General features: G+C 49.1%; 4 protein-coding genes and 3 long non-coding RNA genes across 10 annotated transcripts; 5 read left to right on the top strand and 2 right to left on the bottom strand.

The window, feature by feature from the left end:
• The first annotated feature begins 13,376 nt into the window (after positions 1-13,376).
• On the top strand, positions 13,377-15,211 carry LOC122378050. The gene is made up of 2 exons (XR_006255970.1): positions 13,377-14,025; positions 14,280-15,211. It is a non-coding gene; the product is annotated as an uncharacterized LOC122378050 (long non-coding RNA).
• A 12,956-nt stretch (positions 15,212-28,167) lies between these two features.
• LOC122378024 (uncharacterized protein K02A2.6-like) lies at positions 28,168-35,132 on the top strand. The gene is made up of 3 exons (XM_043358732.1): positions 28,168-28,198; positions 28,240-29,868; positions 35,002-35,132. The coding sequence occupies exons 1-3, from the start codon at positions 28,168-28,170 to the stop codon at positions 35,130-35,132; spliced, it is 1,791 nt and encodes a 596-aa protein (XP_043214667.1).
• Positions 35,133-35,643: 511 nt separating this feature from the next.
• Positions 35,644-41,053, top strand: LOC122378049 (E3 ubiquitin-protein ligase RNF8-like). Its single transcript, XM_043358755.1, has 4 exons — positions 35,644-35,812; positions 38,398-38,493; positions 38,998-39,093; positions 39,900-41,053. Exons 1-4 carry the CDS (start codon positions 35,810-35,812, stop codon positions 40,161-40,163), a joined length of 459 nt encoding a protein of 152 aa, XP_043214690.1. The 5' UTR covers positions 35,644-35,809; the 3' UTR covers positions 40,164-41,053.
• A 1,035-nt stretch (positions 41,054-42,088) lies between these two features.
• LOC122378048 (trichohyalin-like) lies at positions 42,089-61,872 on the top strand. Of its 2 annotated transcripts, none has more exons than XM_043358753.1 (6): positions 42,089-42,208; positions 46,210-46,524; positions 46,740-47,980; positions 50,943-51,103; positions 55,730-55,883; positions 60,048-61,872. In XM_043358753.1, exons 3-6 carry the CDS (start codon positions 46,748-46,750, stop codon positions 60,453-60,455), a joined length of 1,956 nt encoding a protein of 651 aa, XP_043214688.1. In that variant the 5' UTR covers positions 42,089-42,208; positions 46,210-46,524; positions 46,740-46,747; the 3' UTR covers positions 60,456-61,872. The 2 variants fall into 2 exon arrangements, with proteins under 2 accessions (XP_043214688.1, XP_043214687.1); XM_043358752.1 differs by having other exon boundaries at positions 46,735-47,980.
• Positions 61,873-65,162: 3,290 nt separating this feature from the next.
• On the bottom strand, positions 65,163-74,276 carry LOC122378047. 3 transcript variants are annotated; one of them, XR_006255969.1, is made up of 4 exons: positions 73,960-74,276; positions 68,973-69,140; positions 68,313-68,441; positions 65,163-65,437 (listed from the first exon to the last, which is right to left on the bottom strand). It is a non-coding gene; the product is annotated as an uncharacterized LOC122378047 (long non-coding RNA). The 3 variants fall into 3 exon arrangements; XR_006255968.1 differs by lacking the exon at positions 73,960-74,276 and having other exon boundaries at positions 65,166-65,437; positions 68,973-69,210; XR_006255967.1 differs by lacking the exon at positions 68,973-69,140 and having other exon boundaries at positions 65,167-65,437; positions 73,960-74,259.
• A 28,710-nt stretch (positions 74,277-102,986) lies between these two features.
• LOC122378046 lies at positions 102,987-107,716 on the bottom strand. Its single transcript, XR_006255966.1, has 3 exons — positions 107,651-107,716; positions 106,931-107,107; positions 102,987-103,296 (listed from the first exon to the last, which is right to left on the bottom strand). It is a non-coding gene; the product is annotated as an uncharacterized LOC122378046 (long non-coding RNA).
• A 21,304-nt stretch (positions 107,717-129,020) lies between these two features.
• LOC122378023 lies at positions 129,021-131,543 on the top strand. Its single transcript, XM_043358731.1, has one exon. The coding sequence runs from the start codon at positions 129,021-129,023 to the stop codon at positions 131,541-131,543; it is 2,523 nt and encodes an 840-aa protein (XP_043214666.1).
• The last annotated feature ends 12,338 nt before the right edge of the window (positions 131,544-143,881 follow it).

Raw genomic sequence — 143,881 nt, 5'->3', positions numbered from 1 at the left:
GCCCCATCGAAAAATGTTACCTGGGTTTTTTGTTTAGGAAATTACGCTCTTTCCAATGATGTGCATATTGCCGGGGTTGGTCGCGAAATTAGGGGCAATACTTAGAAAGGGCCTCTTTGGGGCCCTCTTTGGGCCCCTTTCTTTGGATTCCCCGGTAGGTTTCTTCAGCCAGATTGAAGAGGGGGCCCAGGAGAGTGTCCGTGCAAATTTTGAAGAAAATCGTAGGGGCCGCCCCATTGGGCCCCAAATTTCAATTGGGTCCCGTGGGCCCCAGGTGGGCCCCATCGAAAAATGTTACTTGGGTTTTTTGTTTGGGAAATTACGTTCTTTCCAATGATGTGCATATTGCCGGGGTTGGTCGCGAAATTAGGGGCTATACTTAGAAAGGGCCTCTTTGGGGCCCTCTTTGGGCCCCTTCCTTTGGATTCCCCGGTAAGTTTCTTCAGCCAGATTGAAGAGGGGGCCCAGGAGAGTGTCTGTGCAAATTTTGCAGAAAATCGTAGGGGCCGCCCCATTGGGCCCCAAATTTCAATTGGGTCCCGTGGGCCCCAGGTGGGCCCCATCGAAAAATGTTACTTGGGTTTTTTGTTTGGGAAATTACGCTTTTTCCAATGATGTGCATATTGCCGGGGTTGGTCGCGAAATTAGGGGCAATACTTAGAAAGGGCCTCTTTGGGGCCCTCTTTGGGCCCCTTCCTTTGGATTCCCCGGTAGGTTTCTTCAGCCAGATTGAAGAGGGGGCCCAGGAGAGTGTCTGTGCAAATTTTGAAGAAAATCGTAGGGGCCGCCCCATTGGGCCCCAAATTTCAATTGGGTCCCGTGGGCCCCAGGTGGGCCCCATCGAAAAATGTTACTTGGGTTTTTTGTTTGGGAAATTACGCTCTTTCCAATGATGTGCATATTGCCGGGGTTGGTCGCGAAATTAGGGGCAATACTTAGAAAGGGCCTCTTTGGGGCCCTCTTTGGGCCCCTTCCTTTGGATTCCCCGGTAGGTTTCTTCAGCCAGATTGAAGAGGGGGCCCAGGAGAGTGTCTGTGCAAATTTTGAAGAAAATCGTAGGGGCCGCCCTATTGGGCCCCAAATTTCAATTGGGTCCCGTGGGCCCCAGGTGGGCCCCATCGAAAAATGTTACTTGGGTTTTTTGTTTGGGAAATTACGCTCTTTCCAATGATGTGCATATTGCCGGGGTTGGTCGCGAAATTAGGGGCAATACTTAGAAAGGGCCTCTTTGGGGCCCTCTTTGGGCCCCTTCCTTTGGATTCCCCGGTAGGTTTCTTCAGCCAGATTGAAGAGGGGGCCCAGGAAAGTGTCTGTGCAAATTTTGAAGAAAATCGTAGGGGCCGCCCCATTGGGCCCCAAATTTCAATTGGGTCCCGTGGGCCCCAGGTGGGCCCCATAGAAAAATGTTACTTGGGTTTTTTGTTTGGGAAATTACGCTCTTTCCAATGATATGCATATTGCCGGGGTTGGTCGCGAAATTAGGGGCAATACTTAGAAAGGGCCTCTTTTGGGCCCTCTTTGGGCCCCTTCCTTTGGATTCCCCGGTAGGTTTCTTCAGCCAGATTGAAGAGGGGGCCCAGGAGAGTGTCTGTGCAAATTTTGAAGAAAATCGTAGGGGCCGCCTCATTGGGCCCCAAATTTCAATTGGGTCCCGTGGGCCCCAGGTGGGCCACATCGAAAAATGTTACTTGGGTTTTTTGTTTGGGAAATTACGCTCTTTCCAATGATGTGCATATTGCCGGGGTTGGTCGCGAAATTAGGGGCAATACTTAGAAAGGGCCTCTTTGGGGCCCTCTTTGGGCCCCTTCCTTTGGATTCCCCGGTAGGTTTCTTCAGTCAGATTGAAGAGGGGGCCCAGGAGAGTGTCTGTGCAAATTTTGAAGAAAATCGTAGGGGCCGCCCCATTGGGCCCCAAATTTCAATTGGGTCCCGTGGGCCCCAGGTGGGCCCCATCGAAAAATGTTACTTGGGTTTTTTGTTTGGGAAATTACGCTCTTTCCAGTGATGTGCATATTGCTGGATTTTGTCGATGTTATAGGCCTGAAATTGTTGAAAACATTTATTTATGCCCCGAGGGCATACTCCCGGGCCCATATATTTGAAGCTGTTTTGTTCGGTTCAGGGGGGCGCTAGCCCCCTAAATTTGGTACCGTTGCACGTAAAATTTTGTCCTCTTTCGAATGACGTGCATTTTTAGCTGTTTTGACGGCTAGAAGTAGGGTTTTCAAAGTTCGTCGATTGTGCCCTGAGGGCATACTGTTTTTTGGGATTTGTGGCCCCCCTGATGGATTCCCCGCATTTTGGCACTAGGATTTTCGATAGAGGACACCATTCTGCACCTCTCCACCAAAATTCAGCGAAATCGTAGGGGCCGTCGATCCCTGCTGAATCCCTGCTGAACCCCTGCTGAATCCCTGCTAACTTCCGTTACATTCGAGAAATGCCTTAAATCGGAAATATTGAATTTCAAAATTGCAGCATTTCGATTCAGAGGGGCTAATGCTTAGGAATACCCCTCTGAATGTGTGACGTCAGCGCAAATATCTAACGATTTTTAAATGTTTGACTAAAACGTTTTGTAGCACGCGGTGGTATATGCTATTTGCGCGCATCATCTGCCGCAAACGCCGCACTTCTAAAATAAAGTCGCTAGAAACAGCGGAGATCCCAAAAAAGTAAACAAAAGTAAAAGTCTAATATCTTGAAAACCGGTGAATATTTTTCGGTGAAATTTGGTAGATATTCGTTTTCGCTCTTTCTGAACCGAGCGACATCACTTTCATGCCAATTCATAAACTTTTTTGAAGGTGGGAGGGTCCCTTTAAAAAGTTAATACAGGTAAAATGTATGGGCTGGCATGTGAACACTACCGACGGGAGTCCACGCGAGACCGAAGTCTAGCCATAGGAGCGGCGGAGGCGACGACAGCCGGTTGGCCGCTCTAGACAGTTTGCGCAGCTGGTAGCTGCATCTGGCTGGGGAGGAGCTACTCCAGCATGGCAGCCTGCTGACTGCTGAACCATGAGCGCCATCAGACGCTCCAGCTGCTCGTTGTCTCCCATCACTGCACCGGTACGAGCGATCCGACACGACGGTGTTAACTTATGTGCGTCTCTGAATCGGTGTCGCGCACAGGGTCAATCTCACTCGCGTACTGGCCACGCATATTATCGATTACACCTCTATTTCACTATTTCACTGTGGCCGGACCGTCTCGGCGAACACGCCTCACCTCACCTCGCGGCACTCAGCTGTGTTGACACCAGCGCCGCTCGGACGATACTGACCCTCGGCCGCTCGGCCCGGCCCGGCCGGTCAAGGTCGTTCAAGGTCACGGCTGTCAAGGCGCGACACGCGTGACCCAGGAGCAGGACACAACAGGGACATTTTGGCGTTGTGCCCGATGAGCTGCCTCACTTCGGTGTCCAACATTGAGAGCATCGTCTCTACGGCTTCCTGCTCTGAAAGGGAGAGTAAGACAAATATTAGAGAAACGGCAGAAACGCTTAATTTCTGAGCCATATCCTCAAAGCACACGAATTGGTATTTAAGCAGATTTTGCTAACACTGGCAAACAGATGGCAATCGCAACCTATATCCCAAAAATGGGCAATGGCACACAGATTTTGCCACCTCCCAGAGTAGGTAATTACCTTTGCTGTGGTTACTTTCAAGCTGTTAAGTGCACACAAAGACATACAGAAAACAAACTCACCATGAGACGTTCGCGCTGTGCGCCAGACACCAACTCGCCAAAGGAACAACCACGCTGCCGGCAGCCGTCGCAGTGCTTTCGAGAAAGGAAGGACCGGAAGCACTGAGGCATTATAGAGATGCTCCTTAGGGATACCTATCCATTTAAAGTGGTTTGAACTGTTAAAATCGATAAACATCGTGTCATATAGTAAGGCTCTTTTTCATTAAAAATTATTTCTTCTACTGAAAAATACATGTTTCATTTTTATCAATAATTGCTATTTTCCTAAGCGAAAATGGTATCGCAGCAATTCAAACTGCTCTACTCTTAACACAGCGCCACCTATGCCTTTAGTTTCCTTCTGTGCTGACATCTGTCGTCAAAACACGTCAGCTGCGAGAACTATAAGGAAAAAAGTGAGAAGTTTACCATCCATTCTGACCGAATGACTGCTGGTTCGAATCTCACCGCAGACCGACTGTTTGCGTTACACGGGTAGCTAGACAACTTCCAGTGCTAAACTATCTCGGTCAAGACCAAATCTACTCCTGAAACCGAAGTGGAGACCATGCACAGTTCTCGGGAAAGACCAATTCCTCAAAGCGGCAAAATGGAAACCATCGAAGGTACTCAGGTGAGTACTATCAGTATAAGTTCTAAAATGTGTTTCTCAGTGTAATCCTACCGCCTTTATTTAGCGCCGGCGTTCCCGCGTTAATAATTTCTCCTGAATCGGAGGACCAATAATCAGCTGACGCACCGTTGTTTTGATGTCGGCGGACCGTGCCAGCCTGCCCGTGAAGTGGATGGCTCTGGAGGCGCTCACGGAGCGTTACCAGGGCATATTTTAACATACTGACTGCGTCCCATTTTGGGACGCAGCCCCCTGCCTTTGGGACGTAGCCCTCGCGAAATTTGGACCACTGCGTCCCACACTGAAATGCCACGGTTTCAGCCGAAAAGTGCGAGCAAAAATAAGTAACATGCCTCGGTCTTTTACTGTGTAAAAGATGTTGGCTTTCCGATTGCTTTGTGCCCTGATTTACTATGTACCTAAGCACATACATGCCCTCTCCAGTCCTTGTGCCCTGCCCTACCCTTGGTCATACACCTTATTATGTTCTTCCCTACTATACCCCTAGGATATGTGCCCTGCCCAGTGCCCTGTCCTTAGGTCTTTTACCTTGCCCTGGCCTTTCTTCAGGCCCTGTGCCCCGCTCTGCCCTGCCCTCAAACACGATACTTTATATATTCTGCCTGGAAATTTGATGCGCTGCCTTCCCGTCTTTTGGCCCCGTGCCCTGCCCTACCCTAGTTTGGGGCCCCTGCCCTTCTCTGCCCTCAAGCCTTGTGACACGTCCTGCCATCAGACCCCGTGCCGCTGCCTTGTCTTCAGGTACTGTGCCCTGCCCTGCCATCAGGCCTTGTGCCTTCCCATGTCCTCATGCCCCGGCCCCGCGCTCATCCTCGAGCCTAATGCCTTGCCCTGCCTCAGGCCCTGTCCTGTCATGTTCTGCTTCCAGGCCTCATGTGCATTGCCCTGCCCTTAGACCCTGTGCACTATTCTGCCATTAAGCCTTATGCGTTGTATCGCCCTCAGGCCCGTGCCCGGCCTCGCCCTAAGTTGCTGTGCTCTGCCCTGTCGTCAGGCCTTGTGCCGTCCCATGCCATCAGACCCTGTGTCCTACTCTGCCCTCAAGCCCTGTATTCTGCATTGCCCTAAGGTCTCGTGTCCCATGCCCGCTCTCAGGTGCTGTGCCCTGCCCTGTCATCAGGCCCTGTGGTGTCTCCCGCCCTCAGGTCCCGTGCCGTTTCCCGTCCTCATGCCCCGTGCCCTTACCTGTCCTCAGAACCCGTGCTTTGTTCTGCCTCCATGCCCTGAGCCTTGCCCTGCCCTCAGGCCCCATACCCTGGCCCTGTTTCACCGGTGATAGCAGCACGCTGCTATTACACGTGTCAAATTGGGTTTCCATGGAGACATCAACAGGCCCATTGCTCCAACACTACCACAAGTATGACGTCAGCTCGCGGAATTTGATAGCAGCGTCCGACGTCCGTGAAACACTGCCCACGTCTTGTCATACCTTCGGGGCCCGAATGTACAAGACGTGTATGACAAGACGTGGGCGGTGTTTCGGGCCTTGTGTCATACCTGTGTCTTATGTCTTGCTCTACCTTTAGGTACTATTTCTTGCCCTGCTCTAAGATCCTGCGTGTTGCCCTGCCATCAGGTGTGTTGATCATCAGGTGTTCTAATGCTCTGTGTCTTGCACTACTCTCCGGCCTTGTGTAATGATAGCCTCAGACCCGCGCCTTGCCTTGCCCTCGGACCCTGCATCCTACCCAGCCCTCAAGTATCCGTCTTAGCTTAGCTTCATGGCCTGTGCCTGCCCTGTCCTTAGGGCTCAGACTCTGTGTCCTGCCTTTCCCTAAAGTCCTGTTTAGAGATGTCAAGTTGGAGCCCGCAGGCCCGGAGCCTGGCCCAAAATCCGGCCCTACAGGGCTTTTGCATGCACAGTGGATTGTATCATTGTTTTGAGGTACCTCATCGAAACGCATCGACTGATATGCGACATGATCTATCTTGGTCACGAAATGACCGTAATGTGAGCTCAAGTTCTGACCTTGACATTTCGAGGTAAAAATGAGAGAAGAGCGATCGTGCAAACGAAAATTCTCTACCTTTTTTTAGTTCAAAAGCTTTTCATGAAACCAATATTGACAAAAATTGTAATTTTACCCGTTTTTGGCTATGGAGCCTTAACCGTTGATCTGAACTCAATCCTGACGAAATATTGACGAAAGAGCTGTTCAAGATATATCGATTGCTTTTCTCCTATCGATTGCGCCCTCCTAGCTATCATAGTTTTTGAGATACCGGCACGTTTTCCGAAAAAATATCGCATCATTGCGAAGTTTGACATTTGATGGCATACGGTCAGATCAGGGCCGTCATGGCCGTCTGGCCATAGGAGGATATAGAGGGGGCCACGGGGCCATGCTCCCCCCCCCCCAAAGCGCCCGGAAATGGCACAAAATCGACACATTTCTGGGCATAATAATTAAACAAAGGAACTTCCATTGGGAAAAGTTTGGGTTATATTACATGATAGGCAGTAAGGAAGCGAAATCCGAAGCATCCAAAGCATCCGTTCATCCAAAGCATTAATCTATGATGGATTTTTTTATGTAGCTTTAAAATCCGATGATTTTTTGTCACAACTTAGGTGGGTACTGTTTGACTTTACGTCATCTAATTATTTCAAACACATAGTATCTTCAATGCAAATTGGCCATGTTTCACACGTCAACCTCTATTTTGAATCAATTGATAAGGGTGAAAAACGCATGAAGAGACGTATGTATCACATTTTAATCATGTGCATATTCATATTTATTCTCTAAGCATAGGTACAATTTGGTGCGTCAAGGGAGGTCAAACACGCCCAACGCCGTTCAGGAAAACGAGTGACTAACAACAATGTAAATGTCATTTTAAATCGCCGGTCCGCCCTTTGAATGCGGATAAAGAACGCACTACGACTGGGCGAATTTCGAGACTGGCCAAAAGCAATCACAGCCCGCTCCCAATATCCCGCTTGCAGTGCCCCTCCACCAGCACAGTACACAATGTATCTGTACATTATCTCACTTGCATTATATACTATTTCGCTTGCAATGTGCCCTTTCCGATCAAAGCATGTGCCCTATGCCACCTTTGGGACGCAGTGAAAAATCCTTAAAATATGCCCTGGGCTACACTGTTGCTCCAGCTTCCTGTCGTCCCTCGCCTCCCTGTCAGTTCTACTCCTCTTCTGTTCTCTCAGATAGTCCCTCTTATTTTGTCTGTATGTTGCTCCTGCTGCTTCCCTCTCGCACGGTTCAGCTTTCTTCCACGCAGCTCGGGCCGCCAGGCAGGCTCTCCTCAGTTCAGTGAGCTGAAGAGTCCACCATTGTCTGGCTCTGTTCAGCTTGCCTTTTCTCGGTAGCCCATCTGCTGCCTGTAGGATCTTCTCCACTATGTCCTCCATGGTCACTTCATTTATCATGCTTCCCCTTATCTTACTTTGGTATTCTTCAGTTTTTCCCTGCCTTCTGGCCTTGTCCCAGTCAATCTTTGACATCCGTTTTGGTTCCTGACTTAGCTTTGCACTGGCTGCAATTCTCAGAAAGACTGGCTCATGATCCGATCGATTGAGTGCGCTCCTCTCCGGTACAATACACTCTCGAATCAGGTTCATGTGTTCCCTTCCGACAAGAAAGTAGTCCAGTAGGGATACTGCATTGGTTTCACCAGTATAGAAACTACATCTCCCTTCCATCATCCCGCAGGGAGTGACCAGATTGTACTCCTCCATCATAGCAATGACGTACTTCTTGTTCGCGTGTACTTGCTTCCTTAGGTCAACGTTCAGATCCCCACCAATCACTACTAGCCTCCCTGGACCATGCTCATGTACGATAGTACACATTCTGTCAATTGTTTCTTGGTACTCAATGCACTTCTCTCTTGACGTGCCAGTGGGTAGGTATCCAGCTATAAGATGTATATCTATACCCTTGGTCCCTCCTTTGATAATCACAGGTATCAGTCTGACATCTCCAGTTGCCACTACCGGTGCAATGTTAACACCCTTCCTGGCCAATACAGCAACTCCGCCATGACCTCGCCCTCCTCTACTATCTCGAAAGGCATAGTCGTCATTTCTATCAGCGCTCACAGCCACTGTCGAGTGAGTATCACATTGATTTCAAGTCTTTGGTTACTCTTTGTCGTCCACGTTTCATTAAGCAATAGAATATCAGTTTTCTTTAGGAGAAGCTTTGTGAACTCGTCATCCCTCTTGAAGCCCCTACAATTATAATGGGCCACGACCAGGTCTACACCTCTGTCTCGAGATGTCTGTTGGATCTCGGGAAATCCTCCGCCGTCCTGAGCTGGTGCTGCCAGTCCATTCCTGATTGACATACTTCCCTTTCTGGGTGCTCATCAACCCCTCTGATTCCCATCGCACCTTCATGTGCCCATCTTACTCTTCTCATTTCGTGTGTTCCTCTGTTACTGCTCGATTTTTGGTGCCATCTGGTGTCACTGTTCCACTGCTGAGACCTGAGGTCCTCGTCCTGCGCTTCGTTTCCTGGCCTGGTTGGTGTTTTGTTTCTTACTGCATCGCCTGGGGCCTGCTCCCTCGCCTCGCATTCTTCCCGCCATCCTGCAGTGTTGCCTGGATCTGGGGACATTACTCGTCTCTCCTGATGCCCAGCTCCATCTTGCTGATTCATAACTCTGGTGAGTTGGCTTGCTATCCATCCCTGTTTCCTTTTGCCAGTTGATTCGTAAGTCCCTTATTCCTCATGCTGTGGTAACTTGATCTTGTGTTCCTTCCTCCTCTGGTTTGTTCTCTGCTCACTTTTCCTCCCGTTTGTTCCCTGTTCGCCTCTCTTCTTTCGTGCTCTAGGTTCTCCCTTCTTGTTTCTGCTTGTCTCCTGTTCTCCTCTCTTCTTTCGTGCTCCCTGTTCTCTTCTCGCCCTGTTTGTTCATTCAGGTGCCTGTGTCTGATGGGGTACCTGCTCTCCTCTCTCCTTCCTCGTTCCCTGTTTTCTTCTCTTCTTGCCTGATCCCATCTTCTCGCGTCTTCATTCGCCCTCATGTTCTGCTGATATCTTGAGTTCACAATGATAGTGGTCTGGTATCTTCTGATTCCTCGTCGTTGCTGGCTTCTATACGCTGTATCTTGCCAGTCAGCCCGCGTTCCCCTCTGGTCCCGCTCAGTCCTCGGACCTCATATTCCACCCGTTTCGTCCTTCGACAACCTAATGGGCTTTTCTGTTTCTGAGTGTGGTGTACATTGGTCTCTTTGGAGACCATACGTTGGTGTACATGGGAAAAGTCGCGGCGCGCCCGGAATCGAACCGGCAATCTTTCGATTGATTAACCGCAACTCTATCCATTGAGCTACCGAGGCGCCTTGTCGTAGAGGCCACAAACGGCATTCTGTACCAGCGGCGGCGGCGGCTGACAGGCTGTCGTAACGACTTCGGTCGTGTTTTTTTTTTTTTAGAGAGATTGGCAGCGTTTGTGGTGACGTTGGCCAAATGTAGATGATGTGCAGTGATAGAGTGGATGTTTGTTCACCTTTGATGGCATTTTGCCGTTCAAATGCGCAGTTGTTGGGAAATCTCCTGGACGGGGGATCGCTAGCAAGAATTTCTTTTGATGTGCAGCGCGCGGATCGAATCCGCGGACCGTCAAGACATTCGTTCATGGAGACACCTGGGGGGTCTTCTGGACAACGGCACGGTCTTGAAAACTTCCAATGTTATCTCAGAGAAGGTCGCTGTATCGATGTTGAGATTGATTGAGATAGTTGGCATACTAAACCTTGGCTTTCTGGGAATTTCGGCATCTAATGTCTACGGGTCAAGAGCATTTACCGGAAATTGAGACTGGCCGGATACCTCGGAGTAAACCAATCATCGAATGTTCCAAAAACTGTTTCTGAGTGTACTTCTGGAGCGAACCTGCATGGAGCAGTTTTCCGCTTTCGTGACCAAAAGAGCATTTCCATACTCTCTCCGTCGTTTCTCGGACAGAGCATAGAATGCTGTTGGATATCTTCCTTCAACATAAAGTTTTAAACCGGTTTAAACTAGATCCTTGCTGAAATAGGCTAACCCTGAGGCTGAGTGTGACTTATAGTTAAAAAGGCAATAAAACATTTTTCTTGAGAGTTTACCGTACCAGTCATACGATTTCACAACTGAATATCACTCGAAAATAATAAAATGCTCCAAGAGCTGATATTTGCTCAGATTACACGAACTTTAAAAAGTCATGAATTAAAAAATGGGTAGAAGGACTAGGTTTATCGGCGATTTATTTAACACAAGGACGAGGAATATCTACAAAATATCCATGACTTTCCTCTGCTATGAATCATTAATACGAAGTTTGCCAAGAAATGTTATAAATATGACAAAAATAACCTTTGAAAAACCCAATATTCCCTTCAAACCTTCAAATAAATTATGTTTGAGCAACTTTAAGTTAAACAAAATCTGCTACTCGCTTTTTGTCAACGATATAAAAAAGAAGTGTGAACATGACAAGAGCGTAGAACATAAATTGGTCGCAGAAATAAACTTCCACACAAAAGACAGTTAAGATAATGTTATAAAAAAGCAACAAGTTCCCCATGCCTACTTTCCTTACCTAATGCCTTACAGAATCATCAGGAGGATAATAACCACAAACAGATTGTTGCATATTATCCATAAATCACCCGATAACTTATGCGCTTTCTGCAAACAAGAAACCAGTGGTGCAGCCAGGATTTCATTTGGGGGGGGGGGGGGGGGTGATGGCCTTCGAAGCGGGCCACCTTGGCCCAAGCTCATCAAGTGCAGTTAACTCATTTTGCGGTGAACTACCCCTAAACGAATCTCACCAGTGCCGTAATTTTCAAAGTTACCGCATCGAAATAACCCTATGGGGTAGTTTCGGTTTTACCGCAAATTCTTCATGTGCGCAGCTGCTCACGGCCTGAAAGCAAGTAAACAAACAAAACAATCAGCTGATTGTGGTCGGGTTCTACCCGAAATTTCTGGCTAAAATTACCGCAGACATGTGTGCCGTAGCCCGTAATCTATAAATTCTATACACATTGTGAGCAAAAATCAACATTTAAAAAAGTAATAAGAACTGTTTAAGAAAGAAATGAAATAATTTTCTTATTAATGCTTTTTTTTTGCAGCCTGCGCCAGGTCTATGCTTGTGATTTGCAGCACCCACCACAGCATGTAGATGTCGCCCGTGATTCTTGGAAACTGAGCCCTGAGGTGCCGCTTGGAAGGAAGAAACACGCTATCGTAATCATGGCGACAAAACAATTGCGATCTTCATATGACGCTGGCGTAATCAACACCTTTCAATTTTCATACCAATCCGAAACGTCGAAAAATGGGGTTCTTTTGCAGGATTTGCACAAAATGCGGTAAACTTTGGCATGGGGTAGTTTGGGTTGGTGAGACTCAGGGACGGCGGAAGGTAATTTGGGATGGGGGGGGGGGCACGATTCCTCCCAGTCCAGTTCAAATACGTGTTTGCACCATAAACTGTGGCTGTAACCGTGACAGCCACAGTTGTTATTCGCTAGCATGATAAAGCTGTTTATGGCTTAAAAATGGTACAAGACGGAAGACCCCATATTTCTACATAACGTTTTATTCAGAGGTGGCGGAAGGTAATTTGGTTGTTTATTGTTTGTTTACTGGGGTTAGGGGCGCGTCGAGAAGTTAATTTGGGGTTGGGGAGGAGGGCTGAGGAAGGGTCACGGTTCCTCCCAGTCCAGTGGATTAGGCATTACACCAGTTACCATCACTTAGCCTATTGTTTTTCAACGTCATAATGCCGCAGTCTAGGGCTTTAAAATGCCACCAGCCCACAGCGATCGGCATAATATTGTTCAATTAAACCCCGCACATATTGTTCTCTATATTTCAAAAGCACGTTGGTATCACAGGGCCACAGTGTAGATCAATCGCTTTTTTTTTTGCTTTCGGGCGCCACGGATCAGACACACGCACATCAGATACAACAATACACTCATAGACAAACATTACATACTTATAATCGCATATGATAAATGTTTCGGGCGCCAGAGAAATCAGACCCTACGTGTATCACACGCACGCATTCACTGCATTCACCGCGCTCCTGTCCGGTTTTCTCGCCTGAAATACACCGGGCGCCGACCCAGTGCTCTCCGGTGCGATGGCCGCATCGCTCACGAGTTTTTACAGGTCTTAAAGTTTCTTCAGATCTGACTGATCAAAACGACGTTCAAGCTCGTTGGCGACGATATCCACTGTCTCAAAATACTGTCGTCGCAGCGAAGACTTGGCATCTAAGGCGGCTCCACGCGCGGCATCAGAGCACTGCTCCAATCGTTTCAATGGACGGGTCACCCGGTGTTGTGATGGGGCACGTTTTCCCTTCCCTTCATTTGGTATCACCCCCCGGTCATATGGAAGCACAGAAACAATAAACAGTTCCATGGTCGCCGCCATTGTGTTTCGAGGGTAATCGGCCGCTCCCGATAAATCGCCGCGAGAGTGCTAAACTAACCACCGGAATCGACCATAACATGGCGCGGTCGGTCGGTTTCGTAATCTTTTATTAACTTTTCGCTCACGGCCGCGACTAACCGTGCTCGTTGTGCCCGTCTTGTGTAAATATATGTGCGGCGCGCGCGTCCAAGATGGCGGGCGGCGATGAGGCGCAGTCGGCCGCCGCCGCCGAAAAGCCGTCTGAGATGGAGCTGCTTCGGGGCATGCTGCAGCAGCAATTGGAGCTGGCTGCAGCGGCAGCGCGACGTGAGGAACGGATGGCCGCGCTGATGGAGCGGGTGCTTCCCGGCCCGACGGCCGTGCAGGACGCCACGGCACCCGCCCAGGCAGCTGCGGGGCCCGATTCCGGCGCCCGGCCGCGTGCACGAATGCCCGCCGCCGCCACGCCCACGCCCCGGCTGGCGGCTACCGCTACCCTCAAGGAGTTAGAGGCCTGGAAAGAGAAGTTCTCCGGCTACTGCCTCCTCACCGGCGTCCACGATCTCACCGAGGCTGAGCAGCGGGCCGCCCTGCTCGCTGTTCTCGACGACGACTGGGCCCGTGCACTGAGAAACACATTTTAGAACTTATACTGATAGTACTCACCTGAGCACCTTCGATGGTTTCCATTTTGCCGCTTTGAGGAATTGGTCTTTCCCGAGAACTGTGCATGGTCTCCACTTCGGTTTCAGGAGTGGATTTGGTCTTGACCGAGATAGTTTAGTACTGTAAGTTGTCTAGCTACCCGTGTAACGCAAACAGTCGGTCTGCGGTGAGATTCGAACCAGCAGTCATTCGGTCAGAAAGGATGGTAAACTTCTCACTTTTTTCCTTATAGTTCTCGCAGCTGACGTGTTTTGACGACAGATGTCAGCACAGAAGGAAACTAAAGGCGTAGGTGGCGCTGTGTTAAGAGTAGAGCAGTTTGAAGTGCTGCGATTCCATTTTCGCTTAGGAAAATAGCAATTATTGATAAAAATAAAACATATATTTTTCAGTAGAAGAAATAATTTTTAATGAAAAAGAGCCTTACTATATGACACGATGTTTATCGATTTTAACAGTTCAAACCACTTTAAATGGATATCCCTAAGGAACATCTCTATAATGCCTCAGTGCTTCCGGCCCTTCCTTTTTCTCGAAAGCACTGCGAAGGCTGCCGGCAGCGTGGTTGTTCCTTTCGCGAGTTGGTGTCTGGCGCACAGCGCGAACGTCTCATGGTGAGTTTGTTTTCTGTATGTCTTTGTGTGCACTTAACAGCTTGAAAGTAACCACAGCAAAGGTAATTACCTACTCTGGGAGGTGGCAAAATCTGTGTGCCATTGCCAATTTTTGGGATATTGGTTGCGATTGCCATCTGTTTGCCAGTGTTAGCAAAATCTGCTTAAATAGCAAACCGTGTGCTTTGAGGATATGGCTCAGAAATTAAGCGTTTCTGCCGTTTCTCTAATATTTGTCTTACTCTCCCTTTCAGAGCAAGAAGCCGTAGAGACGATGCTCTCAATGTGTGACACCGAAGTGAGGCAACTCATCGGGCACAACGCCAAAATGTCCCTGTTGTGTCCTGGCCTGGGTCACGCGTGTCGCGCCTTGACAGCCGTGACCTTGAACGACCTTGACCGGCCGGGCCGGGCCGAGCGGCCGAGGGTCAGTATCGTCCGAGCGGCGCTGGTGTCAACACAGCTGAGTGCCGCGAGGTGAGGTGAGGCGTGTTCGCCGAGACGGTCCGGCCACAGTGAAATAGTGAAATAGTGGTGTAATCGATAATATGCGTGGCCAGTACGCGAGTGAGATTGACCCTGTGCGCGACACCGATTCAGAGACGCACATAAGTTAACACCGTCGTGTCGGATCGCTCGTACCGGTGATGGGAGACAACGAGCAGCTGGAGCGTCTAATGGCGCTCATGGTTCAGCAGTCAGCAGGCTGCCATGCTGGAGTAGCTCCTCCCCAGCCAGATGTACCAGCTGCGCAAACTGTCTAGAGCGGCCAACCGGCTGTCGTCGCCTCCGCCGCTCCTATGGCTAGACTTCGGTCTCGCATGGACTCCCGTCGGTAGTGTTCACATGCCAGCCCATACATTTTACCTGTATTAACTTTTTAATGTCTGTGCCTGTGTAACTATTGTACGTGCCTGTACTTAACAGTGTTTGAATTGTACATCGTTCGCACAGTCTGTGGACCGTGGGGAGCGCCGCTTGACATGCATTTTTGCACTTACCTGCATTCCGTGTTAAAAGTAAAGTAAAGGGACTGAGCTGTCGTGCACCGGGAGATATTATGGTCTCTTGCTAAACGACTCAGTTGAAACTCAGCACGCCGGTCGGTACTGACTGGGGCGGCACGCGAAAGGGTTTGGGCAGCTTTTGAAACAAAATGTTCGCATCGAATGACTGCATCGCATGTTCTGTTCCAGAGTGAGTTTCTTGACATCTGACACAATAAATATACATGCCTGTTCTTTACCTTGTTTGTGCATGGAGGGAATGGGAAGGATCGAGAACGCGGATGCTGTGCCATGAAAAGCTGGCGCTCTACAGGGAGGGGAGGGGGGGGGGAATGGGTCGTGAGCGCGAATGCCCTGCCAGGAAAGCCGGCGCTCTTAAGTTGTAAAGTTCTCGGAGACCATACAGGATCATATTATGAGCGGGAATTGTGTTCGTTTATGATCTCATGACCTGGTAAAGGTTCTCATGGGAGATCATCCCGCAGTATAAGAGTACCTTATCCGGGCAAAGTTCTCGTTCAAGATAGCACACCATTCTCACTCGAGAACGTTACGGGAAAAGCCTGAGAACTTTACCAAACTGGAGACCAACAACTGTAAACAAAGTTCTCCCCAATTGAGGCTCTCATACAAGACCAGAACGACCCCTGCATGGTCTCCGAGAACCATGGATAGGCTTGAGTATTTCTCAGTGTGTGGTCCGGTTCGGCCTGCCCATCCCGGCCGAGGCGTCCATGGCCGATGTGATCACCGCCATGCACGCCCACCTTCGGCGGCAGCGGAACGTGGTGATCGACCGCTGCGAGTTTAACATGCGGATGCAGGAGCCAGGCGAGTCAGTGGACGATTTTATCTGCGCCCTGAAGGAGATAGCGTCCTGCTGTGATTTTTGCCCGAACTGCACCGATGATCGGTTCCGAGACCATCTGGTGGTGGGCACCAGTGATGACGAGGCCAGACGCCGCATGCTGGAGCTGCCCGATCTGACCTTCCAGATGGCCGCCGACCTGTGCCGGGCGTCTGAGAGCGCCCGTCTCAACAGCTCGGCGATCCGTGGCCCGGGCGAGCCGTCTCTGCGCCGTCTCTCCGAGTACCGGCGACAGCGCGGTCGGCCGAGCGGCGCGGACTCGCGCCCGGCCGACCAGACCCGGCGGTGTGACCGCTGCGGTGCCGCGCAGCACACGGACGGTCGTGCCTGCCCCGCCCTGGGTCGCACCTGCCACCGATGCCACGAACGGGACCACTTTTCCTCGGTCTGCCGGCGTGCCGCGGGCACTGATGAGCGGCACCGGCAGACGCCTAGTTCCGAGCGCAGCCACCAGGGCCAGGACTGGCGCCACCGTAGCGCGAGCAGCCGCCGCCAGGGGAGGGGCCGGCGCCACCGTAGCGCAAGCAGCAGCCGCCGTGGCACTGCGGCTGCCGACGCGTCGCACCGGCAGGTTTCGGTGCTGGCAGCAAATACGACCACGAGAGACACGGGGAACCGGCAGCAGTCAGCGCCGCCGGCGGCCCGGACGCCGGGCGCGCGCCTCAACAGTGTGACGGCCCACCGGTCGCCGCAGGTACGGCTACAGCTGCACCTACCAAACGGAGTCAGGCGGTCGACCGTATGGACGCCCGACACCGGCGCTGAGATATCAGCCCTCTCACTGCAACAAGCCTAGTCCATGGGAGTGAGCAGAGCGGACCTCACGCCCTCCACATCTGTGCTGTGGGCCGCCGACAGCCGCCGGCTGGACTGTGTGGGCACGTGCGCCCTCACCCTGCAGCTCGGTGACGTCATACAGACCGTGCAGGTGTCCGTTCTGCGAGCACTGCACTCACCACTGCTGTCGTGGCACGATTGTATCGGCCTGGGAATTCTGCCGGCGAGCTTCCCGCGGCAGATTTGTCAGCGCGGCTCGGCAGCCGAGACTGGGACGGACGGTGGGGCACCGGAGCCGCCGCCGCCCGGTGAGCCGCCCGAGGCCCCCGCCGCCGGCAGCCAGCCCTCACTACGGCGCTGCAGCGGCACGACGGCGGCACCTGAGGAGACCCGGGACCTAAGCCGCGTCTCTGCCGCCGACCGGCCGGCCGCCAGCTCGGCCGGCGCCGACCCGACCGGGCGGCCGCCGCCGCCCGGCCCTACGGGCGCGCCGCCGCCCGGCCGCGCGCACGGCCCGGCCGCCGGTGGCACCCCCTCCGCACGGCAGCGGCGGGCAGACTTCGACGAACTGAAAGCCGAGTTCCCGAGGGTCTTCGATACGAAGTCGACTCTGCGGAAGATGACGGGGGAGCCGATGAAGATCGAGCTGACGGACGACGCCGTCCCTCACGCTGTGACCACCGCCCGGAATATCCCGTTCTGTTGGCGAGAGGACGTGCGACTGCAGCTCGACGAGCTGATGGAAAAGGACATCATCGAGCCGGTGGAGCACCCCACAGACTGGTGTCATCCGATCGTTCCTGTTGCCAAGCGGTCGTCAGACGGCACAGTGTCCGGCTGCCGGCTGACCGTGGACTTCACGAAACTGAACCGGTTCGTGAAGCGACCGACTTACCCGGTCCGCTCGCCTCAAGATGCAGTGGCCTCCGTCTCACCCGGCGCTGCATACTTCACCAAGCTGGACAGCAAGGCGGGGTACCACCAGGTCCCGATCCGGCCAGAAGACAGAGACCTGACGTGTTTTATCACGCCGTGGGGCCGCTACCGGTACCTGAGGGCTCCAATGGGAATCGTCAGCTCTGGCGACGTGTACAACCAGCGCGGTGACGCCGCGCTCGGCGACATCCCGCGCACGTGTAAGGTCGTGGACGACGTCCTGGCCTATGATGCTGACTACGCCGCCCACCTGCAGCACGTGCGGCAGATCCTGAAGAGATGTGACCAGCACGGCATCACACTCAACCCGGACAAGTGTCAGTTCGCGGAAGATGAAGTGGAATTCTGCGGCTTCCGCATCAATTCAGCTGGCTATACCGCCGACGGCAAAAAAGTTCGTGCCATCCAGGCCTTCCCCAGGCCCGGCAACATCACCGACCTACGGTCGTTCCTCGGCCTGGTGACCCAGCTCGGCGCCTTCTCCCCAGAGGTCGCCGCCGCCGCCGAGCCGCTGAGACAGCTGCTGCGGCCGCGGAACGCGTGGCTGTGGACGCCAGCGCACGAGCAGGCGTTCAGCGCGGTGAAGATGGCACTCACGTCGCCGCCCGTGCTCGACTTCTTCGACCCTCGCCGCCGCACAGTCCTCGAGACTGACGCCGCTCGCTCCGGCGGCCTGGGCTACTGCCTGCTGCAGCAAGACGCCGCCGGCCGGTGGCGACTGATCCAGTGCGGCTCACGCTTCCTATCGGACGCCGAGTCGCGGTACGCCGTGATCGAGCTGGAGCTGCTGGCCCTGGCCTGGGCCTGCAAGAAATGCAGCATCTATCTCAGCGGGATGCAGCGGTTTGAAGTCCTGACCGATCACCGGCCGCTCATCCCGATCCTCAACAGTAAGAGCCTCGCGGAGATCGAAAATCCGCGGCTCCAGCAGCTACGTGAGCGGCTGGCGCCGTTCAACCTGCTCGCCACCTGGCGCCGTTCAACCTGCTCGCCACCTGGCGGCAAGGCAAGCTGCACGCCATCCCGGACGCGCTGTCGCGCGCGCCGGTGGATGACCCGGCGCCTGAGGACGAGGAAGCCGAGAGGGACGCCAGCCATCAACTCGCCAGCGTGCTCTCACGGCTGGCCACCGAAGGGGCGGACGACGGTCCCAGCCCGTTCAAAGACGCGGCGCTCACAGAGGTGCGCGCCGCCGCCGCCGCCGATCCGGAGCTCATCGCACTCACCGATCTGATCCTGAACGGGTTTCCAGAGCACCGGTCACAGCTGGACCCGCGCCTCCGACCGTACTGGGGAGTTCGGGACCGGCTGGCCGTGGACGACGGCCTAGTGGTGTGCGGCCAGCGGCTCGTGATACCGCCCAGTCTGCGGCGCGCCACGCTCGAGCGCCTGCACGCCAGTCACCAGGGCGTCGAGCGCACCAAACGCCGCGCGCGGCAGGTAGTCTACTGGCCGTTCCTGGACAGTGACATTGCGAACCATGTCGGTGCGTGCCCGGCCTGCCAGCGGTACCTGCCCAGTCAGCAGAAGGAGCCGCTGATGCCGGAAAAGACGCCGTCACGTGTGTTTGAGGCTGTCTCCGCCGACTACTTCGCCTGGGCCGGCCGCACGTTCCTGGTGTACGCGGACCGGCTGTCCGGGTGGCCGTTTGTGTCGCACGTGGCCGGCGAGGCGACTGCCAGAGACCTGGTCTGCAGCCTGCGCCAGATGTTCGCGGCCACCGGCGTGCCCACCACCCTCCAGACAGACGGTGGACCCCAGTTCACCGCCCGGCTCACCCGAGAGTTTCTGCGCCGCTGGGGAGTGGAGCACCAGATCTCCACACCGCACTACCCGCAATCAAACGGACACGCTGAGGCGGCGGTCAAGGCCGCCAAACGGCTCATCCAGAAGGCGACCAGCAGCGGTGAGCTCGACACGGACGCCTACGCGCAGGGGCTGCTGGAGCTGCGCAACACGCCGTGCGCCGACGGCCGCTCTCCGGCTCAGGTCCTGTTCGGCCACCCGCTGAGATCGGCAGTGCCGGCGCACCACCGGGCCTTCGCCGACTGCTGGCAGCGGGCGGCGGACGACTGTGACGCCAGAGCCGCGGCGCAGCAACAGAAAACAGCCGAGCGGTACGACGCGACAGCCCGACAGCACAGCGCGCTCACCATGGGTCAGCGCGTGCTCGTCCAAGACCCGCGGTCGGGGCTGTGGGACCGCGTCGGCGTCATCACGGCAGTCGGACAGCGGCGCGACTACCTGGTCCGGCTGCCCAGTGGCCGAGTCTACTGGCGGAACCGGCGCTATCTGCGACCCCAGAGATCTCTCATCTCGGAGGGCGCCGCCACACTTGCACCCGGGCGCCGGCAGCAGCCCGCTCCGAGCTCGGCACCCGACGGCACGGAGGAGACCGCCGCCGCTGCGCCGGCGGGCGGACAGCCGGCACCACCGATGCTGCGGAACAGCGCCGACGACCCCAGCTCAGTGCGCCGTGGGACGCGCCGCCGTCGCCGTCCGGCCCGACTGACCGTGCGCTGGGCGGACCAGACGTACGACTGAGTTCGTGCGTCCACACCGTGTGTGGTGTACATTTTTGTTTATGTGTTAGACGCAATGCGTATTTTGTACCGACGAATGCGTCTTGAGGGGGGGGGGGGTGTTGTGATGGGGCACGTTTTCCCTTCCCTTCATTTGGTATTACCCCCCGGTCATATGGAAGCACAGAAACAATAAACAGTTCCATGGTCGCCGCCATTGTGTTTCGAGGGTAATCGGCCGCTCCCGATAAATCGCCGCGAGAATGCTTAACTAACCACCGGAATCGACCATAACACCCGGGGAGCTCTCGGCCCAGGGGTAGCCAGTAACAGTTGGTAGCATTAGGCCAAATGGGCGCTCAAAAACTACTACCCAATAGGGTTTCCATGTTAAATCGACCTTTTTCAAGCGAGCCCCACACGTAAGCTAAAAGATATAAAGTTCCAATATTATTGTAGGGAAAGGTAGACTCAAGCCGGCCCCCGCCGAAGTTAGTTGGTAGCACTGCTGCTCCACGGCGTACATTTCCTACCAGCCCATAGGGTTTACATGTTAATGGCCTGTTTTCGGCGAGCGATATCTCGGCCAATACTTGAAGAAATTAATGGCTTTTAGTCTCAGATGATAGGTCGACGAATTTTCTTTCGACAATTCTTCTACCATTTCTCACGAAACCCAGCCGATCTTCTACGGCATACAGAGTAAAGATTTCTCTGCACGCCAGCACCCGCGACGCGCCCCTCCGGTCGTCGGCGCGCAGTTCTCGGCAGCGCAGTCGGTAGCGTATCGGACTACGGATCCAAGGGTCGTGAGTTCGAATCCTGGAGGTGGGGCATGATTTTGACTTAGAATTTAAGGATGCTGATTGTTGAATGATTGTATAATCGATAGATAATAGCTAATCTAATGTATCTGCCCACTAATCGGCCTCCTTAAACCTGTTATTCAAGAAAGTTAAAAAGTGAATGCCACGTGCGCGTCATGACTGCCTACCATAAACGCTACCATATTCTAGTAAGAACTAAGCTTTTGCTAGTCCCGACCACATATAGCAGGTTTTCTAGTAGTTATCCTAGAAATTCCTACCAAACTTCGTCCTACCCTTCACTCAATATACCGTGGTATATATACCGTGGTATATTGAGTATATATCTGGGTGGGTGGTATATATCCCCTGGGTGGGAGCAGCCGCAGCCAGTTGAAGTCAGTTGAGTGGGATAGGCCGTGTCCGGCTTTGTATGGCACGTTAAACTTTGACATCTAAAATTCTCCCGTTACCCAGAATCGCGCATTCGGACGGTAGGGGTCGGGGTCTACGCAACAAGCTCTGCTTAGCGTTGGCTCCGGCTCTGTCAATCCGTCCATTCAAACATTCGAGCTGTATTAAAAAAAAAACTCATCCATTCTGAACGGAACTGTCTGCAGGGACCGCGTCACAGGGGGGGGGGCAGCCCCCCAACTCTGAACACTGGGGCCCTCTTTCAGCCAGCAGGTCAGGTAAGGACGGAATACTCTCTGGCTATGCAGAAAGAAGACTTCTGGGCAGAGCTGTAGAAATGACTTCAGAGTGGGGAATCAAGCCAACGGGGGCCTTCTCAAGGTGCCGCCGCCAAGATAAAGCTTACGGGCTTTGGCAAGGGCCAAATTTAGCAAAAAAGAGGTGAAAGAAAATCATTTATTTTGTATCTTGGGTGATTTTGGCCATGTCCTATCTTCCCAGGCTGTGGAATGGGCCCGGGCCAAAGAGGGCCCATGCCACGTCTGTCAGAGAGGGCCCGTTCAATATATGAAAGGGCCAAGGCAAGGTCTGGGAGGTACCATATTATGCCTGAGAAGGAGAGGGCCCATACCAGTCACGACAGGGCCCGCAGCGGTGCTGAGATGGCCCTTGGAAGGAGTGCGAGAGCCTGTAAAATGCCTGAGAGGGCCCATACCAGCCGTGACAGGGCCCATATCAGTACTGAGAGGGCCCACAGCAGGGCCCATAACAGCACTGAGGGGGCCACCACAAGTTATGTGAGGTCCCGTACCCTGACATATTACTGAGGGCTATGTTAGTCAATGGCAATCATGGAAGGGCCCCAGCAGTACTGAGAGGACTGTTGCAATGACTAGGAGGGTCCGTAGTCCGTACCATACCTGAGGTGGCCCATACCACTCATGCGAGGGCCTGCAGCAGTACTGAGAGGGCCCTTGCAAGAACTGGGTATCATGCCTGAGAGGGTCCATACCAGGCCTAAGAGGCCCCCTAGTAGCTTAAAAAGGCCCATATCAAGCCTCTGAGGGTCCCTGCCAGTCAAGAAAGGGCCTTTACCGGGTTCCAATGGCCAGGCCAAACTGAGGATCTACCGAACTTCAGAAGGCCCATACCAGCCCTCAGGGGCCCAAGCCAGGTTTCAGAAGGACCATATCAGGTCTTAATGGGGACCTGACAGGTTTCCGAAGGCCAAGACCAGTCCGCAGAGGGCACCTACAGGGCGGCAGAAGGCCAATATCAGGCCGCATAGACCCCAACAGACCTCGGAAGTTCCGTATCAGGCCACACAGTGCCTATACCAGGCTTCAGAATGTCCATACTAGGCCTAATGGGGCGTAACAGGTTTCCGAATGCCCATTCGAGACCTCAGAGGGCCCATATCCAGTCTCGGGGGAACATAAGAACTAGGCCTCATAGGGTCCCTATGATATCGAAATCGCCCGCGAGTAGGGGAGAGTGGGGTAATTTGGCCGGTGGTGTAAATTGGCCGCCCCCACCTGTACGAAAGCTGATAAAGTGAATTAAATAACTTTGGTCTCTATTCATTTGTCATCGGCAGAACTAACTCGAGAACAAATATCAAAACTTTCCCCCTCTTAGTTTTATTCAAAATTAATAAAACGTGAATTTCGTTAGAAAATGGTAACTTTTACTTCCATTTAAAAATTTGTATAACATGTAGTATTTGGGCTGTGAACGAATTCCAACATTATAGCGCCATTCTTGAGGGTGTTCAGCGGTTTCAAGAGCAATTTCATATAGTTCTGTACAGCCATGACGACTTAATAGACAAAAAATTTCAGAATGGCAATGTGGGGTTATTTGGCCGGGACTAGCGGGGCAACTTGGCCGGTGCCCTCAGAGTCACTATGCTGGGACGGCCGAGTTGTCATGGTCAATTATACCATAAAGGACATAATTCATGACCAACTTTGACTACCTTGATGCCATATTTCCTATTGGACAGCTTTAAGGGCATGTGACGTCATCAACGGTTACCTAACGCTTTTTTGCTAATAAATACTTACAGAAAAAAGATACAACCGCGCAAATGGTCTCATTGTGTTCAGTTCGTCAAGGCGCATCGAATGATATACATGATGACCTTGAACTCACGTAACCTTGAGGTCAAGCGACCTGAGGTAACGTGACCTGAAGCCAACCTTTGACCTTGACCTCTCGAGGTCAACACATTCATGTTTCGATGCGGAATGACGAGAGAATTACGATGGTACTTTTAGTTTTGGCCTAGCTTGATTACTTCAAAAGCTATTCATAAAAAACTGTCATCGCATCTAGAGCCGCTATTTTGACTATTTTCGACCCCTGTGACGGCTGAGTCAACCTCCAAAATGCTTCAAATGCGTCGTAGGACACGCGTCATTGCTGAATGTGAAGCTGACTCGCCGATAACAAAAATCATGGCCTCAAACTAACACCGGCCAAATTGCCCCACACCCTCGGCCAAATAACCCTGCTAGTGGGGCAATTTGGCCGCTTTGCAGACCTTTGTAATACGTCACAATTTCAATATAAGTAGTTACCCTATCATTTCAAGTTTACTGTCCAGGAAAATAAAATGTATGCCACACCTGTCAGCGTTCAGAAAATGCAGAAATGTGCTGTCGATTTTTAGTTACATCGTTTTCTAAAAAAAAGCGGCCAAATTACCCCACTCTCCCCTACGCCGCACTAAACCCTGGCCGCCGGTCAACCTTCGGGGTCAACCGTACCATACTTGAGAGGGCCCATATACCACTCATGCGAGGGCCTTTAGGTCAGCCTAAAGGCATTACCCGAGGCGCCGCCCCTGTGTCATGTGTGTACCGGTGTTTTTGGGCCGGCCCTGTCGAGCCGAGCTCCTGTTTGAGCCACTGTCCGTCCGAGTCACTTTCCAGCCGGGAGGTGGGGTACGATGAACTCAAGCATTGAAAACACGCTTTTGTTCAGAATTTTGGCTGCTCAGGCTGATTCAGGTTGTTAACGTGGAATTCGTTCGTCAGGATAGTAAACAGCTTCCAACAAAAAAGGTTACCTATTCATGTTACCACAAGAACAAAACAAGTCTTGCCAAACAAGTTACCACAAGTCTTGCCTGTTGTCGAACGGACCCCCTCGGTTTTTCGCGAATAACTCGCGTAAAGAGCGGCTGATCGCGACGAAACTTTCAGTACCCTCGCGTCAATCAATTTACACCTATCCTAAAAATTTCATGACCCTGACCCTAATGACCTTTGACCGGTGACCTTTTCGAGACCATGTTTGGCCGGAATCGCGATTCAGCGTATGTCGGCTCGTATTAGCCACGCGTTTGCAGTCTTTTCGTGGTTTCAAGCGTTCAAACATGGGATATGACGACGATGTTGCTCCCATGCATTAGGGTGGGTGTCAAGGTCACCGGAAGGTCAGGAAAGGTCATTGACCTCTGAAGACCTCGGTTCACTTTTTCGAGTTTTACATGTCTCTGGCTAGTTTTTGGAGCTTAATTCGGATTTAGCAACCATATGAACATTTACGAAGTAATTTTGGTGCCTTTGTAACATGTTACGAAGCTGTCAGAGGCGGTTGCCACCTACTACGAATACCCGGCAAAATCCTTACTGGTTGACCTGACCTGACCCGACCTGAGCTGGCCTAAATGCATGAAGACATCATCGATGATCATAACTAACATGATATTCGTGATCATCACCCCGAAAAACCTCATAGCAGCCATCCTTTCCGACGTTCTAATATTTCCCGATTTTCCCGACTTTTAAGTGATTGATCTGACCTGGACGGTTAGACGATGACCTGTGTGCGGCTTTTTACAGCGTCTAATGTGTAGGAGGGGAATCAGTTGGACTCCCCCTGCCGTTCGGCCCCTGATTGAGCTACAGCTTCGCGGAAAAAACGAGCGTGTTGCCCGTGACAAGAGGAAGCCGTTTATACCCAATTTCAAGGTCCTAGGTCATTGGTTCAGTGGCGGATCCAGGGGGGGGGGGGCTGCGGGGGCTGGCAGCCCCCACCCAAGGAAAACTGGCGCCACTGCGCCGAAGGCGCAGTGGCGCCAATTTTCAATTCGCAACTCATCGGAGTGCCGCATACTACATAGGACTAGGATGCAAAAATCAGTCGAATAACGTCGTTTCAGTACGCTCCGCACCGATATTTCCAATCGTGTGGTGTCACTGTACATACTGATCCTGGGCGCCTCTTGTCAGGGCCACTGGGCGCCAATATTTCAGCGCCAATACGATGCGACTATGGCGCCCATCCGGGGCGTGGCGCCCAATTATGACCTGCAGCCCCTCCCCAGTGAAAATCCTGGATCCGCCACTGCATTGGTTGACCTTCCAGGTCAGACCCAAAAGTCGGGAAAATGGGGACCTGCTAGAACTTCGTAATGTGAAGCTGTCATGGGGTTTTTCGGGGTGCTGATCACGAATATCATGTTAGTTGTGATCACAGATGTTGTCTTCATGCATTTAGGCTAGGTCGGGTCAGGTCAGGTCAACCAGTAAGCGTCCCACCGGCTATCCATAGTAGGTGTCAACTACCACTGACGGCGTCGTAACATGTTACGAAAGCACTAAAACTACTTCGTAAATGTTCAGCATGTAAAACTCGAAAAAGTGAACCGAGGTCATCAAGAGTCGATGACTAGACCTAACCTTCAGGTGACCTTGACACCCACTGTGATGCATGAGACGAACATCATTTCACATGTTTGGACGTTAACAATCACAAAAAGACTGGAAACGCGCGGATAATGTGAGCTGACATACGCCAAATCGCGATTCAGGCCGAACATGGTCTCGAGAATCAGGTCACAGGTCAAAGGTAATTTGGGTCAGGGTCATGAAATTTTCAGAGTAGGTGTAAAAAAAATTGAGCAACTCGAGGGCACTGAAAGTTTCGTCGTGATCGGGCGCTATTTGTGCGAGTTATTGGCGAAAAACCATGGGGGGTTCATCCGACCCCCCCTACACATGCGAGGGTTAAAATTGGGTATCGTCGGCTTCCTCTCGTCACGGGCAGCATGTTCTTTTTTTTCTGCGAAGGTCTAGGTTGATCAGGGGCGAAACGGCAAGGGGGGGGGGGCAACGGACTCCCGCCCCCTATACGTTCGTGGCTGGAAAAACACCAAAACGGGCGAGGGTTAAGAGCGTGTCTTTTAACACATAAGTTATTGTGTAGAAGGCAACGGTTGTGGGAATGGTAGGTCAAGGTGCAAATAAAGGCTTGCATAGTGTAGTGTCTGGGCCGCCCGCCCGGCGGGGCGCTCGCGGCGGCACAGCATGCCACAGGGGCAGACTGGTCAGCTGGGCGGCTGGGCGGCTGGGCGGCTGGGCGGCGCCCGGACGGGAGTCGCCGGCCGGGGGCTGAGAGGCGCGGAGCGCGCTGTCAATGTATCTCTTTTGTTATGTCTCTTTGAGTTCAATACCATCGTCTATGTGAGAAGACGTGACTGTGAGTGGCGGACAGGACGGCAGGACGACACTACACAATTTTGGCGACGAGGATAAAGGATTTGCGACTCTCCCAGCTTTAAGGTACAGTGCAGTCGGCTAAGATGGAGGGGATACGTCCGCCAGCTCCCTTGTTAGCCACCCCGGGCAAGCCGCTAACGTCATGGTCTGCTTGGCTATCAGATTTTGAAGTGTATGCCATGGCCATTGGATGGACTGAATGGGGAGAGCAGAGGCGTCAGGCACTGCTTCTCCATTGTGTGGGACAGGAAGCCAGGAGGCTGTTCAGGGCGGAGTGCCCAACAGGGGTCCCAAGTCAGGGCGGTGTTGAGCCAAAGTTTGAGGGGCGTGCGGCTACAATGTCACTGGTCGATGCCACTGTTCACGTATTGAGTCGTTTGTTTGAGAAAAAGTCAGATGTGATCACCGAGAGAGTTTTGTTTCGCAAATGCACCCAGGGCCAAACCACTGTTCGTACCTTTTTGGCGAACTTGAGAGAACGTAGCCAGAGGTGTGCGTTTGGGGCCCTTGAAGACGAAATGATCAGGGACCAGTTCCTAGAGGGGTGCTCGTCTGTTCGTCTGCGTGAACGTCTCTGCAGGGAGGATGATCTGACTCTGCCTCGGTTGGAGGTTATTGCCCTTGCAGAGGACCAGGCGCTGGAGCGACAGCAGGCGGTGGGACGCCTGCAGACTGCAACTGCAGAGTGGGAGCAGGCACCGGTCAGCGTTGCAGCAACGGCCATCAAGCGGTACGCTCACGGCACGCGCAGTATGACTCCCCTTTCAAGACGGAAGGTAAGCCCCTCTGGAGGGCGGGCTGGTACCTGTTTTGCTTGTGGACGTGTGGGTCATTGGAGTACGGATGAGCAGTGTCCTGCACGTGTCGCCGTATGTCACGACTGTCACCAGGTTGGCCACTTCTGGCGATGCTGCCCGAAGAAGGGGGAGAAGACTGCTGGAGAGAAGCCCGTCGCCAGCGTCCAAGTGCTGTCGGTTGCAGTGACGTCTCCAAGTGAAGACACTCGTCCGTACATCCAACTGAAGGTAGCAGGCAAGTGGCTGAAATTCGTGGTGGACAGTGGGTCAGGTGTCTCCATTTTGCCGTTGGAGCAGTATCAGGCTCAGTTTGGTAACTTACCTCTACAGCCAGCGCCAGTCAGACTTGAGTCCTATGGGGGTGCCGAGTTGCCTGTTGCTGGCGTGCTGAAGTGTGATGTTGAGTCACGTGGTCTGTCTGTGCCCGCCTCGCTGTACGTTGTGGAGGGATCGGTAGCACTGCTGGGTCGTGACTTGCAGAAGCTGCTCCAGGTATCAATAGTACATGGCAGTACGGTTTGCGCTGTACCTGGTCAGTCAGATGAACATGAAGGATGTTCGTTTCCCCGCATCACAGAGGTTCACAGAATTCGGCTGGTGGAGGTAGCAGCACCAGTTCAGCAGAAGCAAGAAGCTGACGTACACCTGAGTGAGCCGGAAGGCCAGGACGCCACCGGCGGCTGCGAGAACACTGCTGACGCACTGTCGCGTCTGCCAGCACCTGTGACGGAGGCAGCTGATGACGAGAGCATCGCCGTAGCAGCAGTTGAAGCTCATCTGCAGGCGGTGACGAGGGAGGAGCTGGTATCGGCATCTCGGTCGGACCCTCAGCTGCAGCAGCTGGCAGAGCAGATCCCACGGCCGTGGCCGAGGCGGTACGGAGACTGTCCGGCAGCTCTCAGGCCGTTCTACCGCTTCAGGGGGGAGCTTGGAGCTGTAGAAGATGTCTTGGTCAGGGGAGAGCGTCTGCTGGTGCCGACCAGCCTCCGACAGCGTCTGTTAGCAGCAGCACACGAGGGACATCAAGGAATAGTCCTGACGAAGCAGCGGATCAAGCAGCACTTCTGGTGGCCTGGACTGGATGCCGCGGTGGAAGAGATGGTCAGAGCGTGCGAGGTTTGTGCATCTTCCGACAAGACGGCTACTCCGAGGAACGCTCCGCTGCACCCTGTACCGCTGCCTGAAGGACCGTGGGAGAAGGTCGGGATCGACTTCATCGGGCCGATGGAGGGCGGAGGACAGCGGCAGCGGTTCGCCATCGTTCTGGTGGACTACTTCTCCAAGTGGCCAGAGGTTGGCTTCTGCTCGAGCCCGTCGACGGAGGCGGCGATCGAGTTCCTGGAGGTGGTTGCTTCCAGGGAGGGGTACCCGTTACAGGTGGTCTCTGATAACGGTACGGCTTTTGTGTCCGTAGATTTCACGGCTTACCTGCGGAGGGTCGGCGTTCAGCATGTACGGGTAACGCCGTACCACCCCAGAGGCGCTGGAGCGGTGGAGCGCATGAACAGAGTGGTGAAGTCCGCGCTGCAGACGGCGTCCAAGGAGAAGCAGGACTGGTCACAGGCGGTGCGCCAGTTCCTGAGGACGTACCGTTCGACGCCTCATGCAACCACCGGCCTGAGTCCGTCGGAGATGCTGCATGGTCGTCAACTCCGGACGATGCTGCATGCACCCACGCACCCTCCGGGTAAGGTAGCGGCCGACAGTGCCCGTACCAGGGACCGTGTCGCTAAACGGCAGAGGCGGCAGAAAGCGTACTGGGACAGGAGGAACCGATCTGTCAAACCGTCATTCAGTGTCGGTGACTGGGTGAGGTACCGTGTCATGCCTGTGCCCAGAAAAGGTAGAGACCGTTTTTCTGCTCCTCACAGGATCGCTGAGCTGGTTGGACCATCGGCGTACCGGCTGGACAGTGGAGCACTGGTCCACGCCGAGAGGCTGACTCGCTGGACTGGGTTGCCTCCGACCGCACTGGGAGACGCCGAGCAGCCGCAGCTCTCGGATCTTCCCGTCGTCCGCTCCCCGCCGGAGCCGGTCGATGAGCCTCCGGCTGAGGCCACGGCGGCGGCACGGACTCCAGAGCAGCGGCCGGAGCGTCAGCCCGACGTGCCGGGATCACCAGCTGCGGCACCCGCGGTGGACACAGCGGCGGCGACGCGCTCGCCGGCCAGTGAGACGAGCGGCTCCGGGTTCGAGGGTGCTCAGGGTGATGGGCACCGCACGCGATCTGGGAGACGTGTTCGTGCACCTGTGCGTTGGTGTCCGTAGGTGTGCCTTTGTGTAGGGGGGAAAGATGTAGTGTCTGGGCCGCCCGCCCGGCGGGGCGCTCGCGGCGGCACAGCATGCCACAGGGGCAGACTGGTCAGCTGGGCGGCTGGGCGGCTGGGCGGCGCCCGGACGGGAGTCGCCGGCCGGGGGCTGAGAGGCGCGGAGCGCGCTGTCAATGTATCTCTTTTGTTATGTCTCTTTGAGTTCAATACCATCGTCTATGTGAGAAGACGTGACTGTGAGTGGCGGACAGGACGGCAGGACGACACTACACATAGTATTGACGGCATCGGGTATTGACGATATTTCGGAAAGTTTGGGCCCATATCCTGTTTGGGCCCTTTTTCTGAAAACCTGCCCCCGCAAGGCCAAATCCGTGGCGCCGTCCCTGACTGCCACTGGATGGGCTTCTTGAGGGCATGACTGATGGGGTGTCACAAGCAACACTGGGTTCAGTGGGAGAGTCACTGGTATGATGAAGAAGAGTTCCCTAAAGTTTCATCAAAATCATTCATAAAAAAGAAGTGGTAGTATTTTTTTTTTGTGATGAGGCGTAAAACGCAATTTGTTCGAAAAATTTTGCTTCCATGACCCCCAATTTTGAACTTTTTGTGACTTTTATAGTCAATCTGAAAGTTCACGATGAGAGCAATCGAATGGCATTTGTCTCATTAAGATCATACACTTAGTTTTCGAAATATCACGGGGGCCAAATCGGCCCCCTCCACCAGTTAACGTAGTCCAGAGAGCTCACCAGTAATAGCAGTAATATTCACGATCGATGGCAACACAAGTCAAATTCCTAAAACCAGACGTTTCGGCCACAGGGTGCCTTCGTCAGTGGACACTAGTGATTAAATAAATTAAAAACACATAGTATCAAAAACAATCGGTATAAATCGTTCGAAGTCGACACATCGGGCACAGGTTTCGAAATGCATTCTTTGGTTCAACATTAAAAACCTAAATTGAGAACGGCATTCATCACGCTATTGTTCTTGTCGCGTTCTTTTGATATGCTGAAAAAATAAATTATAATTGTTGAGCTGAACGCAGTGCAGTGCTTTCATCACTCTACCATATCTTTGATTGCCATCGATCGTGAATAAAACTCAATCATGTCTGATCATTTACAATAGCAGTAATAGCATAGGTTAGTTCAGCAGTAGGTATACCGTATGTACAAGTATTTTTCGATCGGGCCGACGCTACGGTCACTAATTAAGAGTATGGAAATCAATATTTGTAATTTTTTAGATTTTAACATTTTTCCTCACAACCGGGCGCAAGGTTCGTGAGCCGAAAGTGTTATAGCGCCACAGAGCAGTGCATTTCATAGATATTTGAAAGCTGTTTCGCTACGTCGCCCTCAGATACAAAATCAGGTCAACGGTTTGGCCCATAGAGAGCGAAAGCCGCCAAATACCGATGTTGCCGAAACATTTGTTTACTCAACTTTTAAATTAACAACTTTATACTCAATCAACGTTTGGTACAGCTTTTGCAACCATTAAGCTTCTCTTGTCGAGACGCGTTGAATGATCATTAAGTGACCTTAGCTCAATATTTCATACTCTGATCAAGAACGGTCATGCTGCACATAACTTGATCTATATTGTTGAGCTGAACGCAGTGCAGTGCTTTCATCACTCTACCATATCTTCATCAAAAGTATTGTCGAACCCTTTGGTGACCTTTAGTGATACTTCTGGTGACGTCTACTGCCTCCTGACAGACCCACACGGCCCTACTAGTCACTGAGAGGCCAAACTGCTCATACGTCGGTGTCTAAGAGCTCCATGTCGCCGACCTCTGAGAACGACCCCACACCGGCTTTCGAGGCCCTACGTCGGTCCCCGTGTATGTACAGTGTACATGTTGCAGGCACTTTAGAAAATCAGTCATTTTGTAAAATGCCTAGGCATTTTGCAAAATGCCTGATTTTCCAGGCTTTTTGCAAAAAGCCTAGGCATTTTACAAAATGACTGACTCTCCAGTCATTTTGCAAAATGCCTAGTCATTTTACAAAATACCTAGCCATTTTACAAAATGACTGAGCAGCGTGTTGTAGATACGAGTACCTAATTATATACGTTTTGGTAGCGTGTAGGTGGACCGAGGAGTCCAGCATTATGACCAGAGGAGTCCAGCAGTGGGAAGTCCATACCTACCTCTCTCTATTTTGAGAAGTGCAGGCCCGCGACATTTCCAACCCCCACGTCAGCGACGCTGCTGGATTTAAAATGATCGATCTGGAGCGTCAACAAACGACTGGCCCTATGCCGGCCTGTATCTGTAAAACCATTAGAGGTCGCGAGGATTCGATCCCACACACTTAGGCGTTAGTGTCTTCTGAAACCAACGCTCTCGTCCTACGCCAAGCGACCTGATGATTCTCCCGATGTGGAGCTTGATATTTTTAACTGAGACCATGCATTAATCCATTATTATCTCATCCATGATATTACTAAATCTCCCTTACTCTCATGACAAGTAGGTACTCAAAGCTGTCAAAGACACAATCAAAGACTACACTCATTCGTTTACATGTAATTGTACACCAACTGGGCCTGCCTATTGACTAGGGCCGGTCTCCGGCTGGTTTTGTTAGGTCTAGTTTCAGGCAGAACATGAACGGCGTTGATGTACTTGGGAGTTTTTACAGCGTTAACTAAACAATGCTTTATGGTACAGCCGAGTCTGCAACTCAACCTCGTCGTTACTCAGCATTGTCGTCATCACAGAGCATCAAATCGATCAGCTACAGGCTGAACACGTACCTATAGGGTATAGGAAGACGTCCAAAAACTGTTGGCCATAGGATCTGTAGTGGGATCTACGTTCCATGCTGGTCAGGCATTTTGCAAAATGCCTAGTCATTTTGTAAAATGGCTAGCCATTTTGAAAAAAGCCTGGTTGCGTTCAGTCATTTTTCAAACAGCCGTCTTTTTGTAAAATGCCTAGGCATTTTACAAAATGACTGATTTTCTAAAGTGCCTGCAACATACATACCTTATCTTCGGCCTTAGATCCTTGAGGGCTCAAGCTGGTCCCTAGAGAGGGGGCCGTTTCGCCCCGCCTTCTTCCCCTACGGGGCGTGGGTTAAGTCTCAACAAAAGTCTCTGAGAGCCCCATGCCGGCCTCAAAGGCCGATGCCGATCTCTTAGTGTCTTGCGCTGATAGAAGGCTGATACACTAAGCTTTAGAAGACCCATCTCGGGTAATGAGGGCTCCTGATCTAGCCTCTGATGGCTCCATGTCGCCCACGTAGGTCTCACTCCGACAAGGAACCCACGTCAGTCTCTAGAAGCCCATGGTGGCCCCTGAGAGTTCAATGTCGGCCTCTAAGGGCCACCCCTTAAGTATGGCTATTGAGTCTCTCGAGGTGGCCTCTGAAGGCCCCGCGCTAGCTTCTTGGGGCCAGCGTCAGCCTCTGAAGTCAGAGGGCAGAGGGCCCCACGCTGGCCCCAGAAGGCCCCACGCCGGCCTCAGAGTGCCCCACGCTGGCCTAAGAGGACTCCACATTGTTTTCAGAGGGCCCCAAGCTGGTTCTCGTAGGGCCTCAATCTGACCTCAGAAGGCCACACGCCACTGGGTTTAAAGGACTCACGTTGGCTTAAGAGGGTCCCACTCTGGCCTTAAACCCTCGGCGGACCTATTGGTTTTCTACATACGCGCCGGCCGAGGGGGGGGGGGGCGGGCGGGTACGACCCCCCTCGCCGTTTCGCCCCTGGTGGAGCTAGCGCGTCGCGGAAAAAACGAGCGTGTGCGCCGTTGCGAGACACAGAGATTGGTACCCGATTTTAAGGTCCTAGGTCAACCGGTGACCTCTGAGGTCAGGTCAAGTGCCCCAAGGTACGGTTCAGTTTTTGATGAATAACTTCGCAAAAAACGGCCGCAGAGCCGCGATTTTGGCAGCATCGTGTTCGCCTCGCTCAGGCGCGTCGAATGATATACTATTTATTCGAGTCAGGTCAACTTAGGGTGTTGACCTCAGGTCAAGGTCAGGTCAGCACCCCAATGTCACGAAGTTGGTCGAAAGAGGTTATGCCGCATATCATTCGATTCGGCAGGTCTTCCTGAGTCCATTGGTGGCTTTCCCGACTCGCTAGCTCAATTTGATCGGGAGTTATTGACGAAAAACTAATATGACCTTGATGACGTCATAAATGACGTCACGCAAAATCAACATTGCAAAAGTGACGCATCTAAACTTGCAAGGAGTGCATCAAATCACGATTATGTGTGCTTGAGGTAGTTGGAGATCGTTCCCGGCGCCAGAACAGCAGTTTTCATTTTTCCCCATTGAGCTATAATGGTGAAGTCACGAAAATGACCTGACCTCATAGACCTTTAGGGAAAATCTGAGATATACAAGTAGTGAGAATCATAATGGATACTAGATCCTGCAAGTTTCATTTCCCTGTGACATCTCCTCTGGCAGTGAGGGCGTTGCAAAGTTGCGACATCTGAAGACCGTGCAGAGGTTCACTTATGACGTCATAGGTCAGTGACCTGACCTGACCCAAAAATGCGGTTGATGTCAAAAGATCCGGCTTGAATCACGGGTCAGGTATGGCAAGTTTCAGCTTTCTATCGCCAACGTGTTTGGAGCTATCGCGAAAAAAAACCTATGGGGGGTGGCACCCACCCCCCCTCGGCCGGCGAGTTTTAAAGGGCCCACGCTGGCCTCAGAGGGCCGTGCGCTGGCTCCTTAGGGCTCCACGCCAGCGTCAAAGGGCTCCACGCTCAAGTCTAAGCTTCTTTAGGGCCGCCAAAGCTGCATCGGAGGACCCCATGCTAGCCTCTGAGGGCCGTCAAATGGAATTTGGAAAATTGAGATAGTTTAGAGTTTAGACGCAGTTTGACTTTACACATGCTAGAGTGACCCAAAGGGCCCACTTATGTGCTGAAGTCAGAGGGGGAGGTCATGGCCTCTTGGCCTCCCCTGGATACGCCAATGGCTGACACCATACTCTAGGGCTGACACCAAGTCGTCCGCTGACACCATGCCTGGACTGACACCATACCGTCTGCTGGACTGGCCTCATACCCGGGCTGGCGCCGGCAGAACACCGCTGGGATGACGCCAACTCAGCAGTCAGCAGGGACGTCACCGATGGCGTTGGTGGCGGGCGTGTGGGGACTTCCCCCGCGCTCGCCCGCCGTGTTCCCGGCGCCCTGCGCCTGGTGGGCCGGTGACGGGGCGCACTGTGCACCAGCCGCGGAGGCCGCAGAGGCCCTGCTCTGCACTGGGGAGGGTGCACGCTGGTGATGCCAATTTTAGAAAATGTCCGTATGTCCACTATCCAAGGTCGGTCCAATGTCCGGTATCTTCGTCGACTGTCCGTCGAAAATAGTCCAAGCCAGCCATTTGTCCAAAAATGTCCAAAAACTACGCAGGAGTTTAGACTCAACACTGTTATTTAAGTTGATTTTAATGTACTAACTATTACCACCCCAAAAGTGTTTGTCATATCGAGAACTGAGCCTTCTATTCGCCAATCAATGCTATAACTACACATACGCTTACTTTATAAAAATGCTGAGGCGTAGCAAGTGATTGTCCAGTGCTGTCCAAAGCCTGCTGATTTGGATCCGAATGCTTTGAATCGCTTTGAATGCTGCTGCTTTGAATTGGAAATCCGAAGGTCCCAGAACTCTGAGTGGCACCACTAGTGCACGCTGTCCAGCGGGGCCCCCGGTGCAGACTAGTCATGGACTTTGTCCGCCTAGAGCTGGACAGTGGATAGCGCCGCGCGGGGCAGACAGTGGACGGCCGGGGGCCGGGGTCTATGTACTTGTAGTATTTAGTGCGTACTGTAGTGCATAGTGCGTAGTATCCCGCAGTGAGCGGGTGGCGAACAAAATCCAGCTAAATGGTGAGTAGGTATCAGTTCCTCACATTTTGGGCATTAGCATGTCCACATTCTGCATGCCAAATTGAACACTCTGCCGAGGCTGGGCTAGCCTGAGTTGTTATATGTATGTACATACGGCTATGCTGTTAACCCGCTACGGGTGGGGGGGGGGGGTGTTCTGACACACCTGCGTTTTTTTTCGCACACCTGTTTGTGCATAGTTTCCCATATGTGCAAATTTCAGACCGGGGTCGTTCAAGGTCAGGTCACCATGTCACGCCAAGCGACCTCACGAGTACCTCAGAAAAATACCGATTAACCGATCGCTTTGAAACTTTCAGCGATTGATAACAGTAAAAGAGCGCGTACGAAATTTATATCTCGAAATATTGATATATGTGACCTAAGGTCAGACCAATTTCGCGACCTCTCGATTAGGTATATGTCGATGGGAGGAAATTGAGAGGCGCCTCTTTTGGACGAACGCCGTTCTAAATACTCAATCATCGGTTTGACTCAACGAATCGAAAAATTTCAACCGTGACAGGGACCAAACCTTTCGTCCCAAACCTTTTTGGGACTAAAGGTTAATATAGGACGAAAATGGCCGAATATGACGTCATTTTGACGTCATTGACGTCATTTTGTAACCAATTGTTCATAGCCTTTGAATTTTCTTTGCCGGAACATCTCAAATCAATGCCCGCAGGGTTCCTGAAAGTTTGGTGGCGATATCTACAGTAATTTAGGAGACATCTACGGAAAACGACAAGGGCGTTTCGGCCCCTCTACGGGAGACAGTTTAATGATGAATTATTAGCTAAGCTATTGAAGAAAATAAAACAGGATGCATCCACCTGTTGCGAGGGCTTCGAGGCGACAACTCTATACTTAAGCTTAGAAGGAATGTGACCAAAACAAATATTTCAAAATCAGTCATTTCGCAGTGAGAATTCTACCGCCAGGAAAGGACGGCTTTTCATGGCGAGCGTGTGAGACAGCTGGTGTTGAATGATCTAGGATAAGAGGTGGGAATGATAGTAGAGGGGCTTGACATGATTAGGGAATAATTTTGCACCGCCTTTCTGCAGCAATTAGGGCGCAGGAAATTGAGAGCTGCATGGGTAGGGAATGGCTGATCCATGATGACAGTGCGCTCTCGCACGAAACACTTCATTGGAAACAATCTCTGACCAAGAGTCGGACCACAGGGCTCAAACATCCATCATATTAAACAGCTCTTGAATTGGGATTTCTGGTTTTTCACTGACTAAAAAGTCAGCTTTAGGAAACTCATTCTGTTTCCCTATCTTGAAACCGTGACAAGAGTTATAAAAAAACCCAGAGTAAAGAACTTTGCCGATTACTTTCATGCTTGGCCTGAGCAAACGCAAAGTTATTTACATTTTTACATTACGTTAGTTTAAGTTGCAAAGTTACAAAGTTACTTGTGAGAGGACTAATTAAGATGAGATTATGAGTAATTTCTTTGTGAATCACTTAATTTAAAGTTTAAAAGGAAATTCCCAGTACTTTTTGTCACCTCTCCTAGGACCAATGATTTAGCATCCAGAGGGCAGAAACTAAGTTTGACGTTTAGCGGAAACCGGTTTTCTGTGATACTTTTAACACCAAGGTTATGTTGCGTTGATTTTGCCGGCACCGCGTTTCTCTCGTCGAGACACGTCGAATGAACTATACGTATACAGGCTGACTTGAAGGCCAACTTAAAAAAATGACCTCGGGTCAAGGTCGCAGAAAATGTCAAGCTGCATATCAGTCGACTTGTTTCATTCAGCTGAACGCATTCATGGTGTTTTCAGCGCTATAGGTGTTTCTATCTGAAGTTATTGTCAAAAAACTGCTGGAAACGCTTTACGACCTGAGATGACCTCAGGGGCATGAAAGGGGTCAAGGGTGCAATATTCCGATTCAGTGTGTCATGTTTATTACATATCCCGATGTTTGAAGATATTTTCGTTCAAAAGAAAAGCATTGCTGCTTTTTTCATTCGCGTTGACATAAAATGGTGACTGGTCGCAGAATTGGCCCGATATCACAATTCCGAGATATAAAAATTGTTACATAGTACTGATTCCCTCATGCAATAGCCCAAGTTTTAAACTTGTAGGATGCAAACTGTAGGAATGACAGAATCACAAGGCTTATAAAGACATGGTCACTTAACTTGACCTGGTGACCTGACCTTATGTGTTCTGGGGTAAAAATGACACATTTTATTTATGCATCGATTATGCATTTATGCATATGAAATTTATGCATCGTAAGCTATACCATGCTTTGCAGTGCTGCGCGCCGCATTTTTTGTTTTACACATACACAAAAAATTGGCAGGTGTGGCCAAAAACGCCCTCTTCCATCACCCGGACGAAGACTGTCACCGCAACTCACGCATCTTGATCAGGGCTTTTTATTGCTGCCTTTCGTCTCTCTGTCACCATCCAATCGGGAATCAGGCAGGGACTAAGCCCCCCCCCCCCACACACACACTCCTGGCAGTGTGGCCCCAGTGCCGGCGGGTGGATACCCCGCGGGGAGAGGGCTAATTAATGTACAATGACCTGCCAGCCACCTTCGACCCGCAGGCCCTTAAGCAGCCCAGCTCAGACGAGGAGGAACAGTTGAACCTGGCGCTGGCCCTATCACGCTCAGAGTCCGAGACCAGCTCCAGTGCCAGAGAGGTGGGTGCGTCGTTTAACCTTGACGGACCAGTCGCTTTCAGTTTCATATTGTGTGGATAATCTGTTGGTGCAATTTTCATAATCGCGGAAAAATATTTTGTTTCTCGGTTATCTATCAAAATGTACATTGTACACACTATTGAACATAGGCTGTTTTATTCGAAAGTAACCTGAACGTTAGGGACAAAAAGGCATCGACTGCCGGGGAAAAGTCAACTTTAAGCCGTTCCTATTCGTATTCATTGACATTGACATTCGTGATCATCCATTTAAATTGACATTGTCATTCATTCACTGATATTGTATTTGTGCTTGACAGCATGGAACCTCGAACGTAGCCTAATTTTGACGATACCGAGGTCCTTGATCACTTCGTAGGTTGAAAAAAGCACAAATTATAAGCATCTAGGCATGTTCGCACTTGGGGCCCGACGGCCGACATCTCTGCAGGAGCCCGATGCTGACAGAGTTACCTGGGTCACCAGCTGCACCTTCCACCCGCAGGCCCTTCAGCAGCCCAGCTCAGACGAGGAGGAACAGCTGAACCTGGCGCTGGCCCTGTCACGCTCAGAGTCGGAGACCAGCTCCAGTGCCAGAGAGGTATGCATGCATGCGGTATTTGTTCGCACTTACAGGTGGCGTGGGTTGGACTTAGTACCCTCGATATAATCACCTTCGCACCCTCCCGGAAAACTTTATGCTCTGACCCAAATGACCTGTAACCTCTGATCTTTTTCCCGTGACCATACCACGTCAGGATACATATTCTGCTTTTGTTTTGTATTGTTGGGTTAGGCCCTTTCGGTCCAATGAGACCATTTCAGAGCCGAACAGTTTCTGCGTACGTCGGCTTACTTTATCCGTGCGCTTCCGACTTCTTGGTGTAGTTGTTGGGCTATCTTCGAATTTAGCACCCATCTGAATATTTGAGAAGTAGTTTTGGTCCTATGCAACATGTTACAATGCTGCAAATAGTGGTTAACAGTTAACACTTACTATGTATAGTCGGTGAGACGCCTATTGGTTGTCCTGATCTGACTTGACTCTGCCTATCCTAAATGTACGAAAATACCATTACTGATCACAAATTTTCGAAGCTCGAAATCAGATTAGTTTTAGATCCCTATTTGGGAGATTGAATTGACGGGGAAGGTTCATCAATAACTAGGATCTTAAGTTTTGGAATCACTGGTTTCCTCCCGTTACGGGTAACGTGCTCGTTTTTCTGCGAAACTCTGATAGGGGCCGAACGGCGATCATCCCCCTTCCCTGAACGCAAGCTTCTGACGTAGCGTGGACATAGCGTACTGTTTGACGTGCTGTTAGACGCTGTGAAATTGCTGTTATGACGCTGTGAAGGGCGAGTTTTACTCTAGCTGTAGCCTGATGTGTGTGTGGTGTTTCAGCCACTCTCCAGGAGAAGGCAGTCAGGTGGTCGGCCACCGCCGGCGACCAGTGTGCTCGGGGAGCTCACCTGCCCCGTCTGCAGGGAGACCATCGACACGGCCACCACCCTCGGCTGCGGCCACACCTTCTGCGCCGGCTGTCTGAGCCGGGCGCAGGCCTGCGGCGGCCACCAGTGTCCGCTCTGCCGCAAACCCATCCAATTCACCGTGCACTGCATCGTGCTGGACAACGTCATCCGGGCTCTGAGCAGCGCGCCCAGCTGAGCGGCCGACACCTGTTTGTAGACGTGCAGCGCGCCCGGCTGAGCGGCCACCACCTACTCGGTATAAAGACGTGCAGCTTTGCCTGAACCAGCGCGCCGCCCCTCAGGCTCTAAATCGACCGCCGAGCACGCACGTCATGAGTGGCAAAAGCGGCGAATCCATGCGAAATGTGTTACAGAGAGTGTGTAGCTGCAGTATATTGCATCCAATGGCGGAGAACGCGGAACCGAAATAAACTACAGATTCCTGAATGTATTATGTATGTATTCTGATGGACTTGTTTCTAAATTATCACGTCTCAGATCTTTAGCAAAGTAAGAGCAGTTAATGCTATTTATGAAATATTGTTATTCGCTTAGTGCATATTTTTAGTGGCATATTTTGAACTATTAAGAGGTAGTAAGGTTTAGGCATATTAGGGCAAGAAAATGTTTGAGTTATATGCGATGTCCTGATCTTTTGCGTCATTATATTTCTACACTTTTAGGTCGGAATCACTGTGACGTCACCCACTAGATGGCGCTAGTTGGTCGGCCGATTCGTATGATACAAGTCAGGAATATGCGGCCGAGACGTATGTAGAAAACCAATAGCTCCGGCGGGTGCGAGGGTTAACCTTCCGACAGTTTAGAGTGGTCGATCGAACTTCTCGTTTCTTTTCTCAGAAATAAGTCGCGCGAAGTGTGATGTATGATTTTATCAGCAGTCCCACCTATCGCGGTGACGTCACGTTAAGCGCGGCACGAGGTCAGCCGAGCCGGACTGGTCCCAGTGTGGCGGGACAGCTCAGGCGGGGATCCCCCACCCGGATGTGTCCTATCTGCACGGACCGTGCCGCTCAGTGGTGAATCAGGCACTCGTGACGCACTGTACAACATGTGCGCAGTACTGCGGCAATAGACTGTCGAATATATCAAGTGATTACTCACCCCGCGCTCTTTGGCTTCAGCGCGGGGTTTTCCCCTTTGCAATAGGCGTCAGGTTTTTTGTTATTTAGGACTTTTTCCCTGACCAATACACCCCACACCAGTACACTGACACCTTACACAAGTGTATGAATATGCGATGTAAATAAATGTTACCGTTTCTTCATCTGTGTTTTGTTCCGGCTTTTTCGGCACTTCGGCAAAAGTAAGTTCCCCATTAGATTTGCTCACACACACTAAGGATAGGCTCCCACGTTGCTATTGCTTCCGGGTTCACATAAAACGGCTTAACGTAAAACTTTGTTCCTGGCCAAAATTGCCAGATGTAATGACCCCCGGCTCCAGACTGGCTTTAGGCTGGCGGAGCAAAAAAAAAAAAAAGATTACTCACCACATCACTACATCTATGCACCCTCCATATGGCATGAGGTAGGTGCATTCACGCCATCCATTCGCTGACTGCATCAGATCAGTGGCGGTATGGATATATACTGTGGATGAGCTAATAGTCGCGGAAAAAATCACGGCACCATGTGCTTGCTCACTAGCCTTTCCCTTCTTATATCAGAAGACATACGATTTCTAAAACACACCACCTTAGCGCATTCGAAATGCAGTGGACTTTATATGGGCAAAACGCATTTGATGACCATCAAACTGCTCAAATTGATGCGATGTCATTCCTGAGCTACTGAGCATAAACATGTACGTAACATTTAAATCACTTATCACACTAACCTTTTTTAACTGCTACCGTGCCATTCCCTTGGCAAAATGATGACAATCACCAGTGCTTGAAGATGGATTACTCACCGGGCGCTATCTCTGCGATGATAAGGTCCTGTGAATTTTTAGAGCGGCCGACGCCACCCGGCCTTGCGGACAGGGCGCGCTTGTGTTGGCTGTTTCGATAGCGGCGCGATACTGCAGGTGGGGGGGGGGGGAGGGGTCTGAGTGACCGCCGCGGCAGAGGGTACGATCACAGTGTCTCAGCGGACCGGCACCTGACGGCGGTCCGGGCGGCCTCAGGGTGGCCGAACACCCGCCGACCCGGGACTGCAGCGGCTCCGACCACCCGCCGACGCCGCTCAGCCCGAGCTGCCGCCGAGCTGTCAACAGGTCAGTGTCCCTGTCCACCCATCCTTAGGATCGACCCGAGCCCGTCCGCAGGCACCATGGCTAGCGGCGAAAACTGGCAGAGCACAGCAGCGCAGTAGGGATTAACCCGCGCCCGTATTGGTGTTTTTCCAGCAGCGAACGTATAAGGGGAGGGGGTCCGTTGCACCCCCTCTTGCCGTTTCGTCCCTAATCGAGCTAGAGCTTCGCGGAAAAAACGAAACCGAAAAAGCCCGTATTGGTGTTTTTCCAGCCGCCAACGGATAGAGGGGGGGGGGTCCGTTCGACCCCGCCCCCCCCTATACGGGCAAGGGTTAACCCGGGGTGGAGGGGGATGGGTTGTGCACCACCCCGGCCAGGACATTGACCTTTGATGAACTTGGTTCACTTTATCGAGTTTTACATGTTTCTTCTAGGCCAGTTTTTTTAGCTGAATTCGAATTTAGCAACCATATGAACATTAACTAAGAAGCTTAGGTGCCTTCGTAGCATGTTACGAAGCTGTCAGAGGCGGTTGACACCTACTCCGAATACCCGGCAGAATCACTACTCGTTGACCTGGCCTGACCTGACCCAACCTGGCCTAAATGCATGAAGACATCATCTGTGATCAAAACTAACATGATATTTGTGATCAGCACCCCGAAAAACCCCATGGCAGCGACACTACGACGCCTTAATAGGTCCCGATTTTCCCGACTTTTGGGTCATTGACCTGACTAGGAAGGTCAACCAATGACCTAAGACCTTAAAATTAGGTATCATCGGCTTTATCTCGCCACGGGCAACACGCGCCCATAGCTACACCATAGTGTAATAAATAACTATGGCTATACTATGGCTACTAATAACTATGGCTACACTATGGCTACACCGAGTGACGGATCCATAAGAGCAACACTATGCATAAAATTCATATCACAAAATTATTATATTGGTGACATAAGGTCATGTCAATTTTGCGACCTCTTCATTTTCAGTCGATTGAATAAAATTGAAAGGCGGCTTTTTAGACGGAGGTCATTCTTAGCACCCTCAAAAACCGATCTACAGTAAAGGTGACAGACTGAACCGGAGAAGTGCATCAGTGCCCCCCGCCTTATACCCCTGAGGTTATTTCAGGTCACGAAATTTATGCACATTTTTTTCGCTCGTAATTTCTGTTAGAGGCGTGCTATAACAATGAAAACACCTTAGATGTGTTCACCTCGACCATACGGATCAACTGATATGCAAGATGACCTTTCAGCTCAGATCATGACCTTGACCTGAGGTCAAATTTGCAAGTTGACCTTTCATGGTCAAATTACAGTTCATTTGATGCGTTTCGACGAACACGATACTGGTAAAACGAAGCTCGTGCAAGTTTTAACCCTCGCCGGCACAGGCCATTTTGAGTCCTTCAACGGCACAAGGGGGTTGGTACGACCCCCCTCGCGTTTGGCCCCTTATCGAGCTAGAGCTTCGCGGAAAAAACGAGCGTGTTGCCCGTCACGAGAGGAAGCCGATGATACCCAATTTTAAGGTCCTAGGTCATCGGGTGACCTTCCAGGTCAGGTCAATGACCCGAAAACCGGGAAAATCGGGACCTGCTAGAAAGTCGTAAAGTGTGGCTGCTATGTGGTTTTCCGGGGTGCTGATCACGAATATCGTGTTAGTTTTGATCAAAGATGATGTCTTTAAGCATTTAGACCAGGTCGGGTCAGGTCAGGTCAGGTCAACCGGTAGGGGTTGTGACGGGTATTCGTAATACGTGTCAACCGCCTCTGACAGCTTCGTAACATGTTACGAAGGCACCAAAACTACTTTGTAAATGTTCAAGTGGTTGCTAAATTCTAATTCAGCTGCAAAAACTACCCTAGAAACATGTAAAACTCGAAAAAGTGAACTGAGGTCACCCGAGGTCACCAAAGGTCAATGACCTGACCTGACCTTCAGGTGACCTTGACACCCACCCTAATGCATGGGAGCAACATCAAATAACATGTTTGAACGTTTGAAACCACGAAAAGCTTGCAAACGCGCGGCTAATGCGAGCCGACATGCGCCGAACCGCGATTTCGGCCCAACATGGTCACAGAAAAGAGGTCACAGGTCAAAGGTCATTGGGGTCAGGGTCATGAAATTTTCAGGGTAGGTGTAAAATTGATCAATGCGAGGGTAATGAAAGTTTCGTCGCGATCAGCCGCTTTTTACGCGAGTTATTCGCGAAAAACCTTAGGGGGGGTTGCATCAACGTTTGAACCACGAAAAGCTTGCAAACGCGCGGCTAATGCGAGCCGACATGCGCCGAACCGCGATTTCGGCCAAACATGGTACGAACGTGAACGACTCTTTGTCAAGTTTTTGACCCCCTGTGCCGGCGAGGGTTAAGGCAAAAGTTATTGCAAAAGAATTGTTTTTGCAACAAAACGTCTATTTTCGCAGTAATTTCCCATATGGAGACTCTGGAGGCTAAACAGTAGAACTTAGGCCAAATCTGAGAAAATTAGGTATATCCATTTTCTATACGTTTAAATGCGATAGCATGCGAAATGTTTTATTGGAAGAATTGCTACATTTCAAATGAGATAGGGCAAGATGGGGCCCAGCCTCAGTATCTCTACATCTTACAAATTTGAAGGCCGACCAGGAAGCGGACCTGGTAGCTCATTACCTAAGACTTCCCCGCACTGGACCTCGCATGTAGGTTGCGAGTTTGTGGGTTTTCGGGGTTCTTCAAAGTTAAAGAATGTACCTACTCTACGTTAAGTGACCCACGCTACCATCTAAAAAGCGAGTCCCGGCAAGTTTTTGACTTGTGAGCTACCTCGGCTCGCATTTCAAAAGTAGACTTTGAGTCTACTTTCGTTCGGTTTTCCTCGTTGCGAGGGCTGCGACTTTTCAGGGTGTTTTGTTGGTGTCGGTTTTAGGTTCGCTGTGCCGTTATTGAGGCAATACGTAGTTTTCTTAAAGTGTATCGGCTTCACAGCATTCATGGAGTCAGCATAAGAAAATGATGTTCTCGCTCCATGAATGAACGTAATACCCGCAAACCCGAAACCCGCAGACTCGCAACCCGCATGCGAGGTCCAGTGTGGGGCGAGGGGCGACCTTAATCTGCGCGGCGCTGGGGGGGGGGGTAAATATTACCACCCTCCCGGATTTTCGTGATAGCTCATGAACCGCGCAAGCTATCAACACGAAACTTTCAGTAACTTCTTTTGCATCAATTTGGCACATGCCGTTAAAATTTTGGGAAAAAATGACAGTTTTATAACGTCACTATACACGATTTTCGGGTAAAAATTACGTCAATGTTCAAACAGCCACTCCTCCTTCATTTAAAAAGCAATATCAAATTTTAAACATCACCAGACACAGAATGTTAAGTTGAACAAAATAGCTGTCTCAAATTTCCAAAATTTTGCAATTTGGACCTTGAAATCTTTAATTGTTTTTATTAACTCAAGGATATTAATTAAATCAATTAATTATGTCGAGGATTTTTTGAAAGTCGAGCATTACACAAATAGGAGTGAAATGTGTGGGCAACTTTTGAAGATAAGAGGGGTGGGCGTTTGACCCGCCCTGGACGTTTTGCCCCACTATCCTAAATTCGATATGCAGAAATAACCATAGAGACACGGAGCACTAGGGAATTTCAGTATCCTTGGTTGCGTCAGTAATGGGCAGGGTGGGGAAGTGCCCTGTCAAGCGTCGAAGAATGGGAATGACCCCGGATGACAACTGCCGACCACTAAGCTCAAAGCATACTCGTATTTGATATAAGCGTGAACTAAAACAAACCTCCTTTATTACATATACTTGATAGGTGCACTTAAACTTTTTCGTAACTAAATCTAAAACATGCTTACCTGGGGAGGGTTACAGACAACTACATTTTTCTGCGATTTACATGTTAACTCTCTGAAATATGCATCAATTCTAAAGGGGAAGTGGAGACAAAAACTGTAAGCATCGCATCAAATAGTCTCCCCTTACGGTATGTACCTCTGCTGCAGCTGGGGACAAGAAGCCGAACGCCGCAGCTGTCGCCGCGGCTGAAGCTGTCGCAGCGGCTGTCCAGTGGGCTGCAGCTGTCGCAGCGGCTGTCCAGTGGGCTGCAGCTGTCGGCGCGGCTGTCCAGTGGGCTGTAGCTGTTGGTGCTAGCGGTAGCTGTCCCGCGGGCTGACTCCGCAGAGCGTCAGCCTCCGCCATACGTGAGCACCATTTCTGGTGTCTGCGGCGCGACCGACGATGGGAAACAAGAAGTCACGCGCGACAGGGAGCTCCAACCAGGCCCGTGGCCAGGAACTTCGGACATCTGATCCCTATCGGTAAGCGATCACGGAAGACGGCTCTGTTTGAACGACACTTCTTGGAGGGCTGGACGGAAGTTGACAATGACAGTGAGCCCTCATGGTTATTATATGATATGCCTATGCATCAAGCTAACTTTGAACGACTCTTTGTGAATTTTTGGTAAACCCAGTGCATGATGTTCAAAAACTTTCAACATTTTCATTTTACATGTTTCTTTCTTGCAGGACAGAAATTGCCATGGTGGCGACGGAAGCTCTGGTAAAGACATTTAAAGACAGCAAGAATGAAAGGGTTGATGACCAATCGCCTGCACCCGAAAATGCTGACATACTTAAGCAGAAACGTGAAAGAGATGAACAGCTTGAGGATTACCGCTACAAGCTGAAACTTCAAGAAGAGCAAATAGCTGCACTTCAGAGACAAATGTTACTAGAACAGCAACAAAAGAAAGGAATGTTTGAAATGCAGCCAGAACAAAATGAAGAGACGAGATCAAAAGGAGCCGAAATGCGAGGGCGGCAATGTGAGGAGGAACAAAGCAAACATGATCAGGAAGCTGCTGAACCACGGCCAGAAAAAGCGATGCAGATGCAGGGAGCAGCAGGTGAACATTTGAAGCCCAGCGTCGGCGAGAAACGGCGGCGAATGGTGTATGAAGCCCCGAGGAACCGGCCAGAAGATGAACAGCAGCGAGACCGAGGCCTTAAAGAGAGGGAAGTGCTAGAGCTGGAAGACGAATCAAAGAGAAGTGAAATTGCAGGAAGAAGTTCTAACGTGCAAGAAAACGCGGCTCAAACATTTCAATCCAATCAATGTCGAGTTGGAACTAAAAATGGCAAAAGCCAGTCTACAGACGGAAAAGAAAATGACAAAATAAAACCAAAACAGGGTGTAAATGATGTTGAAGCTCGGGTCGGACAAGAACAGCGTAAGCGAGACGAAGAAGTTCGCAAACGCAGAGAACAGCAGCTCAGTACTATAAGAGAGCAGGAGAGACAGTTTCAAGCGCAAAAGCGAAAAGCTGCTTTAGTTGAAGAAAAACAATTATTAGTTGAAAAGCAGCGCAATGCAAAACTGAACGCTCGACTCATGCGACAGAGCTTAAATCAGCGATTGAAGGAGAACCAACAGAAAACTGCGCGCCTCAAGGAGCATCGGAAGGACTTCTTTGACGTCGCAACTCGCGTGCTCAAGTCGAATTCAGCGGTGGAGGCCGAGTTCACGCGACGGTACCTGTTGGAGAGGCTGGAGGATTTGAGCGAGCTGGCGAGACGGCGAGATCAGAGCGCTGATGAGGAGCTGTTAGCGGGAAGCACCCTCCCAAACGTCTGCAACAACTACAGCTCTGCCGCAGGCTGCATGGACACAGGGTGCCAAAGCTTGCATATCTGTCGACGCTTCTGGGAGGGTACTTGCAGCAACGGACTGGACTGTCGCTACAGTCACTCCTTAACAACAGTGCACAACCAGGTGAGTGTGACCTAGAACTTCTGCTACCTCGATCAGGTCATGGTGAGAGAGTAAGTCAGTGTCTGCCTCGCCACTGGCCGGGAGTCTGAGTAGATACTGAGGTCCACACTCATGGTGAGAGGGAAAGTCAGTGTCTGCCTCGCCACTGGCCGGGAGTCTGAGTAGATAATGAGGTCCACACGCATGGTGAGAGAGTTAGTCAGTGTCTGCCTACACCGCTGGCAGTAGATAATGAGGTTCACACTCATGTTGATTGAGTAAGTCAGTGTCTGCCTACACCGCTGGCAGTAGATAATGAGGTCCACACTCATGGTGAGAGAGTAAGTCAGTGTCTGCCTGCGCCGCTGGCCGGGAGTCTGAGTAGATAATGAGGTCCACACGCATGGTGAGAGAGTTAGTCAGTGCAGGCGCGGATACAAGGGGGGGGGGGGGGCATGGGGGCCATGGCCCCCCCCCCCTTGGCCGATTTTTTCAAAAATAAAATAAAAAGTTAAAAAGTTAAAAAAGCTGAAAAGGGGGCCTCCTGAAAATAAAGTGGCCAAAATCCGATGAGTTTTTTTTTTTTACCTACCCACTTAGTTATTTCTTAGAAGACTAGCTGAGAAGACTTCTTTGTTAGAAGATTGGTAAAGCTTTTCATAACTTGGAGGTCTCTTATACTCACAGAGATGACCACTTTTACAGGGCCTCCTAACCTGCACAGAGGGCCTCGAAGCCTGCACAGATGTTGAGATGTTGCCTGAACAGCTAGATAAGCTCAATAGACGCAGTTTTTTTGGGGGGGGGGGCCAACAAGTGGGAAGATGGGGCCTCCAACAGGTGGGATTATGGGGGGGGGCCTCCTGGTTTCTAATGGCCCCTCCCTTGGAGATTTTCTGGATCCGCCCCTGAGTCAGTGTCTGCCTACACCGCTGGCAGTAGATAATGAGGTTCACGCTCATGTTGATTGAGTAAGTCAGTGTCTGCCTACACCGCTGGCAGTAGATAATGAGGTCCACACTCATGGTGAGAGAGTAAGTCAGTGTCTGCCTCGCCACTGGCCGGGAGTCTGAGTAGATACTGAGGTCCACACTCATGGTGAGAGAGTAAGTCAGTGTCTGCCTGCGCCGCTGGCCGGGAGTCTGAGTAGATAATGAGGTCCACACTCATGTTGAGAGAGTAAGTCAGTGTCTGCCTACACCGCTGGCCGGGAGTCTGTGAGAAGGTCACGAGATTCACGCTCTGTGTCGACTGTCGATTGTCGTTAAAGTCGCTCTCTTCTATCGACTGTACTGCAGTCGGCAGGGAGCGTAAGACTGAGTCTTATCTACGCAGGGCCGGGGGTTTGGACACCCTTGAGTTTTTTTTTTGCAGAAATTTCAAAAATTGGCGGCACGGGGCGCCGCCGTTTTTTTTTTTGCACACCTATTCATGCATTCTTTCCGCTTTTGTGAAAACTTCAGACCCATGTCGCTCAAGATCAGGTTGTCAGGTCATGTTAAGTGACCAAGTAACCTCAGAACAAGTTATAATACTCGCCATAGCTACAGCGACGGAACGATCAACTCGAATCTTTTAGCGATTGATAAAAGTAAGGGTATGTATAAAATGCTTATGTCGTAATCTGAATGTCGGAGACATAAGGTCAGGTCAATTTTGCGCCCTCTATTAAAAGTCAATGGAAGAAAATTCAAAAGCGCCTCTTCTCGACGAACGTAAGTATGAAGTATTAACACTCAAACATCGGAATAGATATAAACTTGACACACTAAATAGGAAAATGGCAACTGTGACCACTCTTTATGCATGTCTACAATGCCACCAGGTCATGAAAGGTCCCCAGTAGTTTTTTTTTTTTGGCAATAACTTTTGAAAGAGACGTGCTAAGAGCTATGAAAACACCCGAAATGCAATCAGGGCGACCATACGGATCGACTGATTGCGACATGACCTTTTCCGGTCAGGTCATGACCTTGACCTTAGGTCAAATTTTCCAAATGACCTTTCAAGGACAAAGTTCAGCTTATTTGACGCGTCTCGCCGATGCTGGCAAATTACATGTCATGTCTTTTGAACCAAAAGATTTTCCCGATAAATGTTTTCCGTAACAACGGCCAGTTTTAGAATCTGCCTTTTGGAGACTTAACCATTGAGCTTGAGCCAAATCTGAGAACATGTCAGCGAAAGAGCGCTTAGAGTGCTATCGAAAGCTCAAATGGTTCCCGAGTTATGAGCCGGTTTGTCTAAAATGATGAAATAGGCAAAATTATACCCTTGTCGACCTCTGGTCACTTGGCCTTTGGTGACCTAACTTGGTTGTATATGTTACATCAGCATGTAGCCGAGCATGCGGTGTGATTCAGAAACCGGAGCGGCTGGTTGCGATGAGGTTCGTGTCCCGACCGCTGTGAGGCAGGTCGAGTTTATTTGGCGGGACTCGGACTGTTGCCCGGGTGGTTTGCCCATCCCGGTTTGAGATCAGCATCGCCGGCTGCAATCTTTGTCGCCTGGGCGAAACAGCGACGCGAGCCGTTCCATTTGTCGCCTATGTGGTGAATGATGAGCGCGTGTCTGGTGATGTTGGCACTTGTCCTGAGCCACTCCCAGAGAGTTGGCACCTGTCCTGAGCCACTCCCAGAGAGTTGGCACCTGTCCTGAGCCACTCCCAGAGAGTCGGCACCTGTCCTGAGCCACTCCCAGAGAGTTGGCACCTGTCCTGAGCCACTCCCAGAGAGTTGGCACCTGTCCTGAGCCACTCCCAGAGAGTTGGCACCTGTCCTGAGCCACTCCCAGAGAGTTGGCACCTGTCCTGAGCCACTCCCAGAGAGTTGGCACCTGTCCTGAGCCACTCCCAGAGAGTTGGCACCTGTCCTGAGCCACTCCCAGAGAGTTGGCACCTGTCCTGAGCCACTCCCAGAGAGTTGGTCGTGAACCGGTGATGATAAGAAGCTGACACTGCATGTCTGACTGACGCCCCTCGCAGGGCGTCTGCGCTTTGTTTGAACAGGCTTCTGCTCGGGAGCTGGTGGTAGCACAACAGCCGAACGGGACCTCGGGGGAGAGCGGAAGTCCTGCAGCTGATGGCTCCGCTGAAAACAGGGGGATATGTCGCATGGATATCTCCAACATGATGCATATGTCAAGGTATTATCATGGCAGCAACAAGATAAATGTTTCAGTGTTTCGCTTGACACTTAAAGGGAGAATATGACCTTTCTTATTTCTTGAAGAAAATTTACTCGACCGTCACATTATTTTTTTTTTTTGTAGCTAAAAAAAATATAAAAATTAGCACATTTTTGAATGCGGAAACTTTTTTTTGCAAGAGGGAAGCAGTACCTACTTGTAGCACTTCAACACTCACCGAAAAAAGCATTGTCCTTCTCTATAAAAAGTCGCGGTGTATGGTGCTTGTGTCACAAATAAGGACACTGAAGTTTTTGAATGCTATCGCCTTGGTCATCTTGTATCTTGTATCTTGTATTTTCATAAATCACCAACAGGCTTACGCCCAATGACAGGTGAAGTCACACGCACACGCATCCATCAACATGCATAAATACCCCCCCCCCCCCCACACACACAAACCACTTCTTTGCATCCGACAGAGGCCGACTGTCACATAACGCACGCCAGTGTTGACGCATACGCCGATGCCTCTCGCTTGAGCCGCCCGATCGAGTCAAAGAAAATATCTGACCTAGGCGAGAACTCAAGAAAGTGATTGACGCAGCGAGGGATGCGCACAAAAAGCCCTCCTGATATGGTGTTCACCCTGGCGAACGGCACATCAATTAATGGTGTGTTTCTGGTCGGCCGCGCGGATATATGGAGCTTAAAAGACCCAAGTAAATATGATGATGAGATGAAGCCTTTAAAAACCTTGCATAAAAACAGAACATCACACTTTGCGCGTCGTGCTCCTAAGTGTGGCACACGAAATGATGACAATAGGTCCGAGTACTTGAGCGACGAATTACAATTCGTGGTGCGACAAGCCAGCCACATCAAAAACTTGTGTTGCACCCTCTCCACACGAACGAGATGAGATTTGGCCACTCCGCCCCATATCACTGAACAGTACTCGACCACAGATCGAACATTGGCGTAATAAGCCGCCAACACGGCCTGCCTGTCCAGCTTACACTTGGGGGAAGCCGACTGGAACGTTCGAATGAGGAGCCCGAGCGCTCTATTAGCCCTTGTGACCACTGAATGCACGTGATCGGCGAAATCTAGCTTTTGATCAAGAATGATGCCTAAATCTCGGATCGATGTGACATTTTCCAAAATAGTGCCATTGATCGAATATGTCGAGTCAATGGGGCTACGTTTCAGTGTGATTTTAAATGACTTGCATTTGGAGGCATTTAGCTTCAATTTCCAGTCGGCCGCCCAGCGAGTCACTGCGTTCAAGTCACGCTGGAGCGTCTTAACATCATCATCGGACCTAACCTCGTGAAACAACTTCAGATCGTCAGCAAACAGCAAACAGTTGGTGGAAATAACAGTTGGCAGGTCATTCACATAGAGAGAGAACAGCAACGGAGAGATGTGACCCCCTTCCGGTGTTCCAGACACAACCGGAACCCACTCGGACACTTTCCCGTTCAACACAACGCGTTGTTTGCGCCTCTCCAAGTAGGACCTCAACCACTGCAGAGCGTTGCTGTCAACGCCGTACATCCTTTCGAGCTTATGCAGTAGCAAACAATGATTGACACTCTGAAACGCGCTGCTAAAATCTGTGTACACGGTATCCAGCTGGGATTTGTTTGAGATGGCCGCCCATCCGTGCGACAGGAAGGACGCGAGGTTCGTGGCGCATGACCGGTTTGGGACGAATCCGTGTTGGAACGGAGAAAGGTGAGGCTGGACATGTTGGAAGAGTTGCTCGCTTACAATCTTTTCAAAGACTTTTGCACATAGGGGAAGAAGCGATACAGAGCGGTAGTTAGCTGGATCGTTCCGCGATCCTTTTTTGAAAATGGAAACTATGTTGGCTTCAGACCATTTTTCAGGAAAGATACCGGATGAAAGGGATATGCGGAAAAGTTTACACAGAGGGGCGGCCAATTCATTTGCACACTCACGGAGAATGCGGGCGCTCAATCCGTCAGGACCACACGCCTTGCTGACGGAGAGCTCCCGGAGTAAACCACGCACAGCCTCCTCCGACACATTGAATTCCGACAGACGGTGGTCAGCACAAGAAGGTACGTTGGGGAATACGGCGACGGTGGGGTCGGAAAATTTCGACGCAAATGTGCGGTTTAGCAGATTTGCCTTTCCAATGTCATCCAAGACTCGCTTGCCGTTGCTCATTAAAACAGGAAGACCTTTAGAGTGCTTAAAACACTTCACAAACGTCCAGAAACGCTTCGGATTTGTGCGAAACTCGCCTACTAAGCCCTTGAGATACTCGGTATACCTACCGTCTGAAAGTCTCTTGAAGTCTGCTCGTTTTTGTCTGAACGATTCTTTAATGTTGTGATCTGTTGGGTGTCGTTTGAGACGTTCGAACGCAGCCTGTTTGAGTTTGAGCGCGCGCACAGCAGCAGCATCAAACCAGGGAGGAAATCATTTTTTACACATAACTACTGGTATATGGTCACGGATAGCTGAATCTACCAAAGTATAGAACAGAGAAACAGCCTCGTCCGCGTCTAACCCGTCGAGCAGATTCCACGGGGCAGCACTAAGTGCCTGGCGCAGCCCGTCAAAGTCTGCACGTCGATAATTGAGGGCCGTAGATCGCGTAACACGTACAGGCTGAAACACCGTGCTGACAACAAGCGAAACCGACACCTCGTCGTGATCAGATACAATGCAACTTGCACGAGGAATCGAGCACACTTTGGTGACACCCCGGGCCAGCACCAGATCGAGAGTATTTGTCTTTCTTGTCGGTAGTGTCACATACTGTTTTAAACCAAGCACGTCGCAATGGTCGATAAACCGAGATCCACGCTGCGTATTACGTAGAAGACGCGGACGGGCTCCTTCCTCATGCTGCGGCTCCCAGTGTATCTCAGGCAGGTTGAAGTCGCCCATCACCAGCAGCGGACCACCAGGCAGCTCAGCTAGACAGCGACACATCCTCTCCAGAGCCGGGTCATCGCTGGGCGGGCGGTAGCATACGGCGACGGTCACGTTGACCTGCCCGAGCTGAATCAGCAGGGTTTCAGTCGCGTCATTGCTTGGTTATAAGTGTTATGAGCATTCGGACTTGTTTTCAAGAAGATAAAAGGATTATTTAGTTGTTTTCAAGAAGATTAGGCATTTTGGACCTGATTGCGCTCAATGCATTCATGCGGATTGCAGCTACAAAATACTATGTAGTCCGTTACGGTAAATTTTAGCCCACTAGTTTCCTAAGAAGGGTACGATAATTGTTTCAATTTATCATAGAAATGTTTTCACATACTAATTATTTAAACAATAACTAAATGTTAAATGCCCAGCTGCTCCAAAAATAAAGACGGAAACTGTGTCTTCGTCCGCTCCCTATTTAAAAATGGAATTGCTGCAACTAAATTATGTATAACCTGTGCCCATCTGTTTTACGCACAGGAGTAAACTTCACAAGAAAACCTTTATAGACAAATGGATCATGAGGGCAGCGACTAAGTAATGTAAAAATGGAAAAGATCATAATCTACCTCTAACACTAAAGGCCGCCGTCCACTGTGCGGAACGCGTGCGGTCCGTACGGAATTTAACACAGAACCCTATGGGCGCATCCGGTCCGTACGAAAATCGTGTGCGCTCCGTCCGGACCGCATCCGAACGGCAATCAGCTGTTGATTTTCCGTCAGCTCTCCGCATGCGTTTCGGATGCGGTTGCTACGGAGACGGAAGAGTGATGTCCGACGCGTTGAACTTTTCTGCGGAAAACGCATCCGGAACGTCCGGAACAGACGTGGTTTGGGGCCGTATCGGAGGCAAACATTGTGAATTGTACGAAGAATTGGAACTCGATCATCATGAAGTAAGTAAAAATTATTTCCTTAGAATGGCAATATGGTTAGAATGGCTGCTGGTTACTTGCAATATTTTATTTGGTAATAAGCGATAGGAAACATTTATTAGCTCTCCGCATCCGGACCGCATCCGGACCGGATGCGGCCAGCGTGCGGCGACATTCCGGACGGACTCCGGACGGAATTCCGTCGCAGTGGACGGCGGCCTTAAAAGTTTACATCGTGTCTGGAAGATACCGTTTTTAATTAATGCAACAGAACCGCGAGTCCCCCTGTTGTGAGCTGCGAGCAGTCCCCTACAGAGAGCTATAACAGTCCCCTACAGAGAGCTATAACAGTCCCCTACAGAGAGCTCTAACAGTCCCCTACAGAGAGCTCTAGCAGTCCCCTACAGAGGGCTCTAGCTATCCCCCTACAGACAGTTCTGACCGTGCCCCACAGACAGTTCTGACCGTGCCCCACAGACAGTTCTGACCGTGCCCCACAGACAGCTCTGACCGTGCCCCACAGACAGTTCTGACCGTGCCCTACAAACAGTTCTGACCGTGCCCCACAGACAGCTCTGACCGTGCCCCACATACAGCTCTGACCGTTTCCCACAGACAATTCTGACCGTGCCCCTACATACAGTTCTGACCGTGCCCAACAGACAGTTCTGACCGTGCCCCACAGACAGTTCTAACCATGCCATACAGACAGTTCTAACCATGCTATACAGACAGTTCTGACCGTGCCCCACAGACAGTTCTGACCGTGCCCCACAGACAGTTCTGACCGTGCCCCACAGACAGCCGGAGGCGGACTGCAGTGTGACCGGGGACTGCGGGGCGAGTGCGGCGCTCCGCGAGGGACACAGACCGTCTGACCGCCGCCAGCCGACCTCCGCCAGTGACGTCAGCCCGGAGCCGGCGCGGGACAGACAGAGGAGCCAGTGGGGCGCGGTGGGTACAGCTGATAACTGAGCAGAGCCGCGGCGGTCAGACTGCCGGCCGGTGAACCGAACTGATTACAGTCAGCGGTCGCCTGGTGGGAAGTAGCGTTGTAATGCTTCGTAGGTTATCAGGTAATGATATCTATGAAACAATGATGATTATTTGGGAGCGGACAAGAACATTTAAAAGACTAAACACAAACTTTTGCACAGTTAAGGAATCATGCGGTGTTACGGCTCACGAGAAGTCAATGCAACCAATTTTGTCGAAAAGCACAGTAGACTTATAATACCAGTGTAGTGTTAACCCGCGCCCCGTTGGGGGGGGGGGAGGAGGGGAAGCATCCCCGTCTCCTTTTCAGTCGATATCTCTAAGTATAGCAGATACCGCCACCAACAGGGCCTCGGCTAACATGTTACACCAGTGACCCGAAATGGCCCACCAGCCTCAAAGATTTGGCCCACCAGTAATTTTCCGAAAAATCTAAGTTTTCACATTTTTCACATTTCAAATTGAATTAGCAGATCTTATCGTACATTTTCAGGCTGTAAAGTACCCATCGGTGAAACATATTCTTGTGAAAAAAAACTTCAACTTATTGTTTGCAATATCCTCTTGGCCCTTGGGGTAAAAAGTGAACTATAGTGGACTAAGTGGACTAAGCCTCGGTCACACTTCACCGGATTGGACCAATGGACGAGAAACGGACGGCGTCCGGTGATGTCCGGGGGATGTCCGTTCGTTTCCGTTGGACGTCCGTTTCTCATCCGTTCATATCCGTTCCATGTCCGGTGGTGTCCGGTGTGCTCAACCGGACACCACCGGACATGGAACGGATATTAACGGATGACAAACGGACGTCCAACGGAAACAAACGGACATCACCGGACGCTGACAGTTCTCGTCCGTTTCTCATCCGTTGGTCCAATCCGGTGAAGTGTGACCGAGGCTTTAAATTTTATGCAATAATCGCGAAAGACGTCTGCCTCTGTCAATTACAGATAGTGTCGGCGGCTTCCAGCCGATCGAGGTCTGCGAGAGTTCTTGCAAGCTTTCCGATCGATCGAGTGGTTGCAGTCACATAAGCACTTCTGCCGCAGACCAGTCGGTTACAAGAAAAACTACGAATAAAGAACAGACCAGTTCAGATGGTCGGGGATAAGCCTGCGAGCGATCTCAGACGGCTCGCCGATAGACACGATATAAGCCAGAGTCAAACTAGAGGTAGTGTCGGCGACTTCCAGCCGATTGAAGTCTGCAAGCGATATTATGCGTCTTCACGACCAGTATGATGCTTGCAGTCACACATCTGACCAGTTGGACGAATTTCGAAACGTTCAGTCAGCGTTCCAAACATTTCTCATTTGGGCTGAAGATGACACTCAAGAATAAGAATGGATAATTTTCCACTCTCACATTTTGGGTGGCTCGAATTTTCCACGACACCCAAGAGAAATCTGAAGTTTGGGGCACTGTTCACCAGAAGTGAACGTGTACATAACTTAGTTTTTTTTTTTAAAGAAAATATCAGGGTTGCGCAGTGCGCTTGGGCTTTTGAGTTAATTATTTTCCATGCGACACCAATAGGCTTAATGATCATTTTCAGCGATGTTGGGGTTCCTGCTACAACCCACTTTATATATAAAGTTGCACTCGTGCTGTTCACAATTCCTCCCGATCCACCCAACAACGCCCGATCCCGTCCGACCGCTTCCGAATCTCCGACTAGTCGGCGAGCGATCCACTCACGGCCGTAAGTTATCGTCCAAAGTTTTATAATCTGCGTCAATATTGTGTGCATAATTGTGCCACGGAATATATAGTCTACGACATGTCGATATGTCGATATGTACTACGATATGTCGTAGACTATATTCCGTGCTTGTGCGATTTTATGTGCACCGCGGGAGTATCACCACTGAGAGGGTTGTGGGTCCCTACTCTCTCCTCTCTCTGAAGAGTCTGGGGGGTCGAGCCCCGTTTTTTTACATTTTTTGAATGCCATCCTGACGTTTATTGCAGAATAAAGTGGCCGAAATCTGGGGAGAAATCGAAAATTAGGGGGGGGGGGGACTATGGCTACGAAGGTCAGTCCATGTCGCTGCCCAAGTGGCCCACCAGTCAAAATTCCTTAGCCGAGGCCCTGGCCACCAAACTTTAAGGACCCCTCCGGGCATCAATTTTACACCTTGTTACTGAAAACTTTCCAAAGCCTATGATAGGTTTGCCACAAATGATTTCAGAGTGACGTCATGTTCTGTCATTTTTGACAAAAAAGATTTTGCGGAATACCTGTGATGCCTACAGCTTAAATGATAGAGAAAAAAATGTTAAAAGAAAAAGGCGTAGAATTAACAGGGTTACAAAACTGCGATCTAGAATTCTTAACCCGCTATTTTTCTAATATAATTCCCAAAATGCCTAAAGTTTTCAAAATTCTGAAAAAAGGAAATCATGTTATAGAACAAGGCTGCTATTGTTAGCAGCCTTTTAACAGCCTTTTAACCCCTCGCCCGTATAGGGGGGGGGGGTCGAACGGACCCCCCCATGGTTTTTCGCGAATAACTCGCGTAAAAAGCGGCCGATCGCAACGAAACTTTCAGTACCCTCGCGTTAATCAATTTTACACCTACCCTGAAAATTTCATGACCCTGACCCAATGACCTTTGACCTGTGACCTACTTTTCGAGACCATGTTTGGCCGGAATCGCGATTCGGCGTATGTCGGCTCGCATTAGCCGCGCGTTTGCAGTCTTTTCGTGGTTTCAAGCGTTCAAACATGTGATATGATGTTGCCCCCATGCATTAGGGTGGGTGTCAAGGTCACCTGAAGGTCAGGTCAGGTCACTGACCTTTGGTGACCTCGGTTCACTTTTTCGAGTTTTACATGTTTCTAGGCCAGTTTTTGGAGCTGAATTCGAATTTAGCAACCATATGAACATTTAAGAAGTAGTTTTGGTGCCTTCGTAACATGTTACGAAGCTGTCAGAGGCGGTTGACACCTACTAGGAATACCCGGCAGGACCCCTACTGGTTGACCTGACCTGACCTGACCCGACCTGGACTAAATGCATAAAGACATCATCTGTGATCAAAACTAACATGATATTCGTGATCAGCGCCCAGAAAAACCCCATAGCAGCCACACTTTACGACGTTCTAACAGGTCCCGATTTTCCCGACTTTTGGGTCATTGACCTGACCTGCAAGGTCAACCAATGACCTAGGACCTTAAAATTAGGTATCATCGGCTTCCTCTCGTCACGGGCAACACACTCGTTTTTTTCCGCGAAGCTCTAGCTCGATTAGGGGCGAAACGGCAAGGGGGGGGGTCCAACGGACCCCCCCCCCTTATACGTTCGCGGCTGGAAAAACACCAATACGGGCGAGGGTTAAAAGGCTGCTATTGGCGTGCCAAATTTGAGCTCGATAGCTCCATTTTTGACAAAGTTATGGCGGCGAAAAAAACTACTCAAAATTGATGTGAAATTTTTAAACTATTTTCAGCCGTTATATGTAGACCACGCACAGCAAAACGAAGACCACCAATGGATTCCCTTTAGTGAGCTGCATCGAATACATACCCTTTTATGCAAAATATCAACTTTCAATTTTGACCTTTTTTGACCTTTTTTGACCTGACCTCCGTCAGAGCGTAACCTCAACAGGCCCCCAATGGTCGTCTAGCCCATACCATTTAATTTGAACTGTAAAATTGGCCATAAAATATGTATCACATGACCAGTATAGTTGGGACCATATTGTGACCCTTAATGACCTGACCTGACCTGGCAACAGTGACCTCCTAAGCAACATAAGCGTTAGGCGATCAACATTGCATCGATGATTTTCGATAACATGCCTTTTATTCGATGTTATAACGCATTCCTTAGAAGGCCCGTAATCAGTGAAAAATGAGACCTTTGACCTGCCCTGTGACGTCATCGGTTGCACCTAGGTCAGCGAAACTTGGTCACTTGGTAGTTCTCTGGCAGGGCTGTCGAACGCCGTTCGAATTTTCAAAATATGTAGGTAACCTTCCGAGATCCGGGGGGGGGGGGAACGCCTCCCCCATTAGGTGGCAGCGACCGCCAATAGCTGAACGGGGCGCAAGTTAATTATATATCAAAGAAGCTGACTGGCCATCTCACGTGACAGCTATTTTGCCCTCAGACTAATGAGAGTCGGAGAGTCACTCTCAGCTCCCGTGAGAACGGCGCCGTTCCTCGCGCACCAGTGTCGGGAGCAGCAGCTGCTGCTGTGTCGGGAGCTGCTGCTGCTGTGTCGGGAGCTGCTGCTGCTGTGTCGGGAGCTGCTGCTGCGCTCAGGCCGCCCTCCTCCGGCGGCGGCGGTCTGTCGGAGGAGCTGCGCTGCCCCGTCTGTCTGGACCTGTTCCGCAGGGCCACCACCCTCGGCTGTGGCCACACCTTCTGCGCCGTCTGCCTGGCCGAGACCCGGGACCGGGGCGACGACCGGTGCCCGCTCTGCCGGGTCACTATCACCTCCGCCATCCGGTCCGTCACCCTGAACAGCATCGTCAGGAGCGTTATCACCGCGGCAGCCGCAGAGGGGCGCTGGTGACCGACTTCAGATGGCGCCACCGCCCAGTGTACATATCTCGGCTGTGCCGTGAGCTAGCAACTGTTTGATTTGTGGCCAACAGCTGATCGACGCGTGGCCAACAGCTGGTGATTTGACGCGCGTCTATCAAACGGCGCAATGAACGAACGGTGTTGTCAGTGGCATTCATTATCATTTATATTATTTTTATAATTTAGTCCGAACCTTTTAACGGAATGATTCACAAGGACTGAGCCCCCCTTAAGCGAAGCTTGTTGCGTTGACCCTGCCCTCTACCCTCCGATCGCGCAATTCCGGTTCTATGGTAGAATTTGGAGTCGAAAGTTTAACGTGTGCACATAGCCGCGCACGCACAGTGATGCAAATGGGGTTCACGAATGGCCATAAATACCGGAAAGGTCCAAAATTCAAGTTCACCTAATGAAATAAATCGCAATATGGCCAGTCAGGCAAATGTTTAGGGTGTTCTTAAAACATGATTTTCATGTTATTGTCAAAGCCGGCCTCGTGCATGATTGTCAGAAGTCGTGACATTTTCTATGTCATAAAATGATTGTTAGATACTCGCAAGTTCAAACGCCGCTAGCGTGCGGTCATTTCATACAAATGGCAAAAAATTATACATGGCAATGCATAAATTATACGACACCCGACCGCGCCGGACAAAAAAACTTCAATAGCGCCCTGATCTTCAATAGCGCCCAATACGGGCACACACTGTGTTAACTGTTGTAGGTGAAACGAAAGCAAATAATTTTAAGTAAAAAAACTGCGATTGCAACATGACAGATGGTTAGATCACCGCCAAACCAAGAGATACGAACAGACATTAGGGATTATTGCCATGTATAGTTTTTGCAGTTTGTATGAAATGAACGCACGCTAGCGGCGTTTGTACTTGTAAGTACCTGCCGGCTGCCAGTCATTTTACGACATAGACAATGTCATGACTCATGACTTCTGACAATCATACACGAGGCCGGTTTTGACAAGAACATGAAAACTATGTGATTTCAGATGCCCCAAACATTTCGTTGGTTGGCCATATCGCGATTTACTCTGATTGGTGAACTTGACTTTTTGGTATTTATGGCCACTCGTGAACCCCATTTGCATCACTGTGGCACGGCCGGTCCCCTCACAAAATTCGCCTGGCTACGGCCTGCCACCAACCGCGACCATATCTATCAGGAGGCCCATAAACGTCAGCGCCCGTCGCGCTTCAAACCCGGACTGTTGTAACCGGGAACGCGTGCTCGCAGTCCAACGCTCTACCGACTGAGCTACGGCACCGGCCAAAGAATTATGTATCATTTGTATTCATTTGCTAATTGCTATCCGTTTATTTTCTGATTTCTGATATCGACTGTTCTCTTTCAGAATTACGTACAATGCAAATACACATATATAAACTGACTGTCTCGACCAACAATCACAGCAAGCGCTTACAACGACGCTTTAACAGTAATTAACACCGGAAATAGATTGTAACAGTAATTAACACTGCAAATCAAGTGCAACAGTAACTAAAAGTCCAATTTTTTAAGCCTGTCTAATCGGTTAAAGGACTCTAATGAAAAACCCTCGTGAAAACTCAATAAGTTCATACACTGGCCAGTTGAAAATTTCATCTTTATCTTGATTTTTCTTTTGACTATTTATTGTAATAGCTGACTCGTGCCTTATCTTTTTGTGCACATAAAGCGATCAGACAGGCTTAATAAATCCTTCTATAACACCACAATATTAATTGTAGGGGAAGGTGGGGCAATACGGGCACTATTAAGAAAATAATGGATCAAAACTACTGTTCATGGTGCTGAGCAAGACTTTATGCCTTGCTGATGACGTGCCAGTGCATTTACTTGATCTGATATCCAGAAGCATTTGTGGCCAAATGGCATTTTCATATCCCATTTGGCAGAATTAACGCTGTGAAATGTGGCTTGTTTATTCGACTACCCAACCAACTAAACAAATTGTTACACGAACATTCGGAGGCAGACTTCTTCCAGCCGTCATGTCATTGGAGAGCACTACTGCTCCGCTTTGCGAGTAGTCAGGGCACTTTTAATGAGTGATATTGACTGATGTCAGCCAGCCAGCACTCTGCTAGTTACTTTCTGTGATCGCGTGGTGTATGTGTATGTATGCTGGGAGGGGGATTGTATGCGTGTAGGGGGAGGGTAGAGCGGGTTGAATGCCTGAGTGGGTGGGATGGGAAATTTTATTGCGACTGCAGCCTGAATGTGGGCCTCGCTCGGCCTGTGGTTGTTATGAATTAAATAAATGAATAAATAAATAAATATATGGGCTTCGATGATTTTCACCTATGCGTCATAGCAGCACAACAGTATTTTTAATCATTTTCCAAAAATAGCCGTTCTGCCGTATCTCTCAGCGCAAGGTGCCGTCGGTCATTCCCGAGGTAACGTCACGCCGGGGATTGCCAGATTTTCCTACTAGACTTCGACGCCACCTGGACGCCCAGTGTTGCCAGGTCGAGTGATGCCAATACCTCCAGAAAATGTTGTAAAAACCTCTAGAAACCTCTGTTCCATTGCCGCTGATTATATAAAGTATATATACCTACCTCCATACCTACCTCCGAATCACAAACCGTGGCGCCGATTCAAAGCACGCTGGCTGCCATCCGCTGCTAGCGCGTGATGACATCATCAAGCCCATTGCTCCAACACTACGAAAGGGTCTGTTCCAGTCGCACTTCCTAACACCTCTAAACTCCTCCAAGATTGCTTCCCTGTTCCAGTGTCACCTCTAGCCCCTACAAATCAAAGGAGGGCCCTGCTCCAACCTCCTCTATCTTGCCCTTGGAGGAGTTTAGATGTGTTAGGAAGTGGGACTGGAACAGACCCAAAGTGTGACGTCAGCGCGCTGGCAGCAGCTGGCAGTGGGATTGGAAACACCCGGTTGTATCCCCAATCAAGATCATTCACTCATCCTTCGCATGCCTTTGCATTTGTCCACATAACATAACTTGGTGGACTTGGTGCCCACCGTGGGCACCAGGTTTACATAGCCTTGGTGCCCACGGTATATCGAGAACTTTTAGCTGCAGCCGGCGGCCAGAGCCTCAATAGTGAACAAGCCAAAAGTAGGCTTATCGTTTCCATCAATCTGTAAAAAAGTGTGTTTAAGCATGCAATACTTAAAGATAATAACATGAAATTAAGTACCTAAATAGTTCTCAAGAGACCTTGATGCTAATTGTCTTTTCTGGGATTTTTAGATTACCTCTAGAAACCCCTCTAGAATCCGGCATTTTTCAAAAACCTCCAGGAGCCCCGAAACGCTCCCCTAAAACCTCTAGATCTGGAGGTTTACCTCTAGACCTGGCAACACTGTGGACGCCCCAAGACCGGCACTCGACGTCGATTCCTTTCAGAGCACCGGGAGACACCGGTTGGTCACGTGACTCGGAAACAAAAATCAGCTGATAGAGTGGCGGAATCGCCGTAATCAAACACGAATAGTTCCGGACGATAGAGCGGCAGTATAGGAGTTTTCTTCACAACAGGCAAACATTGCAATGTTTTATCATTTTATGATCAAGAAACGTTCATAAACCATATATTTCTTCGATGATTACTGCCGCAACCGACGCGCACATATCGTAGCCAGCGCATAAAGCTGTGCTTTGCGATATTAAATGTAAAGAAAAACATTCTATATCTTGCTTCAACCTTCTACTTACGCTTTTATAATTACGACAGCGACACCATACGGCCTATCAACGCTATGCAACTCCATGGAGTGTCCGGCCGCACTCTTCCGAGTGTGCCGAGATCAGAGGCGGACCATCCGCGGCACGTCCAGCTGCACTGCCCGGTCGCTGGGAGGGCGACACCTAGCGCCGCTCTGGCCGCTCGCTTCCGCGCACAACTAAGCTACCTGGCTACGCCTGTGGGGGGGGAGGAGGAAAACCAACAACAGTCTGATGAGCCAATGGAGTCTGCGAGCCGCGCCAATCAGCGCCCTTCCGCGCGCAGACGGGAGCTAGAGCTATTCATCTCCTTTCCTGTTTTCGCTGGTCCGCCAGTCACCAGCACCGTTCCGTACTCTCGATCGTAGCCATTCAGCCGTGTTGTCCTATACAACAACAGTCAGCAGCCTCGGATCGCGCCAGTCGGCCGCCAGAGAATCTATATTATCTATTTGCCGTACAGCATTGCAAGCGTTACAGTGTTTGCAGCCGGGTGTAATCAGTAGTTGACACATTTATGTTTTGTATCACAAAATTTAAAAATTCATTGAAATATATTCACTTTAATTTGCTTTTGATTCTTGACGCGGATTGTTAGCCCTTGCTACATCAAACAGCCAACATCCATATTTCTGTTTCCAGAGCTGCAGTGCTGGACACCGAAAGTACATTATGTTCTAATAATTCAATCCAAAGGTACATAGATTTCACGACAACCTTCTAGGTTCCAGAGCAAGTATTTTCTCGCCAGAAGCGCGCGATTGATTGCAGCTGGCGCGCTCACGATAACTAATATCGCGCTCGCCAAAACCTGCCGGTTACAGCCACTCACACCTTACTTCCAACCTCCGTCCCATTTATCATTTATTAGCATATCGAGACAGAATGAGACTACGGCATAATCGTCAAATTACATAACACAAATTGCGGGACGTCATCGGAGAGCCCGTTAAAAAACCAAACCCCAATCTCGGCCAACACCGTTGGAACGGGGCGGGGGGGGGGGGAGGGCTTGAAGCTGGGGGACGTATCGGCGTTTCCTTCATAGACACGGGTGTTTCGCAACGCTGGAGCGTCGAGCCGAATTCGTCTCAATCGCCGCACTAACACAGCAGCGCTGCGTAGCGCGCTGCAGTACGCTGCCGTGAAACAGGGCCCAGGAGTCGGATGGTCTCGGCGGCGGCGGCAGCGGTGACGGCGCTTGTCACCGTGGAGCCCTTGAACGACGCCGTCAGCTCGAGCACCGGCGACTAGTGACCTGTAACAGAGCGAGTCGCGTCACGTCACGTCGTCACCTTTCAGTCGCGACGGCCGTTATACAAACAGTTACTGAGAACATCACGTACCAGCCACGGCGACCGTCACATTACAGTCACGGTGATCGTCACACAGCAGTCACGGCGACCGTCACAGGTCACGACGGTCATCAAATACCAGCCACGGCGAGTATTCGTATTCGTATTCGTATTCGTATTCGTTTATTAGGGCTTTTCCAACAGAGTGGCTATTACGGCCCAGTCAGTACATGTAAATATCACATTGCTAAAAAAAAAACTATGCTAAAAAACACATAGGTACACACATATATCGGCACAAACATGCAAAGAATAAAAGAGTATAAGTCAATCAATGCTGCACTTTAAAATGCTCCATCAGCTGTCGCCTTGAGGCGGTCGCCGCCACCTCCCGCGGCAAGCCGTTCCAAGCTGCAGCAGCTCGGTAGGGAAACTGCCGCCTGGCCACCGCCAGGCGAACTCGGGGCAACTCGATCACCGCCGGGCCCGCGGCGACGGCGCGCGTTGCCCTCTCGGAGACGGAAGCGCGTGAGGGAAACATAGCTCGCAACGACTCGGGGGCAGCGGCGGCGAACAGAGCACGGTGCACATTGAGCGCATCACGACGCGCGATCATCTCCCGCACGCTGGGCCAGCCGAGCGCGGCGAGAGCAGGGGTCACGTGGTCATATTTGCGGAGGCCGGAGACCAACCGTGCCGCAAAATGCACCACCTTCTGCAGTCGATCCAGGCAGGTTTTGGATGCACCACCCCAGACTGATGAACAGTACTGGAGGTGGGGAAGGACGTGGGCTTGGACAAGGATTTTGAGGATGTCAGGAGAGAGGTGGTGACGAATTTTGAAGAGTGACACGAGGATTGCATTGGTTCGCCGAATGATGGAGGATATGTGTGGCTCCCAGCTCAGGGTTTGGTCAAGGAGAACACCCAGCACTTTGATATTTTTCGCTGGCCGAATATCTACGTCGTTTACTGTGAGGACAAAGTTCTTCACTTTATCAACAGAATTTTGCGTCCCAAGAAGAGTGAAACATGTTTTTTCTCCATTCATTTTCAAACTGTTCAAGCTAAACCAGTTATGAAGGTGTTGGATGTTCTCCTCAGCCCGGGACTTCAGCACTTGGATGTCATCGGGCTTGGAGGGTGCTGAGTCCAGGATTTGGGTGTCATCCGCGTAGGATATGAGGCGGCCATGGGGGAGGAAAGAGGTTAGGTCGTTGACGAAGGTGAGGAAGAGGATGGGGCCCACTATGGACCCCTGGGGGACGCCGTGGGAGAGTGGGAGTGCCGTCGAGGAGCGGACAAGTTGGGAACGGCCAGAGAGGTAGCTGCTGAACCAGCGGGATGAGATGCCATACCACTCGAGCTTGTTCAGAAGCAACGAGTGATCGACACTGTCGAATGCCTTGCTCAGGTCTACTGACGTCACCGCCGCAACGTGGCCGCCATCGACCCTGCGAGCCGCCCATTCGACAATGTCGAGTATGGCATCTTCAGTGGAGTGGGATGGGCGATAGGCATACTGGGATGGGGAGAGGATGTGGTTAGTGATGAGGTAGGAGGTGAGCTGAGAGCACACAACCTTTTCAAGGATTTTAGAGAGAGCTGGAAGGATAGAAATAGGACGATAGTTGCCAGGTTGGTTAGGGTCTCCAGATTTGTGAATGGGTGTCACATGGGCAACTTTCCATGCGTCAGGAAAGGTATGGGTGGAGATGGATGTGTTGATTAGATGAAGGATGAGTGGACCGACTGCAGGGAGACAGCTCCTGATCACAGTGATCGGGATGCCATCGACCCCGACGGCCCCCGACGCACTCAGCCGACCCACAGTCAAAATCAGGTCAGGCAGCGTTACACACTCAGGGGCGAAGGCACTCGCACACACACGGGGAGGACGAGGGCCAGCAGCAGGGGGGACGGCCCCCTGCGCGGCCAGCATGGCCTCTGCAGCCACACGCGCGCCGACACCGGCAAAATGCTGATTAAGCCGGTCAGCGCTCAGTGCGTCATGTCCATGATCTGGTGGCTGAGCGCCTCCGGAGCCTCGCGCAGACAAGTCAGCGCCATACTGCTTAAGGCGGCTCCAGAAGCGCCTCCCCGTGTCACTGCGCAACGACTCCGTTAGGTAAGACCTGCGCGCTCGTGATAGTAAAAGCTTCGCTCGGTTTCGAAGCCGCTTGTAGACCTCACGGTCAGCTACCGAACGTGTGACAGCCCATGCTCGCCGCGCCTCATCCCGCTCCGCCATGGCCTCCCTGACCGAATCGTCTCGCAGCCAGGGGCAGGCGGGACGCCGCATGGTTCTGTTTACAACAGGACAGTAGACATCTGCTATCGAGTTCCAGATACTCATAAAAACTGTCAGCTTTTCATTCACATCGGTGGCGGTGTAAAAGGGTCTCCAGTCAGTGCACATAATATCGGCACAGTATGACACAGTATGACTATAATATCGAGTATGACTCATAGTCACGTCTTCTGTCGCACACTCAGTCATAATTACAGTACATTAGCCTGTGCATAAACATCTCATCCAAGAAGTCCAAGCCCGATTATTACCCGCGTGGGGCTGCGGTTTGGTGGCGTGCGGCGACCGGCCCGACGGCTCAACGCCGGTGCTTACAGCGGGTCGATCCTGACCAGTTCAACTGGCAGCTCACCGACACGGACTGGACACCTGTGTTAAAGCAGCAGAGACCTACGGAGAAGTGGGAGGAATTTCGCAGGATTTTCCTATCACAGCTCGACACAGTGGCCCAGGCGTCCACGACTCGACACAGTGGTGACCAAGGCGCAGCTGCGCCCCCCCCCCCCCCCGTTCACACAATTACTGACCTGGAGATAATGTGATGGTTTCTGGACAATGTGGCTTGATACTGGCCACCACACTCTGCAACTTCCTGCCAGGTGACGTCCTTCAGCTGGATCGAACCGCTGTCTTCAGAACCGCCGACAGCAACGAGCCTGTTGAAAGATAACATGCTCAGAACTAAAAAACCACAAAGCATACAATGGAAACGACTAAGCTGGCCACAGGCACGGTACACAACGGCGGTCTTTTATGCTAAGAAAGTTCCATCGCCACAAAAGATTGCAAATGGCTATGTTATAAAAAAAACTCAGATATCACATATCTAGTCTGATAATGGATACCTGGCCGCACGTCATCTGGATGGCAGCATGGCTTGAGCTGTGTGCTTTGGCATTTCCATGGTGAGATTGGGCCCCATGCATGGCGCTGGTGTTTCGTCTGCATGTGCATGTCTGCATCTACTGATCTGGGGTCCAGTTTCCAAGATCTATTGAGCGTGCTGGGCTGCTAAGTTAATAGGTATATGACACTACGCATTCGCGATGGTCCAGTGATAAAATTGTAGTAAATGGATTTTCTCCTCAGTCCTCTTCTTTTATTTCAACCCTTATTTCTCACTGCCGTTTGGCTGAGGCACCTTGAGGCTTGATGCAGAACGAGAATGCCCATGTCGTGTGGCACACCTTTGATGAGCGTCTGTCCCAGCCAGCATCTGTTAGCAGTGGCTAGGTGGCTGTGCATTAGCAGACCCCTCTGTCAAGCTGACTTGGCTCAGAAACTAGCAGGAGGTTGAGTGTGCATCCTACGATGGGTAGCTGCTCATCTATGTGGCTCTGTGACACAGGATCAGCCTGAGAGAGAAGAAAGCCAGTCAAGGCAGTAATGGGATGTTGCCAGACTGGCAAAATAGTAAGTACTATGCCACAAATTACAAAATCAATTTAAAGTTTTGTTGGGTTGGGCTCTTTTAAGTTTTGGCCCAAAAAGACTACAGAGTTGGAGGAATGATAGGAATTAGGGGGAGCTATTGGTATGGGCAAGCACCCTGGTACAAATCATTGGGGCTGAGCCCATCCCAGTGGACAGGGCACCCAGCCCCTGACACTGCACCTGGCTCCGTGTATGCTCCTAGGGGAGCTTCCCACATGGGATGAAAGTGTCTGCCCAGCCCAGAACAGGGGGTTGAGGCATAGAGAAGGATTTCTGGTATTCATATAGCAGGCATCTCACATGCTGCCACCCATTTGTGAAGTCGCTAGACTCTCCAGTTCTTGAAACATTTACACAAAATTTGCTTTTAAATCTAATCAAATACCTACCTAGTCTAAGAGAACAAAACATTATCTAACCTGACCTAACCTTACCTACTAAACTACAACCTACGGTTTATGGTAAAGCTGGCGTCACCGTCAGTTGGTAGGGTGTAGGCCGTAGGGTATAAGTTAGTATGTTAATAGCCAATAGGTAAGGTTAGGTAAGGTTAGATTGTTTTTAAATTTCAGCTTCCTTTTATCTACACTTTTACTGGCTAGAGCTGAAGGTGACTCCAGCTTTATTGACACCCCATCAAGTCCGTCACCAGGGTGGTGTTTCACCGGTGATAGCAGCACGCTGCTATTCTGCTGATGTCACACTTGTGGTTGTGTTGGAGCAATGTGAATGGGGCTTGTTGATGTCTCCATGGAAACCTAATTTGACACATGTAATAGCAGCGTGCTGCTATCACTGTCACCGGTGAAACACCACCCAGGCCAAACTCGCACCACGCTACACTAAAACTGCGCTGCACCAAGCCAAATCTGCAACGCACCAAACCCACACCAGCTGAACAACCCCACGATGACAACATCTCGTCGAAATTGCCATGCTTCGGCAACTGGCCGTTGGGGTAGAGCAGACTACATACTTGGTAGGATAATTACCACAACTACAAGACAAATCAATCAAAACATCAACTACCTTTGGCCTTGGCCTAGTTACCTTTTACCTATTTTGATTTGAATCTCAACTGAACCACAGAATTCAGAAAAGGATCTAAAACACAAAATCACCCAGCCTGGTGCTCGCGCAGGCAAAATCTCAGGGAAAAAAATAAGTTTTAAAAACAAGGTACCAAACCAACACCTACACTGTAAACCAAATTGACAAGTCTTGTGTAATATAACCAATCATCTCTTGGTATGTTTACCAACTGATACTTTTCAAACAAGCCGTTGTCTGGTGCATTGCTTGTCAGGTGACAACTACGAGTCAATAGTTACTATGCACACCAACTTCTCAGTATCCAGACCAACTCTACATTTGTTTCAACGTTTGTTTCTTAACCAGTTTTGGAAACTTGTTGCCGCATGGTTATTTAACCGGCGCCTAACTTGTACTGGTCAGCTGGTCAGCATACACATGGTCAGCTGCGCCCGTGACGTCAGACTTGGCGGACCAATCAGCGGTCGCCGTCCGGCCCCGGCGCGGCGGTTTCAAACCGTTCAAACCAGCAGTTGTCGCGCGGCCGCCGTGCAGCATGGATCAGCGACGAGGGCTGTTCCAGCATTTGTGCAGTAAAAAGTGAAATCTGTGAACTGTGGTGTTCGTGCTGTGAGTGAGGCCCGCTCTGGCCTGCGGGACGCACTAATCGTGCCTATACCCGCGGTCGAGACGCCTCCCTTGAAGGGTTGTATACGACTCAATCAATAGCAATCAATTCAATCACGACAAATTTGGGAAACCAATCAAATCAATCAAGTCAGAGCAGTTTTCGGGAATTGATTCAATCGACTCAAACGCGACAATGAAAGGAATCAATCAACTCAATCAAACGACTCAAACCAAGACATACACTAGGTTTTTTGCCCCACCAACTTGGAAAAGTGTCCATAGCAGTCTGGTGTACCTACCTACCTACCTACCTACCTACCTACCTACCTACAGAAGAAACATAAACATATCGTCATTTAAAATTATAAATTGCCATGCCATTCAAAGTTTCTATGTAATAAGGAAGGATACCTAGTGATGGACAGGTGGATCATGATATTGAGGTTCAATGGGTAGAATTGGAGCAGAAGTTTCATTTAATGGGTGCAAAATAACCCAGTAGTTGACTCGCCCCTTAACCCAAATCACCACCTTTCACATAAAAGTTGTCAATTTAACTTTGGCCATATTCCAACTCAATTTACACTAAATATCAGATATTGCAGTTGAAAGTTGGCTGCTCGGATTTTGGCAGTGTTCGTGATTTAGCCATTTACGCTATACCATGTCTATTTTAATGGATAATATGCATCAATAACATATTAACCATAGGGAAATAGAAATAAATATCTTACCTGCATGTGACAGTTTCGGTTAGACAGAGACTGAGGGGCAGCCTGAAATATTTCCACACAATGTGCATTTGAGACGTGGGATGTTGTCAGATTGGGAAGGAAGAGATTTGAAGTATTTAGCGGTCCACGACTCTGGACGTGGCATGTCAATGTTAGGTACCTATGTGAAGAATTCAAAACATTTTATCGCAATACAATTTGAAACTGTTAGGACTGGGGGATAGGGATGAGGATTAAAAATATATTTAAAGGAAATGGAGAGAACAGGGACTCTGGAACCACAGGATGTTTTGCCAATAAGTTTGCTAAGCTTTTATAAATCCTTATTCTACGTCTTTTGATTTTTTGGTAAGATGACGTCATTGATTATGATGTAGTATGGTAGATCATCATAAAATAAATCGGTTGTACAACACCAATTTTGTTTTAATTATTATTTCATTTGAAATAAAACCACTTAATAATATTCGGTAAAATATTTCAAGGAAAATGAAATATATTAAATATGTTATGCTTAGGCTCTCAGGAGAAAAGAATCAACAAACGTTCTGCTGCAAATAAAACAATGCAGCAAATTAGCTATTGATTAGGTACACGTAATTAGCGAGACGTAAACGGCGCTTTTGTTTCAGTTATTTTTGTAGGGGTTTCAGATATTTATAGAGTTCAGTGGGTTGTTTCTGTGGAGATGTGAATTATTAATTATTTATACACTTTATAAGTATATAGGGCCTTGCACTTTATCATCTGGATTTAAAAAAAGTTTCCTGCTGAGTGCAGAAAGGTAGGTAGGTGCATCGCCAGGCTATCACCAGGATTGGAGCAGTTATTGCAGTTGAAAGTCAAAGTTGGCTGTTCATGTTTAGGCCCTGTTCTTCATTTGGCCATCTACCCCATATTGCAGTTGTGATGACAATCTGTTTTCAGCGGAGTTTTGTGATCTTTGATGTCATCAATTGGTGTCATTATTTTTCGTCAACTAAAACTTAATTGAACTTTCCATTCAATCGACTCAATCATACGAGTCACTCTAATTTTCGGGAATCAAATCAGTCAACCAGTCGCTAAAGTCAAACGAGTCAGTCAACCAGTCATCTCGAAAAGTCAATCGACTCAATCCAATCAACTCAAAATACGCGTTGAAACAAATCAATCAATTCAATCGACTTGATTGGTATACAACCCTGCGTCCCTTCCCCTGCGCGCGCAATGTAAGTGGGCCAGACCTTTGCATGCACATGTGAGCAGATGTTTTGCGGTCGGTGTTTTTTATATATAAATACATTTATTTGCCTTTAATTCAGCTCTTTGTATTTTTAACTTAACTGATGGACATATATGGGCTGTAAAAGCTAATCTGGTTGGCGATCATGATTTATTCGAATTATCTGCGTGATCGTGCAACTGCCATGATTGTTATGGTCAATGTGGAAATATTCGTCATACGGGCATGTTATACTTCTGGCTTGATGCGATGCACAAAACCATGTTCTTCCACATACGCAGCAGTTCTTGCTTCAAGGACTTATATGCTGACGGTGCACGATAGGTATACCTACCTCATGCATTTACCACATCCATTCGAAAATATGCACTTGGAATTGTCTCCAGTCAATAGTATTAATTACATACTACGTGATGTAGGTACGTGACCGTAATAAATACTAATGATTCCAGAAACTTCCGAATGGATGTGGTGTATGCATTCATCGATTATATAACCCATCAGTATTTCGTTTCTTGTCAGCGCAAGCCTTTGAGCAATAACTGATGCCAGTCATGGTTTTGTGCACCACTTCCAGCCAAAAAATGACCTGTCCGTATAGAAAATATTTCCTGAATCAGTATCGTGGCAATTGAAAACGAACGCGAATCGTAAGTTCTTAAGGTTATCAACGCAAACAAAGCGATTGTAAGGAAGAACAAGTTCGAACTGAGCGTTAGTACACTTACTTGTTGACAATTTGTAAACTAGCAATGCCCAGTCAAAGGCTAGTTCATCAACAAACCAGGGGTTGTTGAACCGACAAGGAAACGGCTATGCCTATCCAGAAGTTGGTAGGTTCACAAGGCCCAGACTAGTACTCAACAAGGTGACGCCTATGCGAATTGGAACCAAACTTGTAGACAAACTGTTAGTTTGTTGGCCAACAAGCCTGGGGTTGGTGAATCGACAAGGTATCGACAAGGTGACGCCTATGCGAATTGGAACCAAACTTGTAGACAAACTGTTAGTTTGCTGGCCAACAAGCCTGGGGTTGGTGAATCGACAAGGTGACGCCTATGCGAATTGGAACCAAACTTGTAACAAGGAGCCAACTTGTAGATTTGGTTTACAGTGTACCTTCCATTATTTATAGTCACAGTGCCTTCCATCTTTACCTAACAAAATCAAATCAAATAACAGAGCCCATTATAGAGTTCAGTGTAACAGACAAAACAAATAACATAACCGATGACAAAATACAAATTAAAACAAAGGTGTTCTCCATCAGCAAACGAAATGCCGTTCAACCAATCGAATGCAAAGACATGCGTCTGCTAGCGACAGAGGTATATTAGCAGCATTTACAGTACAGTGGACAAAGCACAACTGAGGGTGGTCTGCGGTTTTCAATACCGAAATTCGTAAATTTCCCAAGTTCATCTTGTTTTCTGACTCATATCAAAAGATAGAGAATTCTTTTATGTTAATTATTAAGCTTGAACCAGACACCGACATTGTCTTGTTTTTTAGTAATATTCCATTAATTGTCATAGTGTTACCTTCAGCAGAATGGAAGATCATTCATTCTAGACCAAAAAATACACCTTACATCTTCGAAACTGCAATGAGATATGCGGACTTTTAAAGAAAATTGAATTCTCATTTTGATATAGACGTTTTAAGAGCATATGCCTAACAAGTTTACCAAATACAGATGTTTTTGCTCAGGAGTAATCGGTTCCAAAAAATATAAGTTCGAGATTCATAAATACATTTCTAAAATTTCCCAACATCATAGCGCTTCAACATTTTGATAGGTAGTAGCGTTAACAATTTTGTAATTTTTGGTAAATGTTTTAGACACCGACATAGTCTAGTTTTAGAAAAATATTACATTTAGTGGAACAGGGTGACCAAGGACACCAATGGCGGTGGTGCATTCAACATCAACTAAATGCAGTTTCCAATGCTTAAAAAGCAACAAAACTGACATAATCTGAAAGAAAATTTAATTTTGATCTTTATTGACCATGATTGAAGCCCCACATCACTGAAATTACTCGACAATTCAGGGTAGAGCATTGGCAGGTCCGGTAGGCTGAACAGCTCAGAACCATGATAATTTCGAAATTGAATGAAAGGGTGTCGGCCTTTGATATTACTTTTTGTCCTTCAATTTTAATTTTTGATTGTGAAAAATTAATTTTGTCCATGAGCAAGCTTTGCGTTTTAAGATATACTAGAGGTACAGGTTTACGCGATAACTGTATGTTTTGATTTATGTTATGTTACGGGTGCATTAGTTTGGGTGATTGACTTGTATTTTTAGATGTATTATTTGGATCGATTTGGGTAGCTGTTTTTAGTTAAACTGTAAGGGTTGGTGATAGTTGCGGGGTGTTCAAGTGTTTTGTATGTTGGGCCCTTTTTGAACTCAACCCTACCCCTACCCTACCCTACCCTACCCTACCCTACACTAACCTACCCTACACTACCCTACCCTACCCTACCATACCCCACCCTACCCTACCCCTACCCTACCCTACACTACCCTACCCTACCCTACCCTACCCCTACACTACCATACCCTACCCTACCCTACCCTACACTACCCTACCCTACCCCTACACTACCTTACCCTACCCTACCCTACCCTACCCTACCCTACCCTAAAATCCCCTACCCTACCCTACCCTACCCCTACACCACCCTACCCTACCCCTACACTACCCTACCCTACCCCTACCCTACCCTACTCTACCCTACCCTCCGCTACCCTACAATCCCCTACCCTACCCTATCCTACCCTACCCTATCCTACCCTACCCTACCCTATCCTACCCTACCCTACAATCCCCTACCCTACCCTACCCTACCCTTACACTACCCTACCCTACCCTACCCCTACCCTACCCTTATACCCCTACCCTTACACTACCCTACCCTACCCTACCCTACCCCTACCCTACCCTTATACCCCTACACTATACCCTACCCTAAACTACCCCTGCACTACCCTACCCTACCCTACCCTACCCTACCTCACCCCTACTCTACCCTACCCTACACTACCCTACCCTACTCCTACCCTACCCTACTCTACCCCCACCCTACCCTATACCCTACCCTATACCCTACCCCACCCTACTCTACCCTACTCCTACCCTACCCTACCTTACCCTACCCCTACCCCTACCCTACCCTACCCTACCCTACCCTACCCTACCCTACCCTACCCTACCCTACCCTACACTACCACCGACAGTCCAAGTTTCAGCTAAATCGGCCCAGAAACGGCTGAGATATTGCAAAATCAAATTAATTTGTATTTACTGGCGAATCTCCTTGACGAGCGGTGCCTTGTGTCGGCCTTCGTTGTCAAAGGTCAATGACCTGCCGGCTCTGATTATTTCCACTTAGTTTGGCAAGCGAACAACTGAGCCTAAAGCACGTGCCTTCTGCTCGGCACCGGTCGCGGCCCCACCACGTGCACACCGCTGAACCCACCCCCTCGAAAATTTAATACGACAAATGAGTGCACGCGACCGACTTACAGCGAAAATTTCACCCCCGTAGCCCTTACCGTTCGCGAGCAATAGCCTGTTGCCGATTCTAGTGTAAACCCTATGGCACACCACGTGAGCACGCGCCACGGGCGCACCCCCGGCCGCATCGTGCCCAAAATTTAATACAACCTGTTGAATGACGCGACCCACGAGTGGCAAAAATTTCACCCTCCTGCGTCAATCGACGGCGCCGTAATAAGCCATTTTGGGAGTAACCCCGACGGCGGCGGACTTTTTAGGATTTATAATATAGACTACCCCTACACTACCCTACCCTACCCTACCCTACCACACTACCCTACCCTATCCTACCCCTACCCTACCCTACCCTACCCTACCCTACCCTACACTACCATACCCTACCCTACCTTACCCTAACCCTACCCCTACACTGCCCTTCCCTACCCTACCCCTACCCTACCCTACCCCACCCTATCCTACCCCTTCACTACCCTACCCTACCCTACCCTACCTTACCCCTACCCTACCCTACCCCTACACTACCCTACCCTATCCTACCCCTACCCCACCCTACCCTACCCCACCCTACCCTACCCTACCCTACCCCTATCCTACCCTACCCTACCCTACCCCTACCATACCCTACCCCTACCCTACCCTACCCCTACACTACCCTACCCCTACACTGCCCTTCCCTACCCTACCCCTACCCTACCCTACCCCACCCTACCCTACCCTACCCCTTCACTACCCTACCCTACCCTACCCTACCTTACCCCTACCCTACCCTACCCCTACACTACCCTACCCTATCCTACCCCTACCCCTACCCTACCCTACCCTACCCCACCCTACCCTACCCTACCCTACCCTACCCTACCCTACCCTACCCTACCCTACACTACCACCGACAGTCCAAGTTTCAGCTAAATCGGCCCAGAAACGGCCGAGATATTGCAAACACGAATTAATTGTATTTACTGGCGAATCCCCTTGGCGAGCGGTGCCCTGTGTCGGCCTTTGTTGTCAAAGTTCAATGACCTGCCGGCTCTGATGCTTTTCACTCAGTTTTTTAAGCGAACAACTGGGCCTAAAGCACGTGCCCTCTGCTCGGCGCCGGTCGCGATTCTAATGCTATCCCTATGGCGCACATGAGCACGCGCCACAGGTGCACCCCCGGCCGAATCGTGCCCAAAATTTAATACGACCTGTTGAATGACGTGACCCACGAGCCGTGAAAATTTCACCCTCGTGCGTCAATCGACGGCTTTGCAATAGCCGTTTTTGGGAGTAACGCCGGCTGCGTAACCCCGACGGCGGCGGACTTTTTAAGATTTATAATAGTAGATATTTTCGTTAATGCTTCACAGGTTCATACATGACGTGTTCTGTGATCATAAATCAAAAATATATATACAAATCGTAAAACTCATCGAAATTTGTTGCTTAGTTCTCTTTTTTAGACTTAAAAGGTCAGCTGAAAATAGTGGTCAAAATACCTTAAGGCCGGGCTCCACTACGCGTTTTTTTACGCGCGTTTTATCCGAGACATCGGTTTTTGCGTGAAATCGGTTTTGCAATTTGTCGGTTTTTGCGTGATATCGTTTTTTGCTTGTCATCCTGAAGCACGTGACATTGTTGTCATTAAACCCAGGCTCCACTACGCGGAAAATCACACTTTGTTTATTTTGAGCCTATAAAGAAGGTGTTTTGCAAGGCTATAGAACTCCGTGTTTTGCAAGTAGGTACAAAGTAAGCTAAACTATTATAAAATTTGTCTGAAGGGTTGAGTGGGTGGCTTTGAGCCCGGGTGCCCACTAAGCAGAGATTGTTGCATAGCAGCATGGTCCCACCAATCAATCTTCATTCTTCACCCGCACCCAGTTCATGTTCAACAAGTGGATGGCAGCACGGCACAAGGCTGGGCTTTCTCACGCCGGAGCCTCTGTGCTCGGCGTGTACATTCCTTTTGATGTACCTGTTTGTTTTTTGAAAGGCACAAATGACAAAATTGAGCAGAATTTGATGCTGAAGTGTCTTGCACATGTTGCTAGCCTTGCACCCATGATAAACTTGCTTAAATACATAACTTGTTTCATAGCTAGCCACTGGTGGCTGAAGAGGGCAAGGGATTTTTTTTTATTCTTAACATTCCGCCTACCTATGGCAATGCACCAGACTGGAAAACATCCATACACTAGCTAGGCGCCCGTGAGACCCTCATGCGCCGAAACTTGACACAAGCAATTTTGAGCTGAAATTTCTGCATCACTTACCATGAAAGTTGGGTGCCTATTTGTGCCGAAATAATCCACTTTTACATAAAGCGTGTGTGCACTGTGCACATCTACCGACCACTCATCTATCACCACTCCGCCAATTTCTATTTGAATCAAAAACATTTTCCCCTGCATTGACACTGCTTTAAGCGCAAAATGATGTAGGGTTGCTATGTTTATCATTTCTTACCTTCACTCATCCTCTTTACACTAAAAAACTTCTACAAAAATTTCCTAGCTTCAACACAATAATTAAAAACATATTTAACAACGTCAAAAACAAACACAAAAGTACATTCACATTGTTTGCCGCAGCGCGCAAGTCATGTCTCCCGGCCGAGATCACGCAAAAAACGATGAAAAGTTCAAATAATTGAACTTTTTATAGGTACGAGATTTCCGAGTTTGCGTGACATCGTCATGCGTTTTACCGAGATTTCCTTAAAATCGGTACGGAATTTGCAAGTTGTCGTGTTTTGCGTGACATCGTTCCCAGTGTAGCTTGCCCAATGTTGAGCAATGATGCGAACTTTTTTTTTTCGGGAACGATTTCACGCAAAAACCGATGTCTCGGATAAAACGCACGGAAAAAACGCGTAGTGGAGCCCGGCCTTTAGTGTTGTAATTTCGAACCGGTTTTACCTAGTTCTCTATATACCGTGGAATCCAATTACAGCGCCAATAGTCAGCTGCTGTGGTCAGCTACTTGTGAAGCCCGCTTCTTCAAGCAGCTGACCACAGCAGCCCAAGCCCAAGCAGGCAACCGTGACTCTATGAGCCGTCGCTGCAATCACCACGCGAGGATGACAGCCGACTGTCTTAGCTGCAGTTCGAAAGGCACCACTCTCCGCCGTCGCCGCGGCTGCCACCCTCTTGGTACTTTTTTTCACATTAAAATAGTTTATTCAACACGACTCAACAGCACCGTTCATTCAGACACAGTATTGGCTTCGTCCGCGCACAGGTGCCGGCCCATGCGGCGTACAAAAAAAAAAGAAACAAAAACATCCTCACGATATTCGCAAAACACCGCCGGCATCCGGCACCATCGCCAAGCGACCGCCGCAACGCGCGCGCCCGACGCCGCCGCGTTCCTGAGAACGATTTATCCCTGTTTACCGCACAAGTGATTCATTCAGAGATGAGTCCTTAAGTCCGTCCAGATTAGTTTGAGAGGTTCGTACCATGATGCCGTCCGTCCGAGTCCGTCCGAAAGAGGCCAGGAAGTCTGTCTGCCCTAACGGTACGCCGGGCGGCCTGCCCGGCCGAGCCGGGACGGCGCTGGAAATCAGCGGAGACCGTCCCGGTCCCGGGGAGGACTGCGGTCCTCAGCCGCCTAGCCGAGGGTCCTCCCCAGCCGGGAGGATCAGGGCTCCCCCGGCGCTCCCGACAGGCCGCCGGGCGTCAGCTCCCGCCCGCGCCGCCCCGGCGCAGGCACTGGGCGGCGCGAGTCCGGGAAGACTGTACCAGGTGGATCCAGATAAGAGTAAACCCAATGGGCTAGTCGCGCCATCGCGACAGAGGGCGCAGTATGGGCGCCCAAAGTTCATCGCATCTAGTCTTCCTGTCTGTAATTACACTTATGTATTTTTCAACTCTGTAAACACGGAATAATACCTTGGCCATTTCTTCAACACTTGGCCGATTTTTGTTCGACCGACATCGCCAAACATATTGTTTTGCGATCAATATTAAAAGTTGTATTGACTCTGTAGACATGCTGGGGGATCCATGCTCTAACTTATTAAGAATAACACTAACTCTGTCCAACAACGTTATACTATAGACACGATTCATATCTCGCCAGAACGTTTGGGCTACTTCGCACTCCCAAAAAACGTGGAGAAGACTTTCTGGGACCACAGGACAATAGTAACATTCGTTTGAATCCACTATGCCAAAAATTTGCAGCCTCTTATTTGCTGGAAGGATACGGTGGATTAACCTCAATTGCAACCAGCGTACTGCTATGTCATCCGTTGTTTTGTACAAAGCATCATACACTTTGGTCCACTGCATATTGACAGGCAAATTCAGTTCTCTGGCCCATTTTGAGTGACTGATTTCTGGCTCAACGCAAGTTTTAAACAACTTATGGTAAGCCCATTTTGCCACGTGCGTGGCTGATTCTAGCTCTAAAAGTTCAGCTGAGTAATTCTGAAAAATCGCGGGCTTGTCTGCTATAAGAGTCAGTTTCCATTCGTTTGGGATAGAGGTTAATAATGCCAGGGCAGATAGTGGATGCAACCCGTATTTTGAACTTAGCTCTCGAGCTGTATACATTGACCTGGTTTGAATATTATATAAATTTCCGATGCGCACCACATTGTTTCTTTCCATCAGTCTCCATTCGTAAACACCAGATGCTTCGAGTTTAATATTTGCGTTTAAATATAGGACTTGACTTAACACCGCTTCCCCTGGTAACTTGGCCTCCTCTGGCCTCTTTATTACGTTCTTTGGTACTTTCTTAGTAGTTTTAGATCAGGACCCGGTTCATTGGCTTGGTTCGTCTCATACCTCTCCGATAGGCGCCAGTCATAGTGAACGGAAAAACATCAAATTGGACTAGGGTACTATCTCAGTCGGGGAAACTGTGGTAAAATCTGCCATTTTTAGCAGTCTGCTATTTTTAACAAAAAACTTCTAAAAATGGGTACGGATCTGCTAAAAATGGGTACGCATGTGACGTCATCGTACCCAATTATAGCAGATTTGGGTACGACCCCACGCTAAAAGCAATTTGCGCACTAATTTAAGCAAATGCGCATCAAATTCCTGGCACATTCATGACAAGAATAGTGCTGTGAATAGCTTGCCCTATTTTCTTTTAGATCAAGCTATCATAAGATAACAAAATCGCTCTTGCAAGAAAAGTTTACTGAAAATCACTAAAAATCGTTTATGTTTTGGAGCATTTTCTATTTCTTTCTTTCAAAATAGGCAAAAAATAATATTTGAAACAATTTCTAGCAGAAAAATACATGTGGCTTAAAGTCATCACTAGAGCTGGCCACCACTATAACAAACAAAATTTGCCGTCATTGGTCGGGACACGTGGTGCCTAGTGTGTACGATTTAGGAGGTAAATGGCAATTTAGGCATGTTTCAACAGTTAATGAACCATTTTTGTGGTTTATTAAGGTGGCCGTGATCACAGTGTTTCATATAATGGCAAATTTGGCATAAAACATCGCTTGGTTTTGTACAAAGAGCAGCTTGTACTTGGCTGGGTCCTGGCGTGACTTTTCAGCCTGAATAGTGATGATCTTATATAAGTGGCTTAATAATTCATTTTGATGTAAATTATTACCACCATCTGATTCTCCAAGCTTTAACCCGCGCGGGGCTGGGGTCTCCAGCCGAACGCGCGGGGCTGTGGGGGGGGGGTAAATTTTACCCCCCCCCCCTGTTATCTCCCGAACTAATGGTCCGATTTGGAAAATTCAAACGCCAATCGAAAGCTCTCATCACGAACTACTATAAACATGTACTTAATTTAAAGTTTGAGGTCAAGGTCAAGGTCAGGTCAAGGGTACAAATTACAAGTTTCTACAGTATCGGCCTTGCACCGTAGTTGCCGAAGAATGGAGTCATGGACTGAGACTGATCGCCCAAAACGTGTTCTTAGGCTACCAAGACAATATTCGTTGCATACAATATCATTCAGAGGTCAAGGTCAAGGTCAGGTCAGGTCAGGTCAGGTCACCAAAAAACAAAATATAGAAAAGGGCATGTGCGACACATGTTTTATGGGTCATTTTACTCATAGAATTCAATAGGCACACTCAATAAGTGATATGGACCACCTCTGGATGAATTTCAGGTCGAGGTCAGGTCAAGGTCAGGTCAAGTGAGGTCAAATTTTGAAGTTGGTTGTTAAGGCCTAAAAAGGTGTCTATCTGATGCAGTATTTCACGGCGAATCGAATGGTGCTATTTTTGTTTCCGTACGAGGTCTAGAACTTCCAAAAAAGTCATTTTTCAAAAAATGTGTGTGTCGTGACGTCATAAAATTTTGAATAACTCCCACATTTTTGACCCGATTCTTCTAAAATTTGGTATGTAGGTGCACATAGACCACTTTTCTGACATATATTCCGGTTTTTTCGATAGACTCAAAATTTTAGATTTTATAATGATTTTCCCAAAAAAGTCAGTTTTTTTTAAATTTAGGCCAAAATCCAAAATTTTCAAAAAACCGAGATAGCCATTTGATAGACAAAGTAAAATTACGTATAACCTTTTTTGTTACGCCTTGATTCCTTTAAAAATGAAGATGTTAGCGGCGTTTGAACTTTTGCCGTTTTTGAGGCGAAAATGGCGAACATGACGTCACTAAAACGTCAATTTCTCAAAAATTTTCCGACGGATTTCGCTCAAATTTTCAGGGAACGTGTCAAATTGATGTAAGAAAAGGTACTGAAAGTTTGGCGGCGCTGCGCGCCGCCGTTTTTGAGATATCGCAAAAATTCGCGAGGGGGGTAAAATTTACCCCCCCCCCCAGCCCCGCGCGGGTTAACCCTCGCACGACCGGGCCATTTCTCATAACACGAACGACCAGGGGGGGGGGGTTGTTACGACCCCCCCCCTGGCGTTTCGAACGGAAGGTCGTAGAGCTTAGCGGAAAAAACCAACAGATTGCTCTCAACGAGATCTCGCGATTGGTGGTATATTTTTTGGTCCTAGGTCAACATTTGACCTACTTTTGACCGGTCAAAGGTCAAATTTTCGGAAAAATAGACTTTTTTCAACTTTCCGCGGCGATTGCGGCAAAACGGTGGGAGATATCGACTTGAAACCTTCACTATCGTGTTCCTTGATCAATTTTCTATCGTTTGGTATGTATTTCGTTTCCCTAGCTCTAAAAATGGCGCGTTGGGAGCGCCGGAAGTCGGCAAGGTCACAGTCGGCGGCAGAAATTCGAAAAATCAAAATTTAAATTTTTGAAATCTGATTGTATTTTTGGATTTGGAAGGTCAATTTGCTCCTTATAGAAGCTAATATTGCTGCATATTCCCATTGAGGTGACAAGAATTAGCAAAATAGTGGTTCGGGCGCTTTTCAAAAATAGTACCGGACGCTGTTCCTCTTATGACGTCATAACTCCGTGACCTGACCTGACCCGGTCAATTTTCTTGCACCACACGATAGCCAATGCTTGCCCCAACATGCATGGGAAGTTTCATCATGATCCATCAAACAATGTGGGTATCACCGGCAGAAAACCTGGGGATTCGGCGCACACGTTTGGTAACTGTCGGCCGGAGGCTGTACCTCTTATGACGTCATAACTCCGTGACCTGACATGACCCGATCAATTTTTTTTCGGCAAAAGATGCGCAAAGGTTGCCCCAGAGGGTATTGAAAATTTCAGCCCGCTACGACAAGCCGTTTAGCGTGCACTTCGAAAAAAAACCTCAGGGGGGTTGATACAACCCCCCCCCTAGGCGTTCTAGGGTTAAGGTGCAGATAATGACCAGCTTTTTTGAATTACAATTCTGTATCGGGGAATAAGTAGAAGTTTGGCACAGCACAATGGCTAGCACATCACCCTTAGTGCTGATTTGGATTGGTTTTCTACATTTTTACATGCAATGTTCCTCTGATGATGGATCAGGATAGCATTTTTAAACAGCAAGATTAAATTACCAAACCTGAAAAATTGTGAGGGATTATTCACATTGATATTGCATGACCAGTTAACATTAAATGTTGCATGACGTCAGTGTACCTAAAGCCTGAAACAGACTCTTTCCGCAGTCAGAAAATCGCATGCGAGAGCCTATTCAAATACATGGAAGCACGCTCGCATCAATCGCACGCACCTCCCGCAAGCGATTGATGCGAGAAGAATTACAATGTATTTGAATAGGCTCTCGCATGCGATTTCCTGAACGCGGAAAGAGTCTGCTTCAGCCTTAAGACTTGCACTATCACAATCACAGAATATTGATATCCTATGACGATGAGGGCCACGGGTCTTCACAGTTCACAGTTTTAGAAACTGATATCAATGTTAATTCTGTATCAGCATCAGTATCAGTAGTTGCATGCTTTTACCTGGGCGGTGTTTCACAACCACGCTGCCAGCTCAAGCTACTGCAACTGCCAGCATGTTTCAGTTTTGATTTTGCTCATGAGCTTTCAGTCTTGTAATTTTGCTTTCAGTCTCATGCAACATGCATCATGCAACTTGCAGACTGATGGAGAAAATAGAGCTTCAGGTCATAGACAATAATGGAAATCCTGTCGAAATAAATGTAAACGACATAAAAATTTTTAGATGACAAAAACCTGGATTCAGATGTATCAGAAGACAAACATGAAACTGAAGTGGAAAAAAAAGACAAAAGGCAAGAAAGCGGGACCTCACAAGAAGAGATTCATATAACGACCATAGGGGAACAAAATACAACCGTTCATGTGGGACACTTCTCTCGAAGGTGACTCATCTTTTCCTGTCAGGGGTCGAAAAAAGCGTGGAGCGATACAAACTTTCAGATCCCAGCTTCACATTTTGATACAAAATATATCTGCTTTTCTAATCGAACATATTGCTCTATAGCTTACTATCCGTTATAGGTAAGTGTTTTTGATTGATACACGTATAAGGTCAAAACCTACCATAGCTTAATGCTTCAGCACCTAAAATTGTCCTTTTCGTCGTCGTCAAGTTCCACTGAGAGTCGGCAGCGACACGCTGTTTTATTGGGGGTCATATGGCCGCTTCCGTGGGAGCCAAGGGACGGCGAGCGCATCTGGAACACGTTACCGGCACGCATATTTACGTCTGGACAACGAGTTGCGGGGAAAAGTGCTGATTGTGTTGCAGTTTTAGGAGCCGGTGATTAGGCTGGATTTTTGGGTTACTTTTTCGTTCCGATTCATGTATTTCATTGTGTTTGGCTTTTGAATATTTTAGTTCTTTCAGATAAATATTACTTGCCTTACAACTTTTGTAAAAACGTTTCATTTTTTATAAGCCGACGTTCAGAGTCCTAAAAATACATCAGCACTACAATCATTGTAAACAAACAAATGGAGCACCACTTGGCTCTGTTCTAAGGCCATTTTTTTAGTTTATCTGGTGGTTTTCTTGCTCTTGTACGTCGTTTTGTTGGATGTTTTGAATCCCTTAAGATTGACTTATATCATATTTAAGAAGCATGTTGACTGAAAACAATCTGAAGCATCCAGGAGGCTGACCAAGGCCCTAAAACATGTTGGACGAAGTTTTCTACCAAAAATGTACTAGAATAGCGCACGAGTCAAAGCTATTTCCCTTGTTTCTTTACAAATATGTCGCAAACAAGCTTTTTCTGTTATAAATCATTATTTTGAAGTCAAGCAACCAGTTGCTATAAATTCGATAAGCAAACACTTATTTTTATATAAAAGCCTAGCTTATATAGTCCAACTCTAGTTGAATAATCAAGTAGCTACTAAATTTTCCAGATGTGACACATATTGCGCAGTTCAGACAAATGCGTTGCTAAGGCGTTGCTAAGGACTCTTTCGCATGTTTTGCTGCGTTTTGCTGCGTGGTTTTTGTTATGAAGTGAGGGAAGTGAGATGGACAGGCTTTGTGATATTTTTTTCTGGTTTTCTAGGACCGTCGCAATTATTTAACTTGACATACTTTTCTTGCTTTTTTATCCGAGACTTTTTCAATAATTGGTAGATTCTATCGTGGAAATAAAAGGGCCAGCAGGCCACAGGGGTAAATGCAAGTCGACTGATAGTGAAATAAAAGGTAGAAGTGTCTGTTCCATTAGAAATTTAATGTGATGTGATGGAACATGAAGCAACAGGATCAGACGCAAGAACCACCAATTAAGAACCCAGAACCAGCAAGCGCCATGCCATCAAGAGCAGCCATGGCAACGTTTGATTAGCTTTAAGAAAACCTTGGAACTAGACACCAGACGGTGAGGTATCAAGATATCTTACAAGACCAGTAGTTGCTTGAAAACGAGAGCCGCCAGGAAAATCAGTAGATTCTTCAATGGCAACACATTTCAACATCTATCTAGCAATGATTTGCACCAGCGAGGTGCTATCATTGTGTTTTGTGTCTGTATCGCTAACTGCTCAAAAATATTTGTCAATAAATAAACACACAAATAATGCGTCTTTTTCTACTGAAAGTAAGTCCTCCAAGTGGCAAGGGATGAATAATAGAAGGTACCTAATTAATTGCCATCTATTCATTCAATTCATAAATCATAGGCAATTCAGGGCAGCGATCGGCAGCGCCCCTACTGCATGGTACTGCGGATCGTCCATGGGTTTTTTGATGACTCCGACTCTGACTCAGACTTTCAAAAATCAACTCTGACTTTGATTTCAAATGGATCGGCTCTGACCGACTCCGGCTCCACAGCCCTAGCAGGTCTGCGGAGGCAATGGATTTTTGGTGACTCCGACTCCGACTCTGGCTTTCAAAATCGACTCTGACTCTAACTCTGGTCAGAACTGTCGACTCCGACCGACTACAACTCCGACTACGGAACCCTGAAGGGTCTGCCAAGGGGGTCGAATTTCGGTGACTGACTCAGACTCCAGCTTTTAAAATCGACTCTGACTCCGACTCGACGACTCAGGTCAGAACTGTCAACTCCGACCGACTTCATGACTCCGACTCCGGAGCCCTACTGGCATCTATCACGCCAGGGAGCTGCAAATCATATGTTCCGTGGCGGTTTATGGCATTAAAGTCGATAATGCGGCTGAATCGCACTATGAAACACCCTTATTGGCTGCAAGAACCACGAAAGTTAGCGCATCACCACTGGAAAACGTGACAAGATATCGATTAATTGGCCCTGGATTTGGATAAATAACATGTTGATGATCATATTAGCACACATTTACATTATCATCTATCTCAAGTTTGCTCTCCAGGCGGCTCTAAACTATGGCAATTTCCCTATCTTCAACATGTAAAAGCCCTCGGGCGTCCTCGTGGTGACGTAGGCATGGGAGTGCCAGGTTGGTAGGAACTAGACTTCGACGCCCCCTGAGGCTGACAGAGGTCCTGACTACTGAGCAATATTAATATCAAGTAGAACAAGTTATGAAATTTTGGTTGATAAACGCAAGTTGATCGGGCTCATATATCAGCAAGAAAAAGTAAAATTAAAAGAGCTTATTGTCCAAAAACAAGCTATAATATTGCAGACCTTGGAGCAATACTGAAGAGCACGCTGAGCAGGATCATGCCAGAAAATGTTGACTGATGAGCGCATATTGATGTATTGGTATGAATATTGAATGATAACTTACAACAGCAAGATAAATCAGTGCTAACTATCAAGTTAAAATCTAGAATGAATGGACTTGGGCAGTGTTACTATGCTTAGATGCTATGCAGATTGTAATGTGCATCAGGCACTCAGTGTCTGGCAAATGAAACATGCGATCATTCCATTGCTACTGGAGGAGAAAGCTTGGATCACTAAATCCACTTTATGTTGATTTTGATTTTAATCATCATCACTGTATTTCTTGAAAAAAGGATTGTAGTAAAATTGTCAATGTGACAATCCATGCAACGATGTGATCATATTATGTGTTCATAGTCATTCGTGATAGTCATTATTGGTCCAATATACAATGGCAAAGCTCTCAGTCTCAGCGTTTCTTCCTGTGGATGGCCAGCAGTGACCCAGAGCTTAGAAGTATGAGTTTTCTTCACAGGGCTGGGATAAAAAGTACTGAGGGTAATCTTCCACCAAGGAACTCTACTTTGACATGGTATGAGATGTAGGCACAAGTAGGTAGGTGCTCAGTTCCTATAGTCAGTAGTTGTGTATGTTTAGTCGGGTTAGCTTAGATCAGATTGTTAGTTTTTTAATTTGCCAAATGTCCATAAAAATGTGACCTGAGCAATGAGCATACCTGAACCTGACTAACCTGAGAGCTGACCTAACCTCAATCATCACACATATTTGCAGCCTACCCAAGACCTGCATGGCAGTAGCACTAGTGGTGTCAATCGGAACTTGAATCTTCGGAATTCCGATTTTGTCCAATGTCCAACTCGGAATTCGGTTGGACAATGACAGCAGCCTTTGGACAACTTTGGACAATCGCTTGCTACACCTCAACATTTTTATAAAGTAATTGTGTTTTAACATTGATTGGCTGTTAGAAAGCTCAGCTTTCGATATGATTAACACTTTTGAGCTGGTAACGATAGATTAAAAGCAAATTAAATAACGGTGTTGAGTGTAAACTATTGCGTAGATGTCGGACATCTTTGGACAAATGGCTGGCTTGGACATTTCTGGACGGACAGTCGACGTAAGTATTGGACATTGGACGGACATTGGACAAACGTTTCCTGAAATTGACACCACTAAGTAGCACCCAGTTATAGGTAGGTACTCACCCTAACTCAATCTTACCTGCTAACCTTCAACTTGCCAAAAGTTAGCTCACATTGCCAAGCTGTGTCCAGGGAAACAGTCAACTGAGGAACTGGCTCATTGGGTGGCTGGTGTGAGTCTGTGCATTTAAAGTGTTTCTTCTCTGAAGCTGCTCTGCACTGCTGTATGTCATGTTAGATGCTCAGAAAATGTGGGAAATGATTACTAAGCTACTTTAGTGTTTTGTTAATGCTCGAGACATGAACAAGTACAGATCCTGCAGGGTACAGCTATGAGTTATGTGCTAGGTGAGTATGTTATGTGAATGTGCTGTTCCCTGTTTGACCGTAAGTATACAAACAAGCACAGGGTCACAGTTATATTCAATCTCCACATAAACATACAACAAAAACGGCCATATAGCCTAACTCCGAACACACCACAGATAACTGAAGCCATGGATGAGAGATTCCATGCTGAAGCCTTTGAAGGCACAAAAATGTTTTGATTAACAGGACAGGTTTACAATATATCCTCTGTCCTTGGGGATCTTGCTGCCAAGTTGAGGTATGATGACTGAACTTCAGGATTGAATTGATCAACCTTTTCTTAGCCACTGCTTATATACGAGAAAGACCAAATGTTTGTTTGTTTCGATTTACAGGACATGTATACAATATATCCTCTGTCCTTGGGGGATCTTGCTGCCAAGTTGAGGTACGATGACTGAACTTCAGGATTGATTAAACTTTTCTTAGCCACTGCTTATAAACGAGAAAGACCAAATGCTTGTTTGTAAACTGCGTTGAAAATTTAATGATCCACCTTCAATTCTGACATGAAGGCACAAATGAAACAGCTCCCTCTCCTTTTGGAATACACAAAACAAAATATTTAATAAATTGTAGTGGATGGACAAGAGAAATTAGCATAGCTTTCCTTATTCGCTTCATATTTTGTAACAAACGCGCTAAAACTGCAATATAACAGCACTATATGCTTCTTGACAAAATGCAATAGTATTAAAGGGACCCTCCCACCTTCAAAAAAGTTTATGAATTGGCATGAAAGTGATGTCGCTCGGTTCAGAAAGAGCAAAAACGAATATCTACCAAATTTCACCGAAAAATATTCACCGGTTTTCAAGATATTAGACTTTTACTTTTGTTTACTTTTTTGGGATCTCCGCTGGTTCTAGCGACTTTATTTTAGAAGTGCGGCGTTTGCGGCAGATGTTGCGCGCAAATAGCAAATACCACCGCGTGCTACAAAACGTTTTAGTCAAACTTTTAAAAATCGTTAGATATTTGCGCTGACGTCACACATTCAGAGGGGTATTCCTAAGCATTAGCCCCTCTGAATCAAAATGCTGCAATTTTGAAATTCAATATTTCCGATTTAAGGCATTTCTCGATGTTGTCAGTGCCGAAACCGGTAATTGTGAGCCAGGGACCCCATTTTGGCTATCTCAACTCAAATCTAATGTTAAGGTGGGAGGGTCCCTTTAAAAATTTAGCCCTGATGGCATTCATTCTTGGTGGAAACGTAATAACAAAATATTTTGTAGTAAATTTTAAATTCCGGCCGAAAACAGTGCACGGTTTAAAAAAGAATCATTCCAATGACGGTCCATTCTTGCGGTCCTGAAATCGCCACTATTTCCGGCCTCTCCAACGCAACTCGTTGTCCAGACGTAAATATGCTACCGGCACCAGGCACGGCCAAGGACAGTTTTCGATTGGGGACGAGGCTGGGTGGAAACTGGGTGGGAGATGACTTCCTGCGTAGATTTGGAGAAAATGTGCAGAGAAACAGCAATGACGTTATCAAAACCAAAGACAGTGAGACACATCATTGGATAAACATTGCAACTACATCATTGCTTTGCAACTACATCCACTTGTATGCAACGGCTGTATGCGAAAACTGGACAGAATTATTACATGACGTACGAGAAATTGACAGTCTCCACTCGCAAAATAAATGACATGCACACATCATTTTCGATGCAAACAATAACGCAAAGGAATACATCCTTTCATGAACTCATGTGTCATTGGGCGGGTAGATCCTCGATAAAATTGATTAGATTGACAGAGATCGGTAGATTGGACCGATCCTATAGGTACATTTACGAAGTCAAAAATATAAAATAAAGGTAACACTCACTCATTGGACTGATTCCCTCAGCTCGCTATGGCGCGCTTCTGCCCGTCCGAAATAGGAAATGTTCACCACAAGCCTGATCAGAGCGCTCACTGCTGCCATTGGAGTCTGAAGTAGTTCGCCGCGGGGTATTTTAGAGGTGAAACCATGTTTTTACCGTTACGGTGTTAACCCGCGCCCCACTGGGGGGGGGGGGCTATTTATAGCCCCCCTCCCGTTTTTCTGCAATAACTTCCAAACCGCTTGACGTATCGACGCCAAACTTTCAGTACCTTCGGCTGCATCAATTTGACACCTTGTGTGAAAATTTGAACTTTGTACCTACCATAGGTCGGCCGGAAATGACGTCAGAGTGACGTCATGTTCGGCCGATTTCGACGCAAAACATTGAACCACGGCAATCGCTCCCAAGAGCTCAGTTTTTAAGCTAGATCCAATTTCTTTGCATGAGAGGACTCAGAATAGACTGCGCTATCAAACTGCTATCTCGGATTTTCGAAATTTTGAAAATTACGAAAATTTTATATAATAAAATTCAAAATTTATATTTTTACATTTATTTCAAAAAGTTTTTGACTATTCGAAAAAAAACCGGAATATATGTAATAGAACGCATTATTATGACTAACTCTAGCAAGTTTTAGCTAAATATCTTCAAAAATGGCCAAGTTATACGCATTATTGCAAAAAATTAACAATTATTAATTTTTCAAATCAATTTTTCAGCACGAATTTGACATCGTACGCCAATATAAATAGCACCATCGTGTTCCTGAGCTCAAACTGCATCCAATAGACACCTTTTTTGTTGAAAAAATTTAACTTCAAAATTTGACCTTTTTTGACCTGAAAGTGACCTGACCTGAGCTAAATTTGACTCAAAATGACCTCGAATGACAAAGACGACATCAAATTCGAAATGTTTGGCCTAAATGGACCATAAAACATGTGTCACGTGACCGACGGATGATATAATATTTTCGTGACCTGTGGTGACCTGACCTTGACCTGAAAATCAAAGTACAAGTTTGGTACCCTCAGAGTATCTAGAGCATCTGTTCACGAGTGTGTGAACCAAAAATGAGCCTGATCTGACTTGTAAGACGGCGGCCAGAGCCCAAAACGTGAAGAAGCCAAAATGCTAATAATTTTTACTTTGACCTGACCTGTGACGTCATCGGTGACCTCGAGGTCAATGAAATTAGGTTTCGCTCGACAGTTTTTCCGGGGCTATCAGACGCCGTTTGAATTTTGACGATCGGCCCAGTAGTTTCGGAGTTAGGAGGGGGGGCTATGAATAGCCCCCCCCCCCCCAGTAGGGCGTGTTATACGCAAACCCCAGTGGGGCGCGGGTTAAGGATTAAATACATACATTGCAAATTAGAAACTGGATTTTTGATAATGCTCACCACACAAAAATTTTCAAATTCAACACATAAAGTGGTGAAAATATTAGAAACTTTTCATCGTTAACGTTTAAAGAATGTGATACAAAATAAAAAGGCCGATTTTCCTTTACTAATCAACATATTTAAGGACGATAAATAAAATAAATGTCAGATTCTTCAAACCGAGGAATAAGCAAGCTTAAATAAGGTTATGTATCATCTTGTATCTGTTACAGGCAATGTGAAAACTCGGGCATTTTGCAAAATGCCTAGGCAATTTGCAAAATGCCTGACCGGCTAGGCATTTTGCAAAATGCCCAGGCAATTTGCAAAATGCCTGACCGGCCAGGCATTTTGCAAAATGCCTGGGCAGTTTGCAAACTGCCTGGCCCACCAGGCATTTTGCAAACTGCCTGAAATTATTTTCTCAGGCAGTTTGCAAAATGCCTGACATCGAACCCACACCGATGCGTAAGCATTATTGTAAGTGCCGCCTACAGGGGTTAATCACAAGCGATACGCACCAAGTGGGAGGACACACAGTGAGACATTCTCCGGGTGGCGCTGCCGAGTTCAGGGTCACTGAGCCCCAGGCAGCGGCCCGACCGCCGCGCCGGCTGCCGGGCGCCCGGCGCGGTTTTATCGCTAAACACGCGTTAAACACGGTAATGTTTCTAAGAGCCTTGATGACTCTGGAAATACTTTGGGTGGATATTGATCAGAAAAGAATGTTTTTCGATGTATGGTAGTTTGATTGGCGAGCCACACGCCTACATTATCAATGCATTGTGACTGTGTAAAGATGAACATGCCCGTTGCATGTAAAACTTGTAATTTCTAAGCGTCTTTTTATTTTAAAGGTGTGCACGTGGGTCGTGGATGACCAAAAACTTGCTTTTCTGGAAAAGCCACATATTCTTGTAGTCTATGGAATGCATCTCATCTCATTCCAATGCATTGTTTTTAACCCGCGCACCGACGGGGGTCTGCGCCAACTTCACACCGACGGGGGGGGGGGCGGATGACCGCTCCCCCCTGAGATCTCGAGAACGAAGCAAGATAGCGACAAGCGGTAAACGGCATCGGATACGCACGGCCAAGATCTACAATTTTTACAAAGGTTATTTTCAGGTCAGGTCAAAGATGACGTCACAGGGGTCGAAAAAGTCAAAATGGCGGCGCTAGATATGGAGAGAGTTTTTCTCGAATAACTTTCGAATTAGTCAAGATAGAAACAAACTAAGGGCATCATCGTGATCCTCTCGTCAATCCGCATCGAATGATATATATGTTGACCTCGAAAGGTCAAGGTCAAAGGTTGACCTCAGGTCACGTGACCTCGAGGTCATCATGTATATCATTCGATGCGTCTTGACGAGCTGAACACAATGAGACCATCCACGCGTCTGTATCTTGTTCCTGTACGGAGTTATTGGCCAAAAACCTTTGGTGACCTTTGATGACGTCACATGACCTCACAGCTGCCCAACAGCAAAACAGACCTCAAGGTAGTGAAGGTTGATCGTATATGAAGTCATGTATGGTATATGGGGCTATTCCGACCCGTTTTAGTGGTAAAAACAGGGAGTTGATTTTTCCCCCATTGACTTGTCGCGAAATTGACCTGACCTTAGGTCACCGATATCAAAATTCCGAGATAGACAAATTGTAGCTACTAATGACCTAATATTATCCTGCGACTTTCAAAGGCCTCCGACATCTACTGTAGCTCTGGCACGGTGACAAAGTTGCAAAAAAGTGACTTGAGGTTGGGTCATTCAAAGTGACCTGGTGACCTGACCTTAAAAGGTAGGAGGTTCAAACTTGCACACCATGTGTAAAATTGATGAGGTTATAGTCATACCAAATTTCGCGGCGCTACGCGCCGCGGTTTTCCAGCTATTCGCGAAAAACCTCAGGGGGGGCGGATATCCGCCCCCCCCCGTCGGTGCGAGGGTTAAATGCTGTTTTTCCTGAAATGTACCAAAAATGGCTGATTTCTCAAGATATAGACTATTTCTTTCCACGTGACACGTGATTAACAAAAATGCTTACCTATTGGATACGCTTGTCTCTGTTCTATCGATCGCTGGCAACCCCGTGTCGCTGCGGCCCTCTGTTGCCGTGATGTAAGTTAGCACGGAAAGCGAAGAATGTCGGGTCAATATTCGGCCGGTCGCCGCGTTTTTCCGCGCCCATGTTTTTTCTGTGCCCTGCTCCGCGCCCTATCGCAGCATTCATACACACGCACGGCTACAACTCCGTATACAAAAATTATAGGGAGACGTTGGCTCAATCTACACCATTCAGTAGTGGTTCCATCTCGACGGAAGTGGCGCAAGACGTGGGTATATTTGTAAATATTGAATGTCTTTGGGGCTCAGGCACATGGGAGCGACGTGGTCAACGCCTGTGGTAAACAAAAACGGTAAAATAAATCAATCACAACTCAGGCATTTTGCAAAATGCCTGACCCGCCAGGCATTTTGTAAACTGCCTAGGCAGTTTGCAAAATGCCTGGTGGGTCAGGCAGTTTGCAAACTGCCTAGGCATTTCGCAAAATGCCTGGCCGGTCAGGCATTTTGCAAATTGCCTGGGCATTTTGCAAAATACCTAGCCGGTCAGGCATTTTGCAAATTGCGTAGGCATTTTGCAAAATGCCCGAGTTTTCACTTTGCCTGTAACATATCCATGTATCGGTTTCCGTTTGTGCCGGAATAGTGATGAGCCGGCGGGAAAACAGTCAGCTGCTGGCAGCCGCAGGGTCTTGGGGTCCCGCCATCTAACTACCGACCAGCCGGAACACCGCTGGTTGGTCCTACCGCCCCCGGCTACCAAACGAATCGTCGGCAGCGACGCGGGACACAGTGGGGTGAGCCTAAATGCTTACTTCGAAATCTAAGCTGCGTTGCGGCATTGGCGGTTATGTGCGGCGTGTATGCCGCATGATTAGTAAACGGCGATCACTAAATTAAAAACTCAATAGCTTTGACCTGTTTTCAATGGATAACAGTGCATACCAAAAATGTCCATCGCTCTCGTCATAGGATATTTAGATTTAAATAACTAACTTATCTACATCATCGTTTTGAACCAAATTAATACTTTCAACTTGACCCTCGCCCGTATTGGTGTTTTTCCAGCCGCGAACGTATAAGGTATAACCCCTTGCCGTTTCGCTCCTGATCAAGCTAGAGCTTCGCGGAAAAAAGACGAGCGTGTTGCCCGTGACGAGAGGAAGCCGATGATACCCAATTTTAAGGTCCTAGGTCATCGGTTGACCTTCCAGGCCAGGTCAATGACCCAAAAGGCGGGAAAATTGGGACCTGTTAGAACGTCGTAGTGTGGCTGCCATGGGGTTTTCCGGGGTGCTGATCACGAATATCGAGTTAGTTTTGATCGGAGATGATGTCTTTAAGCATTTAGACCAGCATCGGGTCAGGTCAGGTCAGGTCAACCGGTAGGGGTCGTGATGGGTATTCGTAATACGTGTCAACCACTTCTGCAGCTTCGTAACATGTTACGAATGCACCAAAACTACTTCGTAAATGTTCAAATGGTTGCTAAACTCGAAATCAGCTCTAAAAACTAGCCTAAAAACATGTAAAACTCGAAAAAGTGAACCGAGGTCACCAAAGGTCAATGACCTGACCTGACCTTCAGGTGACCTTGACATCCACCCTTATGCATGGGAGCAACATCAAATCACATGTTTGAACGTTTGAAACCACGAAAAGCTTGCAAACGCGCGGCTAATGCGAGCCGACATATACGCCGAATCGCGATTCCGGCCAAACATGGTCTCGGAAAGTAGGTCACAGGTCAAAGGTCATTTGGGTCAGGTTCATGAAATTTTCAGGGTGGGTGTTAAATTGATCAATGCGAGGGTACTGGAAGTTTCGTCGCGATCAGCCGCTTTTTAACCCGCGCGGGGCTGGGGTCTCCAGCCGAACGCGCGGGGCTGGGGGGGGGTAAATTTTACCCCCCCTGTTATCTCCCGAACTAACGGTCCGATTTGGAAAATTCAAACGCCAATCGAAAGCTCTCATCACGAACTACTAAAAACATGTACTTAATTTAAAGTTTGAGGTCAAGGTCAAGGTCAGGTCAAGGGTACAAATTGCAAGTTTCTACAGTATCGGCCTTGCACCGTAGTTGCCGAAGAATGGAGTCATGGACTGAGACTGATCGCCCAAAACGTGTTCTTAGGCTACCAAGACAATATTCGTTGCATACAATATCATTCAGAGGTCAAGGTCAAGGTCAGGTCAGGTCAGGTCAGGTCACCAAAAAACAAAATATAGAAAAGGGCATGTGCGACACATGTTTTATGGGTCATTTTACTCATAGAATTCAATAGGCACACTCAATAAGTGATATGGACCACCTCTGGATGAATTTCAGGTCGAGGTCAGGTCAAGGTCAGGTCAAGTGAGGTCAAATTTTGAAGTTGGTTGTTAAGGCCTAAAAAGGTGTCTATCTGATGCAGTTTTTCACGGCGAATCGAATGGTGCTATTTTTGTTTCCGTACGAGGTCTAGAACTTCCAAAAAAGTCATTTTTCAAAAATTTTGTGTGTCGTGACGTCATAAAATTTTGAATAACTCCCACATTTTTGAACCGATTCTTCTGAAATTTGGTATGTAGGTGCACATAGACCACTTCTCTGACATATATTCCGGTTTTTTTCGATAGACTCAAAATTCTGGATTTTATAATGATTTTCCCAAAAAAGTAAGTTTTTTGAAAAAATTTAGGCCAAAATCCAAAATTTTCAAAAAACCGAGATAGCCATTTGATAGACAAAGTAAAATTACGTATAACCTTTTTTGTTACGTCTTGATTCCTTTAAAAATGAAGATGTTAGCGGCGTTTGAACTTTTGCCGTTTTTGAGGCGAAAATGACGAACATGACGTCACTAAAACGTCAATTTCTCAAAAATTTTCCGACGGATTTCGCTCAAATTTTCAGGGAACGTGTCAAATTGATGTAAGAAAAGGTACTGAAAGTTTGGCGGCGCTGCGCGCCGCCGTTTTTGAGATATCGCAATAATTCGCGAGGGGGGGTAAAATTTACCCCCCCAGCCCCGCGCGGGTTAAGCGAGCTATTCGCGAAAAAACCTTAGGGGGGTTGCATCAACCCCCCCCCCCTGTGCCGGCGAGGTCATGTTTTGATAGCAAGACTGAAACAGACTTTTTGGGTAGCCAGGAAATCGCATGCCAAAGCCTATTCAAATTCTTATATCGGCCTTTATATGCACCAGTCGCATACAGGTACGGGATTTAGCATACGATTTCCAGACAATCGAAAGACTGTTTGGAGCCAACAAAGGAATGAATGAGTGCACAAGGCCCATTTTCAAATGAAGGGGACGAATTTCTTCAACGCCAAGAGGCCGCGGGGGTTGCAACCAAGATAGATAGTGGTTTCTGAACCTCGCCGCAAACTTGGCTATCTCAACTTAAACCCCATGTTAAAGGTGGGATAGTCCCTTTAAGTTGAAAGTATTAATTTGGTTCAAAATGATGATGTAGATTACCTAGTTATTTAAAGCTAAATATCTTATGACGAGAGCGGTTGGCATTTTTGGTATGCAGTGTTATTTATTGAAAACCGGTCGGAGCGTTTGAGTCTTTAATTTAGTGGTCGCCGCTTACTAATCATGCGGCATACACGCCGCACATAACCACCAATGCCGCAACGCAGCTTAGATTTCGAAGTAAGCATTTAGTCTCACCCGACACAGTGGCGCGTCGACGTGCGTCGCGGGCGGACACGCTGGGCCTCGTCTCGCATACAGCTGGACTACTATCTATCCACTTTGATACATTTGCACCCCCGAAACAGACCTGATTTGCAACAACCGCTGGGTCGTATGTTCGATACATTTTCGACCCCTGTTTCCTGTAATGCTTGAGATAATTTGAAACACTATATAGCAGATTACTTTGTCAGAAGATTTTAGGGTTCTTAGGGTTCAGACCTCGACGGGGAGGTCCTCCACCCAACCCTCGTCAACTATGATGTTGCGGCAACCCACAACTATGCTGTCAAGAAAGGGGAGTGGTTGGGTGGAGCTGGTCTCGCCCGAGAGAAAGTTCAGATTCAATAAAGGCCGCAGCGTCCCAAAACCACACCCAAAACCATGTTTCAGCTTGGGTGTCGGGTGAGATACGTAGAGGTTGTTACTGCTATTTTTAGCAGCTGCATCTGCCAAAAATAGCATCCCTGATTAGATTTGAGGCTTCCTGAATCAGCTAGATTTTTAGCCTTGTTCTTTAAAGTTTTCAGGCAAGTGCTTGGTTCATCTGAACCTTTGAGATTTTTAGTATTGATTTTGCATGCAAAATAGTGGCTTTTGGAGTCAAAGATGGATGTTTGACCAGTTTTATGCCACTTACTTTTTACCGTACCCATTTTTAGCAGATTTCTGTTTAAAATAGCAGACTGCTAAAAATGGCAGATTTTACCACAATATTTCCCCGACTGATTTGGAGCCCCTGAAGGATCCTTAGTTGCACCAATTCTGTTTTCACTTTTTATTAACGACCTTTTTTTTACGCAGATGGTGCTAAATTATTTCGCAAAATCTCCTCCCCGCACGACGGCCTGGCGCCGCAGCGGGACCTGGACCGCCTGCGGTGCTGGTCCGCCAGGTGGGGTCTGACTCTTAACCCCGTTAAATGCAAGACGCTCACTGTAACTCTGCGGCGCGCCCCCGTCCAGACTACATATCACATAGACGGTATTCCACTTGAAGCTGTAGACGAGATGCGTGACCTTGGCGTCCTTATTGACCAAAAACTCAATTTCGCAGAAAACGTGTCCCGGATTGTAAACCATGCCAATAGGGCTTTGGGTCTGTTAACCCGCGCCCGGCTGGGGGTCCTGGATTTCCACGCCCTGCTGGGGGGGGGTTTGAACACCCCCCCCTTGTAACTCGGCTCCTGGGCCACGTAGCGATACGCGGAAGGCGGCGTTAGAAAGAGCGTCAAAAATAATGACGAAATCACTTTGTCGAATGTCGAAAATTTCAAAGAAGCCAACGCATAACTCGAGAACCAATAGAGCTACAGCGCCGCGGAAAAACGCATTCGATAGCCCTATTAAAGCCCTTTCTGAGTAATTCTCTCAGATTTGACCTAACGTCAACGGTTTTGCCTGAAGGGGGCAAAAATTGCAAAAATAGCCGATTTTTTCGGAAACAGTTTTTCTGCAATAGCTTTTGACCCAAGCCTTGTACGAGCTTACTTTTACCGGCATTGTGTTCCTCTTGTCAAGACGCACCGAATGAACTATAAGTTGACCTTGAAAGGTCAAATTGAAAGTTTGACCCCAGGTCAAGGTCATGACCTGACCGGAAAGGGTCATGTTGCATATCAGTCGATCCGTATCGTCGAGCTGAACACATCTAAGGCGTTTTCATCGCTCTAGCATGCCTCTATCAAAAGTTATTTGCGAAAAACTGTTAGATACCATTCGTGACCTAAGATGACCTCAGGGCATAAACAAGGGTCATGGACACCATTTTCATGTCCAGTGTGTCTAAACCACTTGTAATTCGGTGTTTGGGAGTGTTTATAATGTCTTTTGTCCAAAAGAGGCGCATTTCAATTTTCTCCCATTGACTTATAATGGGGAGGTCGCAAAATTGACCTGACCTTAGGTCATCGATATCAAAATTCTGAGATATACATTTTGTACATGCTATTGCTCTTAGCAATCGCTGAAAGTTTCAAAGCGATCGGTCATTCGGTGTAGCTATGACAGACATTGAAACTTTTTATGAGGTGAGGTCACTTCAAGTGACCTGGTGACCTGACCTTGAATGACCTTGGTCTGAAATTTTCACAACATGTGTAGAATTGATGTACAATAAGGTGTACCAAAAACGGTGGCGCTCCGCGCCGCCATTTTTTGAGATATTCGCGAAAAACCACAAGGGGGGGGGGTGTTCAAACACCCCCCAGCAGGGCGCGGGTTAATGCGATTTTTTTCAGACAGGGACACGTGGAGCTAAATTTAACGAGAGAACACTGCTTGTCACATACTTTGCCACTGTCAGATCGATTCTGGAATACAGCTGCGTGATTTGGGCGGGGGCGGCCAAATCCCACACTGGGCGGGTTGGTCGCGTGCAGCACAAATTTCTCATGTGGCCCGCGACCGCCTGGGGTGGGGGGGGGGTGGGATCCGACCCCCCCTCCGTTTTTCTTGAATAACTCATGAACCACTTTCGCTATCTACTTGAAACTTGGCATACCTTCTCCCCCATCAATTTGACGTCTCCTGTGCAATTTTTAAGAACAAATTTCCAAAAAAATTGAGATATATCGATTTTAGTGATGTAACTACATGGCGTTTTTAGTCAAAAAGTGGTAAATGTTTAAAAAATCGCCAAAAATCAGGGTTTGACGCAAATTGCAAATTAAGGACATGAAAAGATGCAGCTCAACGAGTTCTTTAAAATGGCTATCTCGGATTTTCCATAAAATGCGTTTTTCACCCCTAAAAATTCAAAAAACTATATTTTTTGGAAAACAGCTAATAAAATCCAAAATTTTGGGAATTTCCAAAAAAAAAGGAATATATGTTGTAGAGCTCTATTAGAACACTAGATGCCCCAAATTTCAACTTTCTTTCTTGATTTTTGACCCCCCAAATTGTAAAAAATAGCTCCAACATGCATAGGGCATGGTGACGTCATCAGCATTTTCGTGAATTAGAGGCACTTCTGAACATCGCATGTAAAAACAAATGGCACCACTAGATTCCTGGGACAAAGCTCGTCTAGAAAAGTGCATTTTTATGTCAAAAATAAAAAGTTAAAAAAATGACTTTTTTTCTTAGCCCTCGTTTAGTTATGTATAGTATACACGATTTTTTATGCTTTCAAGTTTCCGATAGGCGTTATCACAAGTGTATTCGCGGCCATTGGGGCGACATAAGAAAAGAAGAAACCAACTGGTCCCAAGAACTTTAAATTATCAGTTAGCATGCATTTTTTCCTTGCTGTGTAGATAATTTACCATTATTTGTTACAGAAAATTGCATTTAAAATCTTCCATTTATGCTTTTTTCATCGTTTGCACAATATGTTCTTTTACTAAGCTAGAAACACTAATTAGAAATAGTTCCCGCATCATCAAGAACAATAGGGAAGGCTTGAAGTGAATAAAATAATTTAAACGGTTTTGTAATCTATGTGAAGGCACTTCTAAAATTGCCTGTAGAAATATTGAAGGCAAAAGTTCAACTTTTTCACAAGACGGATGTCTATAAACCTATTTAACTTGTGACAACTCAGCCGGTATTTCGTCGCCTACAGCCCAGCTTTCCCTAGTGACCGATAGAGGCGCTGCTATCGATGTCCGCCCGTGCCGCCTAACGCAATGCACACTTATCACCAGCACAGTGACTTGGGGTCACATATAACCATTACCATCGGATTCGGCGTGAAAAATAAGCCATAAAACATGTGTCGCACGCCCATGTAGCAGAAAGTGAAAACCGTGACCTGACCTGACCTTGACCCGTGCTTAGTATGACCCCTATACGCACATGGTACCTTCACTAGGCCTTTGAGGTCATTTTTGGTGAGTTTCGAGCAGCAGCTATCGATTCCGCTGTCCGTAAGCCGATTCATGCACAACCCCTGAATTTGACCTTTGACCTGACCTTGACCCGAAAGTTGACCTCAATCTTAAAATCTTAAGAGTGCTTTGGGAAGGTCTCGTAGAGACCTTTCGAACGCCGCCTCGCGGGGCTCGGTACGACCATTGGTTCTCGAGATAACAGGGGGGGGGGGGTCGGATCCGACCCCCCCCCCCAGGCTGTCGTGGGTACGGAAATAGCCCAGGCGGTGCCGGGTTAACCATCACATTGCACGTCCTTGCCCGCCACTGTCCTATCAGTCACTCCTACATCATTTTGGCATCCCTGCCCTCTCCTCTCGCAGAATCCAGTACGACCTCCTTTTCCTAAGAAACCTATTCTCTGGGAGACTCAAATCCCCAGAAATCCTATCCTCCTTCCCACTCCATGTGCCACCGATATCAGCCCGGCCCAGCGACATGGAGCGGGGTCAGTGACCAGGGCGCAGGGAAAGGTCAGAGGTCAGCTATAACGTAGAGCTTTGTGTCTCCCTCCCCTCCGTGTGTTACGACCGCACGACAGCGGCCGGTCGCCGATCAGGCTTGACATGTGTGCCCTCTGCGTCCCGGCTCCACGTCCACACGCGCGTGCTGCGGTTCGCGTTCTGTATTTTCCACACTCGACCCGGCCGCCCGCCACCGTGACCCCGATGACCTCTGACGTCACAGACGGTCAGCCGGTCAGCACGTGCCCCGTGTGGGCACAGCCCAGCACATCTCCCCCTTCAAAAAAACAACAACAACAGTATAAACAAGCAATGAGAACAGGGAAAATAACGACACAGCAAGACACTCACGAATTCCTGCATTGAATCATTGCGGAGAGACAAAGTAGCGACTCATCCCAGCGAGCGCTCCACCCAGTCCGTCAATAGATCCTCCCACTCCGGGTCTTCTTTGGAGACGCGGGAGGCTGGGTCAAAGCGGGCGGGAGTGACGCGTCTGGTTGCAGCCCAGCTGCGCCCTCGCCGGTCTGCTGCCGTTGTCTGCTCAGTGAGTCGCCTGGCTGTGATGCGGCCGCCCCCTGGCTGGTCCACCGATCCCCTCTGTCCAGATCCTCCGACTGCGGGCCTCCGGCTGTGTGACCATCTACGGGACGGGAAAGATGCGTTAGCGATGTTGGCGCGCTCGCCAGGTGGCGTCGATTCCGGACGTACAAACCGTTGTCAGTGGCGATCACATAGCTCAGTCCCACGCACAAGGGGGAAAAGCTCAAATTATTGAGCGCTCAAAATATTGAGCGTGTGACGTCAGAGGCTCCCATAGGCGTAATGCTGAGGGCTCAAAAAATTGAGCCGTTTCAGGAACACGTTTTGCAAAAGCAACTCGCAACACCTAGGGAGAAATGGCAACACCCTAGGAGAATCACTAATGATGCAAAACAGATTAGGCTTTCATATTTTTCACTGCTCAAGCTTCAACGATTGGGGGAACACCATTTTATAGGTCGAAATCTTACGGCATACCAGGATGACCTAAAAACAGGCCAATATTTATGTCGAAATAAAAGTTATTTTTTGTCCATTCACGTTTTTTACTAGGGTTCTGTTGGAAAGAGCATTTTTCATACTACCCCAAAATGATTGCGACTCAATTTCACATTACCCATATCGGAGAATATTTTTCATTTGGCGGCGCCGTTTGTTTATTTCGTCGCGACGTCTCCGGTCGCGTGGTTGTCGTCGTCCTTGTGTTGAAGGTAAGTTTTTATCGTTTTAGTTATACTTAAATGTTAAAAGGTACACAGAAAAGTTTGAATATGCTGTGATTTTAAATTTGGAAACACGTAAACGTCAATCAATTCACGTTTTCCTCGATTTGCGTGCACATAAGTAACTGTCGACGAAAGTGGCGCCATCCGATATGATGTTTTAAAGGAAGGAGACACAACATATTTACGTGAAAATTTTTGTTTTATAGTGGTCTAAGTGCTTCAAAGAGGCTGTGAATGTTTTCTTCACACAATTTTTCATTAGGTATGATGAGGTAAAAGGTAGTTTCAGTCTTAACTTTCATATAATTGACATTAAAACGTGTGATAGTCCACTGCTATCAGTGATTGAATACCTTGATATTTGGCATTTCTTATTAATTTGATTGTATTCTCTATCCATATGTCCTGATAGTAAGTGGCAATACTCTGCCAATATGTTTCCATAGTTTTCACATTCATTTTCCAGTCCTTTACATAACATCACAATTTATAATCAACAAAACTCAACTCCTTCGTTACTTCACAACACTGACAGCATGACAGACTGACAGTCAACTATTGTGTGTGTGAATGCTGAAACAGGATAGCCACTTTGCTGACTGGCTCATATTAAATAAGATAAAAATGATCCTTTATATCATTTCCATCTGGAGGATCGAAGTCAACGGAAAAGGAAGGCCACTTTTAAGCCTGAAGGTCTAGGCCGCCAGACGCCGGTCGGCAGTCACCACCAAATTTGTAATAGATTAATTCATTATTATACTTTGAGACCCTTAGGTCACTGGATCGGCATCACATTTTCAGTTTCAATATAGTAAAGGTTTTTTATTTGTATGATGTGAAATATTTTCCTGAATCAGAATTTAATTGTCCCTAGGTACCTGGTAGAGGTTTCGGATTTTATGCTCATTGTTGGTGTGCAGTCAGGATTTTTTGACAGGTCCAGATAGGGAATCCTGAGCAATTTTATAGTAAAGTGGTCTCCTTATGATCACCACACATTTTATCAAAAGTATTTGCAGAATTCATTCAATGAATAATTTTATCAATGTTGCACCCATTTCTTAGACGACCTAGGCTGCATCTTTTTTTAGTTCCTGTTGTACGACATATTTTTCATTTTGTTCCACTGCATAAAGAAAAAAATCGTTTGAGATCACCAAACAGCTTTTCTTTTTCTGGCAGGTCTGCACAACCAAGCGGTCGCTGGCGAGGACGTCGGCCGTCCCTGTGGGTAAGGTCATCTGCTCAGCCTTTGTGGAGATCAGCAAGACGTCACCAAGATGAAGACTTCGCTGGAGCAGAAGCCGCTGACCCGTGTCCGATCGGGCAGGTCATGCTCGACGGCACGAGCCACAACTTGAACGACTAGGTGACATCAACAACATGGTGGAGCAGGTGAATGAGTTTGGCGACGTGTTGTGCGACTGCAAGAAGGGTTGTCTGCGTGTTCTGGCCGGCGGAGCGGCGACGCTGCGCAGTCTGTGCTGGCGGTGAGCAGCTGGCCGTGGTGACCGCGCGCGCCCACATGCGCCGACAACCTGTGCGGCTTCGACGGCCCCGGGACAGCCCGATGCCGCCCACTATGCGACGCCGACCGCGCACTGTCCGCACGGCCACATGGAGGTGTGCCCGCGCCTTTTGCCCGCACGCCGCTACCTCGCAGCTGGTCTGCAACCACGCCGTCGCCGCCTGTAGCCCGATAACAAAACGGCTGTCTGAAAATGCCGCGTGTTCTTTGTGATGTTGCTACTGTGATGGTTGCTACTGCTGGTCTGAGACTCGATGTTTCCATTCGTCCTTTACATGTTAAGGATTTGATAATGATTAGCTTAGTCCGAGCTTAGGTCGTTTATATCATTTGTTATATGGCATATTTTGGATCAAAGCAGTACGACACTGCCTCCTGCTTTTGTGATGTATGCTGGAAAGACGCAGGTTCCGGTCGCAGGTCACCCGGTTCCAATGTGGTCGGGCTGGCATGCGATAATGTGATGTTGTTTTGCTCGTCTCTGTGTTCCACACTTGATGATGTTTGTGAATCTAACCCACATTGTATAGTATTTTTGTTTGTTTGCGGCCGATAGCCTTGTAAGTTGTAACCGTGGCAATACAGTTTTTCCTGCTATAATTCTCCAATATTTAAGTGTGGGTGGATATCTTTCTGTATTCACGTATTCCCTTCTCCCAGTACAGTCAGAGAATATCAATACAGTATTCATACGGATTATTCAAGCCCTGTATAATTATTTGAGGTGTGCCGAATCCGAAAGGCGACCGATAAAACTACTAGCGGAAAATGTGACATGATGCCATGGGTTTGTGAAAAGTTTAGGTACCACGTAGCATTCAACTTTCTGTTTCAACTCAGTTTAACGTATTTCAACGAACATAACATCAAAAATGGCAGCCAGTACCGGCTACACCTGTCACGGAGAACGCTCAAAAAATTGAGTGTAGATGCTGGCCGGCACTCAATTTTTTGAGCGCCAGCTGACTGTCGTCTGTTGCGGCGCTCAATTTATTGAGTATCGCGGTCCCGAACGACAAGTGGCGCTCAAAAAGTTGAGCGTCTTTAGGGCATTTTCTTTCCAAAAACACCGATATGAATTATCACGGCGAGTGTTCGAGAAGAAACCTTGTTGCTCTCTCTCTTGCCATTGATACCTTATTTGGATACGATATTTGCCGTAGTGTGACGCTAACGGCATTGTAAAATACCATCGTTTCGCCTATTCCTTCATAATGGGGCCCGCTCAATTTTTTGAGCGCTCAATTTTTTGAGCTTTTCCCCCTTGTGCGTGGGACTGAGCTCCTTCCTCCCGGTCTCCGATCAACTACGCGTCCGAGAACGCCCCAGTCACTATCATTGCTGGTCCGAACACGCACACGCTCACCCCTGTCCAGCTCAACAAGAGGCTTAGCACCGTGACATTTATCAAATTTTCTCTTCATTCGCCTTTTGGCTTCAATGTCCCGCCTGTTTGCCACCCGCCAAATATCCCTTACCGGACTCGGCGGGCTCGGGAGACGAGTTTGCAGCGTGCGCCCCATCAGGAGCTGCGCCGGTGCCAGACCCGTGGGCTCGACTGGAGTAGTCCTGTAGGCCATCAGTGCGAGATGTGGGTCACGCTGCTTCAGGCACCATTTTGCCTGCTGCACTGCTTTCTCAGCTGCTCCATTTGCCTGAGGGCAGTAAGGATCAGTTACGCGGTGACTGAACCCGTATGCAGTGGCAAACTCCTTGAACTCTTGTGAGACGAATTGTCTTCCCCCATCTGAAGTTACTAGATCAGGAATGCCATATCTGGCAAAAAGACACTTCATTTTCTCTATAACGCTACCGCTGGTGATGTTTCCCAGTTGTTGAACCTCAAGAAATCGACTGAAAATGTCAACGGTGACCAAGTAGCTGTGCGAAGCGTGCTGACAAATATCGGTCGCTATGTGTGACCACGGTTTTTCAGGCGCTGGCGTTGGTATCAACGGCTCTTTCCTTTGGACAGGTGAGTGAATCTGACAGAACTGACAACACTTCAGATACTCTTTCAAATCTGTGCTAATGCTGGGCCACCAGATTGAACTTCTAGCCCTGTCACGACATTTTGATAGGCCCAAATGTCCATCGTCATGCAATCTACTCAGCATTTGCATCCTCATCTGGTAAGGAATCACTAGCCGACTTGCATACATTAGTACGCCATTGGCGACACTGAGCTGATCTCTTACCCCGTACAGCGGGTGTGACCTGGCTCTCGCCGTCCACTCGCTCGTGCTGCGGTTCGCGTTCTGTATTTTCCACACTCGACCCGGCCGCCCGCCACCGTGACCCCGCTGACCTCTGACGTCACAGACGGTCAGCCGGTCAGCACGTGCCCCGTGTGGGCACAGCCCAGCACAACATGTCAAGGTCACCCGCAGTCAACGGGCTCAGAGGGTTGGTCGAGTGCGAGTCCGTGGTTGACGACAGTCTCGACCATGTGCTATGGTGCCGATACACTAGCGTGGGTAATAAGTTTGTGTTCAGTGCATATGACTGCTGGGGCGTGTCCTCTTAATATGATGCTTTGTGACGTGTATGATGCGCTTAAAACCTCGCTGGCAGTGGCCGAGAGGAGATGGGGGAGGCGGGTGCCGCCTCCACATGTTTATTTTTGTTGATAGCTGCGAGAGCTGAAATTTGGCAAGCCTGACCTTTGATTCAATCTGAATTTTTATGACAGCAGCTGTATTTTCACCCTCGCCCATATTGGTGTTTTGCCAGCGTCTATCGTAAAGGGGGAAGGAGGGTCCGTTGGACCGCTTTGCCGTTCAGCCCCTGATCCAAGGCCATCTATAGAAGGTACAGTCACTCCCCCGCCGACCAATCAGAGACAGATCCTGAGTGACGTCACCCCTGATGCTCGCAAGGGGTACTCCATTCCTTTGCCATGTAAAAATGACTAACTTCATTTGAAGATTATTGATGGCACTCTACACATACCGCTCAACCGTTGATGTCAATGGAAAGCCCAACTAATTTTCCAGCGACAAAAAAGAGGAGCAATATGCTAAGAAATGGCCGGTTTTGAAGATATGGACGATTTAAAAACTCTCTGCAGCAGCAGGAAAGCAACGTAAAAACGCATCGAGCTTATATTTTTACTATGAATAAATCATTTTTCAGTAAGTTCTTAGATATGGTATAAGTTACAACTTTATTGCAATATTTTTATTATTTGAAACTTTATTTCAAAATAATGTTTTCAAAAATGGCAGCTGTTGGCAAGTAGGTTGGAAGCGATTGTGGCGCACCGCGCCATTAATTGTCCTGAGGCCCCCCTATTATGTCATCAAAAGTGGAGTGACATGGGCCTGCCCTGATCGAGCTAGAGCTTCGCGGAAAAAGAGCGTGTTGCCCGTGACGAGAGGAGGCCGATGATACCCAATTTTAAGGTCCTAGGTCATTGGTTGACAGGTCAATATAGCTCAAAAGTCGGGGAATCGGGACCTGTTAGAGGTTCGTAAAGTGAAGCTGTTATAGGGTTTTGCGGGGTGCTGATCACTAAATTCAAGTTAGTTTTGAATTTAGAGTTGCAAAGTTTTCCCAATGGGCTGCTACCGGCACCGCCCCGCCCCACAAAAATTTTCTGGGATACCGGGATGCTACCACGCCCCAAGCAAAAAAAACCGCCAAATTACCGGCATACCGGTAATTTGGCGGTAATTTTAATACGGCATATGGAACTTTTACCACAAAATGTATTTTGCAGTGGCTAAGATTGCTGTTATTACAATTCAATAGCCTCTTAGTGTCCAAAGTTTGAATCATATGCTGATAATTTTTTTGTGTGCAAAATCAAAAATACCGGCATGCTACCGGCAAGACATGCCAGTTACCACGAAAAAACCTGCGGTAGTGAAAAATTACCGGCATGCCGGTAGTGCGGTAGGGAAATTTTGCAACTCTAGTTTTGATCACAGATGATATTTTCGTGCATTTAGGCCAGGTCGGGTCATGTCAGGTCAGGTCACATGTTACGAGGTAACCAAAACTACTTCTTAAATGTTCAAACGGTTTCTAAATGCGAAATCAACTCCAAAATCTACCCTTGAAACATGTAAAACTCGAAAGAGTGAACGAAGTTCATCAAAGGTCAGTGACCTGACTGACCTTCACGTGACCTTGATACCCACTAGAATCCATGGGATTAAAATCCTTTCACATGTTTGATCGCTTAAAGTCACAAAAATACAATAAAACGCGCTCTACTCGAAATACGCCAAAACGCGATTCCGGCCAAACATGGTCTCGGAAAACAGGTCACAATTCAAAGGTCTTTTGAGTCAGGGTCATACAAATAATAGGGTAGGCGTAATATTGATTATCTCGAGGGTACTGACAGTTTCGTCGTAATCAGCCGCTTTTTGCGAGAGTTATTTGCGAAAAACTGAGGGTAGGAGGTCTGTTCGACACCCTCCTAGTGTCGAACATCGTTAGTGCGAAGGTTAAGGTGCCGTTAACCAATGACGCCAAAAGTGAACCTCTGTGTCTGTAAGTTTAAGGTCCCTAAATGTCGCGACGTCGCAGCACCCTTCGTGCCAGGGGACTTTTCAACGGGGAATGAAGCTTATATGATCTAGTACTATCTCCCAGAGGCCTCACAACTTGTATGTAGTTATCTCGTATTTTTCTTAAGAGTCACCTGAAGTCAGGTCGGTCACCAGTGGCGTACGCACATACAGGACATTCCGTGCATGCCCTGTCCCTTTGGCTCATCGTCCCCGGCGCCCTCAGTGACTGGCGCCCCTCTGTCCAGAACATGGCCATGGGAGCTATTCAGAGACTAGAGCTGCAGCATTTCTACATATCCCATAACTGACACCATACTCATGAAGTCGGAGGGCGCCTTCTGACCAGAAGCACGCCAGTGAGCCGGGAGGGCGCCCTCTGATCAGAAGCACGTCAGTGTGTCGGTGGGGCGACCTCTGATAACAAGTACCTCACCGGTGAGTCGGAAGGGCGCCTTACGATCAGAAGCACGCCAGTGGGTCAGGAGGGAGCCTTACGATCAGAAGCACGCCGGTGAGTGGAGAGGGCTCCTTCTGAACAGAACCATGCCGGTAAGTCGAGAGGGCGCCCTCTGAGGAGATGCATTCCAATTAGCCGTGAGGGCGCCTTTTGATAAGAAGCATGCTAGTGAGTTGGAGGGCGCCTTCTGGTCAGAAGCACGTCAGTGAGCCGGGAGGGCGCCCTCTGATCAGGACACCAGTGAGCCAGGAAGGTGCCATCATCTAGGAGAGCGCCGCTATCGACTGGAGGAGCGCAAACACTGGACAGAGGGGCGCCGCCATAATCTAGGAGCGCGCCGTTATCGACTGGAGGAGCGCCAACACTGGACAGAGGGTCACCACCATCGTCTAGGAGGGCACCGCTATCACTGAAGGAGCGCCAAGACTGGACAAAGGGGCGTCGCCGTCATCATCTCGGCCGCGACACTTTCACGTTCGCAGTTATGAGTTATGTTCGTACCGCACGTGTACCGCTGCCTGAGGCTGATCAATGTGTACGCATGTACAATGTCAGTTATGTTCGTTCCGCACGTGTACGAACATAACTGACACATTCAAGTTTCAGATATGTGGCGCCCTCCTTGTTGTTGGCGCCCTCCTTGATTGGCGCCCTCTCGTCCAATGCCCTGGTCCTTCGCAAATTCCTGGGTACGCCACTGTCGGTCACGCAACCTCACGATTATTAATCAATGGGGAAATATGAGAACTGTTATTTTGGCGCCGAGAGCCGTCTTAAGCTGTCTCAAGCGCATTAATTCGTGATAGTATACAATCTTTGCGAGCCCCAGCATTTACTTTTGCATTCTTGATCTTAGGCGACTTCATTTATAACGTCACTAAGGAGTTTTCACCAAAAAAGTCCCGATCAAATTGAGCTAGCGAATCGGGAAGCCACCAAAGGACTTGTGAGGACCTATCGAATCGAATAAGCAATATGACCTTGGGCCAGCTTCGTGGACTGAGTGGCTCTGCCCTGATCTGACCTGAGGTGAATACCTTAAATTGACCTCAACAAAAACAAAGCGTATACTATTCGACGCGCTTGAGCATGCAAAACTCGATGGTGCCATTACCTTGGCTCTGTATCCACTATGGTGAAGTTGTTTGAGACATTCGACTCGGGCACCAGCTGCTGCATCTCATACGATGCACGCGCTCAGTTTTATCCGCAAGGCGCTAGCTCAATTAGGGGCGAAAAGACGGAGAGGGGTCGTAATCGCCCCCCCCCCTCGGCCGGGGTATATGCAGAAAACCCAAAAGTCCGTTGAGGGTTAAGCACTGAAGTGATATATTATGATATGAGAAGATATAGGTCAAAACAAGTATGCACACGAGCGGGTGTGAATGAAATTGTATTTGAGATATGCCTTTTTAATTATACGTTCGATTTGCTTTAATTATTGGTAAGAACAGAGGCAACCAGGAAGAGCGCCCCTGAAGAAAAGGTGGCGCACTTGACGGGTGCGATTTTAAGGTCTAAGGTCCAGGGATGCGGAGCCGTGGAAATTTCAGACGGCTCCGGCTCCGGCTCCGGCTCCGGAGAAAAAAATCGGCTCCGGCTCCGGCTCCGGCTCCGGGTGAAATGTTATGGCGGCTCCGGCTCCGGCTCCGGCTCCGAGTAAAATGGTCCGGCTCCGGCGGCTCCGGCTCCGGCGGCTCCGGCTCCGACTCAGTACATCCCCTACGCAATCAATTAAATACGGGTGGAAGAAAAATTGGATTGGTTATACGCGTTACTCTTTGCCATGACCGGCTCACCGCGTCCCCGCGCAAACGCACCTCGGAGAGAACTGGCAGAACAAAGGGCTAGGAAGCGATGGCATTGGAAACGCAGTCGCCGCGAATCGGAGTTCAGTGAACCATCGTAAGCTGACACCCGTCTCGGCTGCATTGGGGGTGAGGGGTGGGGGGTGTGTGGGATGAGACGGTGCTGGGAGTCGCAGTCCACTGCACTGGTTTGAAAACAATGGCCGTCACCTGATGACTGGTCCTCATGTTCAGGGGATGCAGTAGACGTGGGGGGGGGGGGGGGGAAGAGCAAACAGGAAGTTGTTTGCGTACTGTGGGATACTGGGGATATTCGGATTTTTTCATTCACTTGATGGCCCATGACGTAAGTACCATATGTTTTACTGCCTTGTACTGTCAAACCGAACTAGGTCAATTATTATTTTTTTTCCTCTTCAAAAAATAAAAAGGAGCCGGAGTCGCCCCCTTTTTTGGCGGCTCCGGCTCCGGCTCCGGCTCCGGGCTATTTTGTTTCACGGCTCCGGCTCCGGCTCCGGCTCCGGGCAAAATATGCCGGCTCCGGCGGCTCCGGCTCCGACTCCGGCTCCGGCTCCGCATCCCTGCTAAGGTCAGTCGGGGACCTCTTAGTTCGGGTCAAGCGCTCCATGTTAGGGGTAAAAGAATGGGGGCAAAAAAGCATCCCGATTTTAGCAGCATCGTCTTCGTCATGCTGTGTCAGGCAACCATCCACTCCCTCGCCCGAAATATAGTTCCCTTTTTGTATCAGTTTTGGCATAATCCCGCACATTATGCTGCATGTTGTTTGTCATGAAAAACAATGCATGTTCAGCTACGTTCTACGCAGTACGCACTAACCTAACCACTATCCCACCATCCACCACTAACCACCATCCCGTTCTGTGCTCCCTTCCGCGTAATTCTTTTTTCCACCCAAAGGAAGGCGCTATACGGAGAATATCCCATTGCGTCATTGAAAAGTGACTTACACCTCGATCCGATCAGCTGGCTGCGTGGGGTAGTGGTTAGCGCACTCGCCTCATGGTCTGATAACTAGGGTTCGAATCCCGCTGCCGGCCGAAATTTTTGGCGCGTTGTAGGTTAGGTTGTAGGTTTGTAGGTTGTAGGTTGTAGGTTTGTAGGTTAGGTTGTAGGTTTGTAGGTTGTAGGTTAGGTTGTAGGTTTGTAGGTTGTAGGTTAGGTCAGGTTAGGTTAGGTTATGTTAGTTTTTGTTTGGTTTGGTTACAACTTACAAAGAAGCATCTTCGGGTACAGCGCCTTCCTTTGGTTGGAAAAAAGAAACACGCCTCCCTTCCACCCCACACGAATCAGTCGAGATAGTAGTCAGTCGGGCTAGCGCTATCCTCCCCTCCCTTCCTGACTGCACAGCGCTAAAACCTAGGGCCGAGACTTCCCGAGCGCGACCTCTGACCCCACGCGGTCCGAAGGGTCAGCGGTTCAGCCGATGCCTAAGGGCGCGCCGCCCGCCGGCCACCCGGATAGCCTCTGCTGAGTCTCCCTTTCATACACCGTTTACTACGCGCTCGATTCATTCATGATTCTGTGTTTCCGCGTTCCTCTCGTTAGATGGCTCTACTGATGTCATAGGCGATCCCAGGCAGATTGCGGCCAGAATACCCCAAATGGCAGAAAACGAGGTTTTTGGTGAATATCTCGGAAAGTATTTGGCATACAAGGATGCAATTTTACAGTCTAGTGGTAAATGTGCATACACACAATTCGGGTTCATACTTAGGCATTTGAACATTATATAGGACGAGATATATCCAAAAAAGCAAAACCAACATGACTTTTACTGGAGAACCGTACATTTATACACTGTGATTGTCTTTTATATCCGTTGTGTCGTGTAATTATATTCTTTGACTTCGCCTGTAAATGGATATATTATTATTATTATTCTTGTATTATGACCTCCATACAACAATGGCTCTTCCGGCAGTGGCGCAGCCAGGGGGGTCAGAGGGTCAGCTGACCCCCCCCGAAATTTCTGTCAGGGGCCCGCTCGAGAGAGAGAGAGAGAGAGAGAGAGAGAGAGAGAGAGAGAGAGAGAGAGAGAGAGAGAGAGAGAGAGAGAGAGAGAGAGAGAAAGAGAGAGAGAGAGAGAGAGAGAAAGAGAGAAAGAGAGAAAGAGAGAAAGAGAGAAAGAGAGAAAGAGAGAGAGAGAGAGAGAGAGAGAGAGAGAGAGAGAGAGAGAGAGAGAGAGAGAGAGAGAGAGAGAGAGAGAGAGAGAGAGAGGAGAGAGAGGTCCTAATCTAATCGGACGAGCCCGCTTCGAGAAATGCCCACTGCGACACCTCGGGTGAGGGGTTGGCCTGGGGCCCCAGGTGGACAGGGCCCGGGCCCCGGGTGGATGGAGCCCGGGCCCCCAGGAGAACGGGCCCGGCCCCCTGGGTGGATGGGACCCGGGCCCCCTGTAGATGGGTCCGGGCCCCCGGGTGGATAGGGCCCGGGCCCCCCGGTGGATGGGGCCGGGCCCCCCGGTGGATGGATCCGAGCCACCGGGAGAACGGGCCCCGGGTGGACAGGGCCCGGACCCCCGGGTCCCGCGAGAACGGGTCCGGGCCCCTCGGGTGGATGGGGCCCGAGGCTCCGGGAGAACGGGCCCGGGCCCCGTGGGTGGAGGGGGCCCGGGCCCCCGGGTGGATGGGGCCCGGGCCCCCGGGAGAACGGGCCCTGAGCCCCGGGTGGACGGGGCCGGACCCCCGGTTGGATGGGGCCCGGGCCCCGGGAGAACGGGCCCGGGCCCCCTGGGTGGATAGGGCACGGGCGGCCCGTGCCCTGGGCCCCTGGGTGGATAGGGCACAGGCCCCCGGGTGGATGGGGCCCGGGCCCCGGGAGAACGGGCCCGGGCCCCTTAGGTGGATAAGGCACGGGCCCCCGGGTAGATGAGGCCAGGGCCCCCCGATGGATGGGTCCGGGCCCCTGGGAGTACGGACCCCAGGCCCCGGGTGGACGGGGCCCGGACCCCCGGCTGGATGGGGCCCGGGCCCCGGGAGAAGGGGGCCCGGGCCCCCTGGTGGGCGGGCCCACCAGGGGGCCCGCCCACCAGGGGCGGGCCAGGGGGATCCGGGGCCCCGCCCACCAGGGGGCCCGGGCCCCGGAGCCCCGGGTGGACGGGGCCCGGAGCCCAGGTGGACGTGGCCCGGGCCCCCTTATGGATAGGGCTTGGTCCCCCATGTGGATAGGGCCCGAGCCCTCGGGTGAATGGGGTCCGCTAGGGTGACCCGCTTGCTTCGCAACGCGAATAAGGGGTATTTTCGATCGGTGGGCGTTTGGTTGGTCTTGTGTCTGTGGGTTATGTATCCATTTCGGTCGATTGCCTTTTGACGGCTAAGCATTTTGGTTTTGGGAAAAAAATATCCATCGCATCGAGGTGCTCGTGTCTGATAATAACCATGCGTTCTACTATAGAACATGCCAAGTGTATTTCATGACATAGGTTGGCGTAGGTTATTGAAGAGTGAAAGCCATCGATGAATTACTATGTAGAGGTTTGAAACATTTATATTCTTAAGAATATTGTTGCTCGTCAATCGTCATGCAAAAGCGATGATTGGACCTTGGTCACAATTGAATGCTCTTCCAATCTATGCCCATTTCAGTTGTCAAACATACCAGGTTATGTAGCAAAACCCCTGTAATTAAGTAAGTCATAAGCAAATGCTATTTTCTCCAGCAATTTGTTCCACCTTGTTTTTGATCAATTAGCTTTTCACAATTTTCCCATGAGAGGCGGTAGGTACATTTCTCTTGCCAACAAGCGTTGTTTGAACCATAGGCGGCGGAACGGGGAGGGCAACGGGGCACCGTGCCCCCCTTTGATTTTGGCATTTTAACATTAGCCCTATGGGCGTTGCATGGAAGGAATGGGAACAAAAGTCGGCAGTGCCCACCTTAATTGAAGGTGTTCCGCCGCTACTGGTTTGAACCCGCTCCGTCTGACAGTCACCCAAAAATAGCATTAAGTCCAAAATCCGTCCAAAACGTCAATTTTTCAAGCATAAGTGCCCTCACGGGTGCACGTGGCGCGTGCCATCCCTGCACTGCACACCATTCGATAGCCCGTTCGATTCTCATGCACGATACTGTGTTCCTCGTGCCGATCGGACCCACGGTTACCGAGATACTGCACGGGGACCGGACCCATGTCGGGCAAGTTGAGCCATTGTCGCCCAATTTTGCAAGCCGATTTATGCATGTAAAGTCTATGACGCGAATTTGCACTTTTTGAGCACGCGCCATGCGTTCACCACCGGCCCGATCGAGCTGTGACCCTTCACAGGCACGTTACCCATCCTTGTTCTATAAGTTGCGCGAATTTCAGCGCACTATGGAAGTTACGTCGCGATCAGCCGCTTTTTTACGCGAGTTCTTCGCGAAAAAAACTTAGGGGGTTGCATCAACCCCTCCCCTCCCCCCCTGTGCCGGCGAGGGTTAAAACTTCTTACGAGCGAATTCACGTAATGAAGAAGAATAATAAAGGCACAATCTACTACAGCAGCCAATAGATGACTTAGGACAGGCACATGGGACTACTTTTAAATCTTGTGCGACAGAAGCAGGCAACAGTTCCGATTGCATATAATATGCTATGCATATTGCGGAATTGGGGCTCATTTCGGACTCGAAAGATACGAAGTCATACGTCATAGTAACATATTTCTGTCGTGGTCAATTTGCGTAAAAAGTGAACACCGGGTGATTACCGAGCTACTGTTCTATGCAAATTTTCTGATTCAAACTCACTCAGGGTTATCGTGCAGGTAAAGGGGGCCCGCACAGCAGAATGCGTATGAAATATGGAGAGATTCTGAAAAATGGGTGGGGGCCCGCACACTAGGGGGCCCGCTTTGGAAGCGATGACCCCCCCCGAAACGAAATCCTGGCTGCGCCACTGTCTTCCGGTACCAAGCCCGCCAGCTGACACGGAGGAACAGGAGCGAGTGGCTGCAGAGCAGGAGTCATTCAATGTCTACCTTAGCTCTGGAAAGATGACGATCGAGTGAGCATTTGGGACTGGGAGGCTGAAAGGGCCGCTGGAAATGACTGCAAACAACCCTCACCGGACACAATTTGGTAGCCGAGGTCTGTGACGTCAGGCGGGCGTGAAATTTCCTTCACCATAGGCTTTACACACAAACTGGCCAAAGTTCAATCCAGGATATCCCAGTCTGGAAGTGTAAAAAAAAAAATCAATTTTGGTGTCATGAGACTCGGTATTTCATTTTGTATCTGAAAACGCCCGATTAAGCCTCATAGAAGGTATGTACGGGTCACCGCTGAAGTAATGAGCGCATATGCTGTAATCGGGCTAAACCTAGTACCAATCATTAATGGTGAAGCCTATCATCAAAAGCGAGTGTCGCACAGATTCGTGTTCCAGTTGGACAACTTTCTCTAACGCATCACAGTTCCACCTGCCACAGAATGCTCGCTATAATCGAAAACGGGAATATTCACACCATTCGGGGCACCCCGGACCCGGAGTCCAATCTCTGTGACCGCCACTGAACAGAGAGTTGTAAACCTACGCACGTGCGTACTACGTCGTAGTAAAGTGCCTTTGCTGGACCCTCCAGTAGAGTGTAGCCATTGATGATCGGGACACCAGCATCGACCAATAGGGGCTCTTTCTCTGACAGGCGAGAAGCGGGAGGGTCAGAGGTGGGGACGTTGACCGCGGGGCACTGAACTCTATCTGCGGCCTGCGGGGCTACTGGCCGGCGCGGTGGGAGGGGCCTGGGTGGAGGTAGGGTGACAGGGACGCCAGCCGCAGGGCAACAGCGAACTTTGACCCAGGCGTGCGGGAGCGATATGTCTGACGCCATTTTGTGAAGCAGACGGCGTGTCACGTGGGAGCTTTGACTGAAATGACTTTCATGGCTACAGTTTCGAAGATAAGAGATAAGCTGTTCGGAATCAGCAGATCTAACAACACTGTCTCAGAAATACCATTCACCACAACTATTTCCATTTTAAAGCTCCATTTATATTTTGCATAACATCAGCCTATCAACATGTTTGATTTCGGAACACCCGTATAGTCTTTAGAATATTCTTTAAAATATTAGCAAATTTTATAATCTTAATATTAGTAAAAGTAAATTCTTTAAAATATTTGTGCATGGGCTTCAGTGGTCCGGTCCTGCGAACCTTTTCGCTCAGTTTCAGTTTAGGGCCTCAGCAGTCAGACTCAGCAGTATGGTCATGGCCTGTATCATAAGATGCACGCTGTACACTGAGAAAAAAAATTATTCCCCAGGGGTGTTTTACGGGTGTCAGACACCATTGGAGGTGTCATCGAACACCCAGATTGGTGTTGAAAAATGCTGTTTAGGGAATCATTAAGGTGTACAACACCACGATGACACCCTTTCAAGTGTTCGTTCGCATGCGAGCGTTTAGATATACCTTAATGGGATTCAGCATGACACCTTAATAGGTGTCCGACACCCACACCCATCCGGGTATCAAACACTCTACACTCAAAACTCAAATGATTCCTTTTTTGGTGTAAATGGGGTGTGGTCTAAAACGATACCCACTTTACGCCCTACTTTGACCAGAAGAACACCATCTTAACCCTATCGAAACACCAAGCATACACCCTGTACACCTGTCCAACACCGTTCGTACACCCCTCTTGCACCCTTTTAACACCACCAGTAAACCTATATGACACCCGTATCATACCCACTTGCACCGGGTTTACACCCCCTGAACCAGCTTTATGCCACCTTTGCACCTTATGTGCACTCTTTTTACTCTTGTGCTACACCACTTTGCACCCATTTTACTCCTGTTCTACACTCCCTTTGCACCTATTTTACTCCTGTTGTACACCCCCTTTGCACCCATATTTCTCCTGTTCTACACCCCCTTTGCACCCATTTTACTCCTGTTCTACACCCTCTTTGCACCCATTCTACTCCTGTTCTACACCCTCTTTGCACCCATTTTACTCCTGTTCTACACTCCCCTAGCACCCACGGTACACCCGGCTAGCACCATCCATGCACCGCTCCCCAACACCACCGCTCCCCACCTTTTTCATTCGCAGACCCGTCACCAAAGTCAGCCAGCTGGTGCAACATTTATTACAACGAAACTTTAAACGAAACGCATAACGAAACTTAGCGCATACGAAACTTAGCGCGGCCGCCCAGCCGCGGTGGCCGACTATGACGAACAGTTTCAGTCTATCTTGAAGGAACTGCTGGTCTTGGATGTCGGCCGGGGGCCGCTCAGTGGCTAGGAGTATAGCGCTCTGATTTCTTGGCGGTCCCTTGTTCGATAGTTCTCGTTGATAAGCCTCTGTTGAGAGAGGTAGTTCCGCCACTGCTGGTTGAACTCGGGCGGCGGGAGCACCAGCGGAGGTGGGCCGTCCATGGGGCGCTGAGAAGCCGAACCCGGCCGAGGTGTCGAGTCTGGTTGCGATGGCTGGGCAGCGCGGCCCGGCCGGGGCGGCTGTTAAAGAGTCGCCAATCGGCGGGCGAGCTGTTCCAGCTGGTCGTCACCCAGAAGCACCGGCTGGGTGGGCCTCGTGCTCCCGGCACCGCCTTCGGATCGATCCAGTTCGAGCTGTAGCTGGCGAGCCACCTGGCTGCTGGTGTTCCTCGACGGCGTGTCGGCTGCTGAGAGTCGTTGGCGCGATGTGGAGGGCGTACCTGGGCGGTTGTTGCCCATCCGCTCCTTGGAAGGGCAGAATCTGGCTGCGGGTAGGCACCGTGGTGCGTCCCGCTAGGCCAGAGGGAAATCCTGCGTCGCACTCCGCACTCACAGCCCACTTAATAGAGGTTTTCACTTTTCACCACCTAGCACTTGGGACGCTCCCCTCGTCGGAGCGTCCTGAGTCGCGGTCACGGCGAAACTGAGCCGTTAACGGCGGCCGAGGGCCCGCGCAGGGGCCTAGGCCGCTTCCCATTGGTCGGCCGCGCTGACGTCATGTCGGCAGCCGTTAGAAAGCGCGCGAAAAACGGCGTTGCAAAATGGCGTTGCTTCCTTGCTCAATGAGTGTAAAAGGGGTGTTTCCAGAAAGTTCTTATCCCGATCTATTCCCTTATTACACCCCGATCTGGGCATCGCCATATGGTGTACAGATGGTGTTTCAACGATGGTGTTCGTATAGTGTAAAAAGGGTGTTTCCAGAAAGTTCTTATCCCGATCTATTCCCTTATTACACCCCGATCTGGGCATCGCCGCCCTAGGTGTACAGATGGTGTTTCAACGATGGTGTTTGTATAGTGTAAAAGGAGTATTTCCAGAAAGTTCTTATCCCGATATATTCCCTTATTACACCCCGATCTGGGCATCGCCATATGGTGTACAGATGGTGTTTCAACGATGGTGTTCGTATTAGTGTAAAAAGGGTGTTTCCAGAAAGTTCTTGTCCCAATCTATTCCCTTATTACACCCCGATCTTGGCATCACCTAGGTGTACAGATGGTGTTTCAACGAGGGTGTTCGCCTGGTGTGTTGATGGTATATTTAGCGGATCGGTGTATGAGCGGTGTTAAAAAGGTTCATGGGTGCAAACAGGGACTAACAACGGTGTATAATGGGCATCAGGTTGGCGTACTTCTGGTGCATATCTGGTGTAAAGTGGGTGTAATCCCAACTTAAGGTGTCAATGGGGTGTAAATCGTGTTTTCAGTGTAAGGTATCAAACACCCTAAAAAGTGTCAAAAAATGTTCTTTTAAAAGCATCTGACACCCTTATGATGCCTTCACAGGTGTTGCCATTTATTAAAGCGGAATGTTAAAAGTGTCCGACACTGCTAGAGGTGTCACATTGACACTTGCAAAAGGATCTGACACCAAAAACAGCGTGAAAAAAATGAGGAAAAATATTCCCATGGGGTGTCTCACGGGTGTCGGACATCATTGCAGTGTCATATATAACGCCCAGATTGGTGTCAAAAATGGTGTTCATGGTGTGTCAAAAGTGGAAATAGCCGGTGCGCCGTCTGGCAACCCGGCAGACCACCGCCGTAGGAAAATTCATGCTTTTTGTCGCTTTTTCGCTCCTTATGAGTCACTTGATCTAATTAGAGCTTAACTAGGAACGAGGCGGGTCACTTGGACGTATTCGGGAGCCGAATACGGTGTTTTGGAGCCAATACCTGGGAAACCCTACCCGCCCAATGCGAGTTTTTAAGAGTCTGCATGCCCAAATTAACGTTGAGCGCGGCCGTTTTCGGTCGGTTTTCCGCGACCTTGTGGCGAAATCGCCTTATTTATTCAACCAGGGTGGGCTAATTTGCTTAACTAGGAATGAGGCGTTGAAGACAATTATTCAAGGAATAGAGCTGTGCAAAAGTATTTTTTGTATTGTTAAAACTGTATCCGCCCTCGAACGATAAATATTGTTGACCCATCAGGAACACATCCCCTGGAATGCGTTTGGACTTGGCTGGATCTAATATTAGCGAGTATCTGCTAATGCAGTTCCTTGGCTTACACAGTATGCACACAAGCATACATACTTCCTGCGCTTGGTTATCCCTCACTTGAATGAAAATTTTGCTATAATAACTATTCCAAGCAGTTAACAGGTTTTAGTGCAGTGCCAAGTCGGAACCGTTCAGCGCCGCCAGTCTCCCAGGCGGCGCGTAACTGCCGCCGCCGGCCGCCGCGCCGCCGCTCTGGCAGGGTGTTTGACTTCATATCTCTGTTGCTAGAAAAGTTGTGGACCGATTCACTTGATTCTTGCATGAAAAGATCCGCCATTCAATTCTTAGCAGATAACGAAAATTTGACGTCAATTGCACGATCCGCTGCCCATATTGTGGTACTGCCATCTATTGACAAGGCTGGCGAACTAAAGCCGGGTGGCTATTTCCACTTTTGACACACCATGTTTGGGAATCATGGAGGTGTACAACACCACGATGACAACCTTCAAGTGCAACGCGCTTTCAAACACACGTGGGATTCAGAACGACACATTAATGGGTGTCCTACACCCAGGGCTGCGGAGTCGGAGTCGGAGTCGGAGTCGGTCGGAGTCGACAGTTCTGACCGGAGTCGGAGTCGGAGTCGGAGTCGATTTTGGAAACCGGAGCCGGAGTCGGAGTCGGAGTCACCGAAAAATCCATCGACTCCGCAGACCTGACAGGGCTGCGGAGTCGGGAGTCGGAGTTGGAGTCGGTCGGAGTCGATAGTTCTACCCGGAGTCGGAGTCGGAGTTGTTTTTTGGAAGCCGGAGTCGGAGTCGTAGTCGGAGTCACTGAAAATCCATCGATTCCGCAGCCCTGCCTACACCAACATCCATTCGGGTGTCAAACACCCTAAACCATCAACACTTCAAAAGGTGTAAAAAAAAATGTTCCTTAAAAGGGATCTGATACCCTCGTGATACCTTCACGTGTGTTGTCAAACATTCCATTGTTGAGGAACATTCCAGCATGAGTCATGAAATGTTTGAAAGCTGTCGTGTATTCGAACCCAAATCATCACATAAATTGTTCTGACGTCACTTGTGTTAGGAACCAAGGATGCGGTGTCTAACGGATTTTCAGTGACTCGGACTCCCGCTCTGTCTTCCAAAATGGACTCCTATTCCGGCCAGAACTGCCAACTCCATCAGACTCCGACTCTGACTCCGTAGCACTGCTAGAAACCACAGCAGGTCCAGTGGTTTGAATCATTACCCAATCAGCAAGCTGCATTGTGTGACGTCATTTGTGTGCCGGTCACGGCGTCAACCATGCGAAGATCAAAAAGCGCCACCTTGCAGGAAAGCCGTTAGATTTCAGTTGGCGGCGGCTGGCCACGTGGTGCGTGTGCGGTGTGAGTGATGGCAGGGCTTTTTTGAATTTATGTGGATATAGTGGCGCCGAACGTTGTTCGCAGTGTACTTCTTCAAGTGATTGTGCGTTAATGATAATGTTTAGCTTTTATTTGTAGCTTGCTCCGTGTTTATTCAAATGACGAGGCGGGCGTTACTCGGTGAAATTTGAAGTCTGGAGTGAGGATGACAACACAGCATTGCACCATGGAAACGAAAGCAAGTGAACTGCGGAATAACATCTGGTTGGAGATAATCGACGGTTAATTATCATTGCTGAAATGGGAGCAACTTCTCACTGTGAATGGACCCGATGTGTTTCGGTGAGTTTTCATTGGATTTCTCCATAAATATAGAGCCCATATTTTTTGTACTTTATAGTTTGTTGCTGTATACAAGATAGGAATGTCATGTATGTATGCGATACCTATGCCTGTTTGAACCAATAAATGTAAGAATGTGTCGACTGTCGACACCTTTTTTGGCATCCAATGGACACTCTCGTAACACCTTTAAGGGTGTGTACCAAACTGCACCTCGCTGGGGTGTCAGACGGGTGTCACTTTAGACACCAATACAGGTGTCATTGGGAATCAAACACCGGGTGTCTGACACCCTTTTGGGTGTGCACCCAAAAGGGTGTCAGACACCTAAAAGGGTGTCAGACACCCGGTGTTTCATTCCCAATGACACCTGTATTGGTGTCAAAAGTGACACCCGTCTGACACCCCAACGAGGTGCAGTTTGGTACACACCCTTAAAGGTGTTCCAGGGGAATAATTTTTTTCTCAGTGTAGCCTACGCCAGCGGCAGGAGTAAAACTGCCGTGTGACGGAGGCACCGTTGTCTGACAACTGGGTGGAAACAGTCTGGAGGCCGGCCAGAGGTCATGCTCATATCGCTCACCCTTGACCCCGTCCATCGCCTCTGGCGGATACTCAACAGGGCGCTCATTGGCTCACATTACTCAGTGAGCGCCAATTACAGTCAGCTCAGTGAGCGTGCCGCGTATGAAATCACAAAAAGCATGATACCGCTATAGCATTTTACTTGGAAGAGGCCATCTGTATTCCGTGTAGACGACATTGCCAGTTAATGGGGGGGGGGGGGGGGATTCGGCATCTCATTAGCTTTTTGATCATATGGACAGTGGATGACATGACATAATTTTTTTACACCGTTCGCTCGGATTCATTAAAGGGACGGGTGGCTATCAAAGCATACAAAAGCGCAGCGTACAATCCTCAAAACATACAAAATCGCAACATACAACGCGCAAAACCTACAAAACAGGCCAGGTAGGGGACAGCTCAAACGTACAAAAGCGCAGCGTACAAAATCCCAACGTACAAAAGTTTACCGTCCAATGGGTAAAGCGTACAATGGCAAATCAAACAATGATCAGAACGTACAAAATTGGAACGTACAATGGCAGATCAAACAAACGCGTATCATACAAAATTGCAACCTACAAAACGAGATGATCATATCATACAAAATCGCATCGTCTAAAATCGGAAGGTACAAAATGCCTCTGGTTGACGCCGGGTGAATTGATATTTAACAAGTCAGCCACCAGATGGGGTAATGGTGCTGTGGCAGTGGTTTTTTGGAAGCCACCAGGAAATAGAGTGGAATGCCACTAAGTCCCTAAGAAACACGATACCTCTGGACGCTGCACCGGCCGGCTATCGACGCTGCGGGCGGTCGGAGGGTGCCGAGGGGAATGGTTCCAAGCAGGCGGGAACACGATACCTCTGAACGCTGCAGCGGCCGACTATCGACGCTGCGGGTGCCGCGTGGACCGGTGCCGAGCAGGCGACGAGGAGAAGCGGGCATCGAGACCGTGAGAAATCTATTATATTGGCGGGTGTGCATATGTAGGTAAATGAGGCAAACGTGCATAGGTATGTAACACCTTCATCCTTGATCACATACCCCTACCCACGCACTGCGGGGGGGACTGTTTGAACAACCCCTCCGGTTTCTCGCGAATATCTAAAAAACGGCGGCTCAGAGTGGCGCCGTGTTTTGCACATCTTATCATACATCTTTTCTACACCTTCTGTGAAAACTTCAGACCAAAGTCATCCAAGGTCAGGTCACCATATCACGTCAAGTGACCTTACTACATGAAAAATTTCAATGCCTGTCACAGCTACACTGAGTGACTGATCACTTAGAAACTTTGAGCAACTGATAAAACAACAGTATACACAATACACATAATGTATACAATAATTATAATAATGATACACAAAATGTATCTCTCGGAACCTCGATATCGGTGACCTAAGGTCAGTTCAATTTTGCGACCTCTCCATCATAAGTCAATGGGAGAAAATTGAAAGGCGCCTCTTTTGGCCGAACGTCATTCTAATCACTTTCAAACATCGAATTACAAGTAGGGGAAGTTGGGGCAATGCCGGAGTTGGGGCAAAGCCGAAATTCGAGATATTTCTAAAACCGTACGACATGGATGCCACGTCTCAGTGATGCTCTGAAGCTTAAGTGACTACAATTATCGCATGTTTGTTACGAGTCGTCATTTGGAATACTTCGGCTGTGAGGGCGCCAAAAGCGTTTTCAAGGTACGTTTCCCTTGTACTACATGCGCCTTTGAAGCTGCATTTCTTACTCATTATGCTACCGTTTGTCTGGCCAATTCGGTCAAGTAATCTTCAGCATGTCTTTGCATAAGTGTGCTGCCTATTTGAAATTTATACAGCACGTTTAAAAGTTATGGACCTGCAAATGAAAGTATGGCTGGCTGGGGTAATGCCGAAAACGTGCAATTACGCACGTTAAAGCACGCTACGTGCAGACTTTACTGCTGTAGAATAGCAACGCGTATTTTTAGTCAAACAAATTACACTTTCAGCCGGCACAACGGCCTGTTACCTATAAGGAATGATTTACCTGGCATTTTCTTATTATATCACACAATTATAACTTCCACTGTGCACCAAGCGTCCTCAAGCTCTTAAAACGCGTGTCAGCTTTGATGAATTTTGGATAAAGTTTGAGATAAATTGGCAAAACATCAATGTCGGCATTCCTCGTAGATCATTTATCCCATTTTCGGCTTTCCCCTTAGTCCGGGGCAACGCCGAAAAAGTCAGTTCTTTGATATTTTTAGTTTTTGCGCTTAACGGTATGCGAATTCATCAAGTGCGCCTGGTATGTTTGAAAGACAAAAGACTGGCCTCTCGAATGACGCCAACAAGAATAGCTTATGTTGTCTACCTTGCGTGCTACGGGCGTCAGAAAAAAAGTATTCGGCGTTCCCCCAACTTCCCCTAGACATGACAAACTGAACCGGAAAATGGTACCCGTGACCCCTCTTTATGTCCCTGAGGTCATCTAAGGTCACGAATGGTATCCTATACAGTTTTTCGCAACTAATAACTTTTTTTGACAGAGACATGCTAGAGCGATGAAAAAACCTTATATGTATGTGTTTGGCTCAATACGGATCGACTGATGCAGCATGACCTTTTCTGGTCAGGTCATGACATTGACCTGAGTTCATGACCTTGTCATGAGGTCATGACCTTGACCTAAAGTAAATTTTTCAAGTTGAACTTTTGAGGTCAACTTATAGTTCTTTCGATGCGTCGCCTTGACGAGAGGAACACGATGCTGCTGGGTGTAAGCTCGTGCATGTTTTGAGTCAAAAGGTATTGCAGAAAAACAGTTCCCGCAAAAACCATCTACCTATTCTGGCAGTTTTTGGCCCCTGCATGCTAAACCGTTCCTAACCTATGCGCCGGTTTGTCGAAATTATCGAAGTTTGACCTGGAAAGTGGCGAAATTTTACCTTTGGTGACCTCTGTTGACCTGACCTTTGAGCTGACCTAAAATGTGGCCGATATAATTTCTTCATTACTTCTGCCGCTCTTTCGAACGCCGTCTACGGCGTGTCGCTACGTGGCCCAGGAGCCGAGTGAGAAAGGGGGTGTTCAAACACCCCCCCCCCCCAGTGCAGCTGGCGCCGAGCACCGGCCCGGCGTAGTCAATCGCATGGCGTTTAACATAACGGACATAACGGTACATCATCGGTGTTTAACCCGCGCCCTGCTGGGGGGGGGGGGTGTTTGAACACACACACACCCTGTGTTTTTTCACAAATATCTCAAAAACGGCAGCGCGGAGCGCCACCGTTTTTGGCACACCTTATAATGCATTTTGTACATACTATTGCTCTTAGCAATCGTTGAAACTTTCTGTAATAGAATTGTGTTACGAATTAGTAGAACGTAGCGTGCCTTGTGTGTGTATTGTGCGTGTGTGCCTATGACCGTGTTTGTGTGGGCGCGCCGAGTCCGTGGGACCGGCGGGCCGCATTTCCTGCGCCTGCGGCGCTAGTTTTATGGCGCACAGCTGTGTGTGCACTGTGGACCGCCGGCCGGGCTCGGGCGCGCGGCGGCAGTTGGCGCCGCGACACGATGACGTAAGGAATACAGCGTGTGAGAGGTGGCTCGGTTTTCTACAAGCTATTTCGGCTTTGTGTGAGAGACAGAGAGTAAGAGCCATGAAGGACGAGAAAAGTGCGCCTGAGAGTGGAGTGAAGCCGGCGAGTACGGCGGACGCTGCAGCCGATCTCCGACTCATACCTGAGTTCGACGGAGCGACTCAGCCTGTCACAGAGTGGCTGGAGAAGGTGGAGCTGGTGTGCCGTCTACGTGGCATCGACGCGCTGCACGTCGTCGTTCCCCTCCGCCTAACTGGCGGGGCGTTCGCTGTCTATCAGCAGCTGGACGAGCAGGACAAGGCTGGCTACGAGACCATCAAAAATGGCCTGATTTCGGCTTTCGCAGAGGATAAGTTTGACGCCTATGACCGGTTTGAGAAGATGAAGCTCCGTCGAGGTGAGCCGGTGGATGTCTTCGTTGCAGAGCTGCGTCGCCTGTCCGGCCTGTTTGGCGGTATGTCAGACGGCGGCCTAGCCTGCGCGTTCGTGGCAAAACTGCCGGAGACCACCCGCCGTGTGCTTCGTGCAGGAAGCCGCGTCGAAAGCATGACGCTAATCAGCCGGGCCCGAGCTGTGCTCGCCGATGAAGAAGTGACTGCCATGGCAGGAGCGACGGGAGCAGCAGCGCGGACGTCGGCGGCGCCACCCCGCGTGACCTGTCACTCATGCGGACAGCCCAACCACCTGTCGCGGGATTGTCTCGCTGCTCGCGGTCAGCGGGAGCGCGGCGGGGCCCGCGGCGGTCGGCGCAGTGTGCGCTGCTTCCGCTGCAACCGGCCCGGTCATATCGCCTCGTCCTGTCCGGAAAACGACGGCGGAGAGGAGGGCTCGGCGCCAGCCTCCTCTCCCGGTCTCCAGTGAGCGGGGCGCTGCCCGTTGTGCGAGTATCGGTGGACGGCGCCACCTGTGACGCCCTGCTGGACACGGGATGCAGCTTGTGTGTAGCGCACGTGTCGGTGTGTCGAAATTGGAATCGAGACGCAGTGAGCGTGATGACGGTGAGCGGTGACCGATACTGGTGCGAGGGAACGGGTGTCGTGGAGGTGCGATCGCAATCTGGCGAATCGGTATCAGTGCGCGTGCTTGTGGTGTCACGGAAGCCGCTGGGCTTTGAGTTTATCCTGGGGATGAACGGCGTGAGTGCACTGGGTGGCGTGACGGTGAGTGCGGAGAACCATGTGAGGTTCGGAGCTGAAACGACCGGGGTGGCGGCGGTGGCCGAGAGACGGGTGCCCGAGACGGCGCCGGCGGCAGCAGGGTCGGCGGCGGTGGCCGAGAGACGGGCGCCCGAGACGGCGCCGGCGGCAGCAGGAACGGCGGCGGTGGCCGAGAGACGGGCGCCCGATACGGCGCCGGCGGCAGCTGGGACGGCGGCGGTGGCTGAGAGACGGGTGCCTGAGGCGGCGCCCGTGGCAGCTGAGACGGCGGCACTGGCCGAGTCGACTGCACCCACCGAGGCGGCGGAATCTGGGTCAGCGGCAATTGGGGCCCTGACAGTGACCGAGACGCGGGCAATGGCGGCGCCGGAGGCGGCGGCGGGTATATGGCGCGAGGAGGAGAAGGACTTTATTGTGAGCTACGATGAGAGCCAGAAAAAGTGGTCTGTGCAATTGAAATGGTGTGGGGATGAGCCAGGACAGTTGTTCAACAAAGCGGAGGAGTACTCAATACCATCAGAGGCCAGGCAGGAGTATGAGCGACAGCTCACAAAGTGGGTGACAAACGGATGGCTTGTTCCCTATGACGAGCGTGTCCACGGACAGGCAAAGGGCACAATACCGCTGATGGCGGTGATTCAGCCGAACAAAGACAAAGTGCGCCCGGTCATGGACTTCAGAGAGCTGAATGAGTATTTGGACTCGCATACGGCTGCCGCAGACGTGTGTAGCGAGAAAATTCGCGAGTGGCGCCGGTTCGGACGGAACGTGTCGCTTCTGGATCTCAAAGACGCCTACCTGCAGGTGCATGTGAGCGAGTCTCTGTGGCCCTACCAGACTGTTGTGTTTCAGGGCAAAAGGTGGTGTCTGACGAGACTAGGGTTTGGAATCGGCTGTGCGCCGCTGGTGATGAAAAAAGTGCTCAGCATGGCTCTCGGGCTGGACCAGAGAATAGACAGCGCGACATCCTCCTACGTCGATGACATATTTGTGAATGAGGAGGTCGCCACCGCAGCTGAAGTGAAGGCCCATCTCGAGAACCATGGCTTGGACTGCAAAGCGCCAGAAAGTGTGATCGATGGTGCCCGTGTGCTTGGCCTAAGGGTCTGGGGGGAGCGAGACGGGCTGTTCTGGAGGCGTGACAGAACCGACATCAGCCCGCCCCCTAAACTGACGAGACGGGCAGTCTTCTCTCTGTGCGGACGACTCACCAGTCTTGTTCCTGTGGCCGGCTGGCTCCGCGTGGCCGCGTCATATCTGAAGAGGCGTGTCACCGCTGTGTCCAGTGGATGGGATGACGAGGTCACTGACCCGGAGCTCTGTGCAATGGTCATTGAGATGGTGGAGCGTGTGAACACATCTGACCCCGCGCGGGGCCGGTGGGATGTCTCTGGAGACGGCGGAGGTGTGGTGTGGGTCGATGCCAGCTCCCTCGCCATCGGGGCCGTGCTGGAGATCAACGACTGCGTCGTTGAAGACGCCTGCTGGCTGCGGAAGAGCTCGGACACCCACATCAATCTCGCAGAGCTAGATGCTGTGATTCGAGGGCTCAATCTGGCACTGTCCTGGAATTTGAAGAATGTGACGATCATGACCGACTCGCGAACCGTCTATCACTGGCTGTCCGACGTCCTGTCTGGCAGAGCCCGTGTAAAAACCAAGGCAGCGAGCGAGATGCTAATTCGGAGACGTCTTGAGACAGTGAAGAAGCTGGGTGAAGAATATGCCATGCAACTCTGCGTGAAATTCGTCCCATCGGCTGAGAACCGGGCCGACGCGCTCACGAGAGTGCCAAAAAAGTGGCTGACCCCGCAGGGCGCGTCGATGGTGTGCGGTGCCGTCGTCACAGAGCCCGACATCGCACGGATTCACCACACCAGCGGCCATCCTGGCATCACACGAACCCTGAGACTATGCAGGAGGCAGAGCTCTGACGTCACCAGAGCTCAGGTGCGTGCCGTGATCCGCCAGTGTCAGGCGTGCCAATCGGTCGACCCTGCGCCGCAGCGCTGGGTGCGCGGCACGCTAGGGGTGAACGAGTGCTGGGAAAGAGTGAGCATGGACGTCTGCCACGCCGACAATCAACTCTACCTGACCCTAGTGGATTGTGGGCCGTCTCGCTACGCGATCTGGAGGCGCCTAAAGCGACAGGACGCTGAGAGTGTCATCGCGCAGCTCGAGTCAATCTTCCTGGAGCGAGGCGCTCCCACTGAGCTGCTGACGGATAACTATCCATCGTTTCGAAGTGCCGTGTTCAATGAGTTCGTCAGTCGGTGGGGAGTCTCCGTTCGATACCGAGCGGCTCATGTCCCGTCCGGTAACGGCATCTCGGAGCGCAACCACCGCTCCATCAAAACGTTAGCGGCCAGAAAGAAGTGTTCAGTGGTGGAGGCGGTGTATCGCTATAACGTGATGCCACGCGCGGAGGATCAGAGCTCCAGCCCCATGGAAACGCTGTTTAATTACCGAGTGAAAGTCCCAGATGTAGACACGCCAGCTGATGCCGATATCAGCCGCTTTACGGTCGGGGACAAGGTTTGGGTCAGGGACCCGAGCCGCCGCTGTGACGTGGCCAGTTCACTTGGGACGGTGAGCCGTATTGTGTCTGTACAGTGTGTTGAGGTGGATGGAGTGCCGCGCCATGTGCGGGACCTGAGGCTGGCCGTTCTCCCACAGCCGGCCGAGGGCAGGAGTCCGCCGATCAGTGAGAGTGACGACGAGGGCGCCCCAATTATCTTTTATGAGCAGCGTGTCACTCCCGACGCTGCGGCTCGAGGCGAGTCGGAGGGGGCCTCGCACGATGGCGAGGAGTCGGCAGCTGCTCGCAGGAGCACGCGGGAGCGGCGTCCCGCTACACTGACGCAGTATGGTGATTTATAAATCAGGGGGGAGTGTAATAGAATTGTGTTACGAATTAGTAGAACGTAGCGTGCCTTGTGTGTGTATTGTGCGTGTGTGCCTATGACCGTGTTTGTGTGGGCGCGCCGAGGCCGTGGGACCGGCGGGCCGCATTTCCTGCGCCTGCGGCGCTAGTTTTATGGCGCACAGCTGTGTGTGCACTGTGGACCGCCGGCCGGGCTCGGGCGCGCGGCGGCAGTTGGCGCCGCGACACGATGACGTAAGGAATACAGCGTGTGAGAGGTGGCACGGTTTTCTACACTTTCGAAGCGATCGGTCACTTGGTGTAGCTATGGCGGACATTGAAACTTTGCATGAGGTGAGGTCACTTCAAGTGACCTGGTGACCTGACCTTAAATGACCTTGGTCTGAAATTTTTAAAACATGTGTAGAATTGATGTATTATAAGGTGTGCCAAAAACGGTGGCGCTCCGCGCTGTAAACTATACTGAGATGAACTCTGCATATCTCAGAGTTTTGATATCGATGACCAAAGGTCAGGTCAATTTTGCGACCTCCCCATTATAAGTCAATGGGAGAAAATTGAAAGACGCCTCTTTTGGACCAAAGCCATCATAAACACTCCCAAACACTGAATTACAAGAAACTACTACGCATTTCAGACCCTCTGGAACAGTCCTTTTTGGCCCTTTCTCGTTACCTATACGCTTGATTTCAACCAAACTTTGACACAATGTGTTTCAAGGACCTACCTAATTTTTACTAATGTGGTCTTTTAACAAAATGTCAAAATGAAAGGCACTTGTCGTTGACTTGTAATGGTAAAAATTGATCGGAAAACACTGCACCGTGGTAGAGGCTAGCATGGCGTTGCAGCGTCAGCTGTTGCGCCGCAGCTAAGCTCCGCCCACTGTGCCGCGACACCGGGACCGGTCATTCGCCGCTCGGGGTCAGAGCGGTGCGGAGCTCTGACGGACTGGAACGAGACACACGCTAACGCAGGCATCATTGCGTGAATATTGTAAATGTCGTATCTCGCGCGGAGAGAATAAGGATGAAGAATTCAATGCAGATCGCGACGGTGTATGTATAAAACAATAAGCACTCCTAGCTACATAATGTTATTCCCTATGCAGACTTAAAATATTTTCAATAATTTATAGCGAGCCTCTCCGCAGCCGTTTTCCTACAGGCTATTGTGCATTTAAGGAGTAACGGGACAGAATTCACCGGACTGTCTTTGCATTCAACGGCCTTATTTAATTGAAGATATCCACATAGATACTTGTAGGTATTTCGTTTTTTTTTTTGTTTAAAAGAATAATTTTTTTTTTGGAGGGGGTGAAAATAATAGGTAAATCTTTCTATGACATTTCCACAATGCTTTCAGAATGTTGTTGATAGATCTTAGGCCCGAAAAACAATAAAACAGGGAAAAATATAGGATGACTCAATCTGAAAATGTAGATATGCAATATCGAGAGTTCATGATCTCCCGTCCTTCACTCCCCCTTGTCAGTCTCTCGTCTATACGTTTATAGTATATTGTCTCTCGTCTATAGCCTAATCTCTATCTTCGTCACTTGTCTCTGGTCTATCGTCTTCGTCTCCTGTCTCTGCTCTAGCGGCTATATGCATATTGCTTGTTGTCCACTAGCCAACGTTTACCGTTCGTCTCATTGTCACTTTGTCTCCTTTTCCTTTCTCTTTCTTCCTCCGTCCTTATTTGTCGTAGAACAACTTATTAAAAGTTCATGACATGCAAACAAGTGCTCCACTCCGCTGCGCTGCGTGCGCGGCCCGCACGCCGGCCGGCCCAAGGCCGGCCGGACTGCGACTGCCGCCGACATGACCCGAGGCTGGACCGCAAGTGGGCGGAGCCAAGCCGCAGTGTGCTAGTGCGTCTCGACCAATCAGAGGGGAGACAGCGTCCAGCCTGTGTCAGCCTCTAAGCAGGGCTCTGACGACCTTAACATTCTCAGTCAATGACAAGTGCCTTTATTTTTCATTTTTCGTTAATAGACCATATTGATAAAAATTAGGTAGGGATCTCAAACTACCAATGCCAAAGTTTGGTTAAAATCAAACGCATATACAACGAGAAATAGCCGAAAAGGACTGTTCCACAGGGTCTGAAACGCATAGTAAGACACATTGAACATGAAAATAGTATCCGAGACCCCTGTTTATGCCCCTGAGGTCATCTCAGGTCACGAATAGTATCTAACAGTTTTTCGCGAATACCTTTTGATAGAGGCATGCTAGAGCGATGAAAACGCCTTGGATGTGTTCAGCTCGACGATACGGATCGACTGATATGCAGCATGACCCTTTCCGGTCAGGTCATGTTGGTAAAAGTAAGCTCGTGCAAAGCTTGAGTCAAAAGTTATTGCAGAAAAACTTTCCAAAAAATCGGTTATTTTGGCAGTTTTTGCCCCCTGCAGGCAAAACCGTTGGCGCTAGGTCAAATATGAGAGAATTATTCAGAAAGGGCGTTAATAGGGCTATCGAAGTCGCTTTTCCGCGGCGCTGTAGCTATATCGGTTCCCGAGTTATGCGTTGGCTTCTTGGAAACTGTCGACATTTGACCTGAAAATCGGCGAAATTTTGCCTTTGACCACTGGTGACCTGACCTTTAGCCTAACCAAAAAAGTGACCGAAGTGATTTCGTTATTATTTTGGCGCTCTTTCGAACGCCGCCTTCCGCGAATCGCTACGTGGCCCAGCATAGGGGCGGGAGCCGGGGGGGGGGGCAGTGGGGGCAGCTTGCCCCCCCCAACTCTGGGGCCGTGGGGGCGGTGCCCCCACAGCTTTGAGACAGAATACCACACTTTGTTTGCAAATGTTTTCTTTTTTTGTTAAAAAGGCCGAGGGTGAAAAATAAGTGGCCTAAAACCGGTGAGAAAACTAGATTTGGGGGTACCCTAGGTTAATCTCTATTATGGTGTGCCCCCCAGTCGGAAAGTAGTTCCCGCGCCCCTGTGGCCCAGGAGTCGAGTTAGAAGTTAGTGTTCAACCCCCCCCCCCCCCAGCAGGGCGTGGAAATCCAGGACCCCCAGCGGGGCGCGGGTTAAAACACATTTGGAAAATATAAATATCTTCAATACAATGTGCGCTAACCAGTTTTCTCAGTAATTTAGCTAGCAAATATCGTGCTGTGTTGTTTACATCGAGGGTCGAACTTAACCCGCGCCGTGCTGGTGGCCTAAGTTTTCCGTGTCATGCTGGGGGGAGGCGTTTTCACGTCCCCGTCTAACTCGGCTCCTGGGTCAAAGGTCACGTCACCAGAGGTCATCAAAGGTAAAATGTTGCCTATTTCAACATTTTCACAAACACTCAACGCATAACTCGGGAACCAATAGAGCTACAGCGCCACAGAAAAGCGCATTCAACAGCTCTTTCAAAGGCCTTTCCGAGTGTTGTTGTTAGATTTGACCTCAGGTCAAATATAAATCGTGACGTTAGTAACAACGCACGATACGTTAGACGCTGGCAAAACACCAATACGGGCGAGGGTTAAATCATATGTGAACCAACCAGTTTTTGAGTGGTTAACCTAGCAAACATTGTAAATGTGTTCAACAGGATGTTAACAGTGAGGGTTGAACTTGAAAAAGACGATGGGATTGCACGATGGGACCGCGGCCGGAATTAGCGCGACATTGGTGGATTTGCCGCCCTTTCCCAAATTGAGTTAGACTGTTCCACGTAGTTCAGAAATGTCCAATTCCATGGACCACGAATCTGCAAATATTTTCGTCCATGGTGTATAGCGCCGGCGCCACATCAGCCCAAATACAAAGTTCTGTGACAAGCATCGTAGACCCGTTTTCGTACGGAGAAAAGTAGCAGCTAATGTAGGTAAGAAAAAATGTATATTAGACGGCTTTATCAATATTTTCGGGGTCTCTAACCTTTAGACCATGAAACAAGAAATGTTTAGACCATGGGCTTCACGATGGAAAGAAAAACTTATAACGGAATATATAAATACGCTTCAAATGTTAAGTTTGTAGGTACTTTTAAAATTGTGAGTTAATTTTACTGTTATAAACATTCTAGAATGCCGATATGAAACGTCCCGCTAGGTCGCGCTCTTCTTTTATCAATATGGTCTTTACCGATCAATTGCCTTTCAGAAATTGTATAATTTAGCTGCTTCAGCCTGCTACATCGAAAATGAGGGACATTTTTGTTTTTACTTCAGGTCGCCGGCGCTGGCCGTGCGCGGTTACCACGAGCCGGCCGGAAGCTGGGAGTAACAGATCGACAGATCCTCCTAGGAGTCGAACAAGGCTGCCAAGTGCCAACTATATTTAAGTTTTGTCCGGAAATATCCGTACCTGCTATCGGAGTGTCTGATACACTTTTCTGACCTTCACTTTATTTGTTATATAGTCCATCAGGCTATTATAATCCCATCATGTTTTTGGTGGCTACATTATTTGCTTATGGGAATTTCCGGTTCCGTCATGACTTGACCTAGCAGGTGATGCCATCTTATCACATGACCGAACCGAGTCAAGGTCAACGCAGGTCAACTGATTAATTAATTAATTAATTAATTACTTAAATGACTAATGATTATTTAATTAAATTTATCAGGAATTGCTTCGAAAGTACACCGACTACCATTTGTATGATTCTATCATCCCTTTCATGTGAAAAGCGGGCACGAAACACGAAAAAGTACCGATGTCGCGCTAATTCTCGCTCCGGTCCCATTGTGCATTGTAAGAAATAGTTTTAGTGTCTATGCTACATATTTTGCGACCGATACCCTCTGAGCCCGCTTACGACTCGCTGACGAACTTTTGTAAATACAATTTGAAGGCTCCGACCCGAACGATTTCTTGTGGAGTGAAGCTCTCATTCACTTATTGCATTAACAAACTCCACAGTCCACATCATATCTTTATGTGTAACTAAGCTGTTGGTGGCGATAAACACCCATTTGGATGTCGGCGGTGACGCCTAATGGTTGAGCTGACCTGACCCCACCTACCCAAAATGCACGGATACATCGTCTTTGATCAAAACTAGCACGAAATTCGAAATCAGAACCCCGAAAAAAACTCACTAACAACCTCATTTTAAAAAGTTAAAATAGGCCACGATTTCCCTGACTTTTAACCCTCGCCCTGGCAGGGCATTTTTCATAACACGGCCTGGCAAGGGGGGGGGGGTCGATGCGACCCCCCCTCGCGATTGGCTCCTATGGCACCTAGAAACACCAAATTTGGTAGGTAGGTGGGCCCCCTGGAGTTCTCACCCCTGTGCAAATTTGGTTGCTCTAGGTCAATATTTAGGGGGTTTTGGGGGGTATAAATGCAAAAATTTCGCTAAAAACAGGTCAAAAGTTTTTCGCTTATAACTTTTGATCTAATTAAGATAGAGCAAAAAGAAAAGCACCAGTGAACTCAGCACGTCAAGGCGCGTCGAATAATATACTTCTTAGCTTGCTTAAGTGTACTTAAAGTTTTTCTTAAATTTTAAGTAAGCTTAAATTAATAAATTAAGTTAAAGTTAACCAAATTGCATCATATCGCATATCATTCGATTCGGCTGATCACCAGGAACACAATGATACCATTTTTTAAGCTCTAGCGTCATTATGTGCCAAGTTATTGGCAAAAACGTCATTTGACCTCAGTTGACCTCATTTGACCTGACCCATGGATAAGTACACCAAACAAAGAAGCACCAAGTGACCTGCTGTTAATTACTGTGGTTTCAAAGCACAAAAGTGATAGAACGAAGCGGATATCTCCAGTATTTTCCGAATTTAGTATTTTCCCATAGGCTTAACATTACGACGTAATGACCTCTAACTGACCTCAGGTCAGTGACCTCAAAAAACCCGAACTGTATGTTATACAACTCGGTGAACTTAGCACATCCTGAAAGTTTGAAGGAAATCAGTGCAAAACTGTGAGTTGGACAGGTGCAAAAAGAAAATTGAAATTTGACCATGACCTTGTACCGGTTTTTCTGACCTGGTGACCTGACCCAAAGTCACTTGGACCTGAAGTTTTCAGGTCATATGTAAAAAGGTTGCCCCATAGGCTGTGCCAAATTTGGCGGCGCTGCGCGCCGCCGTTTTTACGCTATCTTTGAAAAACCTTAGGGGGGGGTCGCATCGACCCCCCCCCCTGCCAGGGCGAGGGTTAAGTCATTTACCCGAATTGAAATGCCAGCTAATGACCGGTGATCTTAAAATCGGGTATCATCGGCGTCCTTTAGTTACGGTAGGACGTTCATGTTTTCGCGAAGCTATAGTTCGGTTAGGGACTGAACGATTGGGGATCCAACAGAATCCCCCCCCCCCCCAATTATATGCTAGCGGCTGAAAACTCGGTCACGGAAGGGGTTTCAAAGAACATATAAACACATAAGTCCCTAATCCTCGCCCGTACTGGTGTTTTGCCAGCCACGAACGTATGTGGGGGGGGGGGGGTCCGTTGGAGACATAGTTTGTTACGAGAGACGCCCAGTTCGAGGTTTAAAGTCCATGCTATTAAAAGCCTAATTTCAGGTATTTAAAATAATCTTGAACCGACCTGTGACCTCGGAACTCCACTTGAAGGTACTCATCAGAAGCCTCTCGTAGCGTTATTTTGTTTGCTGCCTCGCCCGTTTCGCTGCGCCTCGAGCTATGGGCTATGGGCTATGGGTTCTCGAGCTATGGGCTGGGAAAGTTTACCCCCCTTCCCACCCCCACCCAGCAAGTGGTGTGTGGCGAAATACTCAAGCAACTGCCGGGTTAACCCTCGCCCGTATTGGTGTTTTGCCAGCCTCGAACGTATAGGGGGGGTCCGTTGGACCGCCCCCCCCCCCCGTTGCCGTTTGGCCCCTGATCGAGCTAGAGCTTCGAGAAAAAATTTAAGGTCCTAGGTCATTGGTTGACTTTCCAGGTCAGGTCAATGACCCACAAGTCTGGAAAATCGGGACCTGTTAGAACATCGTAAAGTGAGGTTGATGAGGGTTTTTCGGGGTGCTGATCACGAATATCGTGTTAGTTTTGATCACAGATGATGTCTTAATGCATTTAGGCCAGGTCAGGTCAGGTCAGGCCAATCAGTAGAAGTCCTGCCAGGTATTCATAGTACGTGTCAGCCGTTACTGACAGCTTCGTAACATGTTACGAAGACACCAAAACAACTTCGTAAATGCTCAAATGGTTGCTTAATTCGAAATCAGCTCCAAAAAGTAGCCTAGAAACATGTAAAACTCGAAGAAGTGAACCTAGGTCATCAAAGGTCAATGATCTGACCTGACCTTCAGGTGACCTTGACACCCACCATAATGCATGGGACCAACATCATATCACATATTTGAACGCTTGAAACCGCAAAAATACTGCAAACGCGCGGCTAATACGAGCCGACATACGCCGAATCGCGATTCCGGCCAAACATGGTCTCGAAAAATAGGCCACAGGTCAAGGTTCATTTGGGACAGGGTCATGAACTTTTAAGGGTAAGTGTACAATTGATTGACTCGACTGTACTGAAAGTTTCACCGCGATCAACCGCTTTTTACGCGAGTTATTCGCGAAAAACCATGGGGGTGGGGTCCGTTCGACCCCCCCCCCCCCCCTATACGGGCGAGGGCTAAGTCAGCTAAATTTCTTTTGCAGTTTTCAATTTAATTTACGAATTATGTTCCGGCAGCTATGGTCAAAATGAGCAGAATGCTGCTCAATGTACATACAGGTCTCGCGAGATTAAGCGGTAGGTTTTGCACTTTTACATTTCCGGTTATATCTCAGAAACTAATCGACCTACGATGAAGCCATTTTACACGATCATGGCCGGCTTGTTACCCAACAAGTCGATCGCATCTTCAACACTTAAAAGCTTAAGACGACGAAGATATAGCCTGAAGTACACTAAATTTTCTAGGTGCAAAACCTACCGCTAAAACCCGCGAGACCTGTACCAAGCGCAACTTCGTTCTCCGGCCCGCAGAGAGCGGGGATGTAAGTCAGGCACGGCCTTGGCCGTTTCCTCTGGGGCCGCGCCGTCTGCCGAGGGAGGGGAGACCTTGCCCAGTCTGAGGGAGGGGGACGACGGCGCCACCAGGACGCCCCGTCGCTCCGAGACCGGCGCTCACTGTATAAACAAGAAAAAAACGCTGGGCGTGCAAAGCTTGGCTGTGCTTTGACAGAGGAGGCATCTAGTGGAATATTTCGTAACTACACAAACTTCTAACAAAGATGTCGCTTGAAGCGCAGTTGAGATTGTAGGTTTTGATCCAACTGAAAATTGACATCTCAAGGACGACGAAATGATGTAAATTTATATGAAATGGTTTTGTATGATGCGTACTTTGATTAATGCCATTAATTTTCTACTGCCATTTTGTGTGAAACGATTTTGTACCTTGCGATTTTGTATGACACGATTTTGTATACTGCGCTTTTGTATGTTTTGACTGTCCCCTACCCGGCCTGTTTTGTAGGTTTTGCGCGTTGTATGTTACGATTTTGTATGTTTTGATGATTATATGATAAGATTTTGTATGCTTTGATATGGAGCCAAAGGGACTATCCCACCTTTAACATGGGGTTTGAGTTGAGATAGCCAAGTTTGCGGCGAGGTTCAGAAACCACTATCTATCTAGGTTGCAACCCCCGCGGCCTCTTGGTGTTGAAGAAATTCGTTCCCTTCATTTGAAAATGGGCCTTGTACAAGGCCCTATCTTCAACATGGAGCGACCGTTAGTGTGACGTCACCTCGTTTAGTCATTCTGATTTAAATGGGTTTGTTCGTTGAAAAATCGCTTAAAACTTGGTCTGAACTTTGTTGTGGTGCCTACAGAGTAAAAAGAATCAGCTTTATGACAGGAATGTGGCCTGGGGAAGGAGGAAATTTTGGGCTGTGACGTCACATATTTGAAAGTTTGTGTTTGGAATATGGGAAGCCTAAGATGTTTAATGAAAAATAAATGCCAGAACCGTGTTCCTGGTCATCCAATCTATAAAGTCGGGCAAAATTTAACTGGTTTTAACAACATTTTAGAAGGTGGGATAGTCCCTTTAAAATAAAGGAGAAAGAACGTTGAAGCATGCCTATAACTATAAAGCCAAGAAGCGAATAATTTTCATAAGCTGCTGTTGGAAACGCGAGTGAATTTGCTTAGCTAAATGATCTTAATTTCCTTTATTTTAAAGTGCTCAGATGTCGTAGTTTATTATTTTGAAGGTGCTCTGACAGCCAGTGCTGAAAACATTATCACGAGCTTTATTTTTATCGAGTGAATGATGTTGGCGAAAAAGGAGCGAGGAAAAATGTGTTAAAAATGATAAAATAGCTTTAAATCGTGATCCGATAATAAGTTGCATTTCTGTATGATGCAAAACTCGTCCGTCCAGCGAACTCGTCACCGATATCGTTATTTTTTCTTGTAAGTGTGGAATATAATTTGCCTATTTTCTATTTATTTCTTTACCCTTCTGTAACTTAAAGCGATGGTCCTCCGCGCAAACAATGGTCCTCCGGGCCGGATCAACGTAACTTGTGTATGGAAAACAACAATTTAACGTAAAGTTACGATAACGTAGCGTCACAATGCTCGCCTTTTTCTCGATTCAACGTTGATCAGATTTTAATAATGAGTAGAAGCTCAAGGAGCAGCGCTCCGACCTCACTGAAGACTAGGAGTGTTATCGCGAGTTCGAAAACTTCATCGAGCCTTTCAGTCGATGAAGCCAGAAGAAAGGCGAAATTATCGAAGCTGAAGGCAAGCCAGGCAGAACGTGCTGTAGCCGCCAAAGCCGAGGCGGCTCGGCAACGAGCTCGGCTTGCCGAAACTGAAGCGCTTGTCGAAGCACAAGCCGCTCGCGACCTAGCGGAACAGGACGAACTCGAATTAGCATTGTTAGAAGAAGAAAACGTCAGCTCTGATGATGGCCATCGAAGTGTTCCCAGATCACGAAAGGACACCAATAGGCCAGAGCTGCAGCGCCAGCCGCCGACCGCTGCCGTGTCAGAGCCGGCGTCTCTCACCTGTTCAGGCCCAAATGCGTTGCTGGATAGTCCTACGCAACGAACTGGAAGATGGGTTGCTAAGCTCCCAATAGCCGATGAGCGTAATGAGCGACCTCCAGTGCAGCAGCCCCGAAACACGACGCTTCCAGCACTTAAACTTGAAACTTACGACGGATCACCTCTCGAATGGCCAAGATGGAGCGCGCTTTTCAAAGCCTTAGTACATAATAATCCTGCGCTCACCGACACCGAACGTCTAGTCCATCTCCAGTCGAGCTTGAAAGGCACAGCTCGGGAAGCAGTTCGTGGTCTTTTATGCGATGGCACGCTGTATACCGAAGCACTACACGAACTAGAGCGTCAGTTCGGAAATCCAAGTCACGTCGTGCGAGCGAACATACGTGCAGTGCTCGAATTTACGCCGGTGCGGAGTGATGATGATGTATCAGCACTCGCAGCGCTGTCAAGCACGTTACACTGCACGGTCAACGTGCTGCAGACGATGCAGTATGACGCCGATTTAGCCGCGACGCAAAATGTACAACAAGTGGTCGACAAACTCCCCCGCGGTGTCGCCTGGCGTTGGGGAGAATACTGCGTGCAGAGAAAACTGCTAGTTCCCACGCTCACGGAACTGAATGAATGGCTGCGCAGCTTTGTGGACGCGGGTCGTTTTGTGAGTGATCCTCCCGCCAGACAGCTACACAGTAGCCACCAGAAAAACCCAAGACACGAATCTGCTACGAACGCAAAACGGCCGCCACACAGAAGCACTGCAATGCATCAGTGGCGCAGCACGGTAGCAGTAACAGGAGCGACCCGTCCAGATCAGACAGAGGCGCCCGTAAAGTGCAAACAGTGCCAAGGCCTTCACACGGTACCGCACTGCTCCGAGTTTACAGCGCTCTCGCTGAGCGAAAGAGCATCTGCCGTGCGCCGACTCGGTCTGTGCTGGATTTGTCTCGGCGAAGGACACGTGGCTCGGAAGTGTGCACTGAAACAGCGATGCACTATCACGCCTGACTGTCACGGCCAGCACCACCCGCTGCTTCATGGTGCGCCGCGAGCGTTTCAGCAGCCAGAGACTGTCACCATGAAAGCAACAGGAAGACCTAATCTCGTTGGCACCACGACCGAGAAGGATCATAGCAAGGTGGTGCTACAGATTCTGCCATTGACGGTAAACGGACCCAATGGCCGGCGCACTGTAAATGTGATGCTAGATATGGGCAGTCAAATTACGCTGATCAGAGAGCAGCTTGCCGATGAGCTCGGCCTCCAGGGTCCTACCGAGAGCCTTACACTGGGCACTGTAAGAGACAACAAAAGCTACTCCTCACGGCACGTCGAGCTCAGCCTCAGTCCAAAGGGTTCGAGCCAACACTTCCATGTTCGAAACGCGAGAACGACCCCAGTTCTGAACGTTGACGGGCCGGCCGTTAACTGGCCGATTGTGAAGCAGAAGTGGGCCCATTTGATGGACCTGGACCTCCCCAGCGTGGATTCACGGGCCGTAGACATTCTTCTCGGATCCGATGAGCTCGATCTAATAGTGCCTCGTGAAGTTCGAGAAGGCCCGCCCGGTGCACCGTGGGCTGTGCTGACACGGCTGGGATGGGTAGCAACCGGGAGGCTCCCACAAGAGTACATCGACAGCGACAGCACACGACAAGTCAACCACATTAAACTGGTGGAAAACTCAGAGCTGCATGAAATGGTCACGCAATGGTGGAAAACCGATTCGTTCGGAACTAAATACAGCAACGCCGTAAATCGCTCGAAAGAAGACGAAGCAGCCCTCGACATTTTGAATGGCACTACGAAACGGGCCGGCGAACAGTATGAGACTGGCCTGCTGTGGAAGTCACCGAATGTAAAGCTGCATGGAAACCTTTCTTCTGCTATGTCCCGGCTAAATTCGACGGAGAGGAAGCTGGACCGTGACAAAGAGCTAGCTGAGGCCTATTGTGCCACGATGACCGACTACATTGATAAAGGATACGCGAAAAAACTGACCTGTGACGAGCTTGAAGTGAAACATGAGCGCGAATGGTACTTGCCTCACCATGCAGTGCAGAGTGCTTACAAACCAGGCAAGACCCGTGTCGTGTTCGACGCTGCTGCGCGACACGGGGGCACCTCTCTAAATGAGCAGCTGCTCACTGGACCCGATCTAACCAACAGCTTGGTTGGCATTTTGATGCGCTTTCGTCAAAGGCCCGTCGCGCTGGCAGCCGATATTAACGCAATGTTTCACCAGGTGAGGGTCCGTCCGTCTGATCAGCCTGCCCTGCGCTTTCTATGGCGAGGGATGGACAGACTACAACCACCGAGTCACTACCAGATGCAAGCGCTCATCTTCGGGGC

Source organism: Amphibalanus amphitrite, unplaced genomic scaffold, assembly GCF_019059575.1.
Source record: "Amphibalanus amphitrite isolate SeventyFive unplaced genomic scaffold, NRLGWU_Aamphi_draft 000054F_arrow, whole genome shotgun sequence".
In the NCBI taxonomy this organism is placed as follows: Eukaryota; Metazoa; Arthropoda; class Thecostraca; order Balanomorpha; family Balanidae; genus Amphibalanus; species Amphibalanus amphitrite.
This window is presented reverse-complemented; position numbering and strand designations above follow the sequence as displayed.

Coding starts and splice junctions, on each gene's coding strand:
- LOC122378024 (XM_043358732.1), top strand. CDS start 28,168: ATGGCAGTACGGTTTGCGCTGTACCTGGTCA. Junction 28,199..28,239: donor GTTTGCGCTGTACCTGGTCA/GTCAGATGAACA, acceptor CCCGCATCACAG/AGGTTCACAGAATTCGGCTG. Junction 29,869..35,001: donor CGGGTTCGAGGGTGCTCAGG/GTGATGGGCACC, acceptor TGGCGCCGGCAG/AACACCGCTGGGATGACGCC.
- LOC122378049 (XM_043358755.1), top strand. Junction 38,494..38,997: donor CCAGCTCCAGTGCCAGAGAG/GTGGGTGCGTCG, acceptor TTCCACCCGCAG/GCCCTTCAGCAGCCCAGCTC. Junction 39,094..39,899: donor CCAGCTCCAGTGCCAGAGAG/GTATGCATGCAT, acceptor GTGGTGTTTCAG/CCACTCTCCAGGAGAAGGCA.
- LOC122378048 (XM_043358752.1), top strand. CDS start 46,445: ATGGGAAACAAGAAGTCACGCGCGACAGGGAGCTCCAACCAGGCCCGT. Junction 46,525..46,734: donor CGGACATCTGATCCCTATCG/GTAAGCGATCAC, acceptor TCTTTCTTGCAG/GACAGAAATTGCCATGGTGG. Junction 51,104..55,729: donor AACATGATGCATATGTCAAG/GTATTATCATGG, acceptor CGTGCCCCACAG/ACAGCCGGAGGCGGACTGCA.
- LOC122378023 (XM_043358731.1), top strand. CDS start 129,021: ATGGCGGCGCCGGAGGCGGCGGCGGGTATATGGCGCGAGGAGGAGAAG.